This window comes from Odocoileus virginianus, chromosome 15 (assembly GCF_023699985.2).
Source record: "Odocoileus virginianus isolate 20LAN1187 ecotype Illinois chromosome 15, Ovbor_1.2, whole genome shotgun sequence".
Taxonomy (NCBI): domain Eukaryota; kingdom Metazoa; phylum Chordata; class Mammalia; order Artiodactyla; family Cervidae; genus Odocoileus; species Odocoileus virginianus.
In genome coordinates this window covers 16134031-16278209 of record NC_069688.1, presented here as the reverse complement: position 1 = coordinate 16278209, position 144179 = coordinate 16134031, and the positions used below count along the sequence as shown (strand labels likewise).

General features: G+C 38.7%; 1 long non-coding RNA gene and 1 other non-coding gene across 2 annotated transcripts; both read left to right on the top strand.

Moving 5' to 3' along the window:
* Window positions 1–28160: 28160 nt before the first annotated feature.
* LOC139038445 (uncharacterized) lies at window positions 28161–123234 on the top strand. Its single transcript, XR_011491416.1, has 3 exons — window positions 28161–28351; window positions 78177–78309; window positions 121708–123234. It is a non-coding gene; the product is annotated as an uncharacterized lncRNA (long non-coding RNA).
* TRNAM-CAU (transfer RNA methionine (anticodon CAU)) lies at window positions 68963–69035 on the top strand. The gene has a single exon. It is a non-coding gene; the product is annotated as a tRNA-Met (tRNA).
* Window positions 123235–144179: the final 20945 nt, after the last annotated feature.

Sequence of the window (144179 nt, the reverse complement as noted above, 5' to 3'; positions counted from 1 at the left end):
GTAAGGACTCAAGGGCATTCAATGCACCTCAGCTGGCATACAGTAAGACCTCGTTAAATTCATTCACTCAGCATTTTTGAGCACCTACACTATGGTAGATCCCAGCACTTGGAATACTAAGGCAAAATACTCACAGAGACCTTTGGCATGATTGATGTAATCACACAAGCAAATATAAAATTGTTCTGAGAGCTTATTACAGGATTTGACATATTGACCAAGATGTGTTAGGATTAAGCTCAATGATCTAAATAATCTCAAATACTGCATATATTGCAGAATATACCGAAGATGGAGAAGCAACATGGGTAAAAGGCAAAAGGAGTTACCTCGAACACAGCGCTCACACATGAGCTCTGGCAATTTCTTTTGGAGGAACTTGCCTTGTTTGTGAGTTAGGCATCTGAGCTATTATCACATAATAAAGAAAGGGTAGGTTTTTTTGCCAGAACATTTGTGCAGTTTAAAGATGGGGTGTGTCTACTTATGATTGCATTTCAGACGTGTGGGAAGGGAGAAATGAGTGATCTCTAACTGTTCCCTGACCCTAGCAAAGAAAATAACCTTTTTATTATGTCTGCTTGTTCTGAGGATGCAATGTGGTGGCTGTCTTCATCTTGCTATATATATATATATATATATATATATATATATATAGAGAGAGAGAGAGAGAGAGAGAGAGAGTTTTTTTCTCCCCAAAGAAATGAGGACAGGAAGACTGCCCTTTTGAACCTCCTCTCTGTCAAAGGACTTCTAGGGATTTTCAGCATGTGGAGGAAGATCAGAAAGTCTCCGGAACTTCTGCCAAGCGGCTGAAGTCACAGACTCTTCCCACACTCCCCCTGGGTCTCGTCATTTCTTATCAAGGATTCTGGGGTGGCGGCAGCAAGGCTTCCCACTTCAGCAAAGAAAGCAAATGAAGCATGAAAACAGAAAACTAACACCAGGAAGCACAGGGCACTGATCAAGCGTCAGTTATTCTGTCTCAGACCATCAAAGAGGCTCAGGTTTGTGTGGAAGTGGATGTCGAGGCCAGCAGCTCTTGGCTAGATCACTGTCATGAAAACAGAGGTTTATTTCTGTGTATGCTTTGCAGAAGTTGCTTGGTGGGGACCCAGAAGTTAAGGGGAATATGTGGGGGCAAATTTTCAAAACACTTGACCTTCTTGAGCTCTGTCTTGAAAGCCTCGTCCCATTCATTCAGCCTGCTGGGTCCCTGCATGGCTAATAAAGCCTGACCTCCTGGCTCAATACACTGAAGGCTTCTTGGAGGGTGTACAAAGCGTTTTGAAGAGTTAAATGTAAATGAATCAGGAACACGTGGATTCAATTTCCCTAGAAATTCACATGTGCTTGGAAATGAAGGGGGGCAGTGTCTGGCCAAATGTGCTTTGATTTATCTGACCCGAAAATATAGCCCTCCCCACTCCTGTCCTCCCCTCAAAATCATTCAAAATTTTGGTTAATGTCAAACCATGGCGGGGTTCTTGAGACCCTTGAAACCTGGAGTGGGTTTGAGTTCCTGGAATGCCCCCACTGAATTAAAAAGGACATTCAGGGAGCCTTATTCCACTCCTTAACCCCAAACGAAGGATCTCACATGGTTTTCTTCTATGTAAGGGGGTTAAATTAATGCAAAGATGTGATGATGTTAGTTCAGTCACAAAACTAACCACCTAATGCAATCCATGGAAGCCTTTGCTTCCTGCAACGAAGATTCTTATTCACAAGATGTGGCCCTGCAAATCATTTCTGCCAGGAAAAGTCAGGTTTGCCTTATCTAGGAAACCACCACTTAGATAAAAAGTACAATTGTTCAACTGTCATCACCACATTGTTGTCATCACCACCATCATTATCATCATATACCAATCATTTATTGAGAGTTTTAGGAGTTTCAGAACACCTTTTAAAATAATTATCACATTTAATAGCCATGACTGACCCTTGCATGGAATCTTAAAGATGGGATTGTTTGAAACCTATTTAGGGATGCCAGGCAGAGAGATCCCTTAGTAGAGGAGCTAGGACCTGGATGACAGAAGAAGACTTTTGAGTCTCATAAGCTAGACTAATGGTGCTTTACATCCAACTATTCCGTGTCCCCTTTCTCTTAGGAATTTCTGATAGGATAGAGGAGGGAAATTTCAACTTTTAATCTTATCATCTCACCACAGACAAGGATGGGCTGTTGTTTGTCAGAAGCTCATGTTGACTGCAGTAATTATTCATGTCATTAAGAAGAAGCTGGGTAAAGCACCTGTGTGCTTTCGGTCTTCTGTCACCATTAATTAATTTTCATCCTGTCCTTTTCTTCCTCTTTTGGCCAATTGGAGACCACAGTCTATTTAGGTATACATTCCTTCCTGGCTCAATTTATCTCTACCTACCTGCCTAATATTGTTTCCTTGGTGTCTTCTTGGATTTCTTTCACTGGTTGTGAGAATTTCTTCCATTTCATGCTGTAAGAATGCCACAAGAGGGGCCTATTTAATGACTGTGAGGAGAGTGGGAAGACATTATGGGTTACTGCTGGTTAACTCTCCAAGGGGATCATGGACCAGTTTAGTTAGCTTAGTTTTTCTTGCTATGCATCTGCCATCACTCATTCCCTTCTTTGCCTGCCCTTCCCCCCTGCCCCGTCTTCTACCTAGACTTGCTACTCTCAGCACATTGGATGACTGGCTTTTCCTAGAATCCTTAAAATTCTGGCTTAAGTGTTACCTCCGCAGAAGTTTTTCCAGATCTATGAAATGAAGGCCCCATACTCCCCTAACTTTTGCCTGTAATATATAATCCTGTTATTTCCTTTATAATGAATCACACTCTGCAATGATCTTGTTCACTTATTTGTTTACTGTCTTTCCTTCTAGGACTAAATTTTTTATGATCAAGGATAGATTCTTACTTGTGCATCACTATCTCCCCAATGCCCAGAGAAAGCCTGGCATATAGAAGCTAACCAATAAAAGTTACTGATAGATAGATTATTCTAGTGAGCAGTCCAAATCTTAATGGTAGTATCCTATTGGAGGACTGTGCGGGCAGAAACGCATCACCATAGTGAGGAATGAATTTTATAAAGACAGAATATTTTAGCAGTCATTTTTACTTGTATCAAGTGAGCAGCCATACAATCCTAAGAAGGCACTACTTGTAGATGAATACTCTTTAGCCGCTTACACTTTGCAGTGCTGAGATAAAACATGCAACATGTTTTAAATTCCATTTATGGTGTCATCATTGACTGTTCTAGCCACTGAATAAGCTAGATAGCTCACAAGTCTGATGAGTGTGACAAGAGTGGAAAAGTATTAAAACAATACCAGCTGCACTGATGGTAAATTCCTATGTGAATTAAATGATCACAAGTTATATCAAATGATCTTTTATTGCATGCTATAAAAGTATGTTCAGTAAATAATTAGCTTGTTGTTTAGCTAGTGACTTTTTTAAGATGAGTACATAAAAAAGATGAAATATTTAAAAATAAATGCAAAATAAGATTTTTTTCCTCTTTGGGTACATAAAGAGAGAAAGGGAAACAAAACCAAGAAAAATAAGAAAACAGTTGAGTAAAAGGTTATTTCACTACTCAAAACATATGCCATAAATTCTTTGATATTTTGCTAAAGTTGGTTGTAAGTTTTGTTCTGATTTTCTTACCGGCCAGTGTAATGAGTAAAATATGATTTAGTATGTGATTTATAGGCAGGGCCAGCTACATAATTTGCTGGCCTCAGTGCAAAATGAAAATGTGGGGCCCCTTATTCAGAAAGCAGGAAAAATGCCATTAAATGTAATAAAACATGAAACTTTTTCCTTTCTTCCACGCTCTCATCTAGACCTGCTGTGGTGGTTTTTTATTTGTTATTTTATGCTCGGCCCCCGGGGGGTTGGGGATGCTGACTGGTACGGCAGATCTCAGCAGGCACAGGCAGCCTTGCCCCTGATATGGCTGACCTGGCCCACCTACTGCCAGGCCCTCCTTCCTGCAGCCGCCAGACCTATACACTGTGCCCTTTCTCAGGGCAAGAAGCCAGACTGCCCGTCCTAATTCCTACTTCCTGGCCGCCCCAACCTGTTAAAAATTGGCACATACCCCCCTGCCCCCCACCACGAAGAATCGATCCTAAAGGAAATCAACCCTGAATATTCATTGGAAGGAATGATGCTGAAGCTGAAGCCCCAATACTTTGGCCTCCTGATGCAGAGCCAAATCATTAGAAAAGACCCTAATGCTGGGAATGATTGAAGGCAGGAGGAGAAGGGGACGACAGAGGATGAGATGGTTAGATGGCGTCACCAATTCAATGGACATTTGAGCAAAGTCTGGGAGGTGGTGGACAGAGGAACCTGGCGTGCTGCAGTCCATGGGGTATCAAAGAGTCAGAAACGACTTGGTGAATGAATAACAACAACAAGAATTCAAAGTCCTTTGCCTAGATGTGATCAGTTCGTGGATTGAGGGTGAGCTAGAGGCTTGCCCTATGGAACATGTGGTGCTGCCGCCCAGGGTGGAGACCTGGCTGCCACATCCCAGCCTGAGACACCACAGGGTCTGCACCCCCAGACTCTGACCCTCCCCATGGCCCACACCCATGTACAAATTCTCCCCTCCCCATGGCCCATGCCCATGTACAAATTCTCCTCTGGTGCAGAGTGGTCTCTTGGTTTAGAGAGAGATGCCCCCTGGACTCATTTCAGATTTTGACATGCAGAACTGAGAGTGTATACACATGGTTTAAGTTGCTAAATGTGTGGTCATTCATTATGATATTGTGGGCATTCCTAAGCCTGCTGTGAGAAGTGGTTACCACCTTGGTGGCTCAAAACAACAGAAATTCACATTATATTTAGGATTGTATGTAGGGTCCACTGAGATAATCCAGGATAAACCTTTCTTCTCAAGATCCCTCACTTAATCATGTTGTTTGCCATACAAGGCAAAATTCATAGGTTCATCAGCAGTAGAAAACAAAGACCCTACTCATTTTATAGAGTAAAAAAAAAAAAAAAAAAAAGCAGCGACCAAAAATGTTTCTTGACAGGTACACTGTCACATGACTTGTTCAGGAAGGAGAAAATCATAGGATGAGTTGGAATACTGGCTCAGTCACCTATTCTGTGCAGATATTTAGCTATTTTCTTATTTGTAAAATAGAGAGAGTAGTGTCTACAATTTAAGATTGTGGTATACTAAATTTTGGGCTTCCCTGATGGCTTAGAGGGTAAAGCATCCGCCTGCAATGCAGGAGACCCGGGTTCAATCCCTGAGTTGGGAAGATCCCCTGGAGAAGGAAATGGCAGCCCACTCCAGTACTCTTGCCTGGAAAATCACATGGACGGAGGAGCCTGGGAAGCTGTAGTCCATGGGTCACAAAGAGCAACTCAGTCATACAACTGAGCAACTTCAGTTTCACTTTCACTTTCAAATGTGATACTATAAATACCTTAGAGTATACCTAGCATATAGTAGATGCTTAATAGGGCTTCCCTGGTGGCTCAGATGGTAAAGAATCTGCCTGCAATACAGGAAACCCAGGTTCAACCCTGGGTTGGGAAGATCCCTTGGAAAAAAGAATGGCTACACACTCCACTATTCTTGTCTGGATGCTTGATAAATGGCTGCTATAATTGCCATCATCTGATATGAAGACAGATGACAGATTTTGGGTTTTTTTTTTTTTTTGTAACTTCCTGTTTCTTTGATCATTTCTAAAACTTGTGGTGCTAATTACAATTCACTGTTTACTTGGCAAACATCTAGGCAGTGTTTGTGGGTCACATTGATTTCACACAAATAAACCAGAATTGCCCTGGGGATCAATCTCAACTTATCATACTCAGTAGAAGTTCAATTGTAAAAGCATTGAAAGACTAGGCAGATTAAAAAACAAAACAAAACAGCAACTGGGAATATAGAGTAAAACCCTAAACATCTTTGGCTTATTTGTCTCCTTAAAAGTCCCTGCTGCATGACCATTATTTTTTTCTTTCCCTCTCTTTTCTCTAAACTGTAGCTTGTCCCACTCCATTTCCTTCTTCTCTCTCACTGATGTTTTCTTCTCTAGAAGCTTCATGGTTTGTGTGTGATGCAAGTCAGTTTAATCTCTCTTGAATTTTCCAAATACATTTCTCCATCATTGACCAAGATCATCATCTCACTGGGCTGAGCAAAGCAAGTGAATAATTCTTTAGAAGACAAATGAGTCAAAATGACTCATTTTGTTTTCCTGTATTGTTTTTGTTATGCATGCTAGGTTGTTTTGCTCTGTCAGACTCTTTGGACTGTAGCCTGCCAGGCACCTCTGTCCATGAGATTCTCCAGGCAAGAATACTGGAGTGGTTTGCCATGCCCTCCTCCAGGGGATCTTCCCAACTCAGGGATTGAACCTGCACCTCTTGTATCTCCTATATTGGCATGCAGTTTGTTTGTTTTTTTTTACCACCTGGGAAGCCCTGTTTTTGTCATAGTCTCATGTATTAAAAGAAAAAAAAAAAAAGAAGATGAAGGACAAAAACTTGGGATAGCAATATTGGAATAGGGATTATTGAACTGCAAACACAATCTGAATAGTCTTATTGGGAGGATGTTTTTTCCTGGGGAAAGTGATGATCTTACTAAGCATATGATTTTGTTGGTTTTTCCTGAAATCCTAGAATGTACAGGATACCTGATATAGATCATGAATACTAGAATAAGCATATATAAAATATCCTTCATGTTAAAAGAAATTACATACAGAGGAAGTTCAAAATGAATACTTTTCAGGTAATTGTAGAATTTGTGTGTGGTTTTATACACTCCGGAAGAAGTAGGAGCGTGGTACACAGAATAATGACCTCCCAAAGATGTCTGCATCTTAATCCCTGGACCCAGTAAATGCATGTCAGAGGGGAAATAAGGTTGCTTGTTGAAGTAAGACTGCTTACTTTATAGGAAGACCACCTTGAAAATGCAGTGGGCCCAAGATAATCAGAAGGATTCTGAAAGGTAGAAGGAGACAGAAGAGGCAGAAGTTGTGAATACAGAAAAACGGTCAGAAAAATTTGCAAAGTTCTTGGCTTTGAAGATGGAGGAAGGGTCTCTGACAGAAAGAGTGTGAGTGGCCTCTAGAAGCTGGAAAAGGCAAGAAAATGGATTTACTGCTTCCAGAAAGAAAGGCATCCCTACCAGCACTTTGATTTTCACCTGGGGAGATGAGTGTCTTACTTCTGATCTACAGAATGCTTTGGTAACAAGCTTGTGCTGTTTTGCCAACAAGTATGTGGTAATTTTTTATGGCAGTCATGGAAACATACCGCTGAGGACTTAGTCTAAATTGTGTTATTTAACTCAAGTGTCCTCCTGCACCACTTTATTTATGGATATCCTCTCTTTATATAATTCTTCTCTCTCATACTAAACCCTGCCCCTAATTACTAATGTTTTTTATGCATGACATATTGGAGCAAATTCTGTTGTTGTTGTTGTTGTTTTTTAAGATAGTAATTAATTAACTTACAGTTGCAATGAAAATAGAATCAGTTGAAATGATCCCAGAGATACAATCTTTCCTCTTTTTAACAGAAAATGGGGATGATGAATCTGACACCTATCTAAGGTATTCTACAGCAGGAGATCCTGACCATAAATGAATGCCCCTACTGTAGCATCCTAAAACAGAATACCTTATCATGAATGCATCTAAGATGAGACAGAAAGCTTTAATTGGTAAACTAGTGAGCTTTGTGAAATTGAAAGTCGCTCAGTCATGTCTGAGTCTTTGCGACCCCAGGGACTGTAGCTTGCCATGGTGCCATGGTTCCATGGTTCCTCTGTCCATGGAATTCTCCAGGCCAGAATACTGGAATGGGTAGTCATTCCCTTCTCCAGGGGATCTTCCCAACCCAGGGATCTAACCCATGTCTCCTGCATTGCAGGTGGAGTCTTACCATCTGAGCCACCAGGAAAGCCCAGTGAGCCTTAGGGAATCTCTTTTCCTCCTCCCAACCACCAAAGAAAGAGCTGCCTAACTGTAAACCACAAGGTTCTCCTTCCGTGTCATTTTCCTTTAGCACACTAGGTCATGGGGCCTAGTCATTTAAAATTCTTTACTATTAGATTTGAATTCTACTTTTTTTGAAGTAGGAACATTAGAGACTGAAGAAAACATCTTTTGTTTATTGTCAACATTTTTAACCTATCAATATTATTTAGTAGAATAATTATCTACCATACTGTTTCAGAGCAGGACAACCAACAATAAATCCATAATCGTTTCTGTTGAAGAGAGAGACTCCTTGGAGATAGTGGGCTGAGAAGTCATTATTTATCAATGTAACACAGTATAATTTGAAACAACAACAATAGCATCATTTGAAAGAAAAAAGTGTAGGGATACTTTTAGCTGAGAATCATTCCCACTAGAGGAGCTTTCCATAGATAAACGAGAGGTTTGAAGGCAAGAAATTCTTCAACTCCTGCTCACTTCCCAAATACTCTCAGCCTTAAAAATTGATGCTCTCCTTCTGTCTCATGCTCCTCTCTTCCCTTCTTACATTGCTTTGGGAAACTTTATTTAGTGTAAACATCCTGAGATACTGTGATTTATAAGTGCCGACTAAAAAAAAATATGTGCAACCTGAGAGTAGAGAGTTATTTTATTTGGTGGGAATGTTTAGGACTGCATCCTAGTAGCTCTGAGAAAACTGCTGCAAGAAGGCAGAAGGGAAGTCAGGCTATATACAAGTTTGCAACAAAGGGAGCAGGCTGTCTGAACATCAAAAGATCAGGTATCAAGTTAAAGAATTTAGCATTCTGTATATGGGAAGATGAAAGCCTCTGGACTCATTGAATTCATTCCTTTCATATGCACCTCAGCTATCTGAGGCCAATCCTGTTTACTTGTTCACCTCAAGGAGTGGCAGATGGCTGCTCCTTGCATTCCCCCAGCTCCTCAGCAGTCACCGTGGGGGGTGGCAGCTTCCCCTGGATGGCAGTTTAGGGACCTCTCATTCACATTTGGAGGCCAGAGATTGTTGATGGCTGTGACATTTCTTGTTTATTCATATGGCAGGGGATATTTTCATTTCATATAAGAAAAGTATATATTTGGTCAGGGCTTCCCTGGTGGCTCAGCGGCAAATAATCTGCCTGCAATGTAAGAGATGAGGGTTTGATCCCTGGGTCTAAAAGAGTTCCTGGAGGAGGAAATGGCAACCCACTACAGTATTCTTACCTGGGAAATCCCATGGACAGAGGAGCGTCACGGGCTACAGCCCATGGTGTCACAAAAGAGTGGGACACGACTTAGCAACTAAATAAAAACACAACAATATATTTGGTCTTTCAGATGACCAAAGTATAGTTCTCATATATATTTGGGTTTTGTTAAAGGTTCCTCAGTCACAGCTCCCAAAACCTTTGGCATTTCCTAAGTGTTGGCAGAGGGCAGCAAACGTGTCTCTTGTTACGTTAATGTGTTAATGGGGTAAGTTTGAACCTCATCCAGGGAAGGAGGCTGGTTGCCAGGTGAACCATCCACATGATTGCTGTTGCTCAGTCATGTCCAACCCTTTGAGACCCCGTGGACTGCAGCACGCCAGGCTTCCCTGTGCTTCACCGTCTCCTGGAGCTTGCTCAAATTCATGTCGATTGAGTCAGTGATGCCATCCAACCATCTCATCCTGTGTCATCCCCTTCTTCTCCTGCCTTCAATCTTTCCCAGCATCAGGGTCTTTTCTAATGGATCTACTTTTCGCATTGCATGGCCAGAGTATTGGAACTTCAGCCTCAGCATCAGTCCCTCCAATGAATATTCAGGACTGATTTACTTTAGGATTGGTTTGATATCCCTGCTGTCCAAGGGACTCTCAAGAGTCTTCTCCAGCACCATAGTTTGAAAGCTACCTATGATATCCAATGTGTATTTTCTGGTAGATAGTGTCAGGATTGAGCTGAATTCTTGGACATCCTGCTAGTATCTGAGAACAGCTTGGTGGTGTGGGGGAAAACTTCCAAATATTTGGTGATCAGAGTGAAGTGTTTTTTGTGAGCAGATAAGAAACTCCTATGAAAGGGAGAGCTGGGTTTATCCCCACGTAGAAGGTGGAAGACAGATTTTTCCATTGCACATCCTCTCCACACTGACTCCTTTCTCCCAACTGGTCTCTGATCCTATGTTCATGCCCCCAAAGTTAATTTGTAAGGTTCATTGCAATCTGTCCCCTGCTTGCCTTTCTGTTTATTCACTATCTGCCGCTCTTCTCTGTACACCCGGGATTTCTTCCCTACCTTCTTCCATGGCAGTTTGTTCAAAGGCATTCTTCTCTTCTCTGGAAGACTCACATTTCTCTCAAGTTCTGCCCATTGCTTTGATACTGACACTTCTTCCTGGAACATTCTTATTTGTCTTCCAAATCTTCATTTTTCTTCCTGATGTTGTCTTTTTCTTCCTTCTTTTTCTCAGATCCTGTCTGTATGTTCTGTACCTTGACAGTTTCATGTATAAGCTCTCTTGTCATATTAAATTGCAATCATTTATTTACTGCCTGAAATTTTTACAGACTCTGAGTAACTTGACAGCTTGGTTACTGTCAAACCGTTATCACCAAAGCTTAAAATACTGCCTTTACGTATAGTAGATGTTCAATAAATGTAGAATTAGTAGACAAACAGGTGAAAGAAAAGCTGACATGATATTTTTGCATTTCCCTAATTGTAGACTTAATCCAGGTTGTTAGTAAATGTCAATCTGTGGATGAAAAATCAGGATCAAGCCTATTACAGCCAAGTACTTATCTTCCTCTATAGTTTCTAAGTTCTTTTAAAAGAGGCATTAGCAATTCTTTAATACATCAGCACTATAATCCCCTCTCCAAAAATGCCAGAGGTCACCTGGAAATTGAATGGCTGAGCAAGGATTAAAATGTAAGAATAGGGAGACTCTGGTTAAGTTAACTGGATCACTGCTTTCATGTCCTTGTTAAATATGCTTTCTGGACCATGACAAGAAGCATCGTGGGGAGTCATAGGTTGAGGAGGTTAAGAAAGAAAGAAGGCCTATTGATCACTGGTAATCAATTCATCTTATACTGTGATTATCTTTTCTTCTGATTACCCTGCTTATATTCTTCAACCCAATAACCTTCATTAGGGATAGACCAGAGTCCCATGTCCCCAGATTTGGTGATGCTTATTTTTGTTACGCAGATGCCTTACTCAGATCTCTTAATACTGGCAATCCCCATGTAAATAAAAAATCCCCAGAGTGTTTGAAAAGAGTGAGTGGAGAGAGATTTAAATTTTCTTGAAGAATAAAAGATGATATGAAATATCTTCTTCTTTGGAATTAACCATTTGCCCCTGCCAAAAGAGATGTTTACAACAGCCCACAAATTTTCCCTCCATTTTTAGACTGAAATCTCCCATAAAATTCACCGAAATCATTTCTCTAGTTTATTGGTTTATACCGTAGACTACAGGAAAGTGATGGCATTTTATGTAGATAGCGTGCCAGGTTCGTGTCTTAGTGAATCTCAGTAGATTTCAAAGAAGAGAACTAAACTATAGACTTGAGTACTTTATTTAACTTATTCAGCTGGTCATCTGAGCTAAAACTATGAGATGTAGGGAGAAAAAGAGTAGCTGCCTGATGACTAAGTTTTTATTTACATTTAGTCTAGCCGTACTTCTTGTTGGGTTTTCTGAAGTCCTCTGCATCATCAAACAGAGCTTCTATTTTTTTAAACTTCCTTGAGTGAGGGATTATAAACAAATGGCAAAAACATTTAATACAGCACACAGCCTTCCTACGTTCTGAGGAGAGAATTAATATGTACTAGGCACTTACTGGGCTTTCCTGGTGGCTCAGACAGGAAAGAATCTGCCTGCAGTGTAGGAGACCTGGGCTTGATCCCTCAGTCAGGAAGATCCGCTGGAAAAGGGAATGGCAAGCCACTATTCTTGCCTGAAGAATTCCACAGACAGAGGAGCCTCGTGGGCTATAGCCCATAGGGTCACAAAAAGTCGGACACAACTGAGCAACTAACACTTTCACTTTTCAAGCACTTACTATGTGCTTGATACATGCTTGGATCTTCACATTTTATAACATATAAGATGCATATTAAAATGTATACAATATACTCCAAAAAGTTCACTGATAAAACAGGATTTTTGAAGTCCATTTAACAGATAAAGGAACTGAAACTAAAATATATGAAGCTACTTACTTTATTCAAGTTCTTCCATCTAGTGATTTTGGGAGAGAGAATTCAAGTTTTTTATCATCTCACAAAAATTTTGTCAAAATTGCCACCACTGTCAAAATGGGATTTCTTGAAGGGAATAAAAAGACACTGAAAAACAGAATAGAAAAGAGTAATGAAATTTATTAAGAAAAATTAAGCAAATTCTAGACATAAAACAGACCAAAATTGTGTAATTGGGGAAGGGGGTGGGAAGAACATGAAGAAGAGGAAGAGGAAGGGGACAGATGGAGAAAAAAAAAAAAAGTCCCATGATGGGAACCTTTCTGAATTCAGAGGAGGGTGGGGGAGAAGTGCAGGGGAGGAGGATTACCAAAGCTGGACTTTTTGAAAGTACTTTGAGAAAAAACAGAACAAAAATAAGTCTCTCACTTAGGATTAAATAACAGAATGTAGTCAACAAAACCAGCGAATTTTTTAATGTCTGCCTTTTCCTGATTATGCTTTATAAAGTGAAACGGGATCCTTATATGAATGATTTAAAATATATCCAATCCTATAGTGGTTATTCCAAACAACAACAACAGCAACAACAAAAATGGTGGTCATTACATCTAATTCCCTTCCTGTCACATTTCCTTATTGTGTGATCCAGTTTCCAAGTCCAGATTCTTAGGATATTCCTTTCATGCCTTGAACTTCCATGTACTTGCCTAAAGATCAGTTTCTCCAAATTTAGTTTCAGAGATACAGTTTGGTAAGGAGCTATGATTATTGTGCTCGGAAAAGACAAGGTTTGCAAAGTTAAGCAGTATTTTCCCCCTTGGTTATTATATTATAGAACTTCTCAGAGCCCATTCTGAATTTTCACATGTAGGAGGTAAATTTTTTTATTCTTGTTCCTTTTTTAAAGGGAAAGTTCATGGTACCAGTGTTTTGGGAAGCATAATGGAAACTCTTTTTGATTGAAAGTTCATAATAGGTGGATCTAGAAATAGCAGTTGATCTTCAAACTTTGCATAGCTACTGCTGTCTCTCTTCCATGCTGCTTTTTAGAGTTGATTTCCACTAGAGAAAGGAAATGTTGTTAGTTGCTCAGTCCTGTCTGACTCTTTGTGACCTCATGTACTGTAGCCTGCCAGGCTCCTCTATCCATAGAATTCTCCAGACAAGAATACTGGAGTGGGTAGCCATTCCCTTCTCCAGAAGATCTTCCCAACCTACCCAGGGATTGAACCCAGGTCTTCCCCATTGCAGGCAGACTTTTTAGAGAGAAGTATGGCAAGCATTCCCCTGGAGAAGGAAATGGCAACCCACTCCAGCATTCTTGTCCGGGAAATCCCATGGACAGAGGAGCCTGGTGGCCTACTGTCCAAGGGGTGGCAAAAGTGTTGGACACGACTTAGCAACTAAACAACAAACAACAGTGGCAACCATCATCCCTTCTCAAACATACACAGCTTGCTCTCTGAGAACCCCTTCTTCCCAGAGGATCCAAAAGACCAGAAATATTAAAAAGCATGTTCTCTTTAGTGAAAGTTTGAGAGCTCTTCTCTTAAAGTCGAGGAGCTACAACAGAGAGACATTTTTTCTTTTTTTTGAAGTCTGTTAGTATCAGTTGTGGAGAAGGCAATGGCACCCCACTCCAGTACTCCTGCCTGGAAAATCCCATGGACAGAGGAGCCTGGTGGGCTGCGGTCCATGGGGTCGCTATGAGTCAGGCAAGACTGAGCAACTTCATTTTCACTTTTCACTTTCATGCTTTGGAGAAGGAAATGGCAACCCACTCCAGTGTTCTTGCCTGGAGAATCCCAGGGACAGGGGAGCCTGGTGGGCTGCCATCTATGGGGTCGCACAGAGTTGGACAAGACTGAAGCGACTTAGCAGCAGCCGCATCAGTTGGTAACATTGTGACATCCAACTTGTTACTTAACCTTTTGAGACTCAGTTTTCCTAGCTGTAAAGATAAAATTACATCTATGACACAGGGTATGTAGGAGTCCGTGATGTAGTGGTTTTCCTCTTAATATATCTATACACACCCAGTACTAAAAGGATGCAGTTCTCATTTTTTTTCTCCATCTCCTGAGTGTCTCAGGGCATTATGTATTACTGGATTGATTCTCCAGGAACCTGGATCAATATTAGAACATGAATTTCTCATTGGATAATATCTTTGCAAATACTACCTTATCAAGTTGTGTGTGGAAAAAAAAAAATCCAGTAAAGTGGACAATGAAATCTGAATGAAGAAGTCAGACAGTCAGAACAAGATCTTTGTTTCCAAGGAGCTCAGAGTTGAAAATATTTGTAGCAAAATGCAGTTCATGGTACTCAATGAAGGAGAAGAAATTTAAAGGAAGGGCTATAAATTTTCAGGGAGGGATAAAATGAGGGTGTGAGACTTGAATTGTGAATTCTTAAAAGCATAAGTTCTTGCTAGCAATCTGCAAGGCTGTTGAGGAGTTTGAGGGTATCAACTGAGATCGTTTTAATTCTACTGTGCTTTTCCAGTAGGCACATTTTGGGTGAATATTTTTGCCCCTGAAGCATAGTGAACTTCTGGGTGGTCTAGATAAGAGTTCTTAGCATGAACGGTATCATAGACGACAGAAGAGAGGGAGATTGTGGGGCAGAGTGGAGAGAGGCAGAGAAATGGTTATATGACCAAGGCATCTCTAAGTTTATAACTACACACCAGCCCCTTCACCAAAAAAGAAAGGACTGTGGCCTCAGGGATCCTAACCACTCCTTCCATGTCACTGTTTTTCTTCTTTATCTGGTTTCCCACACATGGGGTATGTAAGTAAGGTCACAGGGAAAAGTTTGGCTAACGCCAGCAACTGGGCTATTTCCTAGATTTAGTTTAAAATATGGAAACAAAACCTTGAAAAACAAGAATTAAAAGACTCAAAACAATGAAGTTTTAGAAGTATCCTCAAAAATAAGCATTGCTAATTTAATATAACAATATTATGCTTTTAGAATTGGAGCCATGACATATGGTGCTGAGAGTAGATGCCAAAACTATGAAAAGCCCTGCTATTCACCCACTGGTCACTAGAGGGGGTGGTAGCACGCAGAGCGTCTTCAGTCCCTAGGCAAGCCGCTCATCCTTCAACAGTGCAGCTTTCCCACCTCCTCCAGTGGTCAGAGCTTTTCGTTGCCATGGGAATCCCTAAACAAGGGGTAAATATGTCGACAATAGCCATAGACAATTTTATTTTTCATCCCTTTTTTAGCGCACGGCAGTCTCGGAGCACTCCATCTCCCTGGCCTGTTAAGTCTGGGTAGCACAACCCATCCGTTAGTGCTTAAATGGTATCACAACACGCAACTCTCTCCACACACTGCGGTGCATTGTAAAGGTCCCTGGTCTATGGAGAGAGAGAGAGAGAGAGAAAGAGAGAGAGAGAGAGAGAGAGAGAGAGAGAGAGAGAGAGAGAGAGAGAGCTCCTTTTTTCCCTCCCTCTTTTCTTTAGCTTTCTCCCCCTTCTAAGTGCAGCTGAATCTTCAAATGTGGGTAACTCCCGAATCTGTCTGTAGCAGGCTGGTAGATGCTCTCCGCGATTAAGCACAGAGAAAGAACTGCAAAAGAGGGCATCCGATTTATTCTTTGGCACTCAAAGGTAGATGTTTGAGGTGACTAGATTATGTTTAAAATAAATTGACTTACGAAGAGATAGTCCTTTAAATGGAGTCTGTGGTAGCATTAAGGCTAACATTATCAATGCCTGTGCCATAACTGAGCATGTATCAGGACAGTCCCCTTTGTAGGAAATTGTTATCAGCCGTTTGGAAGACTCCTAGCCAGGGATGTAAGTTAAGCAGGGAACGGGACTCTATTAGTAGAGTCAGGCACGACTAAGGAAGCTTAGCACACACGCAGTCAGGGGACTCTGTTAACAGTAGCAAGTTACCTAGCAAATTCTCATCTCTGCCTTTCCAGAGTTGTGTTCATCACTTACTATGTACCTGCTAGGTGTTAGACACTGTTGCAGATGTAACTCTTAGCAGAGATGACCCTGTACGTGAGATGCTCACAGTTAAGGGAGCTTTCCCCCACTGAGAACTGGACCAGACCCAGGGGGAAACTAAGGTTGCTATGGCAGTAACATAGATTCCTAACTCACAATCAGATCCCTCCTTTCCCCCAGTCCCTCTTCTCACTTACATAGGAAGAACTCTCTCACAGGATGAAGGGGAGGAGAAACAGATCTTTGGACCTGGTTCCTTGAGGTCAGGAACCAAATCAGCTGTTCACCGGCGTACCCATTGTGGATACGCCTGTGTGTGGCCCGTGAAAGCACTTCTAAATTTGTGCTCCCCAAATGAAAACATGGAGGGAGAGGTGAGTGAAATATATTTCCCAGGTGGTGCAGTGGTTAAAAAAAAAATCTTCCTACCAATGCAGGAGGTGCAAGAGATGCAGGTTCAATCCCTTGGTCGGGAGGATCCCCTGAAGTAGGAAATGGCAACCCACTCCAGTATTCTTCCCTGGAAAATTCCATGGACAGAGGAACCTGATGGGCTATAGTCCATAGTGTCTCAAAGAATCAGACATGACAGAGTTCATAAGTAAGCAGGTGAATGGAATAATAAAATGGATGAGGATTCTTGGTGGATATGTTTAAAATGGAAAAATGATGAATATTTACTATATCACAGAATACCAAACCTGCATAAATAATTTTTAAAAATCCAACATTGTCTTTAATTTTTGGCCCATCTCCCAAGTTTTATCTTTCACTGAACTAAAATTTCTTTTATTACTCTCAGTATCAGAATATTTAAATCAAATCAAGCAAATGCTCATTTTTAGTGTGGTAAAAATTCATGTGTAAATTATTAGGAAGGAGAAAGGAAATGAAGTAATCATGGTCCAGTTTCTGGGAGGGGTATTCCAAAGGCCATCCCTGTAGAGAATTGTGGGCCTTTCCTTGAATCTTTCGTTGACGATTTGGGTTCCTGGCACATGGGAAATCCCCATCCCCATCTGCAATTTCCCAGGGGACATATCCCTGAGAGCTTCAAGGACATACAACTGAGAAGAGTGAAGGGATCCCTGGATTGTGAGACATTATCATCCAGACATTGGGGAACACTACTATGATGATGTTGGCCAGTGTTGGCTTCTCCCCAAAAGGGCCTGTTTAACTGGAAACATACTCTGCAGTTACAGACCTTTCCCCAAGTGGTTCTCGTTTTGTGATTCAGCATATGAGTCATTTGGTTAATAACAACTTCCTTTCTGTCCCAGACACCCCCTGGGAAATTTGGATCTCTTCTGCTTTGGGAGGAATCCTTGGGTAAGCTGCTAAGGCTGCTGGTTTGAGGTTACTTGTCAGTGAAGTGGGGACAATGGAGGCTTGCTGCAGCTGGGTGAACTTCAGAGAAGCTGGTAGTATTGTGCCCAGGGATCATCAGACCTTGGCATCAGAATGAAATGATTGCAGAAGAATGTTGTGCTGTTATCTACTAAAAATGAGCATAGGTGATTGTTCAGAGTGGAAGAGTCCATTCATGCATCATACATGTCATGGACTTTGCCCCCAGCGTCCACTCCACATCATCTTGATTACGAAGGAACCACTGGGCTGAGGTAGAATGGATCCACCTCGAGTTCTGGGGCTGGTTCTTGAGTGTGCAGGCTCTTCCTATCTGTCTTGCTACAATGCTCAGGTTAGGAATATACACTTAACCAGGTCAAGGCATTAACTTTGTACTAGGAAAACCAGGCCATTCCCAGAAGGATGTAACTGGCAAGTATCCCTTGAGTTGAGGACCTTATGGATACAGAATAGCATGTGGGTAGCTCTAGGAACTGTGGACAGCAAGGCTGTGACTACCTGGGAAGCTGAGCCTTTTTTTTTTTAATTGGAAGCTAATTACTTTACAATATTGTAGTGGCTTTTGCCACACGTTGACTTGAATCAGCCATGGATGTACATGTGTTCCCCATCCAGAACCCCCCTCCCACCTCCCTCCCCATCCCATCCTCCAGGGTCATTCCAGTGCACCAGCCCTGAGCGCCCTGTCTCATGCATCGAACCTGGACTGGTGATTCATTTCACGTATGATAATATACACGTTTCAATGCTACCCTCTCAAATCATCCCACACCTGCCTTCTCCCACAGAGTCCAAAAGACTGTTCTCTACATCTGTATCTCTTTTGCTGTCTCACATATAGGGTCATCGTTACCATCTTTCTAAATTCCATATATATGTGTTACTGCTGCTGCTAAGTTGCTTCAGTCATGTCTGACTCTGTGCGACCCCATGGACAGCCAACCCACCAGGCCCCTCTGTCCACGGGATTCTCCAGGCAAGCATACTGGAGTGTGTTGCCATTTCCTTCTCTAATACATGTGTTAGTATACTGTATTGGTGTTTTTCTTTCTAACTTACTTCACTCTGAATAATAGGCTCCAGTTTCATCCACCTCATTAGGACTGATTCAAACACCTTCTTTTTAATGGTGGAGTAATATTCCATTGTGTATATGTACCATAGCTTTCTTATCCATTCATATACCGATAGGCATCTAGGTTGCTTCCATGTCCTGGCTATTGTAAACAGTGCTGCGATGACAATTAGGGTACACATGTCTCTTTCAGTTCTGGTTTCCTTGGTGGTATGCCCAGGAATGGGATTGCTGGGTCATATGGCAGTTCTATTTCCAGTTTTTTAAGGAATCTCCACACTGTTCTCCATAATGGCTGTACTAGTTTGCATTCCCAGCAACAGTATAAGAGGGTTCTCTTTTCTCCACACCCTCTCCAGCATTTATTGCTTGTAGGCTTTTGGATAGCAGCCATCCTGACTGGCGTGAAATGGTACCTCATTGTGGTTTTTTTTTTTTTTTTCCTCATTGTGGTTTTGATTTACATTTCTCTGATAATGAGTGATGTTGAGCATCTTTTCATGTGTTTGTTAGCCATCTGTATGTCTTCTTTGGAGAAATGTCTGTTTAGTTCTTTGGCCCATTTTTTGATTGGGTCATTTATTTTTCTGGAATTGAGCTGCAAGAGCTGCTTGTATATTTTTGAGATTAATTCTTTGTCAGTTGCTTTGTTTGCTATTATTTTCTCCCATTCTGAAGGCTGTCTTTTCACCTTGCTTATAGTTTCCTTCATTGTGCAAAAGCTTTTAAGTTTAATTAGGTCCCATTTGTTTATTTTTGCTTTTATTTCCATTACTCTGGGAGGTGGGTCATAGAGGATCCTGCTGTGATTTATGTCAGAGAGTGTTTTGCCTATGTTTTCCTCTAGGAGTTTTATAGTTTCTGGTCTTACATTTAGATCTTTAACCCATTTAGAGTTCATTTTTGTGTATGGTGTTAGAAAGTGTTCTAGTTTCATTCTTTACAAGTGGCTGAGCAGTTTTCCCAGCACCACTTGTTAAAGAGATTGTCTTTTCTCCAGTAGCTGAGCCTTAGAATAAGCTCACAGGATGAAAAGGGAGGTGGAAATAACTAGTAATAGCAGCAAGCTCCTGGGTGAAACCAAAGACCATTCTTCTGTTGTATTTTTTTTTTAATGTAAGCTGAGCTATTTCTTTTATTACTTAAACTTTTTTGAGTTGAATTTTCTATTACTACTGACAGAAAGAATGCCTACTGATGTTATTAAGTAACTGTTCATTCAGTTATTTATTCTATAAATACTTATTGGTTATCTACTATGTTCAAGGCTTAAAGACAGAGATTAGTCCTTTCCCTCCAGGGGGACACAATATACCTAAAAGGCAAATGTATACGTGGAAAATGAATGTGAAGCATGGCAAATGCTAAATCCAGGCAAACGTACAAGATATGGTAGGATCAAGGTGGAAGAACCCTCAAATTTGCCTTTGGAAGCAGTCAGGGGAGCTTTGGGCAGGAGATGCCACTGGAGGTAACTATTAGAGTAAGATCTGGAAATAAGACAACTGAGGGAAATCCAGGAAGAGACAAACATGTCTACAAAGAAATTTAGGCACAAGAAGACACGGCTTATTTGAAATAGGTGCGCTTCCCTGGTTGCTCAGAGGTTAAAACGTCTGCCTCCAATGCGGGAGACCCGGGTGCAATACCTGGGCCAGGAAGATCCCCTGGAGAAGGAAATGGCAACCCACTCCAGTATTCTTGCCTGGAGAATCCCATGGACGGAGGAGCCTGGTAGACTACAGTCTATGGGGTTGCAAAGAGTTGGACACAACTGAGTGACTTCACTTCACTTCACTTCACTTCACTTCACTTCACTTCAAAAAGCAAGGAAGCAGAGTGACCATAGATGAGGCTAGAAAAATGGCCAGGGTAAACACTAACGAGCTTTGTATTCAAGCTAGAAGGTTTTGTTTAGCTTTCTTGTAATGGAGACCAAAAAGAATTTTGACCAGAGCTTTCATTTTGAAACCATATAGTTTATGAGTACTTGGTCCCTGTATGATGGAAAGCAGTGAATGTAATGGTAAAAAATATGGACTGTAGAGTAAAACTCCTTGGTTTTAAATTCTGGTTCTGCTCTCTCCCAGTGCCTAAATTTTCACATTGGAAAAATGGATGCAAAAGAGTTGTAAGGTTTGAAGAGGATCTTCTTAGTACAGAGGCAAGCATGTGGTATACTTAAAATACACAATTTTTAAAATCCAAAGTTCCCCTTGCTGATTTCAGTTTCTAAGAGTGCCATGAATAAGTTCCTTTTGTCATGATGAACAAATGAAGGTCTGGAAAAAGCTGCCATCTAGCTAATTTGCTATACAGTGTGCAGTCTTATACCTGAGACTTTAAAAGTTGGGCAGCCATTATTTTGTGCAGTTTAGTGAACTCCTTGTCCAGGCTGTTTATTTGCAGTCTGGCTATATTTGTATTTCTGGAGCAATGAGTGCATACCCATAGGTAGGCTGGCCCATGTAAAGGTAACCGTACTATACCCTTCCCCCCCAAATAAAACATCTCCATACATTAAAGATAAGGTCAAAGGTAAAGATGTAGTCAGAGGTTTGCAGTAGTAGAGTAGGAGGTCCATGATAGCTCATAATAATTCCATGAATTAAACAAAATGTGTTGCCTATGTAAAATTTTGCCTGAATGGAAATGCGTAACCTTGATAAAGGCACATGTTGAACTTCCCTGGTGGCTCAGAGTATAAAGCCCCTGCCTGTGATGTTGGAGACCTGGGTTCCATCTCTGGGTCGGGAAGATCCCCTGCAGAAGGGAATGGCTACCCACTGCAGTATTCTTGCGGGGTGGGCTACAATTCAAGGGGCCATAGAAAGTCGGACACAACTGAGAGACTCACATACATGCACAGGCATATGCCAGGCGTAGCTGATATTCTACTGGTGTCCACATCAGTATGACCACACTGGTTGTGTATTATTAAGTATCTTTTTGGAAGTCAAGCATTCTCTGAGTAACCAAGTGTCGAGCCATAGTACATATTAAATATTTTGAATATTATCCTTGCAACTAAATGTTGCTACTCTTTATACCTAAAACTCAGATAGAAACAGTACACAATTGGTAGGCAGAAACAGTGGCTAAGTCAGCAGTAGTAGTAGGGGAATTGAGTCCAGAGGAATAAAATTCAACAAATCCCAGATGAAGCATATGAAAGGACAGCAGTAGCAACAGTGTAATTCTGTGAGGAGTGCATCAGTTTCCCAAAGAGCCAGAAAGACCTGGGTATTCATTCCAGTTGATCTTTCTAACTGTGAAAATTCTTGGAAGTTACTTAACTTCCCTGAGTCTCCAGATTCTGGCAATGATTCTGACCACAAAGAGTTGGTGGGAAGATTAAAAGAGATTATCATCTAATATGAAATGTGGCATAAAGAATGAGTAAAAATGATATCTGTTATTACTGGTTTTTGACCAGCAAGACTGGGAAGACATAATTTTATAAATTTATGACCTATTCAAACAACAAACACAGGTTATGGATATCTCCTAAAATTTACCTGCTGCCCAAGAAGTTTTTAAAAATGTCTAAGAAATATTTCCAGGACTAGCTCATTCCATCTTAGTAAAATATAATCTTCAGGGGTGATACAGTGCTATTTCAGCAAGCCATTGAGATTATATTTTGCACAAATGGGAGCAAACACGAACTCCAGTACATTCTATTTTATTCATTGTATCCCCAGACCCAGCACAGTGTCCCATACGTTACTGAATGCTCAATCTGTGTTGAATGCATTAATACATGGGTGATTTGTAACTGATTAGTACTGTGTTTCAAGCACTGCTTAGAAGATGTTAAGTGTTCTTTTCTTGGAATGGTTTCAGCCTCATTTTAACTGTCCTTGCTGTCGTTGTTAAGTCGCTAAGTCGTGTCCAATTCTGAGCCACCCCATGGACTGCAGTCTGCTAGGCTCCACTGTCCATGGGACTTCCCAGGCAAGAATACTGGAGTGGGTTGCCATTCCCTTCTCCAGGGGATCTTCCTGATCCAGGAAATGAATTCCTGTCTCCTGCCTTGGCAGGTGGTTTCTTTACCACTGAGCTACCAGGGAAGCCCTTCTTTTCCTTAGTCTTACCATTTCCCCATCTAATTCTACCTTGTGATATGATAATTCTGTTCTTGTCTTATATCCTGTACTGAGTTAAGCTCCTGAAATCAGATCCCGTGTCTTACTTTCTAAAAAAAATTCTAATGAACAATTGATTCTTAGAAAATTCTGCTGCGTGTTGAAGTAACCTATGAAATATTGTATTCAGTTTTAAGATGATGACCTCCAATGGGTGTATCTGCTAAGACCATGTCATCTCTTTATTTGAGACAGGATACCTGCTCTCAGTTTCAGTGGCTCTCTAGTAAGTCACAATTGCTTCACCTTTCGGACTGGCGTGGAAAGTGACTCAGTTCTCAGAGTCATACATCTCAAAGTTCTGATCATAGTAGTCATCTGTTCTGAATCACACTAGCCTTGGCTGCCTCCTCACAGTCTACCAGTGTCAGCAATGGGACAGTCTTCGTGGCTTACCAGTCAATCCCTTGCCCAGTATTTGCCTGCTATGAATCGTATCGTCTGAATCATAAAGAGCATCTTGCCTGCTTCCATTTACAGTGATGGAGCCTTGCCATGGAGTGGCAGCCCTTATGAAATATGTAGTCAGTACAAAGGGCATGCAGCAATGCAGGACTGCCGGAAGGTAAGAAAGAAAGCCCTTCGCTTGGCTGAAATGACATTCAGAATCACATCTGAAACCCTAGCCATGTTCTTGGTCTTCCTCCCTCCTGCTATATCCATTCAACAAAGGACATTCACTCAGAGATGTGATGAATGGAGAGGGTTCCACATCCCAACACAGCAGAATTTTGTGAACTGCTTACATGTAGTTCACGAAAGACACCCGCTTTGCAGTACTTAGTTAATACAAAATCTCACAGAAGAAAATGGGATGAGCCAAAGGATCTGATCTCATGTTCCGGCTTGCTGATGCGCTCTGGTCTACATCTCTGCTTTTTGACTTTTCTTTCTCAGATACTGCTTCTGTCAGTTTCCTTTCTTCTCAGAATAAATTCCCTGCTTCTTGCTATGTCTTTGGATAGGAAAATGTCTCTTTTGGAAGTTCCACAAGCATGTGAAGGCAATTTCTAACACTTTTATGTATTCTCTTGGCCAACCAGGAAGTTTCCACTATGCCAAAGCGAACTTGGATCATAACTCTAAACAAGTTGTGGAGGAAGAAGGGGAGTTTCATCCTGCCATTTACTCATTAAGAAAATCAGAGGGTAAATTATTGCCGTTCTAACCAGATTCAAAGAGACTTGGGTATTTTTTCATTTTCCATTTCATCTAGGAACAGTATGTTTACAGTTAATCTGAGTTATACATGAGGACACTAAAGTAGCTTTAAAGGATGCAAACCAGGAAAAATTGTGATGCCTAGTAGATTATCTGTATTTTATATAATGTTTTATTGAAATGAAATTGTATCATCTTTTCCTATAATCTTATCTTGCTTTCCTCTTCACCCATTTATTCCCATAAGTAAAATACTTGGTTATTGTAAAAAAAAAAAAAAAAAAAACAAATTATGATGTAAGGAGAAATAGGAAGATCAGCAGAGGACTAATAGGGTTTTCCAACTTTGAATAGTATTTTCAACATTTTTGTCAACAAGTAGCTTTGAACCCTGAGTTAACAAGTAGAAAATTTCAGGCTATAATGCTTCCTAGCCCTCAAATTATCATAAACAGGAAGACTAGTTTGAGCAGTGCCAAGAAAGTTATGCCTTTAAATGGTGTAACTTCTTCAGTATGTTTTATTTTTATATGGAATAAGTCTTTTTCCTGATATGTAAGAGGGGTTCTGGGGTACAGGACAGAAGTTGAGAAGACAAAACAGAGTAAGTAGGATAGACTCTGGTTTCTCTGATTTCTGGCCTGCCTTCTCAGGCCAAATGGTGAAGGAGCTCGTTTTCAATAATAGAAGGAAGCATAGGAGTCGATGTGACTATTGGGGTACTTGGACTAAGTTTAGAGCAACAATTCAAATAATTTTGGTGCACAATATTATCTGATGCTTCCTTATGATGGATGCCACTGAAACAGATTCTGAGATGGGGAAAAAGCTTATGAGGCAGTGGTCTGGGGACACATAGCTGTAAGGAAGTAAGTAATGTGGGAATAAGCAGGGAAAAAACTGGCCCACAGTGCAACTGAAGCTGCGACTTCAGCTAAGCCTATGGTGAGTTCTGTAACTGGGGTGACACTTCAGATGATCTCAAATTGAGGCAAGTTGAGAAAGCCTTTGTTTCCCTCCTTCAGCTAGTAATTTGCTTCATGCCAAGCTACTGCGTGCCAAGTTCTTGGAGGGTCAGAGAATTGGAAGAGGCTGAGAGCAGTTACCAATAAACAGAGCAACTGCGCGTGGTCAGTAGCCAATATACCACTTGGGTGGGGGTGGGCGACAGGTGCATTGGCCTTAAAGAAGGGACTTGGAGCACTAGAATATCCATACTGGAGCAGTGATTCTTAGAGTTTAGTACCCAAATAAACAACATTTGCATCACCTAGAAATATGTTAGAAATGCAAGTTCTCAAGACCTACCCCAGATCTACTGAATCAGATATTCTGGGGGTGGGACAGAGCAGTTTGTGACTTACCAAGCCTGCCTGGTGATTCTGATGTCCATTAAAGTTTGAGAACTGACATGTCTATCATGGGCACCCAGCAAGAGAACATAAAAAAAAATTTTTTTCATCATCGGAATAAATTTTTTGTATGTATTTAGACCTTTCTTTCTGATAAAAGTGGTCTGATTTCTGCATCTGTTTTTTTGTGTTACTTTACAGACTGAAAAATCAGACATGATTTAAGACTTTAGTCAGTTGGATTATGATGGCCAGTTGTCACAATATGGCAGTGTCAGGGAAATGTGGAATGGTAGTCTCTGTCATGCTGTGGGAGCTCACCCAAGAGAAACAGCTTAGAGGAGTGAATGGAAAAGACAAACAGAGGCGCCGACATCATCTGCGTGCTTTCTTGTAGGATACCGTGAAAGTTCGACATCGTGAAAACCTCTGACTTGCGTTGGGATGAATTTAGGTAGGTACTAAATGTCTGCGTTTTGCTTCTGAGAAGAAAACAAATACAGTTTTCCTGCTCTTCTAGAAAATTTATACAAACATTGATTAGCCATGAGATAACATCAATAGCCAAAGGGGGGGGGGGATACTGCCAAATGGTAAATGATATGGTATTTACAAAGTGTGGATTGTCTATAAACCATGAAAATCAGAACATGTTTTTAAAATGAACAAAACAGGAAACTAAAGATGAAAGTGCTTATTCATTAAATCTTGTTTCAGAGTTCAGTTACAAAGTTCATTGCAAATCTGGTATCCTTGCCTCTAAATGTGATTCAGAACGCCCATGTTTTAGAAAACTCTGAGATGTGCTGTGAGTAAACCTTAGACACTGCTTCAGTTTATCCAACTTAGGTTTCTGTATCTACTTCTAAGAGTTCTATTAGAAAAAAAAAATCAAGCTTAGGGACAAAGGCACTCTTGAGCTTCTCCCATCCCATCTTGATCACCAGTTTGCCATTTGCCTTGACACCCCCTGTGTTGTTCACCTAACTCCCCTTCTTTGGAATGGCAAATGTCTCAAGCATACAGACTCAACAATAAAAGGCTTAATCCTCTCTTCTTTTCAAATAGCATTTGGACTTCATTTACTTTTCCAACTACAGCTCAGTTATTGACTGGGCTCTTGCAGCTTCCAAAAACCACTTTTATTTTGTGAGTGGGAGGCTTAGATAACCAGGAATGCTTAATTAAATGCAATATATTTTTCCAATGAATCCCCTCTGGTGCACTCATTTTTAACAGCATCTTAAGCTTCTTTAACTGTAGGACAACTGGTCTTGAATTGACTAGCAGACAGACTCATCATAGAGGCATACTAACTCTGCTAAGACCAAAGATGCTCTCCAGGGGCTCTTCACATGTTGTATTTTTCCCTCTTGGGGTCTCAATAAGTTGGGGAAATGAAAATGTTCTCATTGCACGGAGGCTCTGTTATAAACTTCAGTCTTAAGAGCTACTCAGTTCATGTCACAGAAATCCCCTTGAAATGCTAAATTCTGGAATCCTCTACTAGTGAGAAAATAACAGCCCCATGGCTGATATTTTTTTTTTTTCCCTGAGACTTTTAAATGAAATGATTAACCTTCCAATACATTTGAAGGACTTCCTTAAAGGTGGAATGTTCATGTTCTCTCAAGGAGAAACTGTTCGGGTATCTTTCATATGATGGCTCAAGTTCTATTGACCGAAAGGAAATTGCTTTTTCATTATTGCACTATAAACAGAATAATGATAGTTAATTATTTCAGAATTATTGTTAGTTAACATTTGTCCAGTGCCAGCGTTGAACTGGATATTTTGAGAAACACTAGATGATGGTCCCATTAGTTTCTTTATGAAGTGAAAATAGTCTAAGTTATAGAGTGATGAAATGTATGCTACTTTAACTTGATGCCTTCAAAAATTGTTTAGAAGCAGGTTACTTGAAAATTTGAAAGATACATTAAATACCATTGTTAGTATAGTCTATGAACAGGTTTTTTTTTTTTTGTTTATTATTGTCCTGTGACTGTTTAGGAGAAAGGTCATGCATGTGAAAAGTGCCTTGTAACTTTTACCATCATTACATGAGGCAGCGCAGCTTACAGGTTATAAACACAGACTCACCTGTACCCCTTCGTGCATGGAATTGTGAGGCTATCCAATTTACCAGCTGTGTGACCTTGAGAAAGCCACTTAATCTCTCTGTATTATCATTTATCCTTCTGAAAAAAAAAGGGGAGATAATAAACTAGCTACCTCATTGAGTTATTATGAGAATTAAATGCATTAGAGTATGTAACGGAGTTGTACCAGTGCCTGGCACATTGTGAGTGCTATACAAATGTTAGCTTTTATTATTATGATCACATTGTGGCAGAAGCAATGCTATGGTGCTCTTTACACCACCTGCTCTTCCATGACACCAGGAAGGCAATATTTTCTAGCTTCTTCTGCAAGAAAGTTATTACCATATGACTGAATTCTGGCAAAGGCAATGTGAGTGAAAATGATATATCATTTCCAGTCTGAAGCTTATATAAGGTCAGATTGCCTTCTGGATTCTTCTTCCCTTTCCCAGCATGGAAGCAATGTATTATGATGGTTCTGTTGAAAAAACTGACTCCTCATCCATCACCAAAACACCTGTTGATAAGATAAAGCTGAGTTCATTGCTTACTCCCATAAAAGAGACCACCTCATGGTCACAATTCAATAGTCCAGGGTTGGTGAAAACAGCAAAGTAAGGATTTTGAGGCAAAGGAGTAAAAAAAACTTAGGTCATGCTGATACTTGACCTGTATCTGTTGATACTTTCCATGGAATAGTTAATGGGCTTTGGGAAAGTTCCTGTAATGAACAATCAAACCATTTGCTTTCCCAGGGTAGGAGTGGAAGAATAAAGAAATGCTAGTGATAACAGTGAAATATCAAGGTCAACATAATTTAACAGTGAGGGGTGATTGTGTTCTCAGGGTCCAGGCTCAATGTGTGGGTAGACGGTTTGATTCTCAGTGGCAGCACAGATGGAGCAAACCTGGATCCCAGAGTCATTGGATGGAAGAGATTCTGCTAACTGGCATCAGAATTAAGGTGAGCAAGAAATAAGTTTTTATTTTACCAAAATGATAGATCTGGGGACTTCCCTGGTGGCGCAGTGGTTAAGAGTCTGCCTGCAGGTGCAGAGGACATGGATCTGGGAGGATTCCACGTGCTGCAGGTCGACTGGGCCATTTCCCCACCGCTACTGCGCTGGCTCACCCACTGCAACTGCCGAGCCCGTGGGCCTTAAGTGCTGACGCCTGCACGCCCTGGAGCACCTGCTCCGCCACAAGAGAATTCACCGCGAGGAGAAGCCCACACACTATAGCTAGAGAGTAACCCCCGCTCACAGCAGCTAGCACAGGAGCCGTGCTTCAGACCCAGTGCAGTCAGAAATACAGAAATCATAATTTTTAAAATGGTTTAGAATTTTATTTATTTCTGTTTTTGTCTGTGCTGGGTCTTTGTTGCTGTGCCTGGGCTTCCTCCAGTTGCGGCTAGTGGGGCTCACCCTCTAGTTGCGGTGCGTGGGCCTCTCATTGCAGTGGTTTCTGCTGTCCCAGGCTCTGTAACTGCAGCTTCTTGGCTTGGCTGTGCTGCAGCATGTGAAATCCTGCTGGACCAGGGTTTGGGCCCATGCCTCCTGGGTTGGCAGGTGGATTCTTAACTGCTGAACCACCAGGAAAGTCCAATAAATAAATAAAATTTTTAAAAAAATAAAATGATAGGTTTTGGAGACTAGTCTAAATTATCTGGATGAATATACATATATATACACACATATCATATGAAATAGTATATGTAAGTGAAAAATGAAAACAAGTGCAGGATACTGTTATGTGCTGGAGAGCATGTATGCCTCTGTGCAGGAAGCGGATGACTGAAGCATAATAAGACTTCAACATACCCATTAAACTGGCAGCATTCACACAACTGAAAAATCTACACATGCTAGAACTTTCAAAGACATGTTGAGAGAGCAAATTAGATTTGTGTGATTTCGTTTTTCCATCTGTTAATGCTAACTTCATGACCAATTCACTTGTTGCAACTTCCCAAGTGGAGATCATAGGCTCACCTAGAGTTAACTAAGGAGTTCTTAAAGGATTATCAGCAGTCTGCATAAGTTTAAAATATAGTGGCTGCCTATTTATAGCTACAAATTTATTTTCTTAAAATTATTGGAACCAAGAGCTCTTACAGGCTCTCCCAACTAACTGATAATAAAGCATTTCTCACTACTATGTCTGAAGGGAATGCATGAAAAAACTATACTAACATAATATTCAAATAGTTTAAAGAAATTAGTTTTAAATTCAGGGCTGGGAATATCATGTGTTTCCTTCATACCCTGGCACCCAGAAATTGTACCCTGAACCCAAATGCCTATTAACGTGGCAGTGTCATAGTCCAGTGGTAAAGAAGATAAAACAAAATGGGTCTAAAGACAATTCTCAAAGGTTTTGTAATAAAATAAATAATGGAGGCAACAAGATATCCCCTACATTGTGCATCTGTACTTAGTCGCTTCAGTCGTGTCTGACTCTGCAACCCCATGGACTGTAGCCCACCAGGCTCCTCTGTACGTGGGATTCTCCAGGCAAGAATACTGGAGTGGGTTGCCATGTCCTCCTCCATGGGGATCTTCCTTCTCCCCGTAAGGGAGCAAACCTGCATCTCTTATGTCTCCTACATTGGCAGGCAGGTTCTTTACCACTTGTGCCACATGGGAAGCCCACCCTCTACATAATGATAATTGGCATTTTTATCAGTGTTCCATAAATGCATATTGAATAAAAAAAATAACTCACACAGGCTAGTCAACAAATAGCTGTATTTGCAGGTGCTCTGTGTTTAATGATGACTAAGAAGACAAAATTCTGGATAAAAGCTGAGGACCTAAGTCTTTGTCTAAGCCTAAATTCTTTTGATTTGTTTTCTGTTTTCAATATTTTTTATAAACTCACCTTCCTGTACTACTGAAGAAACAGAAGGACAGCAGTAAAGGAATGACAAAAATGCAGTTTTCTATGAAGTCTCAAAAGATGCAAATCCGAATGAGGTCAGGCATCCTTTTGATGTAGGTAACTCCTTAAGCAATTAAACTTGGGTGTAACAGAAGTGAAATTTGCATCTGTCTGGCTTGGTTGCCTATGTGTGTCTGACTCCAGTGTTAAAGTAGGAACGTCTTGGGGAGAAGGGTCACCTCTTCATCAACTGTTTTCCCACACAGTTTAGTCCCAGGTAGGACCTAAGTAGTCTCATGGTATTGAACTGCAGAGATAAGTGCGGCAGGCAGGCAATCCTGTCCACACCTGCTCTGCAGGTCCTATCTGCTCTTGAAGGTGAATGAGAAGGAGAAGCCATTATTCCTGGCTACTGCTACAAAGAGATGTGTGGGCAGAGACAGACCAGAGTGGCACAGCGATGCTTTGCTGCTGTGGGCACTGATACTCAGGAAAATTCTCTTGTTGTGGTTTAGTCACTAAGTCATGTCCCACTCTTTGCCACCTCATGGACTGCAGCATACCAGGCTTCCCTGTCCTTCAGTGTCTCCTGGAGTTTGCTCAAACACACGTCCATTGAGTCGGTGATGCTATCTAATCATCTCATCCTCTGACACCCCTTTCTCCTACCCTCCATCTTTCCCAGCATCAGGGTATTTTCCAATGAAAAGACCTTTGCATCAGGTGGCCAAAGTATTGGAGCTTCAGCTTCAGCATCAGTCCTTCTCAATGAACCTATGAGCCATGCCATGCAGGGCCACCCAAAGTGGACAGGTCATAGTGGAGAGTCCTGACAAAATGTGGGCCACTGGAGGAGGCTAGTGGAGGTGATGGAGTTCCAGTTGAGCTATTTCAAATCCTAAAAGATAATGCTTTGAAAGTGCTGCACTCAATATGCCAGCAAATATGGAAAACACAGCAGTGGCCACAGGACTGGAAAAGGTCAGTTTTCATTCCAATCCCAAAGGAAGGCAGTGCCAAAGAATGCTCAAACTACTGAACAATTGCACTCATCTTACACACTAGCAAAGTAATGCTCAAAATTCTCCAAGCCAAGCTTCAACAGTACATGAACCGTGAACTTCCAGATGTTCAAGCTGGATTTAGAAAAGGCAGAGGAACCAGCAGTCAAATTGCCAACATCTATTGGATCATGGAAAAGCAAGCAAGTTCCAGGAAAACATCTACTTCTGTTTTATTGACTATGCCAAGCCTTTGACTGTGTGGATCACAAAAAACTGTGGAAAATTCTGAAAGAGATGGGAACACCAGACCACCTGACCTGCCTCCTGAGAAACCTATATGCAGGTCAAGAAGCAACAGTTAGAACTAGACATGAACAACAGACTGGTTCCAAAACAGGAAAGGAGTACATCAAGGCTGTATATTGTCATCCTGCTTATTTAACTTATATGCAGAGTACATCATGAGGAATGCTGAACTGGCTGAAGCACAAGCTGGAATCAAGATTGCCAGGAGAAATATCAATAACCTCAGAAATGCAGATGACGCTACCCTTATGGCAGAAAGCAAAGAAGAGCTAAAGAGCCTCTTGATGAAAGTGAAAGAGGAGAGTGAAAAAGTTGGCTTAAAACTCAACATTCAGAAAACTAAGATCGTAGCATCCAGTTCCATCACTTCCTGGCAGATAGATGGGGAAACAATGGAAACAGTGAGAGACTTCATTTTTTTTGGCTCCAAAATCACTGCAGATGGTGACTGCAGCCATGAAATGAAAAGATGCTTGCTCCTTGGAAGAAAAGCTATGACTAACATAAACAGCATATTAAAAAGCAGAGTCATTACTTTACCAGCAAAATTCCAAAAATTCCAAAACTCCAAAATTCCATAGCCAAAGCTATGGTTTTTCCAGTAGTCATGTATGGATGTGAGAGTTGGACTGTAAAGAAAGCTAAGTACTGAAGAATTCATGCTTTTGAACTCTGGTGTTGGAGAAGACTCTTGAGAGTCCCTTGGATTGCAAGGAGATCCAACCAGTCAGTCCTAAAGGAAATCAGTCCTGAATATTCATTGGAAGGACTGATGCTGAAGCTGAAACTCCCATACTTTGGCCACCTGATGCGAAGAACCCACTCATTGGAAAAGACCCTGATGATGGGAAAGGTTGAAGGCAGGAGGAGAAGGGGACGATAGATGATGAGATGGTTGGATGGCATCACCAACTCAAAGGACATGAATTTTAGTAGGCTCCAGGAGTTGGTGATGGACAGGGAAGCCTGGTATACTGCAGTCCATGGGGTCACAAATAGTCAGGCACGATTGGTTGACTGAACTGAACTGACTGGAGGAGGAGATGGCAAACCACTCTAGTATTCTTGTCTTGAGAACCCCATGACCAGTATGAAAAGCCAAAATCTCTCCTGAGGTTCCTATAATTCACATTGGATTTTCAGCAGACTCTGGAAATCACAGACATGGGTTCCATGGGCAACCAAGACCATCATCATTTTCCTTTAGATCTGATCATTCTTGATGTCAGGAACTCAGGCAGCAGCTTTCCCAACTCCAATATTTGTATCAGCTTTTTATTTCCTGTATTGTGTATTGCCACTTGGAATACAATTGAGTTTTACTTTCTTTATAAAATTGATATCTGAGGGATAGAGAACCAACAGAAGAATTAATTCAAAGATTCTTCAATGCTATATACTCCTACATATTATAAGATTAAAAGATACCTTGGTAGTTTCTTGGCTTTCAGCAGAAATGGATAGCTGGTAGCTAGACACTAGTGTTTATACTGTTAGACGATAAGCAGAACAGGCCAAAAGAAGTACAGACCTAAGTGCAGTGATATGCACCTTTCTACCAGCAATTCTCACACAATGATCTTGAAGTCTGCCTTTTAAATTCTTGGATTGTCTGTTACCTGAGGAAGGTCTCACAGAGGAAAACAAGTTGTTATGTCAGTCTGCTGGGCTTCCCCGGTGGCTGGGACAGTAAAGAATATGTCTGCAATGAGGGAGTCCTGGGTTCGATCCCCTGGAGAATGGAATAGCAACCCACTCCAGCATTCTTGCCTGGAGAATTCCATGGACAGAAGAGCCTGGTGGGCTAGCTAGTCAAAGATATTGTCACTGGCATCATCTGGCTGCTTGTTAGAAGCACAGAAACTTGGGTTGTTTTTTGTTTTATCAGAATCCTAAGGTGATTAGTATGTGCATTAATATTGAGAACCACTGCTAGGGAGGATTTGTTAAAACCTAGATTGCTGGTCCCACCCCCAGAGTTTCAGATTTAGTTTGTTTAGGGTGTGGCCTAGGCATCAGATTGTTTCAAAGCTCCTCAGGGATTATTCTACTGTGCAGCCAAGTTGAAAGGCCTCTTGAAACCTCTTCTGGTAAGGTCTGAAGACCTGGAGGAGATTTGGCATGGCTGGTGAGTTAACTGTAAAGGAATTTGTTTCCAGGTGCATTTTATCCTAAATAGCTACACTGACTCCAAGTTCTGGGCTCTTCTACAATGACTGGGATGTTTGGACCTTGGCCAGCATTTTATAGGGTTGCCTGGCTCAGCTAGCACTCCATTGTCTGTTTCCTCCTGAACTCTATGGGTGCAATTTGGTTATGAGCTTCAAAGTAAATGGATGCTTTTTGGAAGTGGGGAGACAGTTTTGTGGTCTAAAGAGCTAGTCTTGCTAAAAAACATGGGGTATTTGTTCCCTGTTCCTGTTGTAAGAAATCACCACCAATTTAGTGGCTTCAAACAACATGGACTTATTACTGTTTTTGGAAGTCAGAAGTCAGAAATGACTTACAGGGCTCAAATCAGGGTGCTGTTCTGTGAAAGGCTTCGGCAGAGTATCTATTTCCTTGTTTTTTCCAGCATTTAGACTCTGTGATCATTTCTTGGTTCATGGTCCTTCCTCCATTTCAAAAAATATCACCTTTGTTTTCATTGTCACATGTCCTTTTTCTGACTGTGATCCTCTTGCCTCCTTCTTACAAAGACCCTGTGATTACATTTGACCCACTGGATAATCCTGGATAATCTTCCTATTCTAAGATCCTCAGTTGAGTCCCATTGGCAAAGTTGCTTTTGCCTTGTAGAAATAGCATGTTCCTTGGTTTCAGCGATTAGGACATGAACATCTTGGGAGGAGGGGGCATGCTTTTCTATCTACTACACATGGTTAGATTTCCCAGATGGCGCTAGTGGTAAAGAACCTGCATACCGATGCAGGAGATGAAAGAGACGTGGCTTTGATACCTGGGTTGGGAAGATCCCTTGGAGGAGGGCACAACGACCCACCCCAGTATTATTGTTTGGAGAATCCCTTGGACAGAGGATCCTGGTGGGCTACAGTCCATGGGGTCGCAGAGAGTCGGACACAATTGAAGCAACTTAGGACACAGAGTTGCTGTAGTCAAATGAGTCAAAGGAATAATGCACTCAATATTGCTTTTTCTTAAAAACTGGAATAGTCTATTAAAACAGTTATACATATGTAAACAATCATTGCAGTTTTAAAAAATACATACTACAAGATTCACAGTAATATAATCACTCCTTTTCCATGCAACTCAGTTTAGTTCTTACCAATCTTGGTTTTTCTTGCATCATTTTGCAGGAACTTCTCCCCATATCCCCAACCACTTCCTTTACCCGGTGTTATTTGCTGCCTAAATCGCTGACCCTTTAACAGAGTTCCACATGTCTTTTACCACAGGTGTTCTTTCACTTTAATCTTTATTTTAGGTCAGTGAGTTTTATTTTTGGCTACACATAAAAATCACCTCGGGACCTCTGAAATATCCCAGTGTCCAGGCCACATCCAAGACCAATCAAATCAGAACCTCTGGGGAGGAAATGCAGACACCATTGCTTTTTTAAAGTTTCTCAGATTCTCTCAATGTGCATCTCAGTTTGAGAACTATTGCTCAAGCTTCAGCTCTCCTCCTATTTCCTATCTCCCAAGCCTGAAAGAAAAGGAAGCTACACCACTTTCTGCATCAGCTTTGCAGAACCATCCTGTAATGGGCCTTTTCCAGCCAGCTAGTACCCAAAGCAGGCTTCCCGGGTGGCTGAGTGGTAAAGAACCTGCCTGCCAATGCAGGAGACATAGGCGATGCGGGTTTGATCCCTGGGTCGAGAAGATCCCCTGAAGAAGGAAATGGCAACGCGCTCCAGTATATTTGCCTGGAAAATCCCATGGACAGAGGAGCCTGGTGGATTATCGTCAATGGGGTCCCAAAGAGTCAGACATTGAGCACACGTGCACACAGGATCCAAAGCAGCCTCACAAATTAGGAGTCAGGAGTTACCCTTGCAGCATCCGCATCCCCCCAGGATTGTGAGTTTAAGAGGTTGAGAAATGCCAACAACATCTTCCTATTCAGTTTCCTGACACTGACAGAACCAGGGAGCACTCCTTGCGGGAGAATTGAGCTCTGCCCCTTGGAAATGTTCAGTCTTTCTTCTCTTCCACTCTACTGATACCCAAGGACAGCTGTGCTGATGAAAAGCACATAATCTGAGAACACTGTTGGGGCCAGCTTTATGAGCAATGGCCCTCTGTCAACTTCGGGGAAGGACTTATCTCCAAATTCAGTCGAAAGGCAGAGACCACTTTATTTCTTCCTTTATAGTTGTCTTTCTGTACAAGGTTTTTGTTTGTTTGTTTTGTTTTTACATGTTGCTTGTATTTTCTTGGAATCAGTGGCATCATGAGGTTATAGGTAAAGTACCTTACAGCACATTTGGAATGAACATTTCTGCTCTTGAATACAGTAATACTTGCTAATTTTAGTCTTAGTCTGACACGCACCCTAATTATCTTTTTACATATGCTGCCATATTCAGGGTGCCTTAGCCTCTTCTGCTTAAATCCTCTGTAATAGTAGCACTATTGGCAATGAATATACCACATACTGTATTTATTTCATTTAATACCCTTAGATTGCAAAAAAAGAAAAAGTGAGAGTAGAATCTTGCTGTTTTTTTGCTGTTACTACTTTATCCCCAGTATCTAAAATACAGCTGGCTATAATAAGTACTCAGTGTGTATTTGTTGAATATTGAAGGAATGATTAACCATTTCAGCTTCATAACGACCTTGTGAGAGGCCCATTTTATGCCTGATCAAACCCAGTTAGAAAGTGGCAAGGATGACTTCAAACCTCAGCAGCCCTCGGCAGCCCAACGCCTCAATCCCATCCGTTTGACCGTTACTTTCTGACGATTCTCTCTCATCAGCTACACCATTAAAGGCTGGAAGCTTCCCTGGAAGCAGTGCTGTGAGGGGAGAAGCTGTCCCTCATAGGTAACTGTGGATTGGTGGAACATTGCCTCTGAGAGCTCCTAACTGGGGGCCTGGGGGCAGATAACATCCCACTCTGAGCCTCCACTCTCCCATGTCATAGTTAACATGTGAAACAGAATCAGCTCCAGTGATGCAGGGAGATGTGGGTGCATGTCAGTGCTTTTGGGGTCACCCCATTCTTTGCCCATGGCAGGTCTTTAGGCAAAAGAAAAGGTACATGAAATTTGGGGATGAAAAAGCTGTTTTGGGAGACACAAGTTTATTCATCTCCATATTTGGGAACATTTTCATCAACAGGTGGAAGAGGTGCTCTTTTGGTCCCCCAAATAAGCTATTTCTGTTTATCTACTTTTGCTGTACATGATCATATTTAGACATCTGCATAATTTGAGAGGTGACATGGATTTGCTGAAATCATCTATAAAAAGAAAACTTTCCTTTGTTTATTATGAAAGATTTAAAAATTTTTTTAGAAGTATCTGTTGTTGCATGAGTTTTGAAACCCTTGGCTTTTATTTTTTTTTTTTAAAGAGGATTTAAGGATTATTGATTATTTGCTGTGAGAAATAGTATGTGGTCCCATAGGTGAGGTGTGACATTGAACATTCTTCTTTTTTTTTTGGACATACCATAAAATTCACTCTTTTGAAGCATATAATTCTTTAATTTTTAGTATATTCATGTAGTTATGCCGCCATTACCACTGTCCAATTTCAGAGTATTTTCATGAGTGCTAAGTCACTTCAGTCGTGTCTCACTCTTGGCGACCCCATGGACTGTAGCCCACCCAGCTCCACTGGCCACAGGATTCTCCAGGCAAGGATACTGGAGTGAGTGTGCCATGCCCTCCCCCCGGGGATGTTCCAGACCCCAGGGATCTAACCCGCATCTCTTGTTTCTTGCATTGGTAGGCAGGTTCTTTACCACTAGCACCACCAGGAAAGCCCCAGAGTATTTTTATGATCCTCCAAAAAATTAATCCCCTGATCCCATTAATAGTCACTCTCCATTTTCTTTTTTTTTTTTTTTTCCACTCTCCATTTTCTATGCCTCATCCCCACCTCTGGAAACTGCTAATCTACTCTCTATATCTATAGATTTATGTATTCTGGAGATCTGGTATAAATGGAATAGCACAGCACGTAGTCCCTTGAGTCAAAGTGCCTGGCTTTCACTCAGCATAACATTTTAAAAGTTCACCCATGTTATGGCAAATATTAGGACTTCATTCTTTTTTATTACTGTATAATATTTATTGTATGATATATTAAATTTTATTTATCCACTCATCAGTTGATGAACATTTGATTTTTCTACTTTTTGCCTGTTGTGAACAACCTGTGAACATTTACATACAAGTTTTTGTGTGGAAATATATTTTCTATTATCCTGAGTACAATATCTAGGACTGGAATTTGTGGATCACATAGTAACTCTGTATTTAACAGTATTTTTCATTTTGGTAAAATGGGCTTTCTATTTTTTTTTTAGTTTTTGGCTGCACTGGGTCTTTGTTGCTGCTCATGGGCTTCCTCTAGTTGCAGCAAGAGGGGACTACTCTCCAGGTGTGGTGCATAGGTTTCGCATTGCAGTGGCTTCTCTTGTTGTGGAGCACAGGCTCTAGGGCACGTGGGCTTCCTTAGTTGCAGCTCATGGGTTCTAGGGCACAGGCTCAGTAGTTGCAGTAAGCAGGCCGAGTTGCCTTGAGGCATGCAGGAAATTCCCAGAGCAAGGATCAAACCTGTGTCCTCCGCATTGCAAGGTGGATTCTTAACCACTGGACCACCAGGGTGCCCAAAATGGGCATTCTAAAAATTAAATCCATTAAGTCATTTGAGTGGTAGGATGAGGAGTGAGTTTCAGAGTCAGGCATTTTATTATCGCATTCCATTTTCACAGTTGTTATGGGATCAACATTCATGTTTCTATTTTACAGATGAGGAAACTTAACCTTAGATAAGTGAATTGTCAATTGCCACCCAGCTGTAAATGGGAGAGCAGTAATTGAATCTGCGAGACTCCAAATATTTTCATTATTTTCTTGCTTGCTTAACCTTTTTTTGATTTTGCTTTTTGTGCTGCCTCATATTTACTTGCCTCCATTAGAGGTGTTTGGAGCTTTAGAATTTGAAATACTTAAGGAATGTTTCTTGTACTAAAAAGAAATGTGAAGTCATGGTCTGGGCAGTCCATCACTTCCACACTTTATGTAATTGGGCATCCATGCCAGAGAGCAAACATTTCTTAAAAATCAAAAAACTGATAAATAATATAAGTCCATTGCTAATAATAATATATGCCAATATATAATAAATAATGTATGCCAACTGATTTTCACAGCATAAACTTTGTTACTAAACATATAAGAATGCAATTTGTACTTTAGAAAGCTGCTTTCTCTGCAACTCAATGTTTACCTTGATATTCACACAAATTCTCCAAAATAAATATTGACATTTACTAAAGTTCTTTTCCCACAAATGAAAATAGATGGTATACTAAAGCATTAAAGCTGCTTTTAATGTCTTAGAAATAGCCATAAAGTCTGCTTACATTAATAAAGATTACTAATTTCCACAGAACATAAACAATTATTTCCTCTGATAGTAACGTTAGTATTACAGCTCATATTTATGCAGTAGAATCCCTCAAACAAAGTGCTACTTTAATGATTTTTTTAAAATGAAAGTGATCGTGTTAACACTGGTGCCTAATGACTAGGGAAACTTTGACTTGGATCAGCTGAAGTAACAATTAATTAACAATATGCAATAATTTTATCACTCAGTACTTTCATTGGACTGTTCCTACAAATAACAAAATTGTGCACACATATGTCAATTGGTAAACATATTAGCAAAATCTTCTTAAATAATATAAATGAAGATAATAACTGTGATAACTAATAGAGTTATATTTGAAAAATGGATTGGTACTTTTAGCAATTGTTTGCTTTAAGTAGTCCAGGAAAAAGTTTCCAAGTCAACACCATTGGTAGACAGTATTAAAATCATATTGAGTATTTTTTTGCTTTCTGTATGATTTTGTGCTTTCTGTCTTAGAAATGCCAATTAGAAGTAGATAGACTGAGAGTTGAGAACAATGAGACAGACAAAGTGAAACCTAAGTTAATGCTGACCCATAACCTAGGTAACCTATCCAACAATATTTACTTGGATACATTAAAAATTTTTCTTTACAGAAAAGAATTATTTAGATTTAAATAATTTATTTAGATTTAAACCTAGAAACCATTCTAGGTTCCATGTCATTAATTTATTGATTCATGTAACAAATTTTTATTGACAGGTGCCTACTTTTTGACAAGAACTGTGTTAATATTGATTAATGCAGATATAATCCTTGTCCTCAGGGACCTTGTTGTATGTTAGAAAAATTTACTCAAAATGCAAAATCAATGGAAGGCAGATTTCCTTTGTCTCTGTGACTCTTGAAAGAATCTCTTATAGCTCCAGTTTTGAAAACGTTTTGCAAAAATTTAGTTGTCCTTTTACACAGATTTTGTTTTTTAAAGGAACTTTGTTTCTTCTTCCATGTGATAATTAATGAAAGGATGAATCATCTAGTAAAGTATTCTATAATAATAGTGGAACATTAAAATATGAATGTATTAGAATACACCTTTCCATAGGAAAGTCTTGTGGAAGTCTTGTAATGACATAGAAAGAACTTCAACAATAAAACAACCAAGTCAAAAGGAACCAAAGCAGTTAACTAAAGGACAGGCTCAGGAGCAGATGAAGAGTAGAGTACAGAGCTTAGAACATCAAAGAAGGAAGTTGAATGAAATGTATAAGTTTAATCACACGCACCTCTACCTCCTATCACTTTCTAAGCCCTCATCCCATGGATGTAAACAACCATCTGCATGATTCTTCTCTTAGAATCAAAAGACTTTAGGAGCATGCAGGAATCAAAGAGTTCTCCCCAGTATCTATCAAGGACAGTTTGCTGACCAAAATAGGAAATTAAGACAAAAAAGAACATAGTTTTTTCTTAGAAATCTGATTCTTTTATATTCCTCTTTTGTATTTAAACTCTCCATGTGTAACTGGATTAAATGTCTATTTTATTATTTATTTGATGAAAGTTTTGGCATTTATAATATATTATCTGAAAGAGCGATAGGGGATGTCTGGCTTCTTTCCGACGGTAATTTTGTCTGCTTCCGTTTGACAGAGGCACATTTATCTCAGGTTTCTGCTTCTTGCCCTCTGCGATGACTGACATTTCTCCCAGACATTTCCATTTCCAGATGTGATATTAGGTAACTTCCATAACACAGAAGAAAATAACAAAGAAAGAAAAACCTTACATATGAGTGTTCTTTTAAACAAATATCTTTCCGAGTTATAATTTTGAAAAGATATCTCCCACAGTCTTTTTTATATGCACACACACACACACACACACACACACACACTTTTAATTTATAAGATGGTTTAAATCACATGTGCAGATAGCCTGTAGTGAATCTTTTTGACACAACACATCATGGCTAAGAGGTGGCTGATGGGTCTCTGTTTTCAGTGTAATGTAAAAGGGAAAGATATAAACATTTTCATCACTTGGGAGGTATCATTTTACTTATTTATTTATTTTGGTAGGTATCATTTTGTTAAGACTATATACTCGTTCTTGTATCTTGGAAGTATTTTTTCATCAGCTTTAGTCATGCTCAATTATGCAGGGGCAAATATATGAAATAAATGCTAATTTCTGTTTGTATTACTCATAAGACATCAATTTCTATTTGGGGATAATATATTTGCATGTCAAGTGTTTTCTCCTTCTTCCACCTCTTTGTTCAATGAAAATAATTTCATTCCATAGGGCAATGGCTAAGAAAACTACACATGGTGTGAAATGACTGTACATGTGATAGAATGCTCAATTTTCATTAAATTATTGAGATATGAGTTATTATAGCTTCTCTTGAAGCAAACTGCAACACTTATCTAGGAAGAGTTTGAGAAAAAAAAGTCTCAGGTCAAATAAGTTTGGAAAATCTGTGTATTTTCTTAGATGTTAAGATTAGATGTTAGATGTTAAGATTGAGCAAATAAAAATACAGAAACATCTAGTTAAGTTTAAATTTCAGGTTAAACAGCAAATACTTTTTAGTAAAAATATATCCCATGCAATATTTGAAACATGCTGATCTAGATATGTTACTGTTTATATGAAATTCAAATTTCACTGGGCATCTTATAGTTTTGTCTGGCAGTGCTATTACAAAATCATGTTAGCATTTTGTGATAAATTGATAAACTAATTTATCAATACTATTGAGGAGTTTGTGAGAAAACCTAATAATGAAAGAAACACTGACAGAGAAATATGGAGAACAGCGGACATTTTTGTTTGGCTTGATTGCACAATATGTATGAGGTAACTCAGTTCAGTTCAGTTCAGTTCAGTTCAGTTGCTCAGTCGTGTCCGATTCTTTGCAACCCCATGGACTGCAGCACCCCAGGCTTCCCTGTCCATTGCCAACTCCTGGAGTTTACTCAAACTCATGTCCATTGAGTCGATGGTGTTATTCAACAATTTCATCTTCTGTTGTCCCCTTCTCCTACTGCCTTCAATCTTTCCCAGCATTAGGGTCTTTTCAGATGAGTTCGTTCTTTGCATCAGGTATGTATCACCAAAGTATGGGAGTTTCACCTTCAGCATCAGTCCTTTCAATGAATATTCAGGACTGATTTCCTTTAGGACTGACTGGTTGGATCTTCTTGCAGTCCAAGGGACTCTCAAGAGTATTCTAACACCACAATTCAAAAACATCAATTCTCTGGTGCTCAGCTTTCTTTATAGTCCAACTCTCACATCCATACATGACTACTGGAAAAACCATAGCTTTGACTAGATGGACTTTTGCTGGCAAATTAATATCTCTGCTTTTTAATATGTTGTCTAGGTTGGTAATAGTTTTCTTCCAAGGAGTAAACATCTTTTAATTTCATGGCTGCAGTCACCATCTGCAGTGATTTTGGAGCCAAAAAAAAAAAATAAAAAAGAAGTCTCTCACTGTTTCCATTGCTTCCCCATCTATTTGCCAGGAAGTGATGGGACCAGACGCCATGATCTTAGTTTTCTGAATGTTGAGTTTTAAGCCAACTTTTTCACTCTCCTCTTTCACTTTCATCAAGAGACTCTTTAGTTCTTCTTTGCTTTCTGCCATAAGAGTGGTGTCATCTGCTTATCTGAAATTATTGATATTTCTCCTGGCAATTTTGATTCCAGCTTGTGCTCCACCCAGTTCAGCATTTCTCATGATGTACTCTGCATATAAGTTAAATAAGCAGAATAACAATATACAGCCTTGATGTACTCCTTTCCCAATTTGGAACCAGCCTGTTCCATGTCCAGTTCTAACTGTTGTTTCTTGACCTGCATACAGATTTCTCAGGAGACGGGTCAGGTGGTCTGGTGTTCCCATCTCTTTAAGAATTTTCCACTTTGTTGTGATCCACAAGTCAAAGGCTTTGGCATAGTCAATAAAGCAAAAATAGATGTTTTTCTGGAGCTCTCTTGCTTTTTCCATGATCCATCAAAAGTTGGTAATTTGATCTCTGGTTCCTCTGCCTTTTCTAAATCCAGCTTGAACATCTGGAAGTTCACAGTTCATGTACTGTTGAAGCCTGGATTGTAGAATTTTGAGCATTACTTTGCTAGCATGTGAGATGAATGCAACTATGCAGTAGTTTGAGCATTCTTTGGCATTGCCTTTCTTAGGGATTAGAATGAAACTGACCTTTTCCAGCCCTGCGTCTATTACTGAATTTTCCAAATTTGTTGGCATATTGAGTGCAGCACTTTCACAGCATCATCTTTCAGGATTTGAAGTAGTCCAACTGGAATTCCATCACCTCCTCTAGCTTTGTTTTTAGTGATGCTTCCTGAGGCCCACTTGACTTCAAATTCCAGGATGTCTGGCTCTAGGTGAGTGATCACACCATCGTGATTATCTGGGTTGTGAAGATCTTTTCTGTATAATTCTTCTGTGTATTCTTGCCACCTCTTCTTAATATCTTCTGCTTCTGTTAGGTCCATCCCATTTCTGTCCTTTGTTATGCCCATCTTTGCATGAAATGTTCTCTTTGTATCTCTAATTTTCTTGAAGAGATCTCTGGTCTTTCCCATTCTATTGTTTTCCTCTATTTCTTTGCATTGATCACTGAGGAAGGCTTTCTTATCTCTCCTTGCTGTTCTTTGGAACTCTTCATTCAAATGGGTATATCTTTCCTTTTCTCCTTTGCCTTTAGCTTCTCTTCTTTTCACAGCTATTTGTAAGCCCTCCTCAGACAGCCATTTTGCCTTTTTGCATTTCTTTTTCTTGGGGATGGTCTTGATCCCTGCCTCCTGTACAATGTCAGGAACCTCCATCCATAGTTCTTCAGGCATTCTGTCTATCATACCTAATCCCTTGAATCTATTTGTCACTTCCACTGTATAATCCTAAGGGATTTGATTTAGGTGGTGGCCTCCTGCAGGGCTGGGTGTACTGAGTGTAGCAGTGCATGCCTGGGGCCTTTTGAAAGAGGTCACCATTGTCTTCATTACCTCCACCATAGTTTGGCCTTAGGTCAAATAACAGGGGGGGGGGGGGGCGGGGCGGGACACAGCCCTGCCCTTCAGCAGAAAATTGGATTTAAGATTTACTGAACATGGCCCTGCCCATCAGAACAAGACCCACTTTCCCTCTCAGTCAGCCTCTTTCATCAGGAAGCTTCCATAAGCCTCTTATCCTTCTCCATCAGAGGGCAGACAGATTGAAAACCACAATCACAGAAAACTAACCAATCTGATCACATGGACCACAGCCTTGTGTAACTCAGTGAAACATGAGCCATGCCATGTAGGGCCACCCAAGATGGATGGCAGAGAGTTCTGACAAAATGTGGTCCACTGGAGAAGTGAATGACAAACCACTTCAACATTCTTGTCTTGAGAACCCCATGAACAGTATGAAAAGGCAAAAAGATTGGACACTGAAAGATGAACTCCCCAGGTCAGTAGGTGACCAATATACTTCTGGAGATCAGTTGAGAAATAACTCCAGGACAATTGAAGAGACAGAGTCAAAGCAAAAACAACACCCAGTTGTGGATGTGACTGGTGATGGAAGTCAAGTTCGATGCTGTAAAGAGCAATATTGCATAGGAACCTGGAATGTTAGGTCCATGAATCAAGATAAATTGGAAGTGGTCAAACAGGAGATGGCAAAGAGTGAACATCAACATTTTAGGAATCAGCGAACTAAATGGACTGGAATGGGTGAATTTAACTCAGATGACCATTATATTTACAACCGTGAGTGAGAATCCCTTTGAAGAAATGGAGTGACCATCATAGTCAACAAAAGAGTCCAAAATGCAGTAATTGGATGCAATCTCAAAAACGACAGAATGATCTCTGTTCATTTCCAAGGCAAACCATTCAATATCACAGTAATCCAAGTCTATGCCCTGACCAGTAACACTTAAGAAGCTGAAGTTGAATGGTTCTATGAAGACCTACAAGACCTAACACCCAAAAAAGATTTCCTTATCATTATAGGGGACTGGAATACAAAAGTAGGAAGTCAAGAAACACCTGGAGTAACAGGCAAATTTGGCCTTGGAGTACAGAATGAAGCAGTGCAAAAGCTAATAGTTTTGCCAAGAGAACACACTGGTCATAGCAAACACCTTCTTCCAACAACACAAGAGAAGACTCTACACATGGACATCACCAGACGATCAACACTGAAATCAGATTGATTATATTCTTTTCAGCCAAAGATGGAGAAGCTCTATACAGTCAGCAAAAACAAGACCAGGAGCTGACTGTGGCTCAGATCATGAATTCCTTATTGCCAAATTCAGATGTAAATTGAAGAAAGTAGGGAAAACCACTAGACCATTCAGGTATGACCTAAACCAAATCCCTTTTGATTATACAAGTATAAGGTAAGGTTGAGGGGAAGAAGAGTAGAAAGAGACAATTGGATCTGTTGTTCTTCTCTTACCAAGATCTGTATCTCTTTTATGTCATAATATTTACAGTATTTCTTTGGGGAGCCATCCCTCTCCTGCTCCCAGCCCTTCTGAAAGGGGTATGGCTGATCTAGCCTCATAAATTGGGCAAGTGATTTAGGCTGGAGCAGCCAGTCTATCTCTTCCTCCTGGCAATAGTGGTGGATTCACGGGAAAAAACTAGCAGCCTTGGACTTCGGTTGGCATTATTTTAAAAGAGGCATCACTTCCCCTGGGGTTACTATAGGATGGGATCTGAGGCCAGAGGTGCTGGCAGTCATTCTTTTTTCTCTTTTGGAGAAGTTTCCTGCAAGTAAATCCAGCGGAGGAGAAGCTGAGCCAAAGGAAGGACTAGGAATGAATCCAGTGACATCACTGAAACACTTGGAGCTGGAGCCGGCCCTGGCTGAGGCCAACACTGAAGTTACTAAATTAACCCCGTCCTCCCTCTTTCTTTTTTCTTTCCCCCTTCCTTCTTTCTTCTTTCTTTCTTCCTTCCCTTCTTCTGGTTTTTTTTTTTTTTTTCTTTTTTTCTGGTCTTAAGCCTCTTAAATTAGGTTTTCAAACCTGAAGACTCCTAACTTTCACATAAAAATAGTTTGAGTTATTGACGGTGTTTCTTTTCAGATTAAGCTTTTATGATTTTAGTCTGTCCTCAGACATTGAATATTTTTAAGCAAGGGAGAAATGAGATTAGAGACTTGACCTGGGAAAGCTAGCATGGAGAAGGGTTAATGAAGAGAAAGATTTAAGAAGCAAGAGTTTTACTTTTAGTTTGGTTTTGCAATTTAATGGCCTCAGATCTGTCTCCAGAACCCCTGGGTTTTTTTTGTCTTATTTATGGAGAAAAAAAAAAAGCGGTCATTTTGTCCAATGCACTGTGAGGCCCCCACTCAGGTCCGGCCCTGGCCCTCCCTTGGTACTTGGAACCGAAGTTACAGATATATATTAAGATAATAATGTACAAAGCTTTTTTTGCCTTATTATGCAGAAGTGTAAAAGGGTTTCTCTTTCGGTTTGTTTTTTTAAAAAGAAAAATTAAACTGTAAATAGTCTGTTAATAAAAAAAAAAAAAAGAAGAAGCAAGAGTGTCAACTAGGATACTATCAAAAATTCTTTGGCAAGCAAGGGTGTGACCTTAGTCTGGAATATTGGACACAGCATGGATACAAGAGAGACTACAAAAAAGAGAATGAAGATGAGATGGTTGATTAACTGATGGCAAGCAGTAAGGACATTTCATTGTTTAATATATAATATTTTTTAAACTATTAGGGTGGTGCAACTTATTATCAGAGCAGGTCTTGAACTGGCTCCCCTAGAGATAAAAAGAACATTTAAAAAAACTACAATCTAGAGGATTTAAAGGGGCAGAATAGACCACTTGTTGAAACTTATTGGAGCTTGTGGTTCTATTATTTGATTATTATAAGATTATGATTGCTATTGCCAGAAGCTGAGAGACTTCCTCTTTGGACTTAGGTCCTATTTATATTGCTGAATAAACATCCATTTTTTAAAAGCACAGCCGTTAATAATTTGTCCAGTTGTCCATTTATTTTCCCAAACTACCATGTCTTCCCAGGCTGTGGGTTAACGTTATGACAGTCACTGTTAAGCTTTTAATGGCCATTTATTTATTTCTGCAATATGTTCATTTGAATGTTTTCCTTGAACATCCAGACATTTATTAGTCATTTGTTTACCGTTACACAAATTTATGGAACTGTTAAATTCACCATCTTGGTGAGCTGTCAGAGAAGAGCTATATCCCTGGGAAGCATATTGTTTGGAATTTGTTAGAAGTTCATCCCAATACTATCAATTCTGTTTATTAGAGAACTGAGACAATGTAAGTAATCTCACACAGACATAAATATCTGACTTGAAAAACATACTTTCCTTCAGATTGAGAGACTATCACTTGGGAAAACAAAAAAACAGGCAAGCAGGGAGAAGGTTGCTTGTTGTAGGAACCCATTTAGAAAATCAACAAATATATAAATAATGGAGAGTTTAATAACATGTAAGACTCCGTGTATAATATTCTCTCTTGGGTGCACGTTTCAGAATGATGAGTGAAAGGTCTTTCTGATAATTCAGTAATAATTCTTTCTTGGTTGGGTTCTTGAAGCCATTTTATACTGAAAATTCTTTCTTAGAATTGCAGTAAGTTGTTGAACTAAATTTCTCAGATATTCATACTTAGAACAGTCTTTTGGAAGCAAGCAAAAGAAATAGAACTATAAACTTTTGAAGTGAGTCAGATTTATACTTGGAGCCCCTCTCTGACTCTTCCTTGCTATGCAACCTCAGATAAGTGCTTTGAACTCTTGGAGCCTTAAAAGCCTCATCTGCATGTAGTAATATCACTACTTAAGATAATCAGAAATACTGATACAATGCATGTGAGAGGTTTGGAAGAAAGTCTATCATAGTAAAGACTTACAGGATATTAGGTGTTAATATCATTATTATTGTCATAATTTCTCTTTAACATCTTATCAGACTAATGCCTTTGGGTTCATGATCTGTGCACTGTTTTGATTGATTTAATGCCTGAAACCTACATAGCATCAAAAGAACTTTCTCTAGCCCAGATTTAGAGCATGATAACAATTTAACTGAATTTCTGCTTTTGCTCAAGAGTTATGTTAAAGCTTCTGTTCTTAATTTAAATCCTAAAGTGGGCTTTCTCTGCTGAGATTCTGGGTACTGTGCTTTAAGGCAGTGTATTCAGAAAGCCATAGTATTTGTGTGCATGCATACTCAGTCATTTCTGACTATTTGTGACCCCGTGGACTGTAGCCCACCAGACTCCTCTGTCCATGGAATTTTCCAGGCAAGAACACTGGACTGGGTTGCCATTTCTTTCTCTCAGAGATCTTCCTGACCCAGAGATTAAACCCATGTCTCCTGTATTGGAAGGCAGATTCTTTACCACTGCACCATCTTGGAAGTCATGGGGTCGCAAGGAGTTGGACACAACTGAGCACACACGCCTGCACAGTATTTACATGGGGATATCCCACCACTGGAGGCCTCCAGGTGGATTCTGGAATGCTGGTAAACGTTTCTTCTTGGTTGAACTCCAGTCCTCACAGCTGAGCATAGGATGCTGGCCCCTGAATACTCTTCCCTCTCATTGCTCTTCTGTTCACTGAAAGCAAACTCCTTGTTCTCTTTACTAAAGAGAAAGCTACTGAACTTGACTTCAAGAATGAGCTAACACCTTTTGACCAGGACAGAACATCCAGAGTATTCTAAGATGATAAAGAGAAATGGAAATACAAGTGATAGGATATAAGGGAATGAGATCGTCCATTGAGGTTAACATCTGACAAACTGGGACAAATGGCCTCTAATCAACATCTCAACCCAATCAACTAAAATATAGCATTCTTCTTCAAGATTCTTATCCCAACAAGAAACCATGTGTTGTGTGAAGAATGCATCAACCCTTGTGACTTCCCTGGTGGCCCAGTGGTTAAGATTTCACCTTCCACTACAGAGGGTGTGGTTCCATCCTTGGTCAGGGAGCTAAGATCTCAGGTGCCTTGTGGTCAAAACACTAAACCTAAAACAGAAGCAATATTTTAACAAATTCAGTAAAGACTTTAAAAAAAAGTCCATGTTAAAAAACTTAATAAAAAAAAGAATGCATCAGTCCTCAACTTTAATTTTGCATCAGAATTACCTGTGATTTTTTTTTTTTTGAAAAATAATAATTTCCACGTCTAAAATTGATGGGTGTGGTAGGTTTGGAATGGGACCTTGGAACTTGTTTGTGTTTTATTTGTAAATCTCTGCAGATCTTTCTGCAGACTGAGGACTGAGAACTTAGTGAATGATGAAGAACTTTGGAATGAGGTGCTGATAGAGGGAGGCTAATTACCCCACAGTGGTGTTGGAGAAGACTCTTGAGAGTCCCTTGGACTGCAAGGAGATCCAACCAGTCCATCTTAAAGGAGATCAGTCTTGGGTGTTCATCGGAAGGACTGATGTTGAAGCTGAAACTCCGATACTTTGGCCACCTCATGAGAAAAGTTGACTCACTGGAAAAGACCCTGATGATGGGAGGGGTTGGGGGCAGGAGGAGAAGGGGACGACAGAAGATGGGATGGCTGGATGGCATCACCGACTCAATGGACATAAGTTTGAGTAAACTCCGGGAGTTGGTGAAGGACAGGGAGGCCTGGCGTGCTGCTATTCACAGGGTTGCAAAGAGTCAGACACAACTGAGCGACTGAACTGAACTGAATTAGCCTACACTATTATAAAACAAAACTTAGGAGTGAGTGAGCTAATATACATCAGTATGGATTGTCTTCCAAGAACTCATAAGCAAATTGAAATCCATTTGGAAGCGTTTCACTAAAACTCCTGTGCTGCAAGTAGTGTGACTATTTTTAAACCACTGCTAATGGCACAGCTAAAAGGATCTGGCGCCTCCTTACCTGGCAATTCTCCTCATCAAGTCTGATTGCAAAAGGTATGGCTGGGAGAAGAGAGGCAATTCTATCCTAAAAGGATTTTTTAGTGAATCAAAGTATCTATGTTCATGATAAGCAACCTCAGTATCAACTACAGACTGTTTTTAGTAGGAATGTAATTGGACCAGAGTTCAGATACTATTTCTGAATTTTCTCATGGGGATTAATAATATTTACTTTTTAGGTATGAAACAGGGATAATAGATATATTCTGTTCAACATCTATTGATACAGAATTCTAATACCATCTAGGGGTCCTGAATATAATTTACTTTGTTTCCAGTAAGGGAAAACTTTTATTATCATTAATACTAAGTAAAGATACTATGCATAAAGAGGCAATAACTAGGAAAAGGTACTAGGTGTTGCCATTCTACTAGGTACTAGATGGTAGATACTGGGTACTAGATAAAAGTTTACAGGGAGCCACCTGAACCTGCCCCATAAAATTCATCTTTCTTAACAAGGGCAAAACAGCATTCATTTTGACAACTGTGAACTTCAGTGACTTTTTTTCTAACTTGGTCAGAAACTCTAGGCATTTAGGAGATGTCACTTGTTAATGCTCTGACATTTATATCTCAGTTTTTCACTGTATATATTAAAATCTCAACAGGGAAACAAAATAGACAAGATTATGAAGACTCAGCAGCATTTTCCAATAGAATAGTCAGAGAACTTGCCTTCTAGTTTGAACCCAAAGCAAAATGAAGTTGATCGTTATCTGTATATTTATTCTACATTTAACTTTGAGCTGCTCTATCTGGGGAGAAATAATATTCATAACCACATTAAATTGACTTTTGGATTTGGGTGACCAACTATCCCAGTTGCTCAGAATTCAGGAGGTTCATGGGATGCTGGATTTTTCAGATTTAAAACTAAGGACAGTCTTGGACAAATCAGGAAACCTTACTTGGTTGGTCACCCTATTTGTTATCCAGCTTTTATTTTAAGTTCATGAACTTAACCTCTCCAGTAGAGTGTAATAGAACAGATAGACCCATAATTAAGAACTAACAACAATACGTGGAGTTGCTGCCCACACTCTATCCTCATTCCTATTGGGTGCTAAAGATAAGATAGAAAGACTAGGAAGGTTAACAAATTAAAATTTTTAAAAAAGGTAGGAAGTCTATATGTTATGTTAATCATAATCATTTGTATTTGGATATTAACAGAAATTGTTACACAGTGCTTACAATGTCAAAAATACTACTGTGAGGGGAAACACTTTGAAAACTATTAAGCCCATATAAACATTCTCTATTATCATGAATATGCATGTGTGCTTAGTCAGTAGCTCATGTCTGATGCTCTACAATCCACAGACTGGAGCCCACCAGGCTCATCTGTCTATGGAGGAATACTGGAGTGGGTTGTCATTTCCTACTCCAGGGATCTTCCAATTCAAGGATCAAACCCGTATCTCCCGTGTCTCCTGCACTGGCAGGTGAATTTTTTATGACTAAGTCACCTGAGAATCCCATTATATCAATGAATTAAAAAAGAACTTGTCTATTGTGAGCATTATAGTTTTATGTTATTAATATTTAGCAAGTATCTATAGAGAATTATGGGCTTCCCTGGTAGCTCAGATAGTAAAGAATCCACCTGCAATGCAGGAGACCCAGATTCTATACCTGGATCAGGAAGATCCCCTGGAAAAGGGCATGGCAACCCACTCTAGTATTCTTCCCCTGAAAATCTCATGAATGAAGTAGTCGGACCAGCTACAGTCCATGGGATCGCAAAGAGCTGGACACAGTTGAGCACCTAAGCACACACACATAGAGAACTGTAGGTTCACTGATTTTCCTGGTTCTAAATAGCACTATAGGTGTTATTTAACTTCCGAAGTATATGTTGATGCAGAAATCATCTGTTTCCAATATGACAGGGATCAATTTTTTAAGGAAAAGTATACAACTGACTTTGCTAGCATTATCTACAAAGGAAAGATAAAATTTTGCAGAGAAAAGATAAAGGTTAGTTACTGAAGTAAGTTTCCTTTTAATAGTTGAAGTGAAAGTGAAAAAGACATAACAAACCCCAGATGTTCCCGGAGCAGCTATGGGAGGGTTAATTTTATTATGGATTTCATAGCACTGGGAAGTGTCAATTGATTAAGAGAGCTTGCAGTTCTGAGTGTTTTAGCCAGCCACCCATCTGCTTCACAGAAGTTTGTTAACACAGCTGGAAAAGATGGAGTTGCCAAAGCTTTCTTAAGCCTTTCAAGTCTCATCTTTTTTTTTTTTTTTTTTTCAGTAAAAGAGCTAAAACAATTAGAATGCCTTCTTCAAGAAACAAAGTAAAGGAGAAAAAAAATAAAGTTTTTCTCTATTCCTTTGCCATGATTGAATATTATCCATATTTGTAGTACTATTAAAATATAGATACAGTTGTAGTTTCTAGCAGTCCTAAATATACCTGTTAATTGCTTATGTTTTTTTAAATGAATTATTTTATGATGTTCAAAGGTACGTCATCCCAATTTAGCTAGAGGTCGTAATCCCTACACAAAAGCTTTCTCTGTGATTGAATCCTCCCCAGTGTCAGTTTCCAAATCACATCTCTTGCACACTGATTCATGCTAAGCCACTCATAGCCCCAAAATGTTGATGATCAAGAAAACACATTTTGCCACATCAAGTTCAAAGCTATATTCATTATCCTTTAAAATTCCAATTAAGAACTGCAATGCTCCTGAAACATGATTAAGAATAATGAAAAAAGAGCAAAGGGTGCTGACTGCCTGCTTAAAACTTCCCTGATTGTTTTTAAAACAATTTGCTTAAAAAAGGGAATTGGGCAGACAAGGGCTATCATTCCTTGTCCTTAAAAGCCAAGAATAGTGCAATTCTATGTTTGTGTCTTATTTAATTATGTGTTCGTGCTTGCACTTTAACACAGCTATTGATTTATAGATGAAGAAACTGGAACTCAGAAAGTTCAAGTAAATTGGCAAAAGTCAGATGAGTGCCAGTCAATTCTAGAGAGTTGCAAAATCTATTTCCCAATATATCAACTTCTAGGTTGAAATGGAAGAGTTCCTTCTTACAGGTTCTAAGGCCTTTTACATGGGATAAAGTGTATCAAACACAACTTCTCTCTTTTCAAGTTTCAGTAATTATGAAATTGAAGTATGCTTGGGCTGCCCTGGTGGCTCAGAGGGTAAAGAATCCATCTTCAAAGCAGGACACCTGGGTTCAATCCCTGGATCAGGAAGATCTCCTGGAGAAGGGAATGGCCACCCAGTCCAGTATTCTTGCCTGGAGAAATATGCTTAAACTTTGTATTTCAGTTTCTTCATAAGAAGAATTAGACTTACTAACAACTGTGTCTTTGGTACTCAACTTCTCATTTTCATTTATTCAAAAAGAATTTATTAGCAACCTGTTATGTGCCGGGCACTCAGTCCAACTTTGGAATATCAGAGCTCAGTGCAACTGACATGACCTCTGCCCTCAACAGACAGAGTTAGAAAAGCAGTTCTCAAACTTCAGTGTCAATAAAAAATATGAGACCTACTCAATAAAAAATGTGAGACCAGCCTCCCTCAACCATGATTCTGAGAGTCTGCAAGGATATTCAGGCATCCACATTTTAATTGTCTTTCTGGTGATCTTTATGCAGAGAAATGCTGGGAAAGATATACTTTTAAACAAACAACCAGATGACAAAGTATAATTATATATTGTACATATAATTACATATGTACATTGGAGGAACAGAACAAGATAATATGAAAGAGAAGAAAAGAGACGTGGAACTTAGAGCAGGGATCAGAACAGGGAACTGATTTTCATCAGAGAGGGTTGGAATTAGCCAGATGGGGCCTAAATCAGAGAAATAATTCTGTTCTGTAAACAGAACAGCCAAGGGTGATAAGATTAGTGCACTTCTATAAAAATCTGGGTTATTTCTTTGAAGATTTAACTGCTCTCTCTGACATATGCAAAGAAATCACGTTTTGCACAGTGAAGAAGCTGCAGTTTCCACCAGTATCAGAATAATAAAGGAGTAAGTTGTCCAACATCCATCACAGGCTACATCTGAGCTTGCTTACAGCCTTGAATGAGGCCGCAGCTCCAGAATCTGACTTCAGCTCTTCCCGAAAATTTTGAGTATTATTGAAAGGCAAAATCACTTACTGTAATCCACCAAGCTCAATCCATTCTGATTCTTTTGCTACATTGGGGGACTTCCCTGATAACTACTTCCTGAGAGAGGAGTTGGGCTGATCCTCCAGTTTCTATTGTGAAACATCTTAGTTGCGTCTGATTCTTTGTGACCCCCTGGACTGTAGCCCGCCAGGCTCCTCAGTCCATAGAACTCTTCACACAAGAATACTGCAGTGGGTTGCCATTCCTTTCTCCAGGAGACCTTCCTGACCCAGGAATCGAACCCGGGTCTCCCACATTGCAGGCAGATTCTTTGCTGTCTGAGACACCAGGGAAGCTAAGAGGCCATAAACCAAATGCTTAAGGACCCAGGTGTGGGGTGAGCTCTCAGACTCTCAAACAAGAAAGACTGTGTGGACCTCATGAATATGATCATTTAGTGCAGCCTGGCGTGGCAGGGGGAGTTCTATGCTCTGTGGAAGACCCGTCTCTACAATATAATCAGTTTCTCTGAGGCTCCAGCCAGACTGTGTGGCCACACAGTGGTGATGTTGTCAGAGGCTTCAGTTGGCTCACTATGCTTCTGGGCTCCACACACCCCTTATATAGAGTTCATTGTGTCATAATAGTACCGTCCTGATGAAAGCATCATTTGTACAGTAGGGAACCGATAGGCCTTCATAGATAAGCCTCTTCAGTAGGCTCAGGTCGTATTTTGAATTTAGACACAAGGGAGAAACAGGTAACCAGATTAACTTTATAGTTCATTTAATTCTTTCCCATACCAAGAAAAAAAATGCAAAAAAGAGGCAAATGCTTTATTTTTTCTTCATTATTTCCCTTCCTTCTTTTAAGGCTTCACTTAAGGAAATACTCCTTTAATACTAGAACACCTATTATCCGCAAGGTGCTCAGCTGACTCGTGGTGGTGGTGGTTTTGTCTGACTCTTGTGATCCCATGAACTGTACCCTGCCAGGCTCCTCTGTCCTCTGTCCATGGGATTTCCCAGGCAAGAATACTGAAGTGGGTTGCCATTTCCTTCTCCAAGGGATCTTCCCAACCCAGGGATCGAATCAAGTCTCCTGCATTGCAGGCAGATTCTTTACCAACTGAGCTACCAGGGAAGCCCATAAATGGAAATTTAGAGTCCTAGCCCAAGTTACCCTCATCATCTAGTTGGTGAAACAACATTAATTGTTTTAAAATGAATTAAATTATTGATAGAATTTTTATATCTCAAATTCAATAATTATTTATTATTTACTGTATATCATGCACTATTTACAATAGTAAATAGTGATTTATTATTTTAAGTCACTTATATTAGTAAAAACTGACTTATTGAATGCTTGTGTAAGTTCTAAAAGTTCACACTGTAGATACCTCTGTTTTGAAGAATAAGAGACAGAGGTCTAACAGGGAAAGAAAATTGAGTACATATTGAAACCCAGGAAGTTTGATTCTAGAGCCAGTGTTTGATCTACTTTGGTGTCCTACTGATTAAATACAAACAGAATATATAGGGAGCATTGAGGAGGAAGTTCCAAATAGGAAAAGGAGTACATCAAGACTGTATATTGTTACCCTGCTTATTTAACTTATATGCAGAGTACATCATGAGAAACACTGGGCTGAAAGAAGCACAAATTGGAATCAAGATTGCTGGGAGAAATATCAATAACCTCAGATACGCAGATGACACCACCCTTTTGACATAAAGTGAAGAGGAACTAAAAAGCCTCTTGATGAAAGTGAGTGAGGAGAGTGAAAAAGTTGGCTTAAAGCTCAACATTCAGAAAACTAAGATCATGACATCTGGTCCCATCACTTCATGGCAAATAGATGTGGAAACAGTGTCAGACTTTATTTTTGGGGGCTCCAAAATCACTGCAGATGGTGACTGCAGCCATGAAATTAAAAGACACTTACTCCTTGAAAGGAAAGTTATGACCAACCTAGGTAGCATATTAAAAAGCAGAGACATTACTTTGCCAACAAAGGTCCGTCTAGTCAAGGCTATGATTTTTCCAGTAGTCATGTATGGATGTGAGAGTTGGACTATAAAGAAAGCTGAGCAGCAAAGAATTGATGATTTTGAACTGTGGTGTTGGAGAAGACTCTTGAAAGTCCCTTGGACTGCAAGGAGATCCAACCAGTCCATCCTAAAGGAGACCAGTCCTGGGTGTTCATTGGAAGGACTGATGCTGAAGCTGAAATTCCAATACTTTGGCCACCTGATGCGAAGAGTTGACTCATTGGAAAAGACCCTGATGCTGGGAGGGATTGGGGGCAGGAGGAGAAGAGGATGACAGAGGGTGAGATGGCTGGATGGCATCACCAACTCGATGGACATGAGTTTGGGTAGACTCTGGGAGTTGGTGATGGACAGGGAGGCCTGGCATGCTGCGATTCATGGGGTTGCAAAGAGTCAGACATGACTGAGTGACTGAACTGAACTGAGCTGAGGAAGAAGTTATTCATGCTACTGGGCTCAGTGAAGGCTTCAAAGAGTAGGTTCAGATAATTTGAGCATTGAAGCTGTAGTGGGGAACGTAGAATGGTGATACCAAGATTAGTAAATTACCCTTCTTGATTTTAAAAAACTTAGAGTGAGGGAGGCATACTTCAGAAAAAGGAAACTTCTATGTTATATAGGTTCTAGGCAGAAGACTTAATAAAAAGACTCAACAGAACAGAAGATTCAGTAGAAAGACATTTTCTCCCAGGATCTCCTTTAATTATGGAGAGAAATCTTTAAGCCCTTTCCTCCCCATCTATACTCTCTACCCCTCATCCCTGCCCCCAAGCTTCCCTCTTAGTTTCTATCAAGCAGGGTTGTCCACATGGCATTCACCAAATGACTCACTGATCTAATCAGATGGCCTATGATTGAATTAGAATGATCATGCTTCAGTTCAACTCCTGAGCAAATGATTCAACTATGAGTGCCAGGGAAAATAGCTATGTGATCTATATTGGCTGTCTGCCAACAGGGAAGAAGACAGGGTGTAAATCTAACTGGTAACTATTGGTTGTATTACACTGAAACTCTGATATGGGTCAAACAGTCTTACAGAGAGATGTGTGGCCTACTGTAAAATGGACATGAATGCTAAAAATCACAGGGAAATTCCTATCGATTTCTGAGAGTTTTGCTTATTATATAATTCAGAGGATAAAAAGATGATGGGAAGGGCACTGCTAAATGAAAGGGGAAATAATTATAAAAATGATATTTAAATAGATAGGGTAATGTTTATATAGCGCTGATTTTGTGCTACACTTAAAACGCCATGTATGTAAGTGCATGTGTACGTGGGAGGTCGCTTTAAGCATGTCCGACTCTTTGCAACCCTATGGACTGTAGCTTGCTGGGCTCCTCTGTCCATGGGATTCTCCAGGCAAGAATATTGGGATGGGTTGCCATGCCCTCCTCCAGGGGGTCTTCCTAACCCAGGTGTCAAAACTGTACTTCTAGTGTCTCCTGCTTTGTAGGTGGATTGTTTACTGCTGAGCCCCTGGGGAAGCCTTATATATGTATACACACACACATATATTTTGTGTGGATACTATTTATAATATATGTGTTATTTTAGTTCACCCATGCCATCCCTATGAGATAGGTATTATTGTTATCCCATTTCAAGGCCTAAGCACAATGAGGTTAAGCAACTGTCCAAAGTCACATTACACATAAGAAGTAGCAGTTATATTAGAACAGTTTGCCATTATGCTATATGATACAGCTGAGAAACATGCCAATGCCTATTTTTAAACAATATATAAAAAGCCAGATTCCAGTCATTTAATAAATAAAGCTAAATTCATTCTATTTTAGTTGAATTCCATTTACATACTCTTACAAAGGTTGCTGAGCACATTTGCTGATAAAAGAAAAATATATTAAGATTTTGTCCAAAGTAAGGTTCAACACCAAGTCTAGACCGCTACATTTCAGAGCTTATTCCTTTGCTAATTGTTCTTTATAATTTTACCTAAGACCAAGATTCAACCCAAGAGAACGGATTCTCTACTCCTATTTTGACTCTGAGAAGGGGTAGAAGGCAGATGGGCAGGAACAGTTTTAGAGTGTGGGGAAATATTCTTAGTCTAGAGACACGTCCAAAACCTGATGTTCTTATGGGGAAGTTAAATAAAAACAGATCTGTGCAGTCTTCTGCCCAATGTGTCACATTTCTGCAGTTCTTCAGAGTTTATTTTAGGCTCTAAGATACGCCATTAACTGATCCAGTCACCTGTCCCCCCAAAGTCAGTATTTGTAACTTAAATAGGTATTAAGAGAATGGGAACATTACACATGGACATTTTTTAGCTGATGCAAAAGTGAGTGCATGTTTTTTAAAACAAAATATATGAGAGAATATGATCAAATGGTAATCATTTAAAATTTCAGATTGTGTGATTAGGAATGATTTTTATTTTTCAGTGTTTTATATTTTGTCTGTGTTAGTATATGTTGATACTAACAAAAGCAATTTCACATTTGTAGAAGTAGCTGTCAATTGGAGAGAATTTATAGGTGGCTCTTTCTGTGTGCTTACTACTTTTTCCAGGTGTTGTGCTTTAACTGTCTTATGTCATCTGAATGAATGGTGTTGACATGACCAGCGTCCCAGAGTCTTATCTTCAGTCAGTCAGTTCAGTCACTCAGTCATGTCTGACTCTGCAACTCCATGAACTCCAGCATGCCAGGCTTCCCTGTCCGTCACCAACTCCCGGAGCCTGCTCAAACTCATGTCCATAGAGTCGGCGACACCATCAAAACATCTCATCCTCTGTCGTCCCTTTTCCTCCTGCCTTCAATCTTTCCCAGCATCAGAGTCTTTTCAAATGAGTCAGTTCTTCACATCAGGTGGCCAAAGTGTGGGAGTTCCAGCTTCAGCATCAGTCCTTCCAATGAATATTCAGGACTGATTTCCTTTAAGATGGACTGGTTGGATCTCCTTGCAGTCCAAGGGACTTTCAAGAGTCTTCTCCAACACCACAGTTCAAAAGCATCAATTCTTTGGCTCTCAGTTTTCTTTATAGTCCAACTCTCACATCCAAACATGACTACTGGAAAAACCATAGCTTTGACTATACAGACCTTTGTTAGCATAGTAATGTCTCTGCTTTTCAATATACTGTCTAGGTTGGTCATCACTTTTCTTCCAAGAAGCAAGTGTGTGTTAATTTCATGGCTGCAGTCACCATCTGCAGTTATTTTGGAGCCCAAGAGAATAAAGTCTGTCAGTTTCCACTGTTTCCCCATCTATTTGCCATGAGGTGATGGGACTGGATGCCATGATCTTTGTCTTTTGCATGCTGAATTTTAAGCCAGCTTTTTCACTCTCCTCTTTCACCTTCATCAAGAGGTTCTTTATTTCCTCTTTACTTTCTGCTGTAAGTGTGATATCATCTGCATATCTGAAGTTATTGATGTTTCCTCAATATCAATAACCTTTGGTTAATATAAGCATACATAATGGCCTGCCTCAGGGAGATAATCTTACCCTGCTCACATGTGAAGGACTGTGACATTCTTGAATTGTTTGTGTAGCAAATGGCAAGCACCCAGTGCCCCTGTCTGCTGCTTACCAGCAAGGCCCAAAAATTCACATTTGTGGAGGCTGGAATCTCAGATAGATGTGACATCTTTGTTTGTTGATATGAGAGGAGGTGTTCCATTTCACACCACACATGAAATAACTGTAAGCAAGTGGGACTAACACATCCCCCTATCTGAGACTTGCCATTCTAAGAGATGTTTGCAGGTCTTTTTGCTTTGTTTCCTCACCTCCCACTCCACCCCATCTCTGATCCATAAAAGGACCTGGCAACCAGGCCCCAACAAGATGGTTATTTTGAGGTGCTAGCCTGCCATCCTCTCAGTCAGCTGGCTCCTGAATAAAGTCCCTTCCTAGTCCCAACACTTCATCTCAGATTCATTGACTTAGTGTGTGGTGAGCAGAGTGAGCTTGGACTTGTTAACAGAAGGTTGATATCAAACAATCAGAATATGTAGCATGTAATGTGCTAAAAATATTACCTTCTTATCTTTTCTAATTTCACCAACATTCTTGAAAGTTAGTTTGAGAAACTGAAATTCACAATGGCCAAATAATTTGTATAGATTCTGGTCCCTGGAAATTGGCAAAGTCAAGATCCAAACTGAAGTATATCTGAATTCAAAATCAAACTTGTTCATAAATAAAACCCTAATATTTTTGGCTGTAAGTTCAGGGATTCAAGTGCCTTTCCCTAGTCTCTTACTTGAATTCACTTCTTTAGCTAGCCTGAGTTAGTGTTAACTGAGTTCCACTATCTCTCCTGGTTGGAAATCCCTGTCTTCTTTCCAGTGATTAAATATCTTTATATCATCTCTCCAAGCCCAACTCAAATTATTTCCTTTTTGAAACCTTCCAGAGTGTACCAGATGATAGGATTCTCTCTTTTTTTCCCAAATCCTTTACTTAGATTTCTCCTTTAGCACTCACTGTAAAGCTGCCTTGTAATGCTGTGGATCTGATGGATCACCAGCAGATAAGAAAAATAGAACCCAGATAAGGCAAAGGAATTGGTTATGATAACATATCTAGTATGAAGTACAGATGGATTTCAAACCATTGCATGATCAGAAATCTTTTCATGGCAAAAATTTTAATGGTAGAGGTACTCTGGTAACATTTTACCTAGTTATCTGATACGTAAAGAAGCCAAGCCATTGTTTGAATGAAAGTTATAGAAGAATAGGAAATTATCACTCAGTGGGAGACTTTGAAATCTTGTGACCAATAAAGTGACATGAAAGGAAATATGACGTATGTAGATGTAGAATATATCTCAAACCAAGATACTTCTGATCTTCTAATCAAGAGATACTTGAAGCTCTGTCTCTGTTCGGCTGACACTTTTTAGATTTTATTTTCTAAACACTGAGAATCACAGAGTCCTTGTTGGTGGATATTTGAATTGGTCTCTCTCCAGTTTTCCTCGTACCTTCTGTGATGAAGTGGCCATGAATGTAAGTGTAAGCTTCAGAATTTTTGAAAAGAGCAAGCTCATTGCTGCATTTCTAATGAGCCAACTCTTGAAAATGAAATACACCAGTTTCTTTCTTCCATATCCTACTTGTCCTGCTTCAGATATATACAAGGCAAGTAGACATCATCTTAACATTCATTCAGTTCAACAGTGGAAAACCAACAATGTGGCATTTTAGAAGCTAAGTTGTTGTTATTGTTCCACACAAGATCTGGGCATTAAAAAGTCTCTAAGTCCTATCTCAAAGGCTCTTGTCAACATAGCAAAAAAGATTCTAAATCAATAAAGAACTTCAGGGAGCTTTTGGAAATACTCATTTAAAAGGTTCCATTTTTCAGAACAAATTTACTGCACCCTATTGATGGGAAAAAATGAGTTTGTCCTTCTAAACATTTTCAGTTTGAAAAAAGGGATTTTTAAATTAAGGCCAGACACAAAATAACAAGTTTCTTTCTCTCTTTTTTTTTCCTTCTTTGATTCTTGCTTTTATTCTCATTACAAAAAATATTGAAAATCTCATGAAAAAACATCTGCTGAAAAAAGTAAGAAAAAGAAATATGTACATACACATCTAAAGAAATTTTATATTTTGTATAGCATATAATAATTTCAGTTTTCAGTAAAAGGGAGATTTTTGGTTTCATGGATTAATCTCTGCTTCATGCCAGTTCTTCTAGGAATAAATTAGCTGATAATAGTAGTAAGAATGATGATCACAATTTCTATGTATGAAGTGTCTACTGGGTTTCAGACATTGTATTATATACATGTGTCATTTATCTTAATTATAACACCTATCCAATAATGTAAGCATTGCCATTCCATTGTTCATAGGAACAAACACGAGGCTCAAAAAGATTAAGTAGCTTTTCTATTTTTCATTTTTTTTTCCCATTTATTTTTATTAGTTGGAGGCTAATTACTTCACAGTATTGTAGTGGTTTTTGCCATACATTGACATGAATCAGCCATGGATTTACATGTGTTCCCCATCCTGATCCCCCCTCCCTTAAGTAGCTTTTTGAAGATCACTTACTTTAAAAAACCACGACTACCAACAACAAAATGATGGATAGGATTTAAACCCAGCTCTTTGTAACAAATATCTCATGGTCCTAAGTCTCACGTACACTTTCTAACATGACTGTAAAGCACTGTACTAGATTATCATTGAGAATATATGCATGTATATAAAAATATATAAAATAAATATAATTTATGGAGTAATTTATTATAGATATTTCCTTACTCTCTAATATCATGTAATGAATAGGCCAATGACTAATTACAGCAGGTATCTAGAAAGAATGGGATGTGTACATCGTCCCAAGTGTTATGACAGTTCAAAGAAGAGTAAACTCAATATAGGTTGAAAAAACCAAGAGTTCATGGTTTTTCAAGGTTTCATGAAAAAAATGAGGTTTAAACTAGCTTATATTGGATGCATATGTCCTGAATGGGAACAAAAGGGAGGTTGTTTGTTTGCTTGTGGCAAGGGAGCAGGAATTGGATAGAGTGTGGCATCATGGAATCAAGAGTAAGAACTATGGAGAAAGGAAGGGAGTGGTGAGTAAAGAGGTAACCCTGAAACTCTATTTGTTCAGTAATAATAAACACTATTCACTGGAAGGACTGATGCTGAAGCTGTAACTCCAATACTTTGGCACCTGATTTGAAGAACTGACTCATAGGAAAAGACCCTGATGCTGGGAAAGATTGAAGGCAGGAGGAAGAGGGGATGACAGAGGATGAGATGGTTGGATGACATCACTGACTCAATGGACATGAATTTGAGCATTTGAGCAACTGATGGACAGGGAAGACTGGTGTGCTGCAGTCCATGGGGTCGCAAAGAGTCAGACACAACAGAGAGACTGAACTGAACTGAACTGATCATTAGATGAGTGTCAAATGATGTGCTGATTGTCATATATTCTATATAACATTCACGTATTAAGTAAGTATTAATTATTTGCCTATCTTTATTTTGAGAAAATGGGGCATAGAGGAAAAGTAATTTGTTCAAGGTACACCATAAAGCCATAATAAAGCCCAAGTCTTTTGACTTGCATACTCAGATTCTCACCATTCTGTCAGGATATATGGTCTGGGATATTGTGATGTTTACTCAGAGATGGAAAATTATCTCTAAGATTGAGTTTAAAGTGAGTATAATATAGAGTAGAAGAGAGAAAAGATATCCTTTGTTTTGCCTATGCAGAAAACATTGTTAAGTGCCTTGAAAGGCAGGGCAGTAGGCATAAGTCCAAGAAAACAGAGGCAGGCTCCGTGACCTCAAAGAGGTTCTAATCTGTTGTGGTAGGTGAGACCTATAGACTAATAGTGAGCATACAATGTATTACATGATATATATCTTTGAAGAGGTAAAAATAGACAAAAAGAAAAATAGATGAGATCTTTTTCAAGTAATGGAAGCAAATCAGAGAATTCATGGAAATGGTGGAGTCAAATATGCGTAGAATCCTTACAGGATACAGAGAATCAGCAACTGAGCCTCTGTTACACAATGGCTAGTGTGAGGGCTTCCCTGGTGGTTCAGTGGTAAAGAACCTGCCTGCCAATGAAGGAGACTTGGGTTCGATCCTTGGGTTGGGAAGATCCCCTGGAGAGGGAAATGGCAAAACACTCCAGTATAGTTGCCTGGGAAATCCCATGGACAGGGAAGCTTGGCAGGTTACAGTCCATGGGGTTGCAAAAGAATCAGACTAAACAACTACAGCAAGCCAGTGTGAACTCAGAAATATGGAACAAAATTGACATTTCATGGTCTGATTTGACTAGTGTACAAACACATAGAAGGTTGTGATGGGAATGAAGATAAGAAGGTTAATGAGATCTGGTTGGGGAGTCTTGATGTCAAAATAATAGTTCAGACTTTTCTTTGTAAACAATGGGGAGTCACTGAGGACTAAAGAGTTTAGAATACAAACTTTACAAATGAAGAGATTTTTCCGAATTTTCAATCCTTGCCTGACATATATTTGCTCTTAATATTTGATGAAAGAATCAATGAACTGCCATCACATAGTCAAGGTTATGTTTTAGGAAGGCAGCAATGTATAAAATGAGTTATAAATGGGAAAGGCTAGAGAAAAGGAAACCAGTTAGGAGGCTGTTGTGTTCAACCAGGAAAGAAAATGTGGGGATTTCAGCTAGGTTTCTGGCAATAGAAATAGAATTCAAGGGAAAGACATGAGAATCGCCATTAATGAAGCATGGTCAACACATGTTGACTCATAGGATATTTGTAGAAAAGCAGAAAATGAGTTAGACATGTTGGCTCACAGGCTATTTGTAGAAAAGCAGAAAATGAGTTAGCCATGGAACTCAAACTTTGAACCTAGTAAGAAAATAAGACACATAAAAGGAAATATCTGATTTAGAAGTTGGAGTTGATTTGTTCATATATTCAAAGAATAGTGTGCCAGAGAGAAGGAACTGGCAACCCTATTCAATGGCATCCACTATTCTTGCCTGTAGAATCCCATGGACAGGGGAGCCTGGTGGGCTACAGTCCATGGAGTCTCAAATAATCGAACATGACTAAGCAACTAACACACACACATTATGTGCCAGAAAGTTTTCTAAGACACTTGATATACAGCAGACACAAAATAGACAAAACCCCTGCTCTCCACGAGTTTACATTCTATAACAGGTGGGAAGAGGGTAGAATATAAAAAAAATAGATAATAATTGAACTATTTAGTATATTTAAGACTTATGAAAAAGGGCATGATAAGGGGATTTGGGGTGAGTGGCAGGAAATAGTCACTTTAGTCAAGGTAGTAAGGGTCAGCATTAGGTGAAGGGGATGCCTGAGGAAAGAACTGGGAAGTAAAAAGTTTAGATATCTGAGATCTGGGAAAGAGAGATCATTTGCTTTAAGGTGGTAATAGATGGAATGTGAAACAACAAGAAAAAAAAACCTCTCTTTTTTTCTATCTGAAGACTGAGGGTAGCACTTTGGGGACTATCTACATTTAATGGCTAAAAAATGCCAGCATAATCAGGATGTAACAAAGGGAAAAGCTTTAGACTCATTTAGAGATGAACATACTAGACTATTTTATCTGATTTAAAACATCTCCCTGCCTAGAAATTAAGCCCAGCTTAATTAAAAGTAATTTTTTTAAAGTTAAAAAAAATAAAAAAGCCCAGATCTGTTAAAGTAATCCAGTAATCCAGTTTCTCCATAAGCCTAAAAAGAAGAACTGGTTGTCATATATGATGAGCCTTCTATGACCCTTTCAATTCTCATATAGTAGAAAAGGCCAGAGGACAAAACTCCAGTTGTAAATATAATTTGAGATGAATTTTTCAGTTTTGCTCTATTCTTTCTTATATCTACCGGTACACCAATAATGGAACTTGGCACATAGAAGATTCTCTATGCATGTCAGTTGAAGTAAAATTAAGCTAACCAATATTTGATTTGTGGGGGGGGGGGGGTGAAGTATTGATGATGAGGCTATGCAACCACTACTTAGCAGAACATACTTGAGTGATGCTGTACCAGATTTGACTTAGGGACTCAACCCAGGGTGGACACCATCTGCTGATTCCAGAACTGGAATGAGCTTCCCACACTGAGCAGAGTCCTTAGAAGGTCAGGGGGTTCAGTTCCCTTCCTCTAGGCATTTGAAATCTAAAACATCAAAGCTAGTGATTGCATATTCTCTTTCATTAGAGTAGATTCTAAAATATCTTATACATGTTAGACTATCTTTTGTTTTGAACCAAGCCTCTCTTGATGAAACTGAAGTTTATTTTCAACTACTCTTATTGTGTGTTCCAGTATGTAAGAGATTCTAACATTTACATAGCTTTTTTTTTTTTTTAACAAGCTTATCAGTTTGTTCTCCAAAGAAACCCTGCTTGTACATTACAGTGCATGAAATGCTGCACTTTCAGAACAGATTTGCTTACAGTAGACAATCTTTAATTTTTAAAGATTTTCAAGAATTCTATACCTAGATGTATATACTTCAGATTTAATATCTTAGAAACTTTCCCTCTTGATTCTTTCGCAGGTGAGCCAGAGAGAGCAGTAGAATCTGGGTTCTATATAAAATGAAGGGGGGGGGGGGGTAAAAAAAAAAAAGAAAAAACTGCCCCTGATTTTTTTTTTTTAAACTGAGATTTAAAAGGTTTCACCAAATGTTTTCTCTGTTCAGATAAGGGAGCCAAAGGCTATGACAGCAGCTTGTCTGGATTAGAAGGTTGATTGTTTGCACTCTTGTTTAGTTTCGTTCCTTAATGCGGACCAGGATGTCAGGGGTCTTCTGTGAGAGCAGCTGAGGAGAGCAGAGACACAGGGTGGGGTCTAGGGAAGACTGATGTGAGGTATGTGTGGGGGCAGAGGGGGGTGGGGGAGGGAAACAAAGATCAAAGAATCATCCAGAGCTCCTCAGCCTTCCACGGCAGAAAAGCCTTTGGCAACTCTTTGATGTCCAATTTGCCCTCTGCCCCCATTCAGAAGTGTGTCGAGGGACCTGAGTGAGAACGGATTCAGCAGGGCCATTTTATAGTTCTGTGAGGCAGATAGCATCTTTCCCGTACCTTCTAAAGGAGACGGGCAGAAAAAAATAATTGCTGTAATTCCTGACCTACAGGAGCTTACACTCTAGTTCAACAGACAAAACCTTAAGTGCCTTGACCAGTCAACTTTGTTAAGTTTGCCTTCACAAACAACAGAAACTTTTGATTGTGTCGTGGTTGTGATTTTTATCCTTAACATGATAGTTTGATAAATCTGTTCTTCTCAGGAATAAAAAAGCACCTGAACACAATGTCGTCCTTTTGTCTGGTAGGATGTCTTTCCTCAGTCGAGTGCCTTTATTGACTCTCTTTTCCCTCCCTCTAATCTATTTCTGGTGTTTTATATTTTGTATTCAAAGCAGCTGTGTTTTACACAGTGTTATGGCCATCTATGGTTATCTGGTTATTTTTCTTCCTTTCAGCTAACAAAAATTGTCCTACCTGCCCTCTGGACAACATAGGCTTTGGTAACTTTTCAGAGCTTTTTTTTTTTGATAGAAGGAAAATTGCTTTTACAGAATTTTGTTGTTTTCTGTCAAACATCAACATGAATCAGCCATAGCTGGACATATGTCCCCTCCTCTTTCACCTCCATCCCATCTCTTCCCCATCCCACCCCTGTAGGCTGATACAGAGCCCCTTGAGTTCCCTGAGACATACAGCACATTTCCATTGGCTATCCCTTTTACACATGGTAATGTAAGTTTCCATGTTACTCTCTTCATATATCTCACCCTCCCTTCCCCTCTCCACGTGTCCATAAGTCTGTTCTCTATGTCTGTTTCTCCATTGCTTTTCAGAGCTCTTGAAAGGATTATTGTGAGTAAATATAGAACTGATATCTTAAAAAATGACAACTCTGATAGCTGCTGATTAAAATTTGGACAATTAATGCTCTGTTTCCTAAAGTTAAATTATTCTTCAAGAGGTATAGATATGCAAATTAAATAAGTAATGGTAGTTTTTTTTTAAATCAATGTCCTTTTTCTTGAAGTTAACTTCGCATTGTGCTTAGATCTAACACACAAATGGCCCTACAGAGATATTAAAAATAAACTCCCTCACTCCACCCAGTTCTGCCAGCCTGTGTTTCTTTGTTCTGGCTGCCTAGGTTTGCACCCAGTTGATTCTTTCACCTACAAGGACTAAAAGCAGTCTCTTTTCATCATAACTAGTCAGTAGGGAAAGCGGAGATTTGCATGGAAAAATCATTCAAAACTACTAACAGCTTTAGAAGGTTGCAGAAATCACCCTTTGTGACCTGCTTGCAATGGCATGGTTGTTCAGCTAGAACCGTGGTAGCAATTCATGTTACAGGTCTTCAAGAAAATGCTGTTGTTTGCCAGAACAAAATGCAGCTATATTCTTCTCAGTTAAATTATATTAAATATCAGAACAATAAGCAACATTTTGCAGTCCACCCTCTTTCAAAATATTCCTACCATTTCCTTCATCCTTTCCTGGATCTTTAAGGGCAAGGGGCTTAATAGAAGAGAAAGTGAAAGTCACGTCTGACTTTTTGCAACCCAATGGACTATACAGTCATGGAATTTTCTAGGCCAGAATACCGAAGTGGCTAGCCTTTCTTCCCAACCCAGGGATCAAACCCAGGTCTCCCACATTGCAGTCAGATTCTTTACCAGCTGAGCCACAACAGAAGCTCTAATATAAGAGAACGGTCACATAAAGAGAGGGCTTCCCAGGTGGCTCAGTAGTAAAGAATGCTCCTGCATTGGCCATAGGAGACACAGGTTCAATCCCTGGGTCAGGAAGATCCCTTGCAGGAGGAAATGGCAACCCACTCCAGTATTCTTGCCTGGAGAATTCCAAGTGGGCCACCATCCATAGGGTCCCAAGAGCAGGACTTAACTGAGCACACATGTAAAAAACACTGGTTAGCTTTATCTTGGTATATTGTGTCTCTACACTAGAAAATTCTGTATAATTAAAGCAGCTTCAATTTTGAAAAACACTTTGAGCCAATTGTTGAAATGTACTTTGAAAGCAATAAAAAAAGATTGATAATTCTAATAGTCTACCAGTTTTCAGGCTTCAAAGGAAAATGCTTGTTTGTGAGGAGTGTCCACAGAGAGCCCTAATTCCAACTTGCCTCCTTAGCGCAGTAGGCAGCGCATCAGTCTCATAATCTGAAGGTCCTGAGTTCAAACCTCAGAGGGGGCAATTGTGTTTTGCCTTCATCACTTTCTAAGAGAATGTTCAGAATAATTTTCTTTCAGCGGTTTTACATTCCTTTTAGTAACTTTACTTGTTTTGACAAATACTAGTTAATAATATTGAAAATGAAAGTGAAGAGGTGGCCAATTATCAAAGGAGAAGCCAACTGAATGTTGCAATTATAATATCAGTAGATTTTCAAAATTTATGTCATACATTTCATTAAAGACATCATCTCATATAGGAAATGCTCCATGGATTGAGATTATAAAATATAAATTGGGCATAAAACTAAATATCTTTTATAGGAGAAACTGGTTGTAAAGCAAGATAAATATACTTAAAAAAAATATCTTTGTAAGAAAAGCCTGTGGAGGGAATGCACTCCTCTGACACCAGGAAGGGTACTAGTGGTTTAGAAACGTGTATGTGGGTATTTTAAGGGGATGTTTTTGAACCTTCGGGAACACATACTGACCAAGAAGAAATCTGTGTGTACGTGTCTTTATGGGTGTTTGAGAGAGTGGAGAGCAGGCAGAGACCTGGTAGGTTTCAATGTGCATTCAGTTTCAAACACAGAAACTGGGCCAAGTGGCCAATATGCTTAGATATGCATTAGGATTAGCATAAGCAATCATTCTCAGGCTTTTAAGAAATGGAGCTGTCTTTAAAAAGGAATGTTGGGCAATCAGTAAAAATAATCAAAGGAATGTGCAAAGGCTTCCTCTCTATCCCAACACTTTCACCCAATCATCAGGCATTCTTTTTGCCCCAGTTATTCTTGTTTGAAGAGTTGCAGAATAGGTTGAAGAGAAATGGAGTGTTCTAGAAAAATGTGAGTGGAGTCTGAGGATTAGGAGGTGGAATTAATTAATCATATATTTTTCTTTCTTTAAAAAAATGATTGAGTTGGAGGTCTATCTCAGTAGTGGTCATAGTTTGGGATATTTCTAAAGAGCCCTTGTATGATGATAGTGAATTTAATTGCCTCCAATTAAAATAAATTTTAAAAAATTAAAAATAAAGAAAGAAAGAAAACAAAACTGAGTGTTTAAACATTTTATGTCAAGGAAGATCTAGGCACCAAAACAATAATATTCAAAACAATGGAACAGAAAAAAACAATCCTAGTAGAAGATCCTAAAATTGCCCCTTGTATTTCCTGGGAAAAATAGCATGTGGGCGGGACTTGGAAAGCCAGCAGAGAACAGATGCATCAAAGTCTGGGTTACATTACACTAATCTCTTAAGAGTCTTTTATCTAATCTCTTTCTGGCTATTCCTAAGTGCCAGGGATATGATTGCCACTATATAAATATCAGAGATTATCTAAACTCTTCAGGAGAAATCCATCTAATAGGCATCAAAACCAGTCAAGGCATTGTGGGTCCTCAGTCTTTCCTTGACAGAAACAAAGACAAAGGCAAATCAAATCTCTCCTTCACAAAGGACCAACTTCTACACACTTTCATATTACTTTTACTTCCTGCATCTATGATAGCATTTTTGAATGTAGATCCTCTAAAAGCAAAGAACAGTAGAGAGTGTTTGTCAACTCTTGAGGTAAAAGGCATGCAAATTAACCGTAATCTATAGGCCTAGTCACACATCTGACTTTGTGACTCCATGGACTGTAGCCCACCAGGGTCTTCTGTGCATGGGATTTGCCAGGCAAGAATGCTGTATTGGGTTGCCATTTCCTTCTCCAGGGGATCTTCTTGACTCAGAGATCGAACCTGTGTCTCCTGCACTGGCAGGCAGATTCTTTACCTCTGAGTCACCTGAGAAGACCTTAATCACAAGACAAAAAAAAATAAAAGTCAAGATGTGAAGCAGAGAAGTAAGACTGCAGTAAAAACCACAGTGACCTATATTCCAAAATGTTCTGTCTTTAAGGTAGTAGGCTAACAACGTATTTAAGCACATTGTATGCTCTGGAGTTCAACACAGGTTTGAAGACCATTGCTGCCATGTGATAGTGGTAAGTTCCATCCCAAGGTATTAATAACTTTGAGTCTCTAAGTTTCCTTAATCTATAAAATATAAAAAATATGAATCTCGCAGGGCTGTTGTGAAAACTGGAGAAGGCCACTTATATAAAATGCTTGGCAAGGTCCCTGACACCCAGTAAACACTCAATAAAGAGCAGATGTTTTGTTCTCATTACTTGTGACCAGTAAGACAAATAAAAGACTGAGGAAAAGTGAAGAAAATGGACCTTTTGTCGAAGAAAGGAACACTCTTGCACCTCCAAGGAAAACCTAGGGGGCAAAAGTGCTGAATCAGACATGTTACAGGAATAAAGGGACAGATTTATTTTTAGACCCTTTCTTTACCACTCTGACTCCCAGCTTCCTGTTCCTCCTTTGTAAAACATCAGCAGGTGGAGACAAATGAATCTGCTTTGAAACAGTACTCATGATAAAGCTATTGAGTCTCTCCTGAAATTTGCTTATATTTATCCCATGACTGCTCTTCCACTAACCCGTTATGGATGTTTCATTAGTATCTTGCTGGATGTGTGCATTTGTCTTTTCTTCCCCATACAGTTACAAAATGGCAGGGAACAAGGGTTATTATTATTATTTTTTTTTTGAGTATAATTGCTTTGCAATGTTGTGTTACTTTCTGCTGTACAACAGAATGAATTAGTTATATATATACATACATATATCCCTTCCTTCTTGAGCCTCCCTCCCCCATTACACCCATTACCACCACCCCCATTACACCCCTGGGGGTTATCACTTTGTTGTTGTTATTGTTGTTGTTTAGTCGCTAAGTCGTGTCTAACTCTTTGCGACCCCATGGACTATAGCCTGCCAGACTCCTCTGTCCATGGGATTTTTCAAGCAAGAATACTGGAATGGGTTGCCCTTTCCTCTTCCAGGGGATCTTCCCGACCCAGGGGCTGAACCCGAGTCTCCTGTGTCTCCTGCACGGGCACATGGATTCTGTACTGCTGAGGCACCAGGGAAGCCCAATGTCATTACTTGTTCATCGTTCAGTCGCTAAGTCCTGTCCAACTCTGCAACCCTGTGGACTACAGCACGCCAGGCTTCTCTGTCCTTCACTAAGGTCATCATTGTGTTTGTTAGTCATGTCCAACTCTTTGTGACACCGTGAACTGTACAGACTCCTCTGCCCTTGTGATTTCCCAGGCAAGAATGCTGGAGTGGGTTGCCATTTATGTCTAAAATAGATAGCTAGAGGGAAGCTGCTATATAGCACAGGGACCTCAACTGCATGCTCGTAGATGATCTAGAAGTTAGGGTCATTTTACACATTTGTTCAGTACAGACTCAGCCAAAGATCCTTACTGAACTGCAAAACCTGATCTCCCTGCCTGAGTCCTTCACATTCTGTTTCTCTTTGCTTAGTCCCCCTCTCCCCTTTCTTACTCGCATTTCTTTTAACTAAGGAGAGTAAGGCTCACTCAACTTTATTGACTTTTCTCCTCCTATGGTTTTCTGGTACAGAGAAAAAGAAACATCAAAAGCAAAGCACGTTTATGTGCAAGAGCCCAAATTGCCCCAAATTGCCCCCCTGGTTTTCTGGATACTTGCCTATTGTATTCAGGAGACAACAAACCAAGTTCCTGTTTGAAAAGAGTACCTTTATACACTTGTCAGTATTTTCTGAAAAATAATTTTCTAGGAGTGAGGTGCTTGATTAAATGTTATGCACACTTGTAGTTTAAAAGAATATTGTTATTGTTATTCAGTCACTAAGTTGTGTCTGACTCTTTGCAACCCCATGAACTACAGTATGCCAGGCTTCCCTGTCCTTCACTATCTCCCTGCATTTGCTCAAACTCATGTCCATTGAGTCAGTGATGCCATCCAACCATCTTATCCTCTGTCGCCCCCTTCTCTTCTTGCCCTCAATCTTTCCCAGCATTAAAAGAATATAGCCAGATTTATTTCCCAAAACATAACAGAAGTTTTTAGACTCATCATTGCTCTTGAGTGTGTGCATGTTGCTTTCCTAGCAGTCTCATGGGCATTGGGTGTTAATAGGATTATCAATCTGAAGGGCCAAAAGTTTTATTTTATTGTTGCCTTTTTTCCCCATTCTCCTGAATATCAATTTTCCTTGTGCTATACATTGTTCATAGTAATTTGAAGAGCTACCTGTATCTTAAGAGTATTACACTTTTTTGTGTATGTGTAGCAAATGTTTTTCCCAGTTGGTCATTGTCCTTTTAAATTAAGTTGCCTTTTTCCATTCAAATAATTTTTAGTTTGCTTGTTTCATTGTTTTATAATGTTATCTGATATTTTATTTTTCCATTATATCTTTTTGTTCACAACTTCCTTACTAAGCTTTCCTTTACCCCTAAGGACATATACACTCATAAGTTAATTTTTTTCTTTTAATACTTTTATTTTTCTGGTGGGAACTATTGTCTTAAATTTATATTCATCTGTGGGCACACAATGGGGTTACATTTATTTTCTTCTAATAAATAACAATTACCTCAATACCAATTGCTGGTAAGTGCATAATTTCCCCACTGACTTGTAGACTAGTTGTTTCATTTATTGAGTTCAGTTCCTTGAATTAAGTGTCTATGCCTAAGCAAGTGCTTTATTATTTTGAATATAGTTAGCTTTATGTTGTTTCAATAAATAATAAATTACTTCACCATATTAACATTATTGTGTTTTAAGACTTTTAAGCAATTCTTGTATATTTTTCTTCTACATGGACTTCAGAATCAGTTTGTCAAATTCTAAAAATTACTGCAGCATTTTTTAATTTTAAGAAGCTGGAAACAATAAGGCAATGTCTAAAAGTAGGAAAATAGTTGAAATATTCAGTGCTGCCAAATTATGGAATAAATTTAGATCATCTAAATTAGGGAATATGCTGTAGCTCTCAGAGAGAATGAAGTAGTGCAAGTATATACATAAGTGAAGACATACATATATGCAGGAAAGGTGTCAAGTATAATAAAATTATTGAAATTTATATGAAATTAAATTATATGAAATTATAAAATAAAAATTTTAGTGCAATTACATATTTGTAAGAAAAACAAATCAACAATCCATGCCTGTTGTTTAGTCTCTGAGGCATGTCCAACTCTTTTCTGATCCTGTGGATTGTAGCCACCAGGCTCCTCTGTCCATGGGATTTCCTAGGCAAGAATACTAGAGTGGGTTGCCATTTCTTTCTCCAGGAGATCTTTTCCACCCAGGGATCCAACCCATGTCTTCTGCTTGGCAGGCATCTCCTGCATTGGCAGGCAGATTCCTTACCACTGAGCCACCAACACGTGCATATGTATTTGAATAAGCAAATAAAAATATGGAATGATACAATATTTTTAGTAATAGCTTTCAGAGATGTTGGCTTATTTCTATGTGAATCAATAATATTATTATAAATGCTTGAAAATGAAAGTGAAAGTCACTCCATCATGTCTGACTCTTTGCAACCTCATGGACTACACAGTCCATGGAATTCTCCAGGCCAGAATACTGGAGTGGGTAGCCTTTCTCTTCTCCAGGGGATCTTCCCAACCCAGGTCTCCTGCATTGTGGGTGGATTCTTTACAGCTGAGCCACAAGGGAAGCCCAAGAATACTAGAGTGGGTTGCCTATTCCTTCTCCAGGGGATCTTCCCGACCCAGGAATTGAACTAGGGTCTCTGGGGACTCCAGCATTGCGGGCAGATTCTTTACCAACTGAGCTATCAGGGAAGCCCTTAGATGCTTAAGATTCCCTTATTCATGTATTACTTCTATAATTTAAAATTTTAAATATCTGAAATTAAAAGAAAAGTAGTATTCTTGCCATATACAAGAAAACAAACAATAAGAAAAAAGTTAAACCTCCACTGATCCTTTTCTATTGTTAAACATTGCAGAATATGTATTAGATAGCCTCTCATCAAGAGGTAATTTACCCAGTTGTCTATGATAGCATGCAATCCACTCTATTTTTCTCTCAATTTATGTACAAATCTCAAGTAACATATAAATCCAGAGCAAAGTATCTTCAGATATCTTATAGACCAAGTTTCCTGATGTATGTGTGCATGTGTGCTCAGTCACTTCAATCGTGTCGGACTCTGTGTGACTCCATGGACTGCACCCCACCAGGCTCCTCTGTCCATGGGATTATCCAGGCAAGAATACTGGAGTGGGTTGCCATTTCCTTCTCCAGGGGATCTTCCTGACCAGGGATCGAACTCAGGTCTCCTGCATCTCCTACACTGGCACACAGATTCTTACATCTCCTGCATTGGCAGGTAGGTTCTTTACCACTAGTGACACCTGGGTAGACCTTCCTGATGAAGCCAGCTATATGAAATCATCTTCCTGATGGAACCATCTATAGTCAATATTACTATCAAGTAATCAGTAGTCTGAATGAAGCCCACAAGCGGCTTTTTCCCCTGAGGGAAAATTTTATAAAATTTCAAATAATTGGCACTATATTTAGAAATCATGGTGTTTTTCTTATTACTCTTGAAAAATCAGAATATCTGAGGAAATTGGATTTACTTTTTTGGCACAGTAACTAATGGTCATACAGGAGGTTTATCTGGAAATCACAAATTTTATCTGCTAGTGAAATCTAGCAATTAAACTTACCTCTTACTCTGTGGGAGAAGGCGAGGGTGGGATGTTTCAAGAGAACAGCATCGAAACATGTATATTATCTAGGGTGAAACAGATAACCAGCCCAGGTTGGATGCATGAGACAAGTGCTCGGACCTGGTGCACTGGGAAGACCCAGAGGGATCGGGCGGAGAGGGAGGTGGGAGGGGGGATCGGGATGGGGAATACATGTAAAACCATGGCTGATTCTTGTCAATGTATGACAAAAACCACTACAATATTGTAAAGTAATTAGCCTCCAACTAATAAAAAAAAATTAAAAAAATAAATAAATAAACTTACCTCTTCCTCCTTCATTGTTAACAGCTGGAAAATCAATTATATCTTGTGACTGGATTCACCGTAAATAAATGACCTTTGGTCTTTATAAACAACAGGCTTCAATTTTAAAAAGTATAATCATGACTCCAAGCTAAGAAATTGAAAGTTATCAGTGAGGTAAGCACTAAGTCCCCCATGCTGCCAAACATGACCATCTTAGAAATTTCTGTTCTTGGATGCAAACCAGGGGTCATAGGCTGATTTATCAAGAAGGCCATATCAGCAAGACCTGACCTTGTAGACCACACAAGGGTGTGACTCAGACTTTACCAAAATGGGTAGTATGCCTCTTTAACAAGTGCCCTTTTAGCTAAAAGTAATATAGTGCCTGTTGGCTAAGAGCTAGGGGAATAAATACTTTTACTTTGGGCAAACATACATGGAACATGTATGTGGAGAGCTAGGGAAGGATGTATGAAAGTGGAGCTCCTGGTTACACTAACTACCAAGACGAAGCACTCACTCCTCTCAGGACAAACCTTTCCCCCCCAACTCATTCTGACTGTGACACAGGAACTCAGAACCTAGCTTCCCCTCCTGTCTCAGTTTCTTAGCCCCTTGCCCTGGGGTCACTTAAGAGGTATCTGCTCAAGGTTCCTTTGGGGGGATGTCCAATCCTCTTGACTGGTCACGGTGTCCAGTCAAGTTTTCTTTGAGGGCATTGGTCACTGTCCAAACTCAGCCATCCCTCCAGTCCAACTCAGGAAACATTTATACTCAATTCTACAATTGAATCTTGGTTGTACAATTTTATACAAGTTTCTAAACATCTTTGAACTTCCTCTTATTCATCTGCAAAGATATCATGAAACCACCAATTGCCAGGATTAAGTGGGATAGTCACTGTTAAGAATTGTGTCTGTCACTTAATAAGCACTTGTCCAAAGAGGTGGGAATAGGCAAATACTGAGGCCAAGACTTAATTCTCAATTAAGGAATAAATTAAGAATAAAGGAGGTCTGTAGTTCAATTGGAGATCCATGTAGGTACACACTAATGAAGTTTTATCACCAAATAACTTTGAGAATATTAAAGTATGCTGAATTAGATACACTTCTCTCCTCAAAACTGCTCTGAATATTTAATAAACTAATATGTACAATTACTTTCTAAGGGTAGGTAGTAGGAAGCATTTCCTCAATTTTCTTTTCATTTAAGGAGTAATTTTACAAAGGAACATTTTGAAGAATTATTATTCCTATGAACAACAGTTTGGTAAATGATTATCTACTGGATATGACATTTCATACTTCTATAGTTTGATGGAAAAAAAAATCCAGGCTAGGGCTAGAGTTTTAGTTTCCCAATACTGATTTATAATTTGCTTTGGGTAATTTAGTATTTTAAATAATAATTATAATAATAGTAATAACAAAAATAATATGAGAACTAAATATATAGCACTTATATTCCAGACTTTGTGCCAAGTAATTTACACATAGTAATACTTTTAGGTATTTAGAAATATTTTATCTGCCTAAAAAAAGTCTGTACCATAGAATGTCAAAGATGGAATTCCATCTAGCTTAGCATGACTTTTTTCTGAAGTTCATAATGCTCTATAAATGATAGGGTTAGGACTAAGATTCTATGGGATTCCCTGGTGGTTAAGACAGTAAAGAAACTGCCTGCAGTGCCGGAGACCTGGGTTCAGTCCCTGGGTTGGGAAGATCCCCTGGAAAAGGAAATGGCAACCCCCTCTAGTATTCTTGCTTGGAGAATTTCATGGATGGAGGGGCCTGGTGGGCTGCAGTCCATGGGGTTGCAAAGAGTTGGACATGCCTGAGCAACTAACACACACACACACACACACACACACACACACACACACACATCAGGACTAGGTTTCATGCCTGTTAGTCCCTTGCACCCCAGTCTCTGATTCTGTGACACCACCTGGTATTTTTTCCAGAGATCTAAATATTAAAAGTAGTTCAGAGCGGTCACTTCACTCAACTACACTTTTCTACCATTATGAGGTCTTTTAAAATTCCACACTATAACTTATTATTTTTCCAACTTTAATGATTTCAAATAAGTCCTACAAACAGCATTCAGCATTCCTCTACTGAAAATGTTCCCCCAAAGAATGTGATTTAAGACTGTGACCTTACAAATGTTGTATTTTCTTATCTAAAATCGAAAGGGAAATGACGAGCAAAGAGGCTTTACAAATATTTTTTGTTTTCTCCTAGTGTTCTTTTGAACTCTTGACTCCAGGCTCTTTGAGAAAGAAGCATAATGGTGAATATGAAAGTTCTCTAATGGGACCAAGTGGTGGAACAAGATTTCTCACCTTTCCAGCTCTGTTCTGGAGGGACCACCAAGGTGAGATGTGATTTTTAACCTCTGAGCCTACTGTGATCTTGGCCTTTCTGCGTAAACTGTCAACAAGGGTGCTAACGACTGCTAACTGTTATGGGAAAAAAACAGGAGTCCAGGCAGAACTGAGCTGAGATAACTGCTTCATTTCGCTGAAAGCATTAAATCACTTTCTGCGGCCAGCAGCTTTCATCTAACCTCAACGGAAGCCAGGTTGAACCAGTGACCCACAAGGCAGAATTACCAAGCATCACATTACCAAGCCAGGCGGTCTGGGATCACACAGACTGGTTTAGATCTCTCAGGCTGTGCCCCACTAATGACACCACTCCCACTGGACTGGGTTTTTCCTCTGGTCTGTGAGCTTAGCATCACCTTTCACTCTTCTGGCCTCTTAAGGATGAGCTCTGCCACTGGAAACTATAATGGTTCATTAGATGATCCACGCTATATTATATTGTATGAATTTAGAATCTATTATCTTCTTTCCACCCTTTGTCTTATACTAAGTTGCTTGCATGATTTAGAGAGGTAAACAGATAAATTTTGTGGAGAAGCTTAAAAGCCTCTTAGTTTGAATATCAGCAAAAATTATCTGGGAACTATTACTTTGACGTGTTTATATTCAAAAAGTGTCACTATTGTCCCCAGGACTGCTCACTTTTTTTTAATCCAGTGAATTCATACTAGATCATTTGAATGAGTGTGACATAAACTAAAGATTTCCTCATATAGCCTAAATATTTAGGGACAATTTTCCAGAGAATTCTTTTTGAATACTCATGACCCTTGGCAGTGGTTTGAGTAAATGTTTAACAACTGACTATGTGAGGGAATATACGCACTGATTTGTAGCTCATTCGCCTATTTTCTGTGGTGCAAATAGTCCTAAGTTGGCCTATTGATAATCACTAAAAGCAGAGTTAGGAACAAGTGTATAGAACAACATTACATAGTGCTCCCACCATATGGATGCAATGGACACAAAATCTCAAGAGCCTTGGTAGCAGCAAATATAATAAAATGATTTGGAAATGTAGTAAAATAATATGCACAGTAAATTGTATAGTATTAGCAGTGGTAATATTGTTAATGATATTAGTATTATTAGTATTATTTATTAATTTTATTATTAATGTTATTACCACTAATATTATTAGTATTAAAACTAAAATGAGTCACAAAGATACAAAAGGATTTACATTTATTTTTACTATAATTTATTTGATTACAGATTTCTAAAATTTAATTCTTAATACTGACTATGTTTTGTCACCTGTTTACAAATTTCCTGACATTTTAACAGCTGGTTTTTGCAAATTGGTGTGAGGTGGCTCCAGCCACCCCTGGTGCAGCAATCGACATGGAAAGAGCGCTGGGGTGGAAGACGGTTGATCTAGGAAGTACATGGCAGTTAAGGATGAAGGTTCAGAAGCCAGACTGCCTAATCCTCTGCTGCGCCTTCTCCTCATGCCCTCAGTCTCTCCCAGCATCAGGGTCTCTTCCAATGATTTGGCTCTTTGCATCAGGTGGCCAAGGTGTTGGAGCTTCAACTTCAATATCAGTCCTTCCAATGAGTATTCAGGGTTAATACCTATCACATAGAGTTGTTGAGAATATAAATATTATAACACACTCAGCATGGTGTCTGTAACAATGTAGGCATGCAGTAAATGGTAGCTAGTAATAATAATATTCTCACAACCTATGGACTACATTCTATTATTATTACAATTTAAAAATTAGTAATAATAGTTGTAATAATAATAGAATGTAGTCTATAGCTTGTGAAAATATATTAACACTTTTCAAAATATGCTTACCATATTGCTCAGTGCATTACATATGGTAATTAGTGAAAGCTATTATTCTTACATAATAGAAATAGGTGATAGGTATTTGCCATTGATATTTACCATTTACTATCAATTCACTGTTGAGAATGGTTTGGTAGGTCAGGGTCGAGATCAGAAAACAATCAAGAATACAGAGCTCAGAAGTGTTTTTTGGAAAGAACTGCTATTGTGTTTTCATCTCAGGTGGAAGGAGGGGAAAATCTTTTCTTGGGGGGGAGGTCCAGCAGGGTTCCTGCAGCTGGAACAGGTTAGACCTCGCAAACACTGGGTTATGAGGTGTTACTATTGTGAGAAAGAGGTGTTAGACTAGCACTGGCATGAGATGGCAATGGTTGCAATTATTCTCTCTAGTCTAATGGAATTGAATTGGGACAATCAGATCTTTGGGGGGAATTTGTTGAAAGCTGTGGGGGTTTTGTTGTTGTCATTTGTCTACTTGCCAATCCCATGTCTCTTGCTGTCTTAAAGCACATTTTGCTTCTTCTGTTAGACATCAGTGTATACTGTTAACTGTAGCTGCGTCCAAAACATTATCAAGTTATTAATGATCCCATTTTCATGTCTTTGTGTTTATCCATTGCACTTACAATGAATCATTTTAATAATTTCTTAAAATATCATCCCCAAGTCAGTCCATATGGTCTTCTGATCTCATACTCAGTAATAAACACAGAGACATATGGTTAAAAAATTAAAGTATTTCAGGATGCTCCAGTCCCTTATTCTGTTGCCCCTCAAAGGAACAGACTGAGCTGATCCAAAAGGCCAGATAGGAAATCAAAGTGATCTCATCCTCTCTCTTGGCATCAGCTGCCACCTCCTTGGGGAATAATTACTTAATAAACTCAGGCTTCCCCCTTCAGTGGCTCCAGAAAACACAGGGCTAGATTTTCAGGACAAATTCAGCATTCATGCCTGCTCATACCTGAGAACAGAGGATTAGTCAATGTGGTTCTATTGAATGGTGTCAAGAAATCTGATTTTGGGTGAAGTATTTTTCTGGACCATCTGAGCCTGATCTCAAACACAGGGTGGACTTCTCAATGAAGTTAGACACTCTGATTTGTTGCAGGAAGAGGGACCCCTTCCAGGACCCAAAACTGGGTTCTTGTCTAACACACAGAAATGAATTGTCTGAGGAGACACATGTGCTGACAAAGCAAGAGATTTTATTGGGACGGGGCGCCTGGGTGGAGAGCAGGAGGGTAAGGGAACCCAGGCGAACTGCTCTGTCACATGGCTTGCAGTCTCGGTTTTATGGTGATGGGATTAGTTTCTGGGTTGTCTTTAGCCAATCATTCTGTCTAAGAGTCCTTCCTGGTGGTACATGCCTTGTTCAGCCAAGATGGATGCTAGAGAGAAGGATTCTGGGAGGTAGTTGGACCTGCGGTGTCTCCTTTTGACCTTTCCCGAACTCTTCTGGTTTGTGGAGGCCTATTAGTTCCGTGTTCCTTACCAGGACCTCCTGTTGTAAAACAACTTATGCAAATGGTTACTATGGTGCCTGGACAGGGTGGAAGGTTTCAATCAATGTGCTTCCCCTAACAATTACATTCATAGAAATATAAGGAAGGCCCCAAAAGAGAAATAAAATGACCATATAAAGGACATACCTGTGTGCATATGCGACTAGACACTGAGGAATATGAATATGTGTGTGTCTCGGTATGGATGTGCTGAACACCATCAAATTCCAGCAGTCTTATTAATCAAAAATGCCAACTAGAATAATAAGCACATTCCATTGTGCTCATTAAACTCGAAAGGTAAAGTAAATAATGCTGATGCCCTTAAAATTATAGTGAAAGGATCATTCTTAAATACTGCATACAAGAAAGCCAACTTTTACCATCTTTTAAAATGTTATTTAGGAATGGGAATCGAACAAAAGTCAAACAAGCCAAAAAAAAAATCAAACGGGCCTCAAAATATATGCAACAAGTGTTATTGGATTCAGTAATTTAGCTTTGACTCTGTGCTTGGAAAATATAAAGATAATTATGACTGCAAAATTTATAGTATTGAAAACAAAAACTACATAAAATCCAACGTTAGCAATAAAAATAATGTTTTTATGATATTTTTGATATGTAAATTACTATGGGTAAAATTGTAAGAGTGAAAACTCTATAGGGAACTTCTTGACCTTAGCTACATTAAAACATGAAGAAAATATCCAAGAATGAAGTTATTTATTGCCAGTGGCATTAGGAGTCATTTTTATTTGGGTATTTCTTTAATATTCTGCATAAACTATATGGTCAGAAAAATGAAAGTAATTTTTAAAAAGGGATACTGGGTGCTCATTTTGGAACACCATCATGAAGTGCGTGTTGAGAGACACTATAGAGAAAATCAAGTATATAAAGGGATAGAAAATATTGGAGTAAATCGAGTTGACTTTTTCCAGAGTCAAAGTAACTCCTTTGTTCCTCATTAATTGCAAAATTACTTTTAAAAAAAAAGTAATTTCACTTTCAAATATCCAGAGATCTCAGTTTGAGGTACATGGAGTCAAAGCAGGGAAAAAAAAGAATAAAAGATGTCATTTTTAAGGAGGGTGGTTTCAAATGGGTTTGGCTCACTTGAAAATGTGTCTTTGAAATGTGTTTAGAATTTCAAGACAAGGAAGAACTGTCACCTCATATTGCTTGTGAATCACTTCACATCTGGTCCCTCTGCCTTGGGATAAGACTGTAGCAGGGGAAGGAAGACATTAAAGATCATGAGCATTGCTTGGCAATCAGATCGAAGATTTCTCTTTCTTTTCCTTACTTACCATATTTAAAAAAAAAAAAAAACACATAAATCATGTTTTTCCATTCGTGGGAACTGAGCCTGCAGCCTGACATCACATTACTCTGCAGTTCTTGTTCAGTCAGTCCCCCAAGGAGGTAGCATTAATTTGGGGGTAGTATGATGAACATGGTTAAAAAAACCTCACTCAATTAACCAGCTTCATCTCAGCCTCTTTGAAGGTTCCCCCTGCTTATTTGAGTGCTAAAATCAAGAACTGAGTGCCTTTCTTACAACTGAAACATCACGATTTAGACCAGCTAACCTTTAAAAATAAAGAAATAAAGTCAAGGCTCAGAACAGAAGTTTTATATCAACAGATATTATTGGCTTTGTTAAAGTTTAGTTTTGTTTTTAATTCTCATGATCTTTTTTGGAGTGGTAGTCTTTTTCTTTTTCTTACGGCATAGGCAACATTTAAAATACTTTTCTCTCTGGGCTGGAAATGTCCAATACATCTCAGGGTAATAGTATTTGTTGGCACAGGGAAAGGGCAAGCCCAATGGGACGGAGGCCACGAAGATGGATTTTTCTTTTCTTTTTTTTAACAATCGTGTCTTCTTTTTTCCCTTCCTACTGTAGGGTGTCTTTCATACATTCAGTACATCTTTGCTCAGCTTTGTAGCTACTCATTTTGAAATAACTGTTTCCTTGGGACTTTTGAGATGAAAAAACAGAGCTTGTCTTTCTGAAAAAATAAACAATGTGACTTTTTTAGTTGTCATCTTTCCTCCTCTTCCTTCCTCTTTTTCTTTCTTTTTCTCAGTCACCTATTAACAATCTCCTATTATATTTTTATCAAAGAGCTTGATGCTGGAAATGTAAGAGTGAACAGGATAAGGTCTTAAGCCTTAAAGAGTTTAGAGTGACTCAGAGGTCACAGAAAAGCAAAGAGACATTTACCCAAGAGTGTGATCATTTCCATCTTTAGTAGGGGGAAATCCAGTGGCTCTAAAAGCATCCAGTGTGGACATTTAACTCAGACTTGGGAATAGAGAGAAACGGTCACATTTGCTATCATTCAAATTGTTGAATTGATGGGACTTGGTTTTGGAAGAGAAAGACAAATGATTAAGGATGCCTCCTAACATTCAGAGAGTAAAGAGAGAGAGAAGGAAATGACATGCCCATATTATAATTTTGCATGCATGTTAAGTCGCTTTAATAGTGTCCAACTCTTTGCGACCCTATGGACTGTGGCCTGCCAGGCTCCTCTGTCCATGGAATTCTCCAGGCAAGAATACTGGAGTGGGTTGCCATGCCCTCCTCCAGGGGATCTTCCCAAACCAGGGATTGAACCCTGATCTATTGTCTCCAGTTCTTTACCACTAGCGCCACCTGGGAATCAGTATAAAGAATGAGTTGGAGAAAGATAAGATTGAACACAGAAAGTCCATTTGGGATTCCTTTATATTAATCCAAACAAAAGATAATTGTGGTCTAAACATTAGGGGTAATATTAATCATGAATATATTTTAAAAGTATTTAAAAAGCAGTAACATGAGAACTTGGCAACTAACTGGTTGTAGGTGTTGGGGAAAGAAGAAAGAGTCAGTAATGAAGACTTTAAAGGGTTATGGCTTAAGCAACTGAAACACTGATGGATCAATTCATTAAAATTCAGAGCACAGATGAAAATGCAGTTTGTGGAGGATAAGAATATGAGTTCAGTTTTAGAAATATTGAGCATAAGATTTTGATCAGATATCTAAGCAGAGATATATAATATGAAAGTGAATATAAAGGCTTGATATTCAGAAGTCTGTCTGGATTATAAAAACTTGTTCAGCAACCTAGATGTGATTGAAGTCAAAAGAACATCTGAAATCACTCAAGGGAAATATAGAAATTGAGAAGACGTACTAGGAGAGAATTTTAAGAAATACCAAGGAAAAAGTTCATTTCAAGAAGGTATTAGTGTCCAAGGGGCTGTAGATGACTGTCAGAATCAGTTTCAATAGTGTAGCAGAACCCAGATGGCAAGATACTGAGAACCAAGGAACCCAATAAGCTGTAGATACCTTCATCAGATGATTCATGTATATTTTGTGGACAGATATAATTGTAATAAGCTGAATTCTCTGAGTTGTTTTGGAAGAGGTTAGCAAATGCCATTTATACTTGACAGCAAAAATATTTCTGTTTTCAATTTTTCAATAACAGGTTGTTAAAATTACATCATTTTAGTTCTTTTAATATTTTTGATGATACAGCCTGGTAAGGATAACAGACTAGTTAATTAAGAACTTTACTATGCTTTTTAGTGTGGGCATTTGCTAAACTTCATGTTGTATAAAATCATTTGTTTTGATTGGCCTCTGAATAGGAAAGAAAGGAAAATAAATGAGTATTTCTTTCTATTGAGGATGAGATAAGTGGTGTTCTCTAACACAAAATGAAATATTTAATTATTAAGTGCAATGAACAATGTGGAGTTTTCCCTAACAGAGTGAAATATTCAGTCAGTGGAGATTGATAAAGATTAGTAAACAAGACAATACAAATAGATTGTCATAAATCTTCAGGAATGCAGTGCTTCTCAAAGAATAAAAAAAATCAGTGGTTATTTTTCCTTCTTCAAATAATAACTATTAATACATTATGGCTGAAGTAAATTACAGTATTTAGTTTTCCAAAGATGACGTTGGAATACACCGTTAAGTGGGGAGTGTGACCAGCTGTTTCCTCAGGATAGAAAAGTCCCAAAAGTAATTTTAAAATGCTTCTACTTTTACACAGAAAGATTTTGGAGGCAAGTTCATTTTATGATTACTTTTGAAATTTCATGGATATAGAAATTATTCCAATTTTGACTGTCAGATTTCAAAGAGGAATATTTACTTTCTTTATTGAATTTAAAGTTTGCTATTCTTCAGGATATTGGTTCTTGATCCAGAAGAGGAAGATAGTTCCCTTTTCTTTGCTTATATGGTGAATTTTATCCAAAAATGTCAAAGTATTAATACTGTGTACAAGTTAACTCACAGTTCAGTCCCTCTAATATTTTGAATGAGGATTAATGAGACTCCTATTCCACGTATGGTAACATGGAGTTTCTGGAAATCTTGGATGAAGTGAATGAGACATGACATAGCTGCCAGCAAGTTTGCAGATGAGCCAAAAATAGCAAACACCATTTCTACTTTACTGTTTTAACCACCAGACCCACGCAAAAAATTCATAGATATTTAAATAATTAAAACTACAGACTAAAATATGGTCTAGAAGGACATTTTTTACTCCAAGTCGGCCTGTGTGTGAACCTGAAAAAATCTCCCTGATGGTCTCAATGGTCTCATTTCCCCATCTGAGGTGAATTGATTTTTAAGATTCCTTCTCAATCTGCTGTTTTAATTCTCTGTAGGCCTTGCTCTGGAAAGGGGGCCTTGCCTGAAAATAAGAATGGTTTAAAATATTTATGGAAATAACGAGGCAGGGTGGTGCTGTGGGTTTCTTCATGCTTCTCCTTAGCAGTATTCACTGAATTCTGCCTCTTTTCCAGTAGCCCTCAAAACTAGCTCTTATTCCTTTAAAATTGCTATTTCCTTAACTCCTTTCCAACAAAGTCAGTTATAAGTAAAGCCAGTTATGTTACTCCTCGCTGGAATCCATCTTGGCTGAGCTATTCATTCACCGTCACCAAGGACCCTGAGTCAGGTCAATTGGCCAGAGACAACCCAGAAACTAACCATCTCCATAAAACCCGAGATTTCGAGCCATGTGGCAGAACAGTTCTTCTGGGTTCCCTTACACTCCTGCTCTCTGCCTGGGCATCCCTTCCCATAATGTCTCTTGCTTTGTCAGGAAAAAAATTAAGGCAGTTATATTATTCTCTATATCACTACATGATTAACTTCATTCTTTTATCTTTACTCCAGGAATAAAGATCATAGTTAAATAAAAGCAGAGTGGTGAAGAAGGCAGGTTCTAGAAACATACGAACTAGGAATAAAACACAGCTTTGGAATTTATTTGGCGTGTGACTTTGGACATAATAGACATCCTGGCTCTTCCTCCTCCCTTTTTTTTTTAATTTTTATTTTTTCTTTCTTTTTGATAGATACCTACCTAGACTCCATTCCAAGCCAGCCTTTGTATCACTGATTGGAAACCTACAATCTACTTTTGCCAGAATCCATTGCTATTAATCTTCTCATTTAAATTCTTTTAATGAGATATATTTGCATGAGGATTTGGAGGCAGAAAATAAATAGAAATTAATAAAGCTCCTCCTCCAGGAATAGACAGATGCATGAGCTTTGCTTGTAGACAAATTTGAGGTTTTGCCAGTGGCTTTAGTGAGTTCCCTTGAGAATTACCATCTTGGTGTCATAGGTAACTGATATCATTGGCAATGGTTTCCAGCAATGTGTTTAATACCCTAGTTTTTAAAAAGAAAACAGTAGTTTCACTTAATTTTGCTTCTTCATATTTTCAATGGCTTTGTAAGCACCTAAATCCCTGTAATTCAATGCCTTCCAACTTGAGTGCTTTTGTTGTACTGACTAGTCCCTGGCTTATATATATATTTTTTCTTCTCCTGCTTATTCAATTGTATCTTAGACTACTGAGTAAGGGAATAAAATAGTAATAATAGTAATAACTGTAAACATTTAGATCTGTATCAAAATGCCTTCTTTTTAGTGAGGCCTTCCTAACTATCTAAAATTTCAACTCTGCTTCCATTTCCCCAGTCTTTGAAAATATACTTAGCATTTTTCACTGCTTTGCATAATAGATATTTTAATTGTTTATCATATTTCTTTCTTGGAATTTATTAATAAACTCATGAAGATGAATATTTTTTATCATTTATTTCATGGGTGAATCATTAGTTCTTCAGTGTTTGGTTTGCAGTGCATGTGAGCATGCTCAGTCACTAAGTCGCATCCAATTATTAGTGACCCCATGAACTATAGCCTTCTAGGCTCCTCTGTCCCTGGGATTTCCAAGGCAAGAATAGTGGAGTGGGTTTCCATGTCCTTCTCCAGGGGATCTTCCCAACCCAGAGATCAAACCCATGTCTCCTGCATTAACATGTGAGTTCTTTACCTCTCAGCCACCAGGGAAGTTCTTGGTTTGTACTAGGTACTCAATAAGTATTTAATTAATGAATGAATTGAGTACTTACTAGATACCAGATTTTATTCTAGATGCCATATGTATATCATCTTATTTAATTCTTATAAAAAAATAAAAACTTCTTGAATGACTATTACTATTATGCCCAATTTACAAGGGCAATGTATTAGACATAAAAGTGGTGGCGCAAAGCTTCGAACTCAGTGCATTTGCTATGATATCACACTGAACATCTACTCTTTCTCTGATATTGAACTAGGCACTTGAAATTGTCTTGAAATCTCATAAGGATACCATCCTGTATGTATATTCATTCCATTTATAAAGTGAGATAGTTGAGCTTTAGCAAAATTAAGGAATTTTTACAAGTTGATACAGCAGCTTAGTGGCATAGCTCAAATCCTCACCCAGCTCTGTCTGCTACTAAAATCCCAGGACTGTACATTTTACCAAACTAGGGAATGTTTTCAAAGATTATCACACCCTTCGCTCTCAAATTTGGATAAAACATATAAAGAAAAGCTACAGATAACTGCCCATGAGAAAAAGCAGAGCAATAGGTTTAAATCTGCATATGCTTTTATTAGAAGAGACACATTTTACTACAAGGGAGGTCTTCTTGTCATATGTTAATACTATCTCGGTTATAGCATATCATTTTCATTAAGCAATAACTGTTTCCAGGGTGTGAGCCTATTTAGCTTATAATAGGACACAGTGTAAATACCATGCCCCCAATTCCAAAGCTCAGCAAAACAAAACAGCTGCCGAGCACGAGGCATTTTTATAGGATGAATGAACAGCTCAGATTGTTAGAGAAAGGCCAATTTTATGAAACCACACTGCAAAGAGCAAGTTGGGCCCTACTTATTCTTCTTTCTTTCATTAGGGAAAAAAAGAAAGAAAGAAAAAGAATAAAAAGCATAGGATGTAGACAGTAGGATCTCTTAGACTATCTCTGGTTATGAATGTTTCTTTAGAAGATACCCAGCCCTTCATTCAGTAATCATGTAAGAGAAAGAGTTTTGCCAAGAAGAGGGATAAGATGCTTGAAATAGGCACTGTAATTTCCACTAGGGTGTGGAAGAAGTTTATTAGGAAAAGGATAACTACAGATAGAAGTTCATTGACTGTAGTCACCATTTGCATGGGAGAGGAGGATGTGATTCAGGAATGAGCTGTCTATTCTCTCCACTGTTCCATTCCCTCCCAAATAACGCCCAAGTTTTCACATTCTAGCCTCTAGAATATGCTAACTGGGAACTTGTGTGTAAGAAAATGATTTTTCTTCACATAATAAAGAAAAATGATTTTCTTTATTAGAAGTACCGATACCTCATTGATCACTCAGTTCAGTTCAGTTCAGTTGCTCAGTCGTTTCCGACTCTTTGCGACCCCATGAATCGCAGCACGCCAGGCCTCCCTGTCCATCACAAACTCCCAGAGTCTACCCGAACCCATGCCCATAGAGTCAGTGATGCCATCCAGCCATCTCATCCTCTGTCGTCCCCTTCTCCTCCTGCCCCCAATCCCTCCCAGCATCAGGGTCTTTCCAATGAGTCAACTCTTCGCATGAGGTGGCCAAAGTACTGGAGTTTCAGCTTCAGCATCAGTCCTTCCAATGAACACCCAGGACTGATATTCTTTAGGATGGACTGGTTGGATCTCCTGCAGCCCTAATCAAATGCAGCAAACTTTTAGACCATTTTGTGTGATGTTTACTTCTGCCATAATCAAGTTTTCAGTGTGACAATTGTTTCATCAGTAAGGATAAAAGCATTTCAGTATATAAGAAAACATTTTTTCTCTATATAATAATCCCGTTGTTGAATGTGGTCAGTCCTTGAGGGTTTTTATGTAATGGAAAACTGGAGACATTAGGAATATGAAGTGTAGTTTGCTGCTGCTGCTGCTGCTAAGTCACTTCAGTCGTGTCCGACCTTGTGTATTTAGTACCCAGATATGTAGAAAGAATCCTAGACTGAGAATCATAAGACCTAAATCCTGACCCTGACTGTTCCAGTAATTGAGTGTAAACTTGGATAATTTGTTTAAACTTTCGGTCCTCAGAATCTTCTTTTATAAAAGATAAAGCCTTTCAAGTCCTAAAAGTGTATTATTTTATATCATCACAACATGAGGGAAAAAAAAAGGACAGAGTAAAAAAAAAAAAATTCAGTGTTAGACAAATCAGAAAGTTCATTTAACAAGTCAGAGTTTTATGTAAATCGCCAGAACAATTTCTTTTTTTCATTCATGTCAGATCAAGGATGGCCAAATAAAGCCCAAAGGTAGAATAGTTTATATAATTGAGTAAATAAGAATAATAATACCTGAGCTTAATTATGAAAACTGTTTGGTAAAATCAAATGAGTCTGGGGCTTTGTAGGTTGATGTCTTTTATTGTTTATAAGAAACAGGATCCATGATGCAGCACTCCTGTATTTACCGATTGGAATTGGTCTTTATTTGTTTTTACAAAGGATTAGCATTATAATCATGAGATAAAATTTAACAGAATAGAGCAAAGTCATATGCAGGTATTTTCTCACTGAAACAGACCATAAATTAGGAAAGATTTTTGGGGTCCTGGAATTATATTAATTTTTTTTTAATTGGTAAAGTCATTCAGATGAATTGTATTTATAAGAGACAATGGTTTGGTAAAATCAACTGTATAATGGACTAGAGAAGCAAAAGATACATCTACACAAAACTTGTCTGCCCCTGAATTGTTTCTGCTGCTTCTGACAGGCATAGTGAGTTTGAGTTCAAATATCTGAAAGAATAGATAGCAATTAAGGCAAACACCATATGTACTGTGCTTTTTGTAAACTGGCCTTTTTGAATTTGTCAAATAGCTTGGAACAATTAGGTGGTGTGTAAAGCTAAAATGCCTTCTCATGCTTTGACATTAAGGCTCTTCATGGTTCCCAATTGGTGGTAATCACAGGGTGTGTTTGTACAGTTTAGACTTGGGTAGAATACTTTCTTCAGAGGGAAACTTTGAGTGGTTTCCCAGGTTTTATTTTTTTTTAATCACTAAAATATGTTTTTTTACTTGATGCAAATTAACTTGTGTCATTGTGCTACAATTAAATGTGTACAGCTTGGCAATTATTTTCCTTCTCTTTGAAAACATTTCTGTTTGTTTATTCTTTCTCTGTGGCTCAGAGGAAATCCAATCCATGTTGGAAAAAGGCTTTTTAAGACATGGAGATAATTTGGTGGTGAGATGGCTTCCACATTATTCCCATGACCTTTCCCACTTCCACCTCCTTTCTTGTACATTCATTTCATCACAGAGGTGGAAATTAAAACAATACAGTTGTATGTTGAAGATCTTAAAAAAAAAAAAAAAACCTGTCTAAGGACACTTGTGAATTTAAATTGGCAACATGAACATGTGCTGATGAAGGGATGTTCGAAATTACCAGCATCACACAATTATACAAAAATACTATAATCCTTGAAAAGGAGCAAATCACAATCTTTTCTTAGGAATGTCTTTTTAAATAATTTGAGATAAACTCAACATGAAATCTAGAAAGAAATGTTATTGGAGTGACTCAAAGAGCTCTATAACTTTACTTGCATTTGTCTTATTTTATATGATAAGAATAGCTTTGCTTACACCAAAATATGCCTGAAGGCTAACTTCAGGAAGTAGTAACTGAGATAGAGTATGGTATGTTCTTAGTCTCTGCCATTTTATGGAGAACACAGGGAATCGTGGGAGAGAGACTCTCCTAATAGAGACTCTTAGGTTGGTAGATTAGCCATCATATTTATTTGATTTTTTTGTTCATGTTCTATCTTTTAATTTTAATCAATATAATGAAATTACTTACCATCTACAACATCTGAATTCCTTGTGGATATATAACCACAGGTTGCCACCTTTCTAGGTTGAGGTCACCCAAGGAAGGGGGAACAATCTGTAGGTGATCTTTGGAGAGGCAGTAACCTCTCTGATAGTTTGTAAAATTTGAAACACATGAGCATGTTCTGGAACAACAGCTCAGGGTTTTTCCAGTCCTCCAAAAGGTAACCTAGAAAAAGTTAAGGACTACTTAGGTAGAGTTTAACCACCTGGTTTAAGGTTCCCAAATTTTGTATGTTGAGTTACTTCTTTGTTCCTCATCCCATAAGTCCTTTGGAGTATATTCTGGTAGAAGTACCTGCTGATTGAGAAATGCAAGTGGGAAAGCAAAGAACAGCATAGAGTGAGGACATGTACACTGCTCTCTGCCCATATCTGTGGCTTTTCCCTTCTCTTTCCTTATAGGAAACTCCCCAGGACCCAAAAGAAGTAAAGAAAGAGTCAGTGGTTTCTATAAAAGAACTCATTATCTTTTACACTTGTCCACCAAAGCAGACTTTTAAGAGCCCCTGGCCAAGGGAGAAAGGCAGTGTCAGAGGGGGTCATGCTCCCCTAGGCTATCAAAACGTCTAGGGCTCCCAGCCTCATCAGTCCAGCTAGAACTACAAAGGCATCCTTGAGATAATATGGGTTCAAGTCTCACTCTTTGCAAGTAACTTTCACTTTGTTTTCCTGGAGGATAGTTTTCTATATGTACCAAAGATTCTGACAGAGAATCAAACCTTATATCATTTGATTTAGATGATTATCTGGGTCAGCTCCAAGTATCGGACTAATGCTGTATCTGTACATAATTTGAGATGTGTCAAAGGAACAAGGACACATCACAGTTGGTTCTTCAGGGGCACTTTGCTAACAGATTTGGATCCAGAAAACCAGCCACTATGGTGATCTTTGTAAACATCTTAATTTTGTCACAGTATCTTTATGTACCACTTTCCCAAATTCAAATGCCCTTCAGGGTCCATCCCTACCACAAAACAATACATCTCAAATTTTATCTATGCACCATCTGGGTGATAATTTTATCATTGAGAAATAGGATAACACAAATAGCAGAGTAATTCTTTCCAATCTGTTTTTCAGCAATCCCTTCTATATCCTTCAGATGAGATCTTACCTGGAGGTTCAGTAAAAATTAAATAATTTTTTAAAGTAGCTTTTGTTTTTTTTAAGGATACAGTATTATTGTTGCTTGGTTCAGCTAAGTTATGTCCAACTCTCTGTAACCCCATGGGCTGCAGCATGCCAGGCATCCCTGTCCTTCACAATTTCCCAGAGCTTGCTCAAATTCACATCTGTTGAGTCAGTGATGCCATCCAACCATCCCATCCTCTGTCACCCCCTTCTCCTCTGGCCCTCAATCTCTCCCAGCATCGGGGTCTTTTCCAATGAGTTGACTCTTCACATCAAGTGGCCAAAGTATTGGAGTTTCAGCTTCAGCAGCAGTCCTTCAGTGAATATTCAGGGTTGATTTCCTTTAGGACTGACTGGTTTGATCTCCTTGCAGTCCAAGGAACTCTCAAGAGTCTTCTCCAGCACCACAGTTTGAAAGCATCAATTCTTCAACACTCAACCTTTTAGGATACAGTAGCTCCCTAGTTCAGTGGTAAAGAATCCACCCGCCAATACAGGAGATACAAGAGACCTGGATTCAATCTCTGGGTTGAGAAGATCCCCTGGAGGAGGACATGGCAATCCACTTCAGTATTCTTGCCTGGAAAATCCCATGGACTGAGGAGAGTGGCGGGCTACAGTCCATGGTATCGCAAAGAGTCGGACACGACTAAGTGAATGATCATGAGCACAAGCTCCCCAGTTGGTAGAAGTGGAGAGCAAGACTAGGGCTCAGGGGAACCTAGCTAGAAAAAAAGATGGACATGTATGCGCTGCTATATTTAAAATGGGTAACCAACAAGGACCTACTGTATGGCACAGGGAACTCTGCTTAATGTTATGTGGCAGCTTGGATGGGAGGTAGGTTTGGGGGAGAATAGATACATGTATATGTATGACTGAATCTCTTCTCTGTTCTCCTGAAACTGTCACAACATTGTTTATTAATTGGTTATATCCCAATATAAAATTAAAAAAAATTAATTTTAAAAAGTGGTTCTTTGTTAGAGAAATTTAAAATAGTCAGTGTATGTGTATTGGCTAAAATATTTAGAAGCTACTTCCCACACTTACATGAACAGTAAGAATTCAAGGAGTGTTTTTAGTTTATTGCCTACACCCAAAAGATGTCTTAATTTAAATCCCCAAAGATTCTTGTGTCCAGCCCTAGATTCTGGAGGATTCTGGTTATTTGATTCAGCTGTAATGGTGACAGAATCCTGGCTTGGAAATATTGTGTCTGCTTCTAGAACATTGCTGTCTGCCTTAAGTGAATTTTCTTGCAATTTATGAAAATAGTATCTAAAAGGACAGGGAGCTAAGACTTCCTTGAGCCAATATAACAGGTTGTACGAAAAATTTTTGGTTTTGCTTTCTAAGCATTGTTCAGTATGTGCTTTGTTTGCATGTGTGGCAGAATTTAGACTGAGATATCACTTTATTCAAACTGGTAGCAGGACTATAGGTGGAGTAGCTCATTCTGGCTCACCTCTAAGTTCATTGTTGGTCACTGTTAAAGACCAAATAGCGAATCATAACCAACTTGTTTGACATCCATTTTCCATTGTCTCTTACTACTAGAAGTTTCTTTAAGTTTGAAGAATAACAACATGGTAGGCACAATATTTATGTACCTTCAAATTGACAGTATTTAACTTTGACCCTAACTTAACCATTTACATCTGTGATTTTCCTGAAATAACTTGTTTTGGTGTCAACAGAACTTCCAGAATCAGCTGACAGCTACTTCTTGAAAAAGTTTTTCTTAGTTTCATTATAATGGATATATATCACTGTATAATTTTAAGGTGTACAGCATATGGTTTGCTTAACATGTATCGTGAAATGATTAGCACAGTATGCTCAGTTAACATCTGTCATCTCATATAGTTACTGTCAAAAGGAATAAAAAAGAAAAGAAAAAAAAAACAAAAAACAGTTTCTCTTTGTGATGAGAACCCTTAGGATTTACTCTTAACTTTCCTGTATCACACAGCAGTGTTCGTTGGAAGTTTGTACATTTTGATCACCTTCCTCCCATTTCTACTTCCTCCTAACCTCTACCTCTGGTAACTACAAGTCTGATCTCTTTTTTGCATGAGTTTGTTTTATTTCTTTTAAATCCTAGGCAACATAATTCTCCTAAAAGGAAAGGGGGGAATGAGAGAGTCAGTTCCTAGGCAGGTTGATAAGAAGTCCAGGGGTCCCCAAGGAGAGAGAAGTATGGAATATTCAAGGAGGAAGAAAGGACAAACTTTTTTTACTTTTTTTCTCTACATTCCTTAGGATTATATAACAATAATGTATCCTGCCTGAGGACAGTCTCTGGCTAATTCTGTTATCTTAAAACATAAATTATGGGAGTAGGTCTGGTCTTTACAAGGATGTATCCTGCCTGAGGACAATCTTTGGATTAAACCTTCTAGCCAACTCTGTTACTTAAAACGTAAATATGGGAGTGGGTCTGGTGAGGTCTTTGCAACCTCCAGACATTCTTTGGATTCATTGGAGAGTATATAACTCCATTGCTAACACTAGCAAAAGGGTTATTCTTTTGCCCCCTTCTGATGCCTATGTCAGAAGCTTTCTCTATCTCCTTTATACTTTAATAAAACTTTATTATAAATTCCACATGTGAGATTAAACATATTTGTCTTTCTATGATACCTACTCTAACATATACTCTAGAAAAAAAGGGACTGTCCTTTATAATAACTTTAATAGTGGTGAGATAAGACATTTACACAGAAAAATTATAAAATATGAGGAGGTATATAGTGAATGAAAAAATAAGTAATAAGATAAATTCAAAATGATTCAAAGAGAAAGAAATCTATAACTATGGTGACAAAATAAGATACAAATATTGAAGCAGGTGCATCATAGATTTGAAATTTATATAAGGCTTCATCCAGGCAGGAAATCAGTCTAACCAGCCTTCAGGAACAAAGATGGGTTAGGTTGAATTTATGAAATACATGTAATACAGGCTAAAGAGCTCAGATTTTAAATATTTCGGGGGAGTGGTTTTCGCTCCACTAAATCCCTTTAGTTCTGAATGGGTTGCAACCTAAAACTTGTTGAAAGGGTAGCAACCTAGCTCCAGTAGGGTGTTACCAGAAGCGTATTATGCTTCTAAGAGATTTACTAGATTGGAAAGTTGAAACTTCACATCTACAGGACCTGGCAGGAAGTAAGGCTTCCTCTCCCCCTTTTTAGGCACCTGCTAGGTAATGACTTTTGATCATTTTCCCAGGAAAAAAAGTACAGGGTGAGATTTTGAAATTAACCTGGCCAGTGTTTTCCCAGGATGGGAAACTAACATTGAAGTTAGTGAAGGTTCAGAGGGTAGCATCCCAAAGCACCCTCCTGAAGACTTTGAAATTTTAAGTGTTCGGGAAGCTCATCTATCTCACCTCCCTGTAATCTATCTCCTTCTTCCCCATCTCTCTAGTCTCTGTTTTCCTATCTCATTAATCAGAAGTTTGATTCTACCCTAACTAGATAGTCCAGAGTTGTAAATTCCTCAATACTGCAATCAAACTTTCAAAGAAAATGTGACTTCTCTTTTTCTCTGTAATTATTCTGATCTCCTCCATTAGGTCCCAATTAGGTGACTTGAAGAAATAAATTTACTCCAGGTACATTTATTACAGTCAGATTGTCTTATTCTGACTTAAAAGCGTAAGCTCTTTTTCTGCCAGGGTGACAGGTTCTACTCACTCTATCAGAGTTTTGTAGCATCCTCTCTCTCTCTCTCCAAGCAGGCAATTGAGATTATGTTGTTGTTTATTGTTCTTTAGTCACTAAATCATGTCTGATTTTTTTTTTTTTTTGTAAACTCATGAACTGTAGCCCACCAGTCTCCTCTGTCCATGGGATTTCCAGGCAAGAATACTGGAGTGGGTTGCCATTTCCTTCCCCAGAGGATCTTCCTGACCTAGAAATCAAACCTGCATGTCTCCTGCATTGGCTGGCGGGTTCTTTACCACTGAGCCACCAGAGAAGCCCAACTGAAACTATGGGAAGAGGTAGATTTAGGAGGCATCACGTCACCTTACACAGTTGTGGTGTTTGGAACCTTTGGGAAGCAGATGCTGTAATAGAGTAGGAGTTCAAGGGATTTACTGCAAGGCAAAACCTGTGAAAACTGAAATGGGGAGGAAGCAAGATTGGATGGGGAAAGAATTCAGTCCACAGGTGTTGTACCAGGGGAAAGAAAGATGGAAAGAAGCAGAACTGGGCAGGAAGACCACAAAGCAACCATGAGAAAGGCTTTGCCAATCCAACAGCAATTGGCAGAGGAGAGACAGACTCCTGGAGGAGTCTTGTGTTCAGCAGAAATAGCCAGACCTTAGTACCCTTGCTGTATTCAATCATAGTGGAGGGTTACCCAGAGAGACATACTCTTGTCTCAAACTGAGCGACCCTGAAGGCAGTCAGGAGGCTGTCAGCCAACTGCACTATTTTTACCTAAACGGAGAATTCTATCTTGAGCAGAGGTCTGGGTGGTATACTCCACTGCTACCACAGGTTCTTTGGATTTTTAGGTTTTTATTGGTCTCTGTCTCAGCTGTTTTCTCTCTTGACAGGTGACACCTCTGAGGGGCAACTGGTGCCATTCTTAGGGAGCCTGTCACTTTCCCTTCATGAGGCTGGCATAGCTTGAGATCTTTTCTTCTCTGTCCTGCTCAGGGCTTTGACTGATCCTCCCTGGAAACTTGGCCACACCTTGGCTTTCAGTATGCTGTGACACCCTCTGGCAAGATCCCCAGAGAGCTCTTAAATAACTTTCGCATGCTTTGTGGGGGTCTGCAGGAATCCCTGAGCACATTATAAATTATACATGACAAAAAGTGGCAGCCGCAGAGTTGCCATTTAAAATACAGCATGCCATGTCTCATTTGAATCTGAACATATTTTTTAGTGCAAGGCTGTACCCAATATTGCGTGAGACATTTATACAAAACACACCCACCCACACTCAGACACACATACACACATACACGCAAAACTCAAAATAACTCACAACAAACAAATTCACTTGCTGATTCAAAATTCAAATGCAACTGGGTGCCCTAAATATATATATGTGTGTTTTTTGTTTTTGTTTTTGCTAAATCTGGCAAACCTGGAGAGGAGCTTGGTATAACCAGACTCAGATTCTCTCTTTATTTAATTACAGTAAAGCAACCTATTTGGTGAAACTGCTTCTGGGTTGCTGAGAGGGTAGCTTGCCAGGAGATAGTCTCCCAGTGTCCAAAAATAAATAGAGCAAAAGCTTTTCCACTGCTGACATGACCCCCAACCTACCTAGCCTCAGATTTGGGGCTGCACAAGGGAGCCTGAGACATGCTTCTAATCACCTGTTGCCCTTCAGTCTCTCTCCTTCTACTAAACACCATTAATGAGATCAGAAAGGGTGGGCCTTCAGCTCTCCCTTCCCTGTCTGTCATGATCTATTTACTGGCACTCTAATGAGTGGGTGAGCCTGTCTGCCTTTTGCTAAGTTCAAAAGAAATCTAGAGAAATGTTAGGAAATCCTTTCTTACTCATCAAGTCCAGTAATTATTACTTTTGCTGTCTTAAAGAGATCAAGAGTAACAGCTCTCATTCACAGATTCATTGTTCTGTATAAAGTGCGTGTTATGTGCTAGGCACTTTTTTGTTGCTGAGGAAAGAGCAGGAGACAAAAATGAAGTCATTCTTCTTGTGTAGCTGTGAGTCTGGAGAACTGAGAGAGTCTGCGCTCCTCTTCTCTAATGTCGTCAGCCCCCTGATTCTACTTTGGTGGTAGAAGATTACCAGAAAACAAAGCTGTGAAGCAGGACTGGGGCCAGAAGCATAAAAAATAGAGATTTGATATCTGAAAAACTAAATGGTTGTTTTAAAGTCATAACCTCCCTATATGGGTGCCATCGAATCATTTGTGCACAAATGGCAAAACCAAGATATGGTTAGAAGGAGGACTTATTTATGTGTTTTTTTTTTTTTTAAAGCAATAATAGAAAGGAACTGCAAATGTTTGAGAATGTCAAAGAAGACAGAGAGAGTGTATAATCCTGGATGGGAATAAACCTTTGATAATTGTGTGTTACTCAGTTGCTCAGCATGTCCAACTCTTTGTGACCCAATGGACTGAAGCATGCCAGGCTTCCCTATCCATCTCTATCTCCTGGAATTTGCTCAGACTCATCTCCATTGAATCAATGATACCATCCAACCATCTCATCCTCTGTCACCCTCCTCTCCGCTTGCCCTCAATCTTTTCCAGCATCAGGGTCTTTTTCAACGAGTTTTTGCATCAGGTGGCCAAACTATTGGAGCTTCAGCTTCAGCATCAGATAATTGTATGAGACACAACTTAATTTCACCAGAACCATAAATAACCTGGAAGAATTTTTAGTGTGTCATACTTGGCTTTGATTCAGTTATCCACTGATTTATGCAACAACTCTTTGTTGATTACCTACTACATGCTAAGGACAGTGAAGGTTCTGGTGCCATATCCATGTGTGAAGCAATGTTCTCTGACCCCAAAAGAGCTCAGGTAGTGAGTAAAAGAACCTGTAAACTTTACAAAAATAATGAAAAACATGATGGTGGTATGGAACAAGGTCATTTAGTCACCCCGTTTGCTTAGTGAGTTCAGAGCAGTCTTCATAGAGATGGGGATGCGTCGGTTCCAATGTGAGTGCAAAGCAATTTTCTAGCTGATAAATCCAGGAATGAAAGGTGTTCTGAACAGGATTAGCCTTCCCATACACAAAGAGATCTGTAGTAGTCCTGTAATTGCAAAGGGGGTATGATGACAGTTTTGTGTTGAAAGAGAAAATGAGCCACATAAAGAGTTCAGAATTTTTTTGTCAGTTATGAAGAGCCAAGCACAACTTTTGAGCAGTGAGGTACTATAGAATCATCTATAAAAATATGCCTCTTTTTCTTAAAAATTTTACTCAGTTCTTTTGGTAACTTTTAAAAATTGCTAATTTTGCTGTTTCCCATCAGTGAATATTTTTCAGGCTGTAATCCATTTTCCAGAGAAACACATTATCTGCATTCTTAGGAATTGGAGGGGAAAGGGGGAAATAAGGAAAAACATATTGCTGGATCAAAACTTTTTTTTTTGAAGTGAAGCATCTTCTGCTCTCTGTTTCATAGTTATGGAGAAATGTCAGGCCTGAACTCTTTCATGAGAGACCGCAGTGTGGTGCAATAGCTTTGGAGGCAGATGAAAACATCTGTTCCACATGAAACCCTGTGCAGGTCACTTATCATCCTTAAGCATCAGTTTCCTCATCTGTAAAATGTGACTAGTAACCCTTTCCTCTCAAACTTAGTGAAAACGAGCCACATAAAGAGTTCAGGTTTTTTTTTTTTGTCAGTCACGAAGGGTGACTGAAAGCCAAACACAACTTTTGAGCAGGGAGGTAATATAGAATCATCTATAAAAATATGTCTCTCTCTTTTTTTTTTTTTTTTGAGGAAAATTTTACTCAGTTCTTTCAGTAACTTTCTTAAAAAGCTAATCTTTGCTATTTCCCATCAGTGAGTGTTTTTCAGGTTTAATGAGACTGTATGTATAAAATGCAGATATAAATTAGGCAGGCAGATTATATTGATCCCCCTTTGGATCAGACTGTAAAGAATCTGCCTGCAATGCAGGAGACTGGGTTTGATCCCTGGGTCAGGAAGATCCCCCAGAGAAGGGAATGGCAACCCACACCAGTATTCTTGCCTGGAGAATTCCATGGACGGAGGAGCCTGGCAGGCTACATATGGTCCATGGTGTTGCAAAGAGTCAGACACGACTGAGCAAATGACACTCACTCACTTTTTCTTAACCTAAATAAAAGTGTGTGTGTACACATACTGGAGCAGAAGATAAATTCCAGCCAGCAGACCTAAAGATAGGGCCATGACTGATGTAATTTCTCTTTTTTATGGATCATTTTTATTCCATCTTCTCTGTGCCCTTAAAAAAAATGTTAATCTTTGCCATCAGTGACAGTTCTTTAGCTTACAGTTCTTTTCCCAAAGAAACGCATTACCTGCATTCTTAGAGATCAAGAAAAAGAAAACATAAGGAAAAACACATGTGTGTGTGTGTGTATATATATGTATGTGTGTATATAAAGATGTATGTATTATATAATCTATGTAAGTATATAAATATATGTACATATGTGAGTTTTCAGTTTTCTTTTTTTTTTTTTTTTTGGTACTATTGAGAGTGAGTACCAGCTAGGGGAAAGGAAGGAACAGGGTTAAAATATTGTTTTTTCTCCTATCCTGTCCATGAATTCCCTATATGTTTTGACTTACCCCTTAGCTTTCTTGGGGTTAACTGTGCTTAAACCATGAAGTCAGAGAATGATGTCAACCCCAGCCCCCACACAGGACCCCCCTCACACACACTTACACCATCCCTCTGCTCTCATGTGTCCTGGGAACCCAGAGGAGTCTTTGTTCTTCTGGGCGGGTGGGCTTCTTGGAGGTCATTAAGCCTGATGACCTTTGCCTCTAGCAGGCAGTATACGCTGCCTGGCCATCAGGCCAGGATCCTTGCTCTGCCACTTGTGTGCAAAGACAGTCCTGGTCCTGTGAACCTGGAGGGCGAAGCTGCTCCCTGCATTACTGGAAAGGGAAAGAATGATGAAAACCACTTGCACACAATGCAGTTCAGTCCTGAGAGTCTGGTTCTTGCCAAGGAAACATTTCACACAAATGTTTACTGGACATTTTAATATTCCTATTCAGAATGTGACATGTGAGCCCCATTCAGTATTTTCTTGACTGCTTCTGGATGTCATCAGTTGAGTCATCTTTGTGCAGATAGTATCATGAATATTCCTGTATGTAACTGACAATTAGGAGCTGGTTAGAAGCTATAAATCAAAAGTCAGGCCATTATCTAGGGCAGCTGTGATGTGGTAGAAATAACACCAAAATTGCATTTTTTGAAAGCTGGCTTTGAGTCCTAAATCTTCTCAATAATATAGTTGAGGGAACTTAAGTAAGTTATTGAATCACTTTGTTTCCTTCCCTGTTAGAAGGCCTGGTAATACTCCCATCCCAGGGCAGCGAGAGTATACATGCTGCTGCTGCTGCTAAGTCACTTCAGTCGTGTCCAACTCTGTGCGACCCCACAGACGGCAGCCCACCAGGCTCCCCCGTCCCTGAGATTCTCCAGGCAAGAACACTGGAGTGGGCTGCCATTTCCTTCTCCAGTGCATGAAAGTGAAGTCGCTCAGTCGTGTCCGACTCTTCACGACCCCATGGACTGCAGCCTACCAGGCTCCTCTGGCCATGGGATTTTCCAGGCAAGAGTACTGGAGTGGGGTGCCATTGCCTTCTCTGGAGAGTGTACATGGGAAGTATATTTTGTAATATGTCATAGGTGATGCATTCTGTATTAAATACTATGTATTGTACCCTACAGAGATATTACACCATCTATCCTCTATTCTCAAACTCACTACAACCTCCTAATAACAGTCATTGTTTCCTGTCTTCTGTTAGAAGCATGGTAACACTTAGATCACAGTGAAGACTCAGTGCAAGAATATGTGTGAAACAGCTTTGTGAATTATAAAATATGACATATGATATGAGTTTTATGTATCACTTTGATATTTTAAAGCATAATAGTGTAGTTTTATATTACATACTCACATTATATAATACATGCAAGGTATTATTATGTACTGTGTTATATAATAATATATACTAACAGATAATGTGGTTTGTTTTGACTTGAAGCAAATTTGTTTCTGGATTCTCTCACCTATCACCCTAGTATACTATTTATAATTACCCTTTTAAAAATTCTTTAAGTCTACCTTAAAATTTAATTCCATTGTGATTAAAATCATGTTTTATACTATTTTAACCTCTTAGATGTTGTGAGACTTGCTATATAGCCCAGAATATGGTTCATTCTGAATACATGTAATTAATTATACATTATATTACCTTAATATATAACATCCATATTATATATTATATACCAGGTTGTATTATTTATGCATAATTTCTTCTTTTTCTTCTTATTATTGTAAACTAAGTACAATCTGATCATTTGATAAGACAAAAATAATTTTATAGTAGCTTTTATCTTTTTAATAATCATATTGTTGATGAGAGAAAAATCTAGAGCGTTAGCATAATCAAATATGTGTTAATACTTTTGGAAGCTGTATGAAGGGAATAATTTTACTCACAATGGCAGAATCAAGTGAGCAGAGAGATTTGTGGAATTATTTTGTTGGTTCTTGTCAAAACTGCTCCAAAAAGTAATGTTATTAAAAAAAAACAACCTACCTTTAAGTATTAATAATTCCTATCTCTCATTGTCAAGAAGATGGGTTAAATGAATTAGTTCTACAGTATTTTTCATTCATGTGATCTGTCTATTGATGCATCTTCAGCTTGAGGGAACTTTGAACTAATTATTCTGGTACACTTTATCTTCATTCACATGTAGTGTGAGCTGTAACTTGTAGACTTGATGTTTGAGCCTTTATTAAGTTCTCTTCACCTCCCAGGTTGTCTCTCCACCAGTAAGGGCCAGCTTCAAATGATGGCAGCAGGGGACTCTAGACCCATGTGCATTCCAATGTTATTACAAAAACAAGAACACCTTTATTAGAACAGCTAACGGAGATTGTTGGAGAGTAAAACTGATGATTGGATGGCATCACAGACTCAGTGGACATGAATTTCAGCAAACTCTTGGAGTTGGTGATGGACAGGGAAGCCTGGCGTGCTGCAGTCCATGGGGTTGCAAAGAGTCGGACATGACTGAGCGACTGAACTGACTGACTTAAGTTTCTTTCGTCCATCGATTTACAAGAGCCTGAAAACTGGACATCTTGTTTGACACTTTACTTTCACTTCAATGTTGAACTTACTGCCAAGAGTGGTCAATTTTTCTGTCTGGAAATGTGCACGACCCATCCTCTTCCAGTCCTTGCTCTGACCACCTACCCCTGGCCATCATTGCCTCTCATTGGTCCCCGCAGTCATTTAGCAGGAGCGAGATGTCTCCTCTCATCTACTCTGTCCCCTAGTGCAAGTGATCTTCTCACAGTGGAAACGTAAATATTTCAGCTGCAACCTCCACCCCTTCCCTTCACCGTACTTAAGCCCTTTAAAAGCTTCTCTCTCTTCCTGGCATTAGTTGCTCAGTCGTGTCCGACTCTGCCACAACATGGACTGTAGCCCACCAGGCTCCTCTGTCCATGGGATTCTCCAGGCAAGAATACTGGAGTGGGTTGCCATTTCCTCCTCCAGGGGATCTTCCTGACCCAGAGATCGAACCTGGGTCTCCTGCATTGCAGGAAGATTCTTTACCATCTGAGCCAAAGTCCTAGATCTCTCGTCCTAGGATAAAAATAAAAAGCTTTAACTCAATTTACAAACCTTTGACTTGTCTGCTCACCTACCTGAGTCTCACCTGCACTTTGCTTTCCTCACTCTGTCCTCAAGCAACCCTTATTTTCTCCAGTTGCTCCAAAGTACTGAGATCTCTTCCTTTCAGCCATCCAGTTTTTACACAGTCTTCTCCCTCTGCCTAGAATATCCTCACTCAACCCCCTTTGTATTTGCTTAATATCTGTTTATCCTTTATATTCCCACTCATCTGTCACTTCCACAGAGTTATACTTAAACACCCAAGGCAATTCAAATCCCTTTGTTAATGCAGTCACATAACTAATTTAGTAACTCTAATTACCACTGGATTTCATTCCATTAATTTCTGTTCTCTCTAGCAATTACCATAGGCAGCAATTGGTAGGAATCCAGCTATCCTTACTTACCATGTACGTTGTCTCCAAGATGAAATACAGGGTCTGATTGGGACAGAGCCAGGACACTCTCAAATGCACTCAAAAATGGGTTTAAAACTAAAGTTTAAGAGGAAGGCTGTTTTGCTCAATTTTCTGTTTGTTATTACCAACCTCTAACTTATTAAGATCCTAAATCTATTTCTTTTTCCTTCAGATTTAACAGATGAAATATTTTACTCCTAAAGTTAATTGCTTTTGTGTAATTTTCATAAATTTTCCTAGGTGGGCTTTCAGTTTCCTAGCTGGTAGAATTCATTACAAAGTAACTTTTTAAATAAAACCAAGTATCTTGTTGAAGGAAGGAGTTCCTGCCACTTACTATATGATCTTGAGAAAAAAAATCTCATTCTCCTTGGAGAATAGTTCCAAACTTATGGGACTGTGGTAGCAATCAGATACAACCATGTGCATCAAAGACCTAAAATAGTGTTTGCCATAGAGTAGACTGCCCAATGTGCTCATGTTTCTCTCTTGAATCAGGAAGTCCCCTGTATTCATTTGCCATGGCTTCATTTAAATAGAGCAGAGCATCTCTCTTAACTGCCCACCAGCACCCTGAAACCTTTGTGATTTGCCAAGAAGTCGTGATATGTCACTTCCCAGAGAATATTTTTATATCAATTTTTGTGTTATTTTGGACCTATATAAGAGGTTTTATGTCTTTGGGGGAGTTTATTAGGAGATGTTCGGTGTTCATCTAAGACGTGACAAGTAGAATGGGGCAGAAGGCCATGTGCCAGCTGCAGGGAGAGCAAGCCACTCTGTTTCAGGTGAAAGCCCCCCTCTTTTGTTTCCATGAGACTTCAAGGGAAGGCTCTGCCGTGGTATTTATTTGGTTTATGGTAACCTCTCAGATGTACTGCATCTGCTTTGCAGTAAAGGATGTGGGGCTCCCTTCTGGTGACTTGCCGCCTGTCGCAGACAACAGGCATGTTTGTCCTCCTCAGCTTTGATCTTTGTCGCCTGGTATCTAAATGAAGCCTTTCTTGTGCCTTCAAAGCTAAGTGACTTGTTTGGCTTCCAGTTACAAAACAGTTCTGCTCCTGCTACCACCGGGGTACCCTGATCCTCACTTCCATGCTAGCACTGCAGAAGCCACAAGGAAATGTAACTCCTATGTCAAAATCAAGTAGCGTGAACAAGAGGAGGGAACTGGCATTTCCTGGGGTGGTGTGGGCCTGGAGATTCCATTTACCTGGTGATGAGATCTGGCAGTTGAGCTTTGATAGAGAGGTAGACAAAGGAAGAAGAGGCCATACCAAAGGGTGCCATCGTTAAAGAAAGATGAATACCAATGTGGCTAAGGACATGGATGCTAGATTAGACAGCCTGGAATCTGAATAATTATCAACTGTGATAAATTCCTCAAGTTACCAATGAAGATGTAGAAGTAGACGTTGGAATTTGGTTTTAGGAATCAGAACCAGAGTGGGAACTGGAGAGACCATTTCATCTGGACACTACGTGACACATAAAAATGAGCATCACTGCTGTTAGTAGACAAAAGTAGTGTTCACTTACTCTATATCTAGTGGTGTGCTGAGCAATTTATTTGTATTTTCCCATCCAATTCTCTCAAAGAAATGTGTAAGTACCATCATCACCTTTCATGAATAAACATGAAAACCAAGACTGGCAACTTGGGGAATTTATCACAATTGATAATCATTCACATTTCAGGCTGAGTTTATATGACAAAACAGGATTTTTGAACAAATTTTATTAGTTGGTTTTACAATTCTTTATGTTTCCTCTATTGGAATTCCAATACATTTAAACCTCCCTTTTCCAAGTTCTTCTTTTTCAAATTCTACAACTTTCTTAGAACTTAGAGTTGAGAAACTAGTTTATCACTTCTGTTTTATTTCTCCCAGTGAATTTTCCATGTGAGAGTTTCCCTTTAACAAAGAAGTGATTCATTTTTCTTACTCCTCCAGATGTTTTGCAATGTCATCTCATTAATGTCTCAGTGATATTATATACCTATATCTGACTGATAAATATATAATATTCTGAATTTTCTCAAATTCATTTTTAAACACACCTGAGTGACCTATTCTTGTCAATAAATTTGAATTCTTTATACTAGGTTTATTTTTTACATATAGAGATTTAAATAAGGCAAAGTCCTTTTATGTTCATTTACATTAATACATTTTAAGTTTAATACAGATGACAATGGAGGATATATTAGAAAAATAGAACTTAGATAGTGGCAGATAATAAAAGATGGAAAGATACAAGGATAAAAGGAAGAGAAAGAAAGAAAGGAAGAAGTTAATTTTTCTTCTGCTCTCTAAAGCAAAATATGAGCTCAGCATTTTCATATTTGTTTACAGTATGTGAGCATGATATAAATTATGTGTCAACATTCTATATTTGTGGTCCTCAAAGTTTTTATTCAGGACTCTGTTGCATTCTTAAGCAAAATTAAAGGCACTAAAGATATTTCATTTATATGTATTAAGGTTATTGATATTTACTATATTCAAAAAATTTTAAAGATTTTAAAAAATTATGTATCAATTTATTTTTAAAAATAATAAATTCATTATACATGAACAAAAATAACCTAAATTTATTAATAATCAATATATTTTCTGAAATAAATTTTTAAAGTTTTGCTGAAGAGAGTGGCATTGTTTTACATTATTGTAAATCTCTTTAATTCCTAGACTAATAGAAGACAGCTGGGTTCTCATATCTGCTTCTGCTTTCAAACTCTTGCAATGTGTTGTTTTGGTTAAGGTACATGAACAAAATCTGGCCCTTTACAGACATATAGTTAGAAGAGGAAAACATTTTTGAATAGTCTGTTCAGATATTGGTGGATGTTCTTCTTTGATACTGCATAGAAACTCTACATGTGTTATTTTCTTAGAGATTTTTTGCAAAGTGAAACTACACTAATGAATTTTTTGAACTTTATATGATCATGGGAAAATGATAATGGAAAGGGCAAATGATGACTTAATAATCCATAAAAATAGTTTTGTCTAGTGTTGTTGTTATTCAGTCACTAAGTCTTGTCCAAATCTGTCCATGTATATCCCAAGGATACATATAGGTACACAGAATACACTTTGAATATCACTATCATAGTGAAAGTGAAGTGAAGTCTCTCAGTCATGTCTGACTCTTTGCGACCCCATGGACTAATGTAGCCCATCAGGCTCCTTCGTCCATGGGATTCTCCAGGCAAGAATACTGGAGTGGGTTGCCATTTCCTTCTCCAGGGGATCTTCCTGACCCAGGGATTGAACCCAAGTCTCCTGCATTGCAGGCAGACGCTTTAACCTCTGAGCCACCAGGGAAGCCCATCACTATCATACCCTCCCATGAATTCTTATAATCTAATCTTGGGACACAAAGAAACCAATATACTGAGGAGAGGCTGTTAGTTAACTTGTCTAACCTTTGTCCAATTAACTGATTCAGGATAGAACTGAATTTGAAAGCAGTGTTCTTCTTTTATCTCTTTTAAGGGATATATTCCTTCCAAAAAAATGTGAAAATGGGAAAATACAGAGGCATAAAGTATAATTTATGCCCAGGGTCCATAATTCTTGAGAGAGGACTTAGGGTTTACAGCTACTGAGTATCAAGTTCTAGAAAGAACATGGTAGATCTTTTAGCATTGCTATAAAATCACATTGGATGAGTAGATCTTCTAATCTATGAGAAACAGATTCCAGGATGAAACTCAGGAAGCAGCAGAAGGACTAAAGTTGGAAAATGGGAGAAGAAAGTGAGAAAGGTCAAAGAATAAATAATACAGTCTATAACTAAAGCTCCAGAGATCCCGGGGAGGGCGGGAGGATTAATTTTTTCAATCATATAAAAGTAAGGCTGCCATTTTCTCCTCCAGGGTCCAGAGGAGATGGATGGTGAGGTGACTGAAGAACTAACACTTTCATAACTTTTATTTGCCCTCTTGTTCCCCCACAATGTCCTCATATTCATTTTTCTATTCCAAGCCAATCAAAGAACAGGGTTCCTTGTGATACTCACCAATGCTTTTGTCACTTTGATGCTATCAAAGATAGCAGAAAAGGTAGAAGCAGAATAAAGGAATCAAATAAATAAAAAATCAAGAAGCATATTAGTGCACTGTGCTTGATACGATATTGTGATATATACAGCTACAACATCACCAATTTCTGCTTTAACCAAAAGATGAAAAAGAGAGGGACTTCCCAGATGGTTCAGTGGTTAGGAAGCCACCTTCTGATGCGGGGTACAAGGGTTCGATCCATGGTTGGGGAACTAAGATCCCATGTGCTGTGGGGCAACTAAGCTCACGCACAGCTGAGCCCTTGTGCTATAGAGACCTCACACCTCAACTGGAGAGCGCGTACTTCAACTAGAGAAGCTTGCGGGCTGCAATGAAGAGCTTGCCTGTGTCCTGCATACCACAACAAAGATCCCACATGCTGCATCTAAGACCTGACACAGCCACATAAATAAATATTTTTTAAAATGTGAAGGGAGTTAGCATCTACTGCATACCAACCACATGCATGGCACCCTGTTCCATGCTGGGAATAAAGTAATGAGAAAGTGGAGTAAAACTGAGAGTGTCCCATACGACTCCCTAACAGCAAAACTGGATTCATTGAGAATACATAAGAAACCATAGACTATTCCATTAAACCTATATGACACCTACAGATGCTATAATCTATATGACATATATGACATGTAGCATATATTCTATATGATACCTACATTTTGGCTATTCCTTTCTTTTCAAAAAATTATGCAAGGTAGACAAATAGTTTACAGGGCAAATCTAGGTAGGTTTCTATTTCTTATGTTAAAGTTTAGCAAACAGCAGAGCTATGTTGTTGTGTTAGGAAAAAAGTTATAAGCCTAAAATAGCCCCTTAGTGTTCAGTTAGGTTTACAAAATTAGATTTGGTTAAAATTAAACTTTACTAAAGCAACTTCTAATAGAAAAAATTATTAGACATTTTAAAAAAGTTTTAATGTAAGGTATTGACACATTGGGTGCAGGAAAAAGCTATGTATTGATTTGAGATTTCAAAGACTTGCAAGAACGTTATGATATTTTTCTACAATGACTAGAAGAATTCAAAACTGCCATATGTTTTATCTATTAAATGTGCTACCACTTATACAGCAACAATCCTTTTTAAAAACCACTTTAAAAATGTTATTTCTAGTAACCAGCTAATGCTAGTGATCAAATACGTCAGTATTTAAACTTTCCATCAGTTGGGATTACATTTAACTGTTCTGTATTTTATTCCTAGGGTTTTGCACAGTACCTGGGACATAGCAATTGCGTAATATTCGTTAACTCTTTTCAATGAATAAGCATGTAAAAGAGTAAAAGCATGTAAAAAGAATAAGCATGTAAAAGCCTTTTATTTTTAAGAAGGTAGAGATTTATAAGGGCTTCCCAGGTGGCTCTAGTGGTAAAGACCGCTTGCCAATGCAGAAGATGTAGGAGACACAGGTTCAGTTCCTGGGTCAGGAAGATCTCCTGGAGGAGGGTATGGCAACTCATTCCAGTATTCTTGTCTGGAGAATTCTGTGGAGAGAGGAGCCTGGTGGGTTATGATCCATAGTGTTGCAAACAGTCAGATATGACTGAGGTGACTTAACATGCGTGCACAGAGATTTATAAATACTGAAAATTATAAATTTAGAAAAGTAGAGATTTAGATATTTGTAAATTCTTATCCAGATTTTTACTGCCTAAAAGCCACCTTTAAAATCAGGGATATCTTGGAGTTATTAGAGTCAGGAAAGAGATTATGGATCAGATTGGGCCCAGGAGAGGTTCTGTCTACAGAGTCATGAGTGAAAACACAGAGCTGAGAAAAGACAGTAAAAAGCCCTGAGAAGATTGCTGGATTTAGATGGAAGAGGGCCAAGAGAAAACAGAAGTGAAATGACATCAGGAAAGGAATAGCCTATGAGGCCTGTGAGGTAATGGGTTAGGGAAAATTAATTAATTGAACAGTGGGCAAGATATAAATCCATGCATACTGACCATGCAGTGTGCTATTCCTTTTATATGGAAGTGTCTGCATTTTCCAAGGAATAAAAGAGCCCCCAGTCACACAAAATCACACCAGACACCACCAATTACTGTGCTAAGTGCTTTCTATGATGGAAGGGAATTTCCAAGCACCAGATACCACCCTCTCCCCACCTGTGGGATTAAGGAAAATAAGAATACAATTTCTCCAACCATATTACTCTTCTCTACCCTCAGTGGTTCCATGGAAATCACTGCTGGAAGGCTGATCAATATTGGAGACAGCAGCCTATTTATTTAAGCCCAGAATGTCTTATACCATCTTAGACCTACCACCTAGTTCTCTCCTCCAAGCAGAATCCATTGAAAACTTTTTTTTAAAAAAATTTAAACCTATTCCTATTCTTTCCCCCACTTCCCAAGTCAATAATATCTCAACTTGAAAAACATGTAGTCAAACTTCCTTCACAAAAGGGTATCTGGGGCTTCCCTGGTGCCAATGCAGGAGACATGAGTTTGATTCCTGGTCTGGGAAGATCCCACATGCCACGGAGCAACTAAGCCTGTGCACCACAGCTACTGAGGCTGTGCTCTAGAAGCTGCAACTACTGAGCCCAAGTGTCACAATTCCTGAGGCTGGCATACCCTGGAGCCCGTGCTCTGCAACCAGAGAAGCCACAACAATGAGAAGCCTGTGCACTGCACCTAGAGAGTAGCCTCTGCCCACTGCAGCTAGAGAAAGCCCGTGCACAGCAACAAAACCCAAGTGCAACCAAAATAAACAAATAAAGTGTTTTTAAAAGACACATATTTTAAAAAAAAAGACATCTGGTATATAAGTCAATCAATCAACCAGGGCATACATGCATTCATAAATGAATGAGTTCTTTTCAAGTTAAGACAACAGGTGAAATAGGTGATGAGTTATTTCAACATCTATACACTTTGCCTGTGCATAGCAAGACACATTGTAATTTCAAGAGTGATTATCATAACATAAGTAAGGGAAAAATAAAGTAGAACAAAATGGCAAGCTTTATGATGGTTTTTTGTTGAGGAAGCTGTGAAGACAGTGTGCTCTCCTTGCTTTGCCCCTAACAAGTTATGTGAACTTATTAAAAAGCTAAAACAAGAGTTCTTCACCTTATGAGGTCTGGGAGAGGATCAAATATTTTAGAGCAGTACCTGGCATTTTTTTGAGGGATAGAATGTAGGACTTAGTCTCTATTTTCTAGCCAAAAAGAAGATATTTGGACAGATAAGGCAGAAAGCTCGGTCACAGAAAAATTAGATCACTCTTTAAAGGTATTCAGATGAAGATGGAGCCTAGTGCTGCTCACTGCTTGGGCTTCAAGTGTCCTTGTTTATTCTAACCCTGTCTCTTTATTAGCCCTTTAGTTTATTTTGAAGTTTTCAGGTTTGACAGTGGCCATAGCCTCTGCCACACGTCACATGTTCATGCCACCTAAGCCTCTGCCGTGCTATTCAATCATGACTTAATCTCATGCAAAATCATCAACCCTTCTTATTTTCCATGGGTTTTAGGCACGGTATGCACAGGGGGACTGGTTAGGTCTGACTTCAACAAAGTGGCTTGGCTGCCATTCATACCAGGTAGCCAGGAAGAAGCAACTGTCCTTGTACAGTGCCATGATTTTAACAAACGTAAACCACTAAGTTGGGCTTAGAAATGATTTACTTTGAAACAGCTGTGGTTGCAGCACCCTTACCTCTAAGAACTAGACCTCTGCATTCCACACCCATGACAGGAACTCATCTTTCCTCTCTAGGGTCTGACTTGAGGCTGGAGATGCAGGGGAATTTATGGCAGAGGGCAGAATGCCCACGTCAATCTCATCTTTCTCTCTAAATCAAGTTTCTCAATCTACCAAAACATCAGGAAATGTGCGCATTTCAAAGTCTGGATCATTTCAGCCTTGAATTAAAGGACTGGCATTTCTCTTGTGGATTTCAAAATGCACATACACACACACATACATCACTTGTACATATTTTTGGTTAAGGCTTTCAAATGACATGTCTCTCTCTTTCCCCACTCCAGCACACTCACTTCTTGGCCTTGTATTTGTTTACAAGCCTTGCGTTTCAAGCCACTCAATAACTCAGGTCTTTTTCACTTGAAAAGGGACTTTCCATTCAGGAAGGAAATCCGTAGGAGCAAAAAGGCTTAGCTGAACCCGTACTAAATAGCCTCATGTCCCGAAGATTCAAGGAATTGGCACTTGGGCAATCCTTCGCATTATTCTCTGAATGCCATGACCTATATGTCAAAGTGAGAGGATGCTTGGGGATGTTTCTTGTCTTTGCAAAGCAATGCTCCAGGGACAAAGAAGCTCTTTGACTGGGCAGTCACGACGGCCACGAGGTGGGAGCCATAAACCAGGCGAGCCTGGGCAGTGTGCATGCTGACATTTTTCATTCCTAATATCCCACAAGTATTTCAGCTTCAACAGAGCCTCTGTGCAGATGAAAAGGAACTTTTTTGTTTCTCAATTTTGTTATATTATGTTTGAAAATTCCTAGCAGGCTCCCAATTACCCATGTGAAAGATAGACTGGCAAAACTATTTTTTTCACCACCTTCGTATCCTCCATTTTACAAGCAAAAAGAAACACTAATATTGCTGTTGTTTCCCCTAGGTATATGAAATCTATACTCTTCCTTCCCCAGATCGCCTTAAGTTTTTGCCTCTGAGGCTTAGAATTCTCAGCAGCTGTTGTTCAGTCTAGTCTGCCCACAGCCAACCCAGCCCTTGGGGATATGCCAGTAAGTAGATTAGATCACAAACATTTAAACTAAAAATAATAATAATAATAAGCATGGCCAACTTTGTAAACATGAGTGACCATTGTAAGAAAAGAACAAACATTTTGCACAAAGATAGATTGAGATATGTGTGTGGCGTTGGGGTTGGGGGGTGCAAAACACCCCCAGTCATCAGGGGATGTGTGCATATACTGTCAATAACTTCAAGAAGCAGCTCTGATGCTTTTTTTTTTTTTTTTTGAATGGGAAAGCAGTGCAGGATTATTTTATGCTGTCGATAATCTAGGTACTTGTTTTTGTTACTTGTCTGGCTGGTTGTTTTTTTTTTTTTTTTCCCATGTAGAGATAGTCTGCAAGACTTTTGTCCTCTTTGCCTTCCCCCTCTCCCACCCCAAGAACACTCAACCTATCCTTTTGGTAGAAAACTCCATTCAGAGCCCTCCCTCCTTCTCTTCCTCCCTCCCACCTTCCCTTCTTCCCTCCCTTCTTTTTCTCCACCTTCTTCTCCTCTTCAAACATTTTTTTGAATGCGTGCTATGTGACAGGCACTGGGCTCAGTTCAAAGGAACAAAAACCATCAAAAGTAATGACACAGTCTTTTCCCTACTTTATATACTGATTGGGAAGAGATATAAAATAGAAAATAATGTACATAAATGCACCAGTATAACTGCTATGCAAGCAAAGCCTAGGATGCTATAGCAGCACACACTGAAGACTTAATCTTATTATAGGAGTCTGAGAAGTTTCCCGAAGGAACAGCATTTAAGCTGATGCATGAAGGGCAGAAAATAAAGTGAAGTATCACAGAATTTATGATAGAAGTTTCTTTAGGGTACCAGAAGAATGCAAAGGAAAGTGAATAAGTTCTACCTGGGAGAAGGAGAAAGAGAAAAGTATACAGCTTTCTGCATGCATGTGTGCTCAGTCATATCTGACTCTTTGTGACCCCATGGACTATAGCCCACCAGGCTTCTCTGTCCATGGAATTTTCCAGGCCAGAATACTGGAGTGGGTTACCATTTCCTACTCCAGGGGATCTTCCCGATCAATGGATCTAACCACATCTCCTGCATTGGCAGGTGGATTTTTTACCATAGCAACACCTGGGAAGCCCATGGAGCTTTCTAGAGGAGGTTATAGTTGAGACTGAAATTGAGATTGAAATACTGAAACATTTAAAAACACCTGACATTTTCTGTAAAGCTTGTAATTCTGAAAGGTGGTGTCTGGAAGCTTCTATGACTAGACAAAGAAACCTGGGAATTTTGACACTATTATAACCACAAAATAATTTCATTTATATAGAACAAACATATGCTTGCCATACAACTTTTATGTCAAAACAAATAATGTGAACAGATAAATAGATTACTAAATTTAATGGGTAAAAAACCTGGAAAAAGTTGTGAATCTTCTCTCAGCAAGGAAGTTACCTGCATACAGATAAAAATTTGCTTATGATTTAAGGGTTGTGAATTTTCTAAAATCTACCTAGTCATGAATTTCTTTAACAGGTTAATAAACCCTGGTAACATAATTAAAAACAATGATCAAGATAAACTGCAAATAAAATTATTTAACATTTTTTTCTAAATATTTCATATAAAAATATGTTGTTGACTTTTTGGAATAAAAACTCAGTTCTCCATATTTTATTTATGTATAAAAACTGTAAAGAAAGCTGAGCACCAAAGAAACCATACTTTTGAACTGTAGTGTTGGAGAAGACTCTCGAGAGTCCCTTGGACTGCAAAGAGATCCAATCAGTCCATCCTAAAGGAAATCAGTCCTGAATATTCATTGGAAGGACTGATGTTGAAGCTGAAACTCCAACACTTGGGCCACCTCATGAGAAGAGCTGACTCATTTGAAAAGACCCTGATGCTGGGAAAGATTGAAGGTGGGAGGAGTAGGGGAAGACAAAGGATGAGATGGTTGGATGGCATCACTGACTCAGTGGACATGAGTTTGAGTAAACTCAGGGAGTTGGCGATGGACAGGGATGCCTGGCATGCTGCAATCCATGGGGTCACAAAGAGTTGGACACAACTGAGTGACTGTACTCAACTGATATCAACTGAAGTGTATTACTATTAATATAATTTAAAAAGTGAAGTAAAATTTAAACTATAAAAAAAAAAAAAACCCAAAACTATATTTAGGGACTTCTCTGGAGATCCAGTGGATAGGACCCTGCACCTCCACTGCAGGGATGAGGGTTTGATCCCTGGTCAGGGAACTAAGATCACATGTGACATGGACCAAAATAAATAAAGTTAAATAAGCTTAAACAAAAACTGTCTTTATAAGACAGTTTGTCCAACTGCAGCCAGGATGCACAGTGGTGGTAACTATTTGAGGGCACTCACTGTGTCTTTTTACATTCATCCTCTTATTTAATTCTCATGGTGATCCTAATATATTTTCTCTTGTATAGATGGAGGTGGTGAGGTTTAGACAGGTTATGTAAATTGCAAGTTCACACACCCCATCACTGTTGGAATGAAGCTCTATTTCTGAGCCATCTATAGAATCCATGGTCTTATCTTTTAAGTGGAATTGCCTCCTAGTAAAAGACAGTGACATGAATAAAACTAAGCTTTAGTAGAAAGAAAACAGTATTTGGTGTCAGGTGAGCCTTGTTTTGATTACAAATTGTGTGTACCTTGAGCTCACAAATACTTTATCTTGTTGATTTTATTTTGTTTTGTTTTTTTGGCACAAGGACATTTCACATGATGTCTATGGTCCTGACAAAATTCTAAGTGTACAATACAGTATTGCTGGCTATAGGAACAATGTTGTACAGTTGATCTCTAAAATGTATTCATCTGGTGAGCCTGAAACTTTGTGTGTGGTTAGTCGCTCAGTTGTGTCTGACTCTTCATGGTCTCATGGACTGTATCCCACCAAGTTCCTCTGTCTGTGGGATTCTCCAGGCAAGAATACTGGAGAAGGTAGCCATTCCCTTCTCCAGAGGATCTTCCCAACTCAGGGATCAAACTGAGTGCATCCAGAGTCTGTTAAAAAACTCAGTAGTTAAACAAGTCCTTCTCCCTCAACACCTTGTCCAAACATGTTCAAGGGAGGTGACACTTGTGGTGAAAGAAAATACTAATACTTTGTTTATATGGTTTAAAACCACAACATTATAATATCACAATTTCCCAAACTGTATTGACCAAACCATGAGAGTTTCTTGAAATATATTAATATTTCAAGAGACCAAATAAATATAGGGACTTTTGTGTGCTATTTAACTCTTTTGGGAAGAATACAATGCATATTAAAATATTAAATTCATCTCTGGTAAGTCCTACAATAAACTAATTTAACATTTTTACACAGACTTCTTTTTTTTAACTTATTTTATCAGGGACTGAAATTTAATTTCATTTCTTTATAAAGAACAGCAGTTAACATCTTACCTGTTACTCATGTTCTGCAGAAGATATTTTGGTCAGTGATGCTTTACATACCTCATTTGGGCTGTGTGTCTATTTCAGAATGATTAAAATGGCAGTTACCTCATTTTTAGAAGAGAAAAATACAGCAGTTTGCTTCATAGATATTTTAAGGGCTAACTAAGAAAATTCATTATGAACAGCGGGTCCTCAGAACAGACATACCCCATTATTGCTGCTTCTGGTGATTTATTAGCAGTGCTTGGCTGGCTCAAGGAAAAGAATAAGGCTGAGCTTGTATTTGTCTCCACAGATGTATTTTGGTCACAGATTCCAATAACCCATCCAATACTGAGTCACAGAAAGATGACTTTGTTTGGTTTCTGAGTCTCCAGAGTCACCATGATATTTTCTAGGAAATAATAAGAATTTTATTCTTATAGATAATTTTAGCACCTTGTAAATATTTTTGTAATTAGATTATGTTTTAATGCTGAAAGTTCTTAGCATAAATATTTTATATTTTACAATTCTTGTTCTGTTGTAGTGATTTAGCTGTGATTCTCCATGAAAAAATAATTTAAATATAGTTTTAAGATATTTGATGATATTCTTTTTCTAGGCAATTCTTAAATTTCTTTTGGAAATAGGCACTTTTCAAGGCTAATATCCCTTTAACTATTTTGCGCTTTCCTGGTGGCTCAGATGGTAAAGAATCTTTCTCCAGTATGAGACCTGGGTTTCAATGCCTGGGTCTGGCAGATCCCCAGGAGAAGGGAATGGCTACCCACTCTAGTATACTTGCTTGGAGATTTCCATGGACAGAGGAGCCTGGTGGACCACAGTCCATGGGGTTGTAACTATTTTACCTTTCTTGCCAATAAATTCACTACTAAGCTAATTGATTAATTTGTATAATCATTCATGAAATATGTGTTGAGTGCATCATGTGTTCTAGGCACTGTAATAACTGTTGAAAATGATGAGCAAAATCAGACTCTTTATGCAATTGGTGGATAGATATTACTCAAAAAAGCAAAAACAAATATAAAATGATAGCATTAGTCTAGTACAGAATAGGTACAGGGTAGTATGTAAATATGTAAGGAGGTAATTTGATTTTTTTCAGTGTGATCTATAAGATTTCCAAGAGAAGGTAATAACTAAGTTATTATCCGAATATCATATCCAAATTTTCCAGAGCTATGAAGAGTTGACATTTTAAGAATGGTGTTCTTAATACCCCCAAATAATGGGAAACCACTGAAATATTTTAAGTATCATTGGATTTACATTTTGAAAAGGCAACTCTAGTTGCAATGTGGACAGTAGACTAGAAAGGCACATGAATGGATGCCACTGGAGCATTGTGAACCAGTCAAGAGAAATTTAAAAAGACTAATTAAAGGAAATAGATCATAATGGTAGATTGCTACTAAGTACTTTTTAAATGTCATTTTTTTCAAATTAATTTTCTCAGATTTGGCACCAATCAATTATACAAATTTTTTGTAGAAATTGCAAGCTAATTGCAAAATTTATATGAAAAAGATATGACCTAGAATATCAAAAAAAGAAGAAAGAAAGGAAAGAAAAAATTAAATTAGAAATCTTACTTAATTTTTAAAGCTTATGTAAAACTTCACTTAACAAGACTGTGTGGAATTTTAGCTTAATGGAACAAAACAGAGTTTAGAAATAGACCTGAACATACAGGGCCAATTTATTTTTATGAAACAGTGAGGGTATATCCACATGGAACAATGAACTATCTTAACTCTCACTACGCAAAATATATAAAAGTTAACTTGAAATAGATGCTAGATATAAATGTTAAAACCAAAACTGTAAAATTTATTTTTTTTAAAAAAAAGGAGAAAATACTTGCAAAATTGGGATAGGAAAATATTCATTAGATAGGACATAGAAGGCACACAAGCCAAGAAAATGATAAATTAGACTTCCCCCAAATTAAAAACTTCTGCTTATCACAAACACTCTTAACAAAGAGAGAAGACATACCATTAACTGGCAAAAATGCAAATGCAAAGTAAATGTCTAAAAAAGGCTTGTATTCAGAATATGTGAAGAACTGCAAATCTTTAGCAAAAGGAATAATATCTCAATAAAAAATAAGCTAGGTAAAGACCGAAACAATGACTTTTCAGAACAGGATACAAGGATGACCCATAAGTTCACAGAAAGGTGCAAAACATTACTAATCATCCAGTTTGTTGACTGGCATACTTTAAATATTTTTAAATAATAGTTGCTTCAACTCTAAATAGTATGTACTTGCTTCTGCATTGATGCTCTAGAGTATCTGTGCAAGAATCTATGCATTTGTTTTAACTGAGAAAAAGGTGTCTGTTTTCTTGCCTAAGAAAGTCAGCTACTCAAATCCTTCATAGACTCAAAACAATGTCCACTTTTGAAACATAGAGGGGACACTGCCAGACCCTCACTATCTGTTTTTGAGGATATATGGCAAAGAAAGGTGAAAGACCTTTTAAATAAGACCTGAATGCCATTAGTCATGAAGACAGGTTTTTAAAGTGAAGTCACAAATTTAATTCAGGCTTAAATTGAATACAGTAGGGAAAACAACTAGACAATTCATCTATGACCTATATCAAGTCTCTTATGATTATACAGTGGAGGTGAAGAATAAATTCAAGGGATTAAATCTGGTAGACAGAGTGCCTGAAGAACTATGCATTGAGGTTCATAACATTGTACAGGAGGTGGTGACGAAAAGTGTTTCAAAGAAAAAGAAATGCAAGAAAGCAAAATAGTTGTCTGAGAAGGCCTTACAAATAGAAAATAAGTGGAGCAAAAGACAAAGGAGAAAGGGAAAGATATACCGAGCTGCATGCAGATTTCCAAGGAATAGCAAGGGGAGATAAGAAATCTGTCTTAAGTGAACAATGCAAAGAAATAGATGAAAGCAACAGAATAGGACAGTCTAGAGATCTCTTCAAGAAAATCAGAGATACCAAGGGAACATTTCATGCAAAAATGGGCACAATAAAGGACAGAAACAGTATGGACCTAACAGAAGGAGAAGATATTAAGAAGAGGTGGCAAGAATACACAGAAGAACTATACAAAAAATATCCTAATGACCCAGATAACGGTCATGGTGTGATCACTCACCCAGAGGCAAAAAGGAACTGAAGAGCATTTTGTTGAAAGTGAAAGAGAAGAGTGAAAAATCTGGCTTAAATCTCAACATTCAAAAAACTAAGATCATGACATCTGGTCCCATCACTTTATGACTAATAGACGGGGAAACAATGGAAACAGTGACAGACTTTCTTTTCTTGGGCCCAAAATCACTGCAAGTGGTGACCGCAGCCATGAAATTAAAAGATGCTTGTTCCTTGGAAGAAAAGCTATGACCAACCTAGACAACATATTAAAAAGCAGAGACATGACATTGCCAACAAAGATCTGTCTAGTCTAAGCTATGGTTTTTCCAGTAGTCTTGTATGGATGTGAGAGTTGGACCATAAAGAAGGCTGAGCACTGAAGAATTGATGCTTTTGAGCTGTGGTGTGGGAGAAGACCCTAGAAAGTCCCTTGGACTTCAAGGCGATCAAACCAGTCATTGCTAAAGGAAATCAGCCCTGAATATTCACTGGAAGGACTAATGCTGAAACGTAAGCTCCAATACTCTGGCCACCTGATGCAAAGAGTGGACTCATTGGCAAAGACCCTGGTGCTGGGAAAGACTCATTGAGTGCAGGAGGAGAAGGGGCAACAAAGGATGAGAGGGTTGGATGGCATCATCAACTCAATGAACATGAGTTTGAGCCAACTGCAGGAGACAGTGAGGGACAGAGAAGCCTGGCGTGCTGCAGTCCATGGGGTTGCAAAGAGTTGAATATGACTTTGAGACTCAACAACATATGATATTTGTTTTTCTCTTTCCCATTTACTTTACTTTGTATAATAGATTCTAAGTTCATCCACCTCATTAAAACTGACTCAAATTCATTCCTTTTTATGGCTGAGTAATATTCCATATCATACATGCTCCACATCTCCTTTATCCATTCATCTGTTGATGGACATCTGGTTTTTTTCCAAGTCCTGGTTATTCTAAATAGTGCTGCAACAAACATTTGTATACATGTGTATTTTTTGAATTGTGGTTTTCTCAGGGTATATGCCTAGTAGTGTGATTTCTGTATCATATGGTAGTTTTATTCCTTTTTTTTTTTTTAAAGGAATCTCCATACTGTACTTCCTCAGTCCTGGGGGAAACAGAGGTGGGACAAGAAAAGGAATAAGGTTTTGGATGGATAGGTTAATCATCAGCTTGGCAGAAGAACTTGCTTTTAGGGGAACTAGGTTTTGGTGGCAAGATGCATGGACAGTTGGGGAATGTTAAAGCTTGTAGTGTCAAAGGTGAATAAAGATCATCAAGTTCAATTCTTTTCAAATTTGGAAACACAGAATTCCAAGTGAATGCCTCAGGGTTCCCATCAGGAGTGAAGTGACAACTGATCATGTGACTTAGGAACTTTCCACTTCAGCTTTCAATGGAACAGCTTAAATTTAATGTTTAATTATGAGACTTCCACAAAATGTTTCATATATTTTTTTAAAGGGCCCTCATGCAGAAGCCTGGACTTCCCTGTAGCTCAAACAGTAAAGAATCTGCCTGCAATGTGGGAGACCTGGATTCGATCCCTTCATCGGGAGGATCCCCTGGAGGAGGAAATGGCAACCCACTCCAGTATTCCTGCCTGGAGAGTTCCATGAACAGAGGAGCTTGGTGAGCTACAGTCCATGGGGTTGCAGAGTCAGACGACTGAGCACAACAGCAAACAACTGGGAAACAGAACCCTGGTAAAAAGCAGAGTGCTTATTTACAAGAGCCACTAGCTGGCCTTTGCTTTCTTTTTGCCATCACCATCATGGTCTGCAGTAGCAACTCCATACATGTTGGTTGAATTAGGCACTTGCCCAAAGCAACACTGAGAAGGAAATGGCAACCCATTCCATTATTCTTGCCTGGAGAATCCCATGGACAGAGGAGCCTGGCATGGAGTCGCAAGAATCAGACACAACTCAGCAACTAAACCAATCAACCAACCAACCATACTGTTCTCCATAGTGGCTCTATGAATTTACATTCCCACCAAGAGTACTGAAGGTTTCCGTTTTCTCCACATCCTCTCCAACATTTATTTTTTGTAGATTTTTTAATGATGGACATTCTGATTGGTGTGAGTTGATACTTCATTGTAGTTTTGGTTTGCTTTTCTCTAATAATGAGTGATATTGAGTATCTTTTCATGTGTTTATTGCCCTGTGGACACAGCAGGGGTAAGAGAGGGTAGGACAAATTGAGAAAGTAGTGTTGACATACATTCTCTATCATGTGTAAAATAAATAAGTAGTGGGAGGCTGCCTTATGTAAACAGGGAGCCCAGTCTGGTGTTTTTGATGACCTAGAAGGGTCATATATATAATTATGACTTATTCATATTGTTGTACAGCAGAAAATAGCACAACATTATAAAGCAACTATCCTCCAATTAAAAAAAATAAAAATGTGTGTGTGCTGTGATATGCAGGACCTTTAAACCATAGAGCATGGAGCTAAGCTACAACAGACAGACTATATTACCTTCCTTACAATATATTAATAAGTGTAAAATCCTCTTTCTCTACTAGTAACTTTCTATTGTATTACCATTTACCTTCTGTATGTAGAACCTCTTATAATCTGGAGAAACTCCTTTATAGTTTCCCCTGTTTTGTTACTCTGTTCTTTAAAATTTCTTGTAAGGGAAGGGATTTTTTTTCTGTGTTGCTAAGGTAACTTTGATGATAAAACAGAGCTTAGCACATAGTAGGGAGTCAATAACTTTTTTACTGAATGGAGAAATAAGCTATATATTTAGCTCATTTATTGGGCGTCAGACAGAACTACTTCTCTAAAATGAATCACTCTTTCCTCATGAATATTCTCTTCCCCTTTCTAAGTTTTGAAATGTCATTTCTCATAAATATGGCCTTTCATTATGAAATGGATATCAGAGTGAACCACAAAACAAACCATTGTTCCTAGAAGTAAGGGGATATGAAATTGTTAGAATATGCTAAGGAGGGCATTGTGCAACATTTCTCTGATATATCACAAAATTTCAATAAAGATTAATTAATTGAAAGTTCATTTGCACTTAAAAGTAACAAATGTGTAAAATTTAGAAGTTAACTTCTTTATTTAAAAAAAATTAAACTTAGTCTTCAAAAGTGAAATACTGATTTTATTTACCTAAGGCGTCACAAAATTCTTAGAACAATACAATAAATTTCAGTAAGTGAGGCCACAGATTCCAAATATACGATCATTTGAACAAGTCAAAATTTGCGTTTGAATTTACCTGAGGAGGAGTTTACTAAGCATATAATACTGTCAAGATTATTTCTAACAGGAGGTTTTGAAAAACAACTGATTTCACACACTTAATAGCGATTTGTTCTGCAAGAAAATACACCAACTTCCATGATCTTTATTTCCAGTACAAATCTGTTCAGCCAACATCTGGAAAACTTTAGTCATTAATCTCTGTTATTGTGTCTGAGAGTAATAATAAAATGGCTTGAGTAAGAAAGTCCTGTCATACAACCTAAGCCATAAATTCAACTTTGATGTTTACACACACATATACACATGAAGTGTTGTTGTTTTTTTAATGACTTTAAAATTAAATTACTTTTAATTTTAAATGATATTAAATGACTTTAATGACTTTTAAAAATCTTCTTTAATAAATTTATATTATAAAAGAGAATGTATAATTTTCAGACATGAGAACTCAAGTTTTGAGGAATTTTATCTTAGCTTTAAAAAGTTAATTAGAGAGGAGAACAAGATGGTGGAGGATAGGTGGATGTGGAGTACATCTCTCTCCATGGAAACATCAGCAACACACGTTCAGACACAGCGTGCACACAGAACACCAGCTGAGAGTGGCCAGGAGTCCCTGACCAGTGGGAAAGAATACATCAGTTCAGTTCAGTCACTCAGTCGTGTCCGACCCTTTGCGACCCCATGAATCGCAGCACGCCAGGCCTCCCTGTCCATCACCAGCTCCCGAAGTTTCCTCAAACTTATGCCCATCGAGTCGGTGATGCCATCCAGCCATCTCATCCTCTGTCGTCCCCTTCTCTTCCTGCCCCCAATCCCTCCCAGCATCAGGGCCTTTTCCAATGAGTCAACTCTTCACATGAGGTGGCCAAAGTACTGGAGTTTCAGCTTCAGCATCAGTCCTTCCAATGAACACCCAGGACTGATCTCCTTTAGTCCTAGGATGGACTGGTTGGATCTCCTTGCAGTCCAAGGGACTCTCAAGAGTCTTCTCCAACACCACAGTTCAAAAGCATCAATTCTTCGGTGCTCAGCTTTCTTTATAGTCCAACTCTCACATCCATATGTGACCACTGGAAAAACCATAGACTTGACCAGATGGACCTTTGTTGGCAAAGTAATGTCTCTGCTTTTTAATATGCTATCTAGGTTGGTCATAACTTTCCTTTCAAGGAGTAAGCGTCTTTTAATTTCATGGCTGCAGTCACCATCTGCAGTGATTTTGGAGCCCCCCAAAATAAAGTCAGCTACTGTTTCCACTGTTTCCCCATCTATTTTCCATGAAGTGATGGGACCAGATGCCACAATTCAACATAGGAGCACCTCAGTACATAAGACAAACATTAACAGACATAAAAGGACAAATTTACAGTAAAAAAATAATAGTAGGAGACTTTAACACCCCACTCACACCAATGGACAGATATCAAAACAAAAAATTAATAAGGAAGCATGTCTTAAATGATACATTAGATGAGATGGATCTCATTGATATCTTCAGAACATTTCATCCAAATGCAGAAGAATGCACCTTCTTCTCAAGTGCACATGGAATATTCTCCAGGATAGACCACATCTTGGGTCACAAATCAAGCCTCAGTAATTTTAAGAAAATTGAAATCGCATCAAGTATCTTCTCTGACCACAATGCTATGAGACTAGATATCAATTACAAGAAAACAAATGTAAGAAACACAAACAAATGGAGGTTAAACGACATGTTTCTAAATAACCAACAGGTTACTGAAGAAATCAAAAAAATTCTAGAAACAAATGACAATGAAAACACAACTCAAAACCGATGAGATGCAGCAAAAGTAGTTCTAAGAGGGAAGTTTATAGCAATACAATCGTACCTCAAGAAACAAGAAAACATCAAATAGACAACCTAACTTTACAACCTAAAACTGGAAAAAGAAAAACAAACAAAAAAAAACAACCCAAAAATTAGTAGAAAAAAAGAAATCATAAAGAGCTGAGCAGAAATAAATGAAAAAGAAATGAAAGAAACAACAGTAAAGATTAATAGAACTAAAACCTGGTTCTTTGAGAAGATAAACAAAACTGACAAACCTTTAGCTAGACTCATCAAGAAAAAAGAGAGAAGAATCAAATCAACAAATTTAGAAATGGAAAAGAAGAGTTTACAACAGACAATGCAGAAATACAAAGCATTATAAGAGACTCTTATGACCAACTATATGGCAATAAATTAGATAACCTGGAAGAAATGAACAGATTCTTAGAAAAGTTCAGTCTTCCAGGACTGAACCAGGAAGAAATAGAAATTATGAACAACTCATTTACAAGCACCGAAATTGAAGCTGTGGTCAAAAATCTCCCAAAAAACAAAAGTCCTGGACCAGATGGCTTCACAGAAGAATTCTATCAAACTTTTAGAGGAGAATTAATGCATATCCTTCTAAAACTCTTTCAAAAAATTGCAGAGGAAGGAACACTTCCAAACTCATTCTACGAGGCCACCATCACCCTAATACCAAAACCAAAGACAACAACAACAAAAAAGAAAACTGCAGGCCAATATCACTGATGAACATAGATGCAAAAATCCTCAACAAAATTTTAGCAAACAGAATTCAGCAACACATCAAAAAGCTCATACACCATGATCAAGTTGGGTTTATTCCAGGGATGCAAGGATTCTTCAATATACACAAATCAATCAATGTGATACACCATATTAACAAATTGAAAGATAAAAACCATATGATAATAGATGCATAAAAAGCCTTTAACAAAATTCAGCACCCATTTATGATTAAAACTCTTGAAAAAAATGGACACAGAAGGAACTTACCTCAACATGGTAAAGGCCATATATGATAAGCCTACAGCAAACATTATTCTCAATGGTGAAAAACTGAAAGCATTCCCCCTAAGATCAGGAACAAGACCAGGGTGTCCACTTTTACCACTATTATTCAACATAGTTCTGGAAGTCTTAGCTACAGCAGTCAGAGAAGAAAAAGAAATAAAAGGAATCCAGATTGGAAAAGAAGAAGTAAAGCTCTCACTGCAGATGAGATGAAACTGTACATAGAATACCCTAAAGATAGTATCAGAAAATTACTAGAGCTAATCAGTGAGTTTAGCAAAGCTGCAGGGTACAAAATCAATACACAGAAATCACTTGCATCTCTATACATTAACAATGAAAAATAAGAAAGAGAAATTAAGGAATCAATCCCATTCACAACTGCAACAAAAAGAATGAAAAATCTAGGAATAAACTTACCTAAGGAGACAAAAGAACTGTACACAGAAAATTATAAGATACTAATGAAAGAAATCAAAGATGACATAAACAGATGGAGAGATAGTCCATATTCCTGGACAGGAAGAATCAATATTGTGAAAATGACTATACTACCAAGTCCAATCTACAGATTCAATGTGATCCCTATCAAATTACCAATGGCATTTTTCACAAAGCTAAAACAAAAAATTTCACGGTTCATATGGAAGCACAAAAACCCCTGAATAGCCAAAGCAGTCTTAAGAAAGAAGAATGGAGCTGGAGGAATCAACCTTCCTGACTTCAGATTATACTACAAAGCTACAGTCATCAAGACAGTATTGTACTGGCACAAAAACAGAAATATAGACCAATGGAACAAGATAGAAAGCCCAGAAATAAATCCATGCACCTATGGGTACAAAGGTGCCTCCTTTTGACAAAGGAGGCAATATAATGGGGCAAAGACAGCCTCTTAAATAAATGGTGCTGGGGAAACTTGACAGCTACATGTAAAAGAATGAAATTAAAACACTCCCTAATACCATGCACAAAGATAAACTCAAAATGGGTTAAAGACTTTAAATGTAAGACCAGAAACTATAATGTAAACTCTTAGAGGAAAACATAGACAGGTAGAATACTCGATGACATAAATCAAAGCAAGATTTCTATGATCCACTTGCTAGAGTAATGGAAATAAAAACAAAAGTAAGCAAGTGAGACCTGATTAAACTTAAAAGCTTTTGCACAGCAAAGGGAACTATAAGCAAGGTGAAAAGACGACCCTCAGAATGGGAGCAAATAACAGCAAATGAAACTACTGACAAAGGATTAATTTCCAAAATATACAAGCTGCTCACACAACTCAATACCATAAAAATAAACAACCCAATCAAAAAAGTAGGGGAAAAGACCTAAACAGACATTTTTCCAAAGAAGGCATACAGATGGCTAACACACATTTGAAAAGATGTTCAACATCACTCATTATTAAAGAAATGCAAATCAGAACTACAATGAGATATCACCTCACACTGATCAGAATGACTATCATCAAAAAATCTACAAACAATAAATGCTGGAGAGGGTGTGGAGAAAAGGGAATGCTCTTGCACTGTTGGTGGGAATGTAAATTGATACAGCCACTATGGAAGATGGTATGGAGATTCCTTAAAAACTAGGAATAAAACCACCATATGACCCAGCAATCATATACTCTGAGGAAACCAAAATTGAAAGAGACATGTGTATTCCATTGTTCATTACAGTGCTATTTACAATAGCTAGAACATGGAAGAAACCTAGATGTCCATCAACAGATGAATGGATAAAGAAGTTGTGGTACATATACACAATGTAATATTACTCAGTCATAAAAAGGAACACATCTGAGTCAGTTCTAATGAGGTGAAGAACCTAGAACCTATTATACAGAGTGAAGTGAGTCAGAAAGAGAAAGAGAAATACCGTATTCTAATGCATATATATGGAATCTAGAAAAACGGTACTGAAGAATTTATTTACAGGGCAGCAATGGAGAAAAAGACATAGAGAATAGACTTATGGACATGAGGAGAGGGGAGAAGAGGATGAGATGCATGCAAAGGGTAATATGGAAACTTACATACCTTATGTAAAATAGATAGCCAATGGGAATTTGCTATATGGCTCAGGAAACTCAAAGAGGGGCTCTGTATCAACCAAGAAGGATAGGATGGGGAGGGAGATGGGAGGGAGGTTCAAAAGAGAGGGGATATATGTGTACCTATGGCTGATTCATGTTGAGGTTTGACAGAAAACTGCAAAATTCTATAAAGCAATTATCGTTCAATAAAAAATAAATTAATTTTAAAAAAGTAAATTAGAAAGGTCATGATTGAAAGAAGTGCTTTGAAGTTTTAAAAGGACACAGACAAACATATACACACATACATACCTGAAGGATTTCTTTTTCATCAACCTAGCCAATAATTTTCATTAAATTTATGACTATGTTTCTCAAAAATAGACTCCATGTCTATAACTGAAATGATTTAAAAACTGTTTCATAACTGACTGTATAGTACCTGATTAAAATTAAAGGGACTTCCCCGGTGGTCCAGTGACTAAGATGCTGCGCTTCCAATGCAGGGGTCCCTGTTTCAATTCCTGGTCACGAGCTAGATTCCACATGCTGCAACTGAGTTTGCATGCTACAACAAAGTTTGAAGATCCTGCATGCTGCAAAAAGACCTGGTGCAGCCAGAAAAATAAATATTTTTAAAATAAAATAATAATATAAAAGGACACATGCTTATGCTGAAAATTTGATCTTTCTGAAAGGTAAACATTGTTTAGTAAAATATGGATTTGAAATATCAGGGCACATTCATATTTTTGTTCTTGTTGATGTTGTTTAAGTGATATCCTAGTGCCTATTTCCACCTCCTTAGCCTCATACTGATTACCTTGATGTATAAATAAACCCATACCTAGAGACAATTCAAGAATATAAGTTATTTATGACTTTTATTTTCTTAGCCCATCACAGGCAAAGTGTAACAGAGAGGCTGAGTTTGATCTTAATTTTCTATACTTCCCTTTAGAACTGCTCAAACATTCACTAGACATTTATCTGGAAATTTATGGGACAAATATAATGCTAAGTGCTAAAGAAACAAATTGACGTATTTCCTCATTTTAAGAAGCTCATATTATAATAGGCTTAAAAATGTATAAGCAGATAGTAATTATTTGATACAAGAATGTTTTATTAATGTGTATGGTTTTGCCACTTAAATTCCCAAACTTCATTCACTATCTCCTGATATTTATTCTTTTTGGATATATGAACTATGATATATTTAATATTTTCTCATAGATTGGGCCATCATTTTCCCCTAATTATTGAAAAAGGAACATTTTATAAGACCAGTGTATAAAAACCTATTATCATTTACCACAAGGGAAAGTAATCTTAATGATAAATACAATTAAAAAGTGTATAAAGTACATAAAGTAATCCTAAAAATTAAAGTGCATAAAATAATCTTAAAAATAAATTACATTTCTAAAATAAATTACAATTTAAAAGTGCATAAATAAATTACATTTATTTAAAATTTATTTTTTGTAATTTATTTATTTATTTATAATAAATTATATTATTTATAGTAAATTTATAATAAATTATATTGTTTATTCTAAATAATTTATAATAAATATTACACTAATTATTATTAATTAATAAATTGATAAAATAATAAACAAATTTATTATTAATAAATCAATGTGATAAATTTATAATAAATTGTATTATTTATTTATAAATAAAATTTATTATTATTTAATTAAAATAAATTACAATTAAAAACTGCATAAAGTGCATAAAGTAATCTTAAAAATAAATTACCTCAAGTAATCTTAACAATTAAAGTGCATAAAGTAATCTTAAAAATAAATACAATTAAAAAGTGCATAAAAACTGTGCTTTTGCTTCAGTTGTGTCTGACGTTTTCTTTGGACTGAAGCCCGCCAGGCTCCTCTGTCGATGGGATTCTCCAGGCAAGAATACTGGAATGGGTTGCCATGCCCTCCTCCAGGGGATTTTCCCAATCCAGAGATAAAACCCATGTCTCTCATGTCTCCTGCATTGGCAGTCAGGTTCTTTACCACTAGTGCCACCTGGGAAGCCCAATTAAAACGGTGAGTTCTGTCTAAGTAGCTTCACCACACCAAGATTCTGAGTGTCCATCTACTCTCCCTAGGTTAAAAAAGAGAAGTTTAGCAACATCACCAGAAGGCTAAAGCCTTCACCAGACTGGAATTTTTGCCTGAGTTGATTGGAAGTTAGAAAGGCTGTTGAAAAGGGAATTACCTTCTCATTTTGTAATTCAATATTATTTTTGTTTTCAGTTTATTCTGATTTTTGTCTCTGTTTTCTTCTTCCTGTCTTCCTGTAGGTTACTGGAATATTTTCTAAAATTTCATTTTTATTCATGTGTAGTGCCTTTAAGTGTGTATCTCACATTCAAAATAGGACAACATTTTGTGGTTGTTATATATTTTTAACCACAGCCTATATGTGCCATCATTTTACCAGTTCTTTTGAAGCATAAATACCTTACCCCCCTTTACTTCCCTTTATTCTCCTCTATTTATAAACTTATTTTCTTAAATATTTCCTCTACCTACATTTAGAAGCATATTAGATGGTGCTATCATGGTTGCTTCAACTGGAATAATTTTAAAAACACAAATTAGAGAATTCAAGAGGAAAAGCAAAGTCTGTTGTATTTACACATATTTTTGCCTACTCTGTCCTTTCTTCCTTCCAAGGTTTATTCTTTATTTTCTTTCTGTTTAGAACATTCAGTCACTAGTACCAGTTTTTTTGGCACCAAGTGTGGGATACATGAGGTGAAAAGAATACCCAGGGAGTTCAACATCATGTCATGCCTTGAATGTCAAATCCCTAGTCAAATTGTCAACTTCTCTGTAACTTCAGAACCTCCTTATATTTCTTGTTATATAATGTCCAGGACTTGTAGTTGTACTTAGTGTGATGAATAGGAAAAAGTGCATCTAATCCATCGTTTCAGAAGCCTAATTCAAGATTCTATCCAAATTTATTTCAAGTACCACTAGTAAGTGCATTCCAGCTCTGAACATATTTGCTTAAACTCTTTAGTATTATTGGCTCTCACCTATGGCATCTTCTAAAATACTATTATCAGTTGGACTGCTTTTCATTTAATTTAGTTGATTTTGTAATCCCATGGAGTAGCATTGTGACAAGTATACAGAATTTAGAGCTAAACAACCTGTATTTGTATTTCATCTCTACCACTTGCTAGCTGGGTGGTCTTAAAGAATTAATGTAAATACCTTTTTAGTTACAGTATTCTCTAAAATCAATATCAGTACTGATGATACTGGTAGTATCAATATCTTCCTCCTCACAGATTTTTGGTGAGATTAGACCATTCAGGTATGACCTAAATCAAATCCCTTATGATTATACAGTGGAAGTGAGAAATAGATTTAAGGGACTAGATCTGATAGAGTGCCTGATGAACTATGGACGGAGGTTCATGACATTGTACAGGAGACAGGTATCAAGACCATCCCCATGGAAAAGAAATGCAAAAAAGCAAAATGGCTTTCTGAGGAGGCCTTACAAATAGCTGTGAAAAGAAGAGAAGCAAAAAGCAACTGCTCAGAGGTTGTATAACTGTTAGCATGCTAGGTCTTATTTGTTATTGGAATTAACTAAATAAATTGCTTCACTAAGAATAGCTGTGCAACATCACACTCTTCTTCCCTTCTTCCTTTCTGATTTGATTTCATGATGAAATGAAACTAGGAGTGGCAGTATTTACTCTGTGATCTGAGGTGGGAAAGTATGAGGACAAAATCTACCATGCTGAGAATGGAGGAACAAAGAGATGTTAGGAACCTGAGTTTTCTATGATTTTGTTGAATCACTGGATTAACTGGTCCTGTATATTGATGATGCTGCTATGCAAGATCATAATTGCTTTAGTGTTTGAGTCACTTTTATCTGGGTCTTCCCTTCTGGCTCATCTGGTAAAGAATCTGCCTGCAATGTGGGAGACCTGGGTTCAATCCCTGGGTTGGGAAGATCCCCTGGAGAAAGGAAAGGCTACTCACTCCATTATTCTGGCCTGGAGAATTTCATGGACTGTATAGTCCATAGGATTGCAAAGAGTCAGACAGGACTGAGCAACTTTTACTTTCACAGTTTCTCTTATTTAGACAGAGTGTGAGAACATTTCATAACTTTCTATGCATACATAAAGAGAACCCTGGAGTGAGTTGGCATTTCCTCTTGCATTGGCATGTGGATTCTTTATCATTGAGCCACTTGGGAAGCCAAAAAGAATGATAGAAGTAATTGAATTATTGCACACACACATTATATATCAAATGGAGTATCAAATGGTTTTTGAAATAACATGGAGATATGTTTTTTTCTCTATCTTGCCTCTGATACAAAAGAAATTTAAAAATTGCAGCGTAACCCCATCTCAGTGAAAAAGAACTAATGAGTCTCTTGATGAAAGTGAAAGAGGAAAGTGAAAAAGTTAGCTTAAAACTCAACATTCAAAAAACAAAGATCATAGCATCTGGTCTCATCACTTCATAGCAAATAGATGGGGAAACAATGGAAACAGTGTCAGACTTTATTTTGGGGGGCTCCAAAATCATGCAGATGTTGACTGCAGCAATGAAATTAAAAGACACTTGCTTCTTGGAAGGAAAGCTATGACCAACCTAGACAGCATATTAAAAAGCAGAGACATTACTTTGCCAATAAAGGTCCATCTAGTCAGGGCTATGTTTTTTCCAGTAGTCATGTATGGATGTGAGAGTTGGACTATAAAGAAAGCTGAGTGCCAAAGAATTGATGCTTTTGAACTGTGGTGTTGGGGAAGACTCTTGAGAGTCGCTTGGATTGCAAGGAGATCAAACCAGTCAATCCTAAAGAAAATCAGTACTAAATATTCATTGGAAGGACTGATGCTGAAGCTGAACTTCCAATACTTTGGCCACCTGATGCAAAGAACTGACTCATTTGAAAATACCCTGATGCTGGGAAAGATTGAAGGCAGAAGGAGAAGGAGACGACAGAGGGTGAGATGGTTGGATGTCATCACCGACTCGATGGACATGAGTTTGAGCAAGCTCTGGGAGTTGATGATGAACAGGGAAACCTGGTATGCTGCAATCCATGGGGTCACAAAGAGTTGGACACTACTGAGTGACTGAACTGAACTCAATATCCCCATTTTTTGGGCTGCGGTAAATTTTTACCCCCAAAGCTAAACATTTTCATGGAAATAGATAGTGCTTAGTAAGGGAAAAGTCCTCTGAATGTTCTGCTTTTCTGGATTGTGTAAATCCAGAGAAGAAATTCTATCACAGAGGCCAGTTGTTGACTGATTAGCGAGTGGTAACATCACTGTGTGAAGAAAGGGGTGGGTTGTTTTCTGCAGGTCCCCAAGGCCTAACTTCTGGCTTCACTAGCTGCTGGTGCTCCTCCCTCAAACATTAGCTTTAACCTTCGGAAGGTTGATACTCCCAGTGGGTGAGCACTGACGTATAGTCTGAATGGTGTCTGAGGTCAGTAATGCACTCTTAATCATTTTGGTATTTAACTTCAAAGCTAGGGACTCAATTAGGGAGATTAAAGGTAACTAAAGCAGGACTTAAGTCATCTTTCCTTACACATCCCTAATATAAGCAAAATCATTCTTATGTCAGGGTCTTTAAAAATCCATTTGGAGAAGTGTTAATCAATTCTTCATTTATTTATCAGACACTTATTGGGCAGAATGTGGGGTCCTTTGAATAAGACAGGGCCCATGAGACCTGGCCCCAGTCATCAGGGAGGTTGCAAACATCCCACCAGGAAATGCAGAAAATAAGAGAAAATAATAAAAGAAGAGAAATGACAGAAGGTCTCAGGAGTGGAGCAAATAAGAGAGAGCACACTTCAAACCTAGGGTGATCTACCTGGGGAATTAAGAAAGGTGTGTGCAGGAAGTGACTGTGAGATGGTTCCTGAGGGAATGAGTGAGTTTAAACATGAGGAATCACAGGCACAGAGCGTTTTAGCCTCTCAGCACAATGAAGAATGTGCTGAAACCAACACAGTGAAACCAACATATGTTTCAACCTGGCTTTGCTCTTAGTAACTAGACTTATTTTAGGAAATGAGTCACATTGAGTCTGTTTCTTCATCTTTAAAATGGATATAATAGTATTCACCTTATAGATTTAGAAGAATTGTTTTGTGGCCCATGGTAAGTATTAGTGTCTGACCTAATTTTTACCTAAGGTCAATTAACTGTTATTATTATTTGCACCAAGTCATCCAGAAAAGGGAACATTTGAGATGGATTCTTGGAGGAATTATAAAAAATGGAAAGGTGTGCGTTATAGATGACTGAGAAACATATTTGAAGACCCAGAGATCTCAAAGCACGGGAACCAGGAAGTGGTTTTTGAAGAGTCATGACAGAAATGGAGATGAGAGAATAAAAAGTAGGTGTGACTCTGAGAATAGGGCCTGGGAATACCAAAGTTCCTATTAAGATGTCAAAATATAGCACTGGTCAGCTGGTGGTATTAGCATCCTAGAACCATGGCATAAACAATGATAAAGTAAGAATGTCTCAAACTAAATAGTAATCAGATGCAAGAGAGCAGCTCTATTTGATCACCATCACTGGAGTAACTTTTTTCTTAGTGTTGGGATTTTTTTTCTGAAGCTTGGGATCTTCATGCATCTTGTAGATTCTTTTGCTGTGGTGCACAGACTCTAGTTGTGGCACACAGGCTCCAGAGCTCATGGGCTTAGTTGCTCTGTGGCATGTGGAATCGTAGTCCCTTAATTCTAGGGATCAAACCCACATCCCCTGCATTGCAAGATAGATTCTTAACTGCTGGACCACCACTTAAATCCTGCAACCTTCTTCAAGTGACTTAATTTTCTAAAAATCTCCAATGTAGAGGAGAAATCAGAGAACAAGCATGTGAGTGAAACATTGACAGAAATTTGCAAATATTATAGGTTGTATATGAGCTACTGTACTGAGAATGCATGACACAATGCTGGGACCACCTCCTGTCTACCACGTCCATATCAAACCAAGTCCACATAGACAGGACCACTAAGTATCCTGTCCAGGCTAAATCTTACTGAACTTCATAATAGACTGGCTATCCTTCTCTACACAGCATGTAAGATAGCTACTAGCCTTTGGCTGGTGTTTAAACCTAGCTCTGTCCCTTTTTCAATCTCTTGCTAGTTTGTTGAAACTTAAATATACTAAGAACTGGCAAAATTAAAAATTTTGAGCTGTGAAACTGAAGACCAAGCAGAGAAATATGGCAGAAGGGGAGGCCGGAGAGATTTGCAGCTTACTTGATTCACCACTCCTGGCTTTGAACATAGTGCTAAGGGGTCATGAGTCATAGAATGTAGGTAGCTTCTAAAAAATGAAATGACCCTTAACCAACAATCAGCAAGGAAACTTGAAACTCAGTCCTACAATCACATGAAACTGAACCTTCCAACAATCTGAGCATGTTTGAAAGTGGATTTATCTACAGATCTTTCAGAAAGGAAGATACCTGATGATTGATCCCTTGCTATCAGTCTTGTGAGACTCCAAGGAAAGAACCTGTTGACCCCTGCTATACCCAGAATTTCACCTTCTGAAACAGATTTAATAAATTTGCACTGTTTTAAACCTCTAAGTGTATGGTAATTTGTTATAGCACCAATAGAAAACTAATAATACAATTAATTGAAACTCTAAAAAATTTTTCCCAACTAATGAGTGGCATGGGAAAATAGCCCAGTACCTTCCTATGGCACCAAGGGAAGGGAGCACTCACAGAACACTCAGGCAGGTGGAATCATTTAAGTTACCTCCAGGCCAAAGTAAGGAGCAGTGTACATGGAAGTTAGATTACCGAGCTTGTGGGCTATGGAAATCCCTCCTGTAACTGAAGCTTCATGGCATATGAACACAGCTGCAACTTCCTGGTATAAAATTCCCAGTGTGGGTTCTGAAGAAATGGGGAACAGGAAACAAGGGAAGTAGAAAACCTAATTAGTAAGATTAATCATGATAAAACCCAAAGGTAGTTTTCTGCTCTGTATAACTGCAGATGATAAGGATATAATGCATGAAACTACAGATAAATCCCCACATTCATGAGAATTACTGTAGAGCAGGTGCTGCCCAGCCTGGGGATACAAGACCATGGAGGGTGGAATGAGGTATGAAGGGCTGAGAATAATAATTCTATGGCTCATTTCCACTGGCTAGGTGGCTGGGTTGCAAGAGCTGCAGCTGGCTTCCTCTTCTTGCTCCCCTGAGCCTTCCAGAAGGTTCCACTCCTGCCAGATCATGGAGGGGTAGAGATTAGTGAACTTTACCTTGAAGGTGATGTCAAATGCAATATCATGTACACAGTGCCTGGCCTGTGTGATGCTGCTACATCATCATCATCATCATCAATCATCACATTTATTAGGCATTTCCTACATACCAGGCACTTTGTGCACTTTATCTCATTTTATGCTCACTATAACACTCTATGAGCAGTGTGCGTGTGTGTGTGTTTGTGTGTGTGTGTGTATGTGTGTGTGTTAATCACTCAGTCATGTTCAACTCTACGACTTCATGGACCTGTCAGGCTCCTCTGTCCATGGAATTTTCCAGACAAGAATACTGGAGTGGGCTGACATTCCCTTCTCCAGGGGATCTTCCCAACCCAGGGATCAAACCCAGGTCTCCTGTGTTGCAGGCAGATTCTTTACCATCTGAGGCACCAGGGGGGCCCAACACACTATGAGGTAAGTAATACTATTATACCATTTTACAGATGAAGAAACGGAGGTTTAGGGAGCTTAAACAGCTTGCTCAAGGACTAGAACTAGAAAATGATAGCTGACCATGAGAAGTCTAACTTCAGCGTTCTTATTCCTTAACATGCATCACATTTTCTTCTTGTGCAGCTGCTCTGAATGCTCTGAAGGGGCATCCAAGGGCTGTTTCGCACTAAACTGAGAAAACGCACAACCCTGAGCTGCAGGACCTAAAGGCCCTGGGCTGGTGCTGTCATAGCCTCCTCAATGTGCTCCTGTCTGTATCAGCAGAGGCCCAGGAGCAGAAGTCCAGGGTGCCAGGGGTCCAGAGGTCCTCTCCAGATATGCCTTTTATCCTTCATTCTGAACTCAGGGCTCTGTCCTAACTTCTCTCATTTTTGTTGCTTAACTTCCTCCTCCTTATCTCTTCAGAGGCAGTGTCTTGTCTTTCTCCACAGCTTTGTCTTCGGATGCCAGTGGTAGCAAGACTCTTGGCTCTTAATTCCAAAGGCCTTCCCTGCGGCTGCCTCAGACAGCCTAGCCCACCACCTTGAAACCAGAGCTCCTGTTAGGTCTTATGTTCCAGGTTCTTAGGTTCATTCTGTTGAGACGCCAGTGTGAACAGTCCTTGAATCTGCCAAACATTCTCACCACCAGACCACATCTCCACTGCAGGGGTCCTGCTTCCCAACCTGAAACCTGGGATAATATTAATCTATTCCAAGTTGAATCCTCCAGCAAATATTCATATTTTAAAAATAGTACAGTTGTTTCTCCCCACTGTGAGTCTGTCTCTGGGAATGCATTCACTGAAGTTTCATCGACATCAGCTGCCTGGGTTTCTCTCCCTTGTTCACACTCTTCTCACCCAGAGGGAGCATTTTATTTTCTGCAACCACAGCCCATGCTCCAGCTGGAATTCCACTGCACTCAGTCTACACTATAGCACTTCCTTCTTAACCTAACCTGGGACTTTAAAACAGACATTTGTTTAAAAAGTAATAAATTCATATGGTAAAAAGATAAAACAGGACAAATGGTATTTAACGAACAACGTACTTCCAGCTCCATTTGGCCAAAGATCCCACTGTGAACTGCTGTTGCATTTGCTGTCTAGAAAATTTTCATACAATCATAAGTACATGCACATTAATTTGAAATAAATGAAGCATATTCTACACAATATACAATGTATAATGTTTTGTGGACTTTTTTCTATGCTAGAGATGTTGCCTTTTCAGCGTATGCAGAAGAACTCTATCTCATTTTTTAACATCTATTTGATAAACATACATAGCTATACCCTAGATTTTTCAATCAATTCCATGGTAATAGACATTTAACTGTTTCCTGTATTTTTTGCTACTATAGCATTATTTTAATGAGTATATGTGTATATATGTGTGTATATGTACATGTAATGTCTATATTTAAATAGTCTTCCAATTACCCCTTTATTTCCTTTATATTATAAGATTACCTAGTTGCATTTATTTTGTAACTCATTTGTTTTTCCCCATTAAACTGTAATCCCTTTAAGGAAAAGGACTTTATCTATTTCTTCTCCTTTTTTGGTTCATTTCTGTATCTCTGGCACTTAAAATAGTGTCTGGAATATAGGTGATATTCAATAATTTTTTTAATAAATGAATCAATGAGGAAAGAGATTTTTCGTACATGATAAAAACCTCAAGTGGAGATGAAAACTTAAGGCATTTACTAGGAATATTGAATATTGTGGCTGGTAAAGAATCCACCTGCAATGTGGGAAACCTGGGTTTGACCCCTGGGTTGAAAAGGTCCCCCAGGAGAAGGGAAAGGATACCCACTCCAGTATTCTGGTTTGGAGAATTTCATGGACTGTGTAGTCCATGGGGTCACAAAGAGTCAGCTACGACTGAGCGACTTTCACTCAGGGATTTACTGGAGATTGTTAAGTGTCTTTTAGGTAGTACCAATGTTTAATTCACCATGAATTTTGAAAAGGCTTGTTCTCACTCGTTCTCCAACCATATGAAAACAGTTTACTACCTTTATTGTAAGGTCAGGGCCCCTTTACCCTCCTCATACATTAATTCTTAACCTTGCAGGCATGTGGACCTCCTAGACTACACATTAAATCTCTGCTCATGACTTCCCCCATAGATGCCCTTTAGTCTGTCTTCACTTGCCCACTCACACTAGTGACAGTCACTATCAAAACTATAGATACAGGAGGAATGGCCACATGGGCTTGGAAGGAGGCACCATCCTTTGGGACAAGGAACCCTAGAGAACCTGACTACCATAGCATGATTTAAAAAGATGAGAGTCTGTGTGTTTGTGTGTGTTTTGGGTAGGTATTATTACATTGCCCTGGGCATGCTGGAGTAAGGATTTTACTTTCTCAAGTCTAATTTCAATATTACCAATACTGGAAAATACAAGTATTTTAGACACTTTTATAAGAGTAGAGTATTTTCCATACAGTTGTCTTTCTTTTTAAGAATTTACCAAATCTCCTTCTCTCCAGTTTTGTTTTTTTTTAACAAGAAGCAAAATAGGAATGTCTATAGGAATTAAGAACATTGGGGAAAATAGAGGAAATTTGTTCTTTAATATGAACATTGCCATAGTTTTTGAAGCAAGTACATTTAAGAAAAATAAAAGGGTTGATGTGCTACATTTTAGGTAATTAATGTATGGAAGCTCTAACCTTGAGAAGGGTGTCTGGTGCTGAAAGTAAAGCCTGATGCTATAAAGAACAATACTGCATAGGAACCTAGAATGTTAGGTTCATGAATCAAGGTAAATTAGAAGTGATCAAACAGAAGATGGCAAGAGTGAACATCAATATTTTAGGAATCAGTGAACTAAAATGGACTGGAATGGGTGAATTTAATTCATATGACCTTTACATCTACTATTGTAGACAAAAATCCCTTAGAAGAAATGGAGTATCCCTCATAGTCAACAAAAGAGTCCAAAATGCAGCATTTGGGTGCAAATACTGTCTCAAAAATGATAGAATGATCTCTGTTCATTTCCAACGCAAACCTTTCACTATCACAGTAATCCCAGGCTGTGCCCCAACCACTAATGCCAAAGAAGCCAGGGTTGAACAGTACTATAAAGACCTACAAGACCTTCTAGAACTAACACCAAAAATTATGTCCTTTTCATCACAGGGGACTGGAATGCAAAAATAGGAAGTCAAGAGATACATGGAGTAACAGGCAAGTTTCTAATACTTTGGCCTTAGAATACAAAATAAAACAGGGCAAAGACAAAAAATGTTTTGTCAAGAGAATGCACTGGTCATAGCAAAAACCCTCTTCCAACAACACAAGAGATGACTCTACACATGGACATCACCAGACGGTCAACACCAAAATCAGATTGATAATATTCTTTGCAGCCAAAGATGGAGAAGCTCTAAACAGTCAGCAAAAACAAGACTGGGAGCTGACTGTGGCCCAGATCATGAACTCCTTATTGTCAAATTTGGACTTAAATTGAAGAAAGTAGGGAAAACCACTAGGCCATTCAGGTTATGACCAAAATCAAATCCCTTACGTTTATATAGTGGAAATGACAAATGGATCCAAGGGATTGGATTTGGTAGACAGAGTGCCTGAAGAACTATGAATGGAAGTTTGTAACGTTATACAGAAAACAGTGATCAAAACCATCCCCAAGAAAAAGAAATGCAAAATTCAAAATGGTTGTCTGAGGAGGCCTTACAAATACCTGAGAGAAGAAGAGAAGTGAAAGGCAAAGGAGAAAAGGAAAGATATATCCATCTGAATGCAGAGATCCAAAGAATAACAAGGAGAGATAAGAAAGCTTTCCTAAGTGAACAATGCAAAGAAATAGAGGAATACAATAGAATGGGAAAGACTAGCAATCTCTTCAAGAAATTTAGAGATATCAAGGGAATACTTCATGCAAAGATGAGCAGAATAAAGGACAGAAACAGTATGGATCTAACAGAAACAGAAGCTATTAAGACGAGGTGGCAAGAATACACAGAACTATACAAAAAAGATTTTAATGACCTGGATAACCATAATGGTGTGATCACTTACCTAGAGCAGGACATCTTGGAGAGCAAAGTCAATTGGCCCTAAGAAACATCACTACGAACAAAGCTAGCAAAGATGATGGAATTCCAGTTGAGCTATTTCAACTCCTAAAAGATGATGCTGTTAAAGTGTTGCACTCAATATGCCAGCAAATTTGGGAAACTCAGCAGTGGCCACAGGACTAGAAAAGGTCAGTTTTCATTCCAATTCTGAAGAAAGGCAATGCCAAAGAATGCTCAAACTACTGCACAATTGCACTCATCTCACACACTAGCAAAGTAATGCTCAAAATTCTCCAAGCCAGGCTTCAACCGTACATGAACTGTGAGCTTCCAGATGTTCAAGCTGGATTTAGAAAAGGCAGAGGAATCAGAGATCAAATTGCCAATATCCATAAGATTATAGAAAAAGCAAGAGAATTCCAGAAAAACATCTACTTCTGCTTCACTGACTACACCAAAGCCTTTGACTGTGTGGATCACAGCAAACTGTGGAAAATTCTTAAGTAAACGGGAGTACCAGACCACCTTACCTGCTTTCTGAGAAACCTGTATGCAGGTTAAGAAGCAACAGTTAGAACCAAACATGGAAAAATGGATGGTTACAAATTGGGAAAGAAGTATATTGTACATCAAGTCTATATATTGTATATTGTCACCCTGCTTATTTAACTTATATGCAGAGTATAGCCTATAAAATGCCAGGCTGGATGAAGCACAAGCTGGAATCAAGATTGCTGGGAGAAATATCAACAACCTCAGATATGCAGATGACACTACCCTTATGGCAGAAAGCAAAGAGGATCTAAAGAGCCTCTTGATGAAGGTAAAAGAGGAGAGTGAAAAAACTGGCTTAAAACTCAACATTCAAAAAACCAATACCATGACATCCAGTTATATCACTTCATGGCAAATATGGGGAAACAATGGGAACAGTGACAGACTTTATTTTCTTGGGTTCCAGAATAACTGCAGGTGGTGACTCTAGCCATGAAATTAACAGATGCTTGTTCCTTGGAAGAAAAACTATGGCCAACATAGACAGCATATTAAAAAGGAGAGATGTTACTTTGCCAACAAAGCCCGTATAGTCAAAGCCATGGCTTTCCAGTGGTCATGTATGGATGTGAGAGTTGTACCATAAAGAAGGCTGAGTGCCAAAGAATTGATGCTTTCTAACTGTGATGTTGGAGAAGACTCTTGAGAGTTCCTTGGTCTGCAAGGGTATCAAACCAGTCAATTCTAAAGGAAATCAATATTCATTTTAAGAACTAGTGCTGAAGCTCTAATATTTTGGCCATCTGATCTGAAGAGTGGACTCATTGGAAAAGACCTTGATGCTGGGAAAGATTGAAGGCAGGAGAAGGGGACAACAGAGGATGAGATGGTTGGACATCATCACTGACTCAGTGGACATGAGTTTGAACAAGGTCTGGGAGATGGTGAAAGACAGGGAAGCCTGGCGTGCTGCAGTCCATGGAGTTGCAAAAAGTCGGACATTTCTGAGTGACCAAACATAACAAACCCTGAGAAGATGTAAAACATATTTAAAAAATATAAAATACTGTATATTCCTCTTAACTGAAAAGCTATATTCATTTACACAAAAAAAACAGGTTTTTTTGGGGGGGGGAGGGAATACTGGTTTGAAAAATAGTATGACGTTAAGCAAAAGCTGATACTAGAAGATAGAAATATAAGTGGAGCTGTCAATTCCCTTATAAGTATATATTGCATATGCTGGTGCTAATTTGCTTTGGTCATATCTGACTCTTACCATGGACTGTAGCTTGTCCCCCTCCTCTGTCCATATGATTCTCCAGGCAAGAATACTGGAGTGCATTGCCATGCCCTCCTCCAGGGGATCTCCCCAACCCAGGGATCGAACTTGCATCTCTTATGATTCCTGCATTGGCAGGTGGATTCTTTACCACTAGCACCACATATATATCAAAATAAAAATAATAAATTCAGCATATTACCTAAGATTGTCAGGGATAATCTCATAAGATTGCATGCATATTTTAAAATAGGAATACTAGAAAGCATAAAATTAGCCTATATTTACCTCTCTTGCTTGGTAGAGACTTTTTATTTCTTTCCCCATGTTTTAAGTAATGATGGCATTTGCTCAGATGGCTCAGCAGTTAAAGAATCTGCCTGCAATGGAGGAGGCACAGGAAACAGGGGTTTGATCCCCAGGTCAGGAAGTTCCCCTGGAGGAGGTCATGGCAACCCATTCCAATATTCTTGCCTGGAGAATCCCATGGACAGAAGAGTCTGGTAGGTTATAGTCCATAGGGTCTCAAAGAGTCAGACACAATTAAAGCAATTGACCACACACAGTGTTGGAAAAACCATTCATTTGAGGACTGCTGCTGCTGCTGCTAAGTCGCTTCAGTCGTGTCTGACTCTGTGCGACCCCATAGATGGCAGCCCACCAGGCTCCTCTGTCCCTGGGATTCTCCAGGCAAGAATACTGGAGTGGGTTGCCATTTTCTTCTCCAATGCATGCATGCATGCTAAGTCACTTCAGTCGTGTCTGACTCTGTGCGACGCTATAGAGAGGAGCCCACCAGTCTCCTCTGCCCACAGGATTCTCTAGGCAAGAATACTGGAGTGGGTTGCCATTTCCTTCTCCTCATTTGAGAACTGTACTTCTCCAACTATCTATGGAAAAGGGTCAATTTTCCCCCCATCTATCCTTAACTGATATTTTTATAAAGTACAATAAAGAATACATTACTAGATGCATAAAGTAAAAAAATAGGAATATATAAAGCAAACGAAAGCCATACATTAGGGCCATATTTTTAATCATCAAATGGAACCAACATAAAATGAATTCCAACCTGTTGTACAAGTTTCTTCAGCTTATTCTCAATGTCTCACGTTCACTAGCAGACATGATAAACTGTGAGAGATCATCTCTTGTGCACAGACCACAATAGAGGACTTTACTAAGGAATGCATTTATTTTCTAGGATTAA